General features: G+C 35.6%; 6 protein-coding genes and 2 long non-coding RNA genes across 22 annotated transcripts in view; 5 read left to right on the top strand and 3 right to left on the bottom strand.

Moving 5' to 3' along the window:
• Nucleotides 1-11,392, top strand: part of LOC127847446 (uncharacterized) — a 14,835-nt gene extending 3,443 nt beyond the window's left edge. The window contains exons 2-3 of the mRNA XM_052379360.1: nucleotides 5,019-5,070; nucleotides 5,411-11,392. Of these exons, the coding sequence (XP_052235320.1) occupies nucleotides 5,031-5,070; nucleotides 5,411-8,988 (3,618 nt within the window). The 5' untranslated portion in view covers nucleotides 5,019-5,030 and the 3' untranslated portion in view covers nucleotides 8,989-11,392. The remainder of the gene's footprint in view (nucleotides 1-5,018; nucleotides 5,071-5,410) is intronic.
• An 8,634-nt stretch (nucleotides 11,393-20,026) lies between these two features.
• On the bottom strand, nucleotides 20,027-24,127 carry LOC127847465 (eukaryotic translation initiation factor 1-like). Its single transcript, XM_052379389.1, has 4 exons — nucleotides 23,951-24,127; nucleotides 23,469-23,638; nucleotides 21,861-21,992; nucleotides 20,027-20,649 (listed from the first exon to the last, which is right to left on the bottom strand). Exons 1-4 carry the CDS (start codon nucleotides 23,982-23,984, stop codon nucleotides 20,635-20,637), a joined length of 351 nt encoding a protein of 116 aa, XP_052235349.1. The 5' UTR covers nucleotides 23,985-24,127; the 3' UTR covers nucleotides 20,027-20,634.
• Nucleotides 24,128-29,137: 5,010 nt separating this feature from the next.
• On the top strand, nucleotides 29,138-109,561 carry LOC127847448 (spermatogenesis-associated serine-rich protein 2-like). 12 transcript variants are annotated; one of them, XR_008033973.1, is made up of 17 exons: nucleotides 29,138-29,192; nucleotides 66,705-66,787; nucleotides 75,253-75,361; nucleotides 77,943-77,989; nucleotides 80,226-80,385; nucleotides 86,096-86,310; nucleotides 88,707-88,803; nucleotides 89,882-90,010; nucleotides 92,030-92,162; nucleotides 94,673-94,731; nucleotides 95,767-95,876; nucleotides 96,376-96,478; nucleotides 97,531-97,638; nucleotides 98,692-98,840; nucleotides 99,739-99,847; nucleotides 100,587-103,233; nucleotides 104,179-109,561. XR_008033973.1 is itself a non-coding variant. In XM_052379361.1 (16 exons), exons 1-16 carry the CDS (start codon nucleotides 29,153-29,155, stop codon nucleotides 101,192-101,194), a joined length of 2,259 nt encoding a protein of 752 aa, XP_052235321.1. In that variant the 5' UTR covers nucleotides 29,138-29,152; the 3' UTR covers nucleotides 101,195-109,561. The 12 variants fall into 12 exon arrangements, 7 of the variants coding, with proteins under 7 accessions (XP_052235321.1, XP_052235322.1, XP_052235328.1 ...); XR_008033971.1 differs by having other exon boundaries at nucleotides 104,014-109,561; XR_008033972.1 differs by having other exon boundaries at nucleotides 100,587-103,402.
• Nucleotides 40,619-44,113, bottom strand: LOC127847467 (uncharacterized). The gene is made up of 3 exons (XR_008033975.1): nucleotides 43,117-44,113; nucleotides 41,966-42,066; nucleotides 40,619-41,593 (listed from the first exon to the last, which is right to left on the bottom strand). It is a non-coding gene; the product is annotated as an uncharacterized LOC127847467 (long non-coding RNA).
• Nucleotides 55,471-57,734, bottom strand: LOC127847454 (E3 SUMO-protein ligase ZBED1-like). The gene is made up of 3 exons (XM_052379378.1): nucleotides 56,773-57,734; nucleotides 56,328-56,427; nucleotides 55,471-56,072 (listed from the first exon to the last, which is right to left on the bottom strand). Exons 1-3 carry the CDS (start codon nucleotides 57,102-57,104, stop codon nucleotides 55,587-55,589), a joined length of 918 nt encoding a protein of 305 aa, XP_052235338.1. The 5' UTR covers nucleotides 57,105-57,734; the 3' UTR covers nucleotides 55,471-55,586.
• Nucleotides 109,562-112,851: 3,290 nt separating the features above from the next.
• On the top strand, nucleotides 112,852-123,577 carry LOC127847451 (sialate O-acetylesterase-like). Its single transcript, XM_052379371.1, has 10 exons — nucleotides 112,852-112,999; nucleotides 113,352-113,546; nucleotides 116,428-116,546; nucleotides 117,091-117,226; nucleotides 117,649-117,817; nucleotides 118,258-118,349; nucleotides 120,974-121,104; nucleotides 121,911-122,065; nucleotides 122,733-122,925; nucleotides 123,302-123,577. The coding sequence occupies exons 1-10, from the start codon at nucleotides 112,948-112,950 to the stop codon at nucleotides 123,539-123,541; spliced, it is 1,482 nt and encodes a 493-aa protein (XP_052235331.1). The 5' UTR covers nucleotides 112,852-112,947; the 3' UTR covers nucleotides 123,542-123,577.
• LOC127847472 (uncharacterized) lies at nucleotides 118,356-120,891 on the top strand. Of its 4 annotated transcripts, none has more exons than XR_008033984.1 (4): nucleotides 118,356-119,131; nucleotides 119,960-120,465; nucleotides 120,558-120,603; nucleotides 120,742-120,891. It is a non-coding gene; the product is annotated as an uncharacterized LOC127847472 (long non-coding RNA). The 4 variants fall into 4 exon arrangements; XR_008033985.1 differs by having other exon boundaries at nucleotides 119,960-120,511; nucleotides 120,696-120,891; XR_008033982.1 differs by having other exon boundaries at nucleotides 119,960-120,603.
• An 11,163-nt stretch (nucleotides 123,578-134,740) lies between the features above and the next one.
• Nucleotides 134,741-138,571, top strand: LOC127847463 (uncharacterized). The gene is made up of 5 exons (XM_052379387.1): nucleotides 134,741-134,899; nucleotides 135,584-135,719; nucleotides 135,997-136,167; nucleotides 137,183-137,273; nucleotides 138,293-138,571. Exons 2-5 carry the CDS (start codon nucleotides 135,677-135,679, stop codon nucleotides 138,555-138,557), a joined length of 570 nt encoding a protein of 189 aa, XP_052235347.1. The 5' UTR covers nucleotides 134,741-134,899; nucleotides 135,584-135,676; the 3' UTR covers nucleotides 138,558-138,571.
• The last annotated feature ends 5,608 nt before the right edge of the window (nucleotides 138,572-144,179 follow it).

Below are 144,179 nucleotides of genomic sequence, written 5' to 3'. Positions count from 1 at the left end.
ATATCTGAGAATTATTTATTTAAAAAATGGTCGCGAAGATGTGCCAAGTAGATTTTTATGGTAACCACATACCGAGCTCGTAAATTGTGTTCCACTCCCGAGTTCGTTTATAGTCAAAACAAATAATAAGAACAATATAATCGTGCCAAAAATGCATTTCCTTGCACGCTTATGTTTTATTCAGACATAATTAGCAAAATTATATTTGATATTGTGCGTGATTATCAATAAAAACGATGATTTTGTCAACCATCTCTATACACGCATATATGAAATCCACCTCTTTTTGCCAACCAGTGGGCGGAGTCTAATATTTGCAGGTGCGCGTGACGTCACTCGTCAACTGGTCTATGAGAAATAAGGAAAATGTTGATTTTATACACTTAACATGTCTTTATAATATTGTATAAAACAAGTGAAGCGTTGATTGAAAGCTGAACAGAAACCACTTACTTATCCGTTAAGTTGCTGCAAAATATACGTAAAACTAAGATCTATGACGCAAATGTACCATTTCTCCCAAAAATGTTACCAATTCTCCCTATTTTGGCTTTAGGGAGAAGTGACGTCTCGGACTCCCTAACTTATGAGCCTAGCTAGACACCTGTTATCAAAAAGTTCAACGCTATAATTTATATTTTATAATTCCATGTTGTTATTGCGGCATTTGCAAAAGTGTATAAGCCCTTCCATATTGCAAACATATAACAATAAACTATTTATAAAATCGCATATAAGATTTTTTTGAAAAATTAAGGAGACATGGTTTCTGTTAAGCGTTTGATCAACTCCCACATGTTTAATACACCTCATTACATCATGTCCATTATCCTAAATCAGAACCAACTAACTTTTGGAAGTTTTAGGAGAACATAAGCAAACACACTTAAGTGTTCATTTTGTGCATCTTATTGATGTATTTAACTGAGTTTTATTGATATATTTAAACCTGGACCTGCTATGTATGTAATAACTGCTACAACTCATTACTGCTGAATTAATTACTATAATTTAGGCTGAAATGGGTTGTCAACAGACTGCATTTCAATAACTATAAGACATAAGTAAATATAACCTTTACTTTAAGCTCACCTGAGCACAACATCCTCAATGGTTAGCATTTTTATACGCCCGTCTATGACGGGACGTATTATGGTATACCCCGCGTCCGTCTGTCCGTCCGTCTGTCCGTCCGTCTGTCCGTCCGTCTGTCCGTCCGTCTGTCCGTCCGTCCGTCCGTCCGTCCGTCTGTTAATGTCGTACGCTACATCAAATATCCTTTGACAGATTTTCTTCAAATTTTAACACAATCTTAATATTGATAAACCCTGATCCCCTTTCGTTTTTGACGGAATTCTGAATTGTCGTTCCAGAGTTATGGGACTTTGTTCGTCAAAATTTCGTGATTTCATTGAATGTCCTACTGTAGCTCAAATATCCTTCGATGGATTTTTTTCAAATTTCAACACAATCTTAATATTGATAAACCCTGATCCCCTTTCGTTTTTGACGGAATTCTGAATTGTCGTTCCAGAGTTATGGGACTTTGTTCGTCAAAATTTCGTGATTTCATTGAATGTCCTACTGTAGCTATATAAAAATGTTAAAGTTGTTATAACTTTGGTATGCTTGGACATAGAGTCTTGAAACTTGACATGAAGGTTGGCCAGAACTAGTAAGTAACCACTGGACATTTCAAGGTCATTCATTTGAAGGTCAAGGTCACTGTGACCTTGAATGTAAAAATGTTAAAGTTGTTATAACTTTGGTATGCTTGGACCTAGAGTCTTGAAACTTGACATGAAGGTTGGCCAGAACTAGTAAGTAACCCCTGGACATTTCAAGGTCATTCATTTGAAGGTCAAGGTCACTGTGACCTTGAATGTAAAAATGTTAAAGTTCTTATTTCATGTTATAACTTTGGTATGCTTGTACCTAGAGTCTTCAAACTTGAAATAAAGATTGGCCAGTACTAGAAGATGACCACTGGTCATTTCAATGTCATTCATTTGAAGGTCAAGGTCACTGTGACCTTAAATGTTAAAATGTTAAAATTGTTATAACTTTGGTATGCTTGGACATAGAGTCTTCAAACTTGACATGAAGGTTTGCAAGCACACTTAGATGACCACTGGTCATTTCAAGGTCATTCATTCTAAGGTCAAGGTCACTGTGACCTTAAATGTTATTGTTGTTCATGTATCCTACCGTAGCTCAAATATCCCCCGATGGATTTTTTATACGCCCGTCTATGACGGGACGTATTATGGTATACCCCGCGTCCGTCTGTCCGTCCGTCCGTCCGTCTGTTAATGTCGTACGCTACGTCAAATATCCTTTGACAGATTTTCTTCAAATTTTAACACAATCTTAATATTGATAAACCCTGATCCCCTTTCGTTTTTGACGGAATTCTGAATTGTCGTTCCAGAGTTATGGGACTTTGTTCGTCAAAATTTCGTGATTTCATTGAATGTCCTACTGTAGCTCAAATATCCTTCGATGGATTTTTTTCAAATTTCAACACAATCTTAATATTGATAAACCCTGATCCCCTTTCGTTTTTGACGGAATTCTGAATTGTCGTTCCAGAGTTATGGGACTTTGTTCGTCAAAATTTCGTTATTTCCATGCTCATGTACTTATAAAATAAACCATGTATTCAAATACAAATAAACTGAAGTAAAAAAATGATTCAAAGGGTTATTTATTACCTTACTACTTCATTGGCGAACGACGGGCGTATCATGCGCTCATGGCGCAGCTTTTATTGATAAACTTTTGTCAGTTGTGGGGTGTGCGTTGTGCATCACAAACAATTGCCCTGTTAAACTCTCTAGAGACCACATGTATTGTCTGGGAATCTTCATGAAACTTGATCAGAAGATTTGTCCTGATGATATCTGGTACAAGTTTGAAACATTAATGTTCAATCTTATGAAATTCTGTCAAAATATTTGTTTTAATGATATCTTAGATGCGTTTGAAAATGTTTCTTGTTTGTTGTAAAACATGGCCATCCGGGAGCAGGGCATGGCATTTTCCTTATTTGGTTTTAGTAAAACCTTGTTTACATTCTAGGGTCCACATTTATTTCCAATCTTCATGAAACTTGGTTAGAAACTTTGATTTAATGATATCTTGGACGAATTTGAAAATGGTTATGGTCTGTTGTAAAACATGGCCCTTTGGGGGCGGGGCATTTTTCCTTAACACTATAGAGGCCACATTTTATGTCTGATCTTCATGTATCTTTGTCAAATTCTTAAAAGTAGTTTTCCTCTGCACTTTGTTTTTTGTATACATCTAGTTCTTTATTTCCTGTTTAATATAGGTGTATTAATTGTTTAAATGCTTTTAGCAAATGAAATGCATATTTTTAAGTCATAAACTGTGTCCAATTAAATTAATTTGCTCAGAATCTCTTGGTATAACCTCCTTTTATACAAAAGTATGATGATATACATTTAAATGTATTTATTAACTGCTTTTAAGTTACAAAATATATTTTTGCATATATATTTACCTAGATTTACATTAACCTTTTATTATTTTAATAATTAATACAGAAAATGCTTTCAGAAAAAAATGAGTTCAACTTCTCTTTAATTTCTAAGTGAATCTTGCTCAAAGAATCACACTTGAATGACTTTAATGTGAAGATAAGGGTAAAGAAAAGATTTGTTTTATGCATAATTATGACTCTTTGTTTTTTAGCATAGGTGCGTTTACGCACCTATGCTTATGGTATATACCACATTTCGAAAATCCACATCGATCGGTTGCCCTTTATGAAGCCTTACCTGATCAAAAATCAGACGAAATATCTATTTAATTTAGTATATGGTCATTCTTACAATTTTTTTTGGAAACGTTTTTCTAACGTTTTCTTCCAAGAATATTGCTGACACCGTTTTTAGTGAATTTTTCTAAGACCGTTTTATGTCAAAAAATCTTCTTATAACCTAAAACAAATTTCGTTCGTAAAACAATTCTATCTGCACTATAAATATCAATCTCCTACGCAGTGGCCTCCCTTATACTAGAAGTTACTGACCGGGCGAAGCAAGGGAAGTAACTGCTGTGAGGAGTTTCTATAAAAATCTGCATTCAGAAATCTGTATTCAGAACTCAATCTGTTGTGCACGTCTGCATCTAACGCTTACCACAAGTTTTACGACAAATTCTTGACGCAGACGAATAGGGTAGCGTCTATTTTCATTTGTGAAAACAATAGTTCGATACAGATCTGTTCCGTGCTTAAATTTTGAAAGGCTTGGGTAATTATTTTTCATAAGCATTTCAAACACTAATGTAAATGGAAAGATTATCTATTTAAATAGTCGGTAATTGTTTGAAATTATTAATTTTAGAAATTCGCTGATGGCGATATCGAACTACATTATACCACGTGACGCCATTCTTCCCTGTATCTTGCACCTTTGCTTTTAACGCCATCGGCGCTCTCGTTGTATTATACAATTTTATAGTTCAAAGTTTGTTTGTGTTGAACTCCTATACATTCTTAGCAGATTGTGCTCAGACTTTTACAAATACAGTGTTTTGATGATCTTTATGGAAAGAATTATGACTGCGACCAGTTTTGGCACTTTTTAAATTAAATGTGTTCACTTATGAATATTGATTGGATTTTTCTGCGTTTAAACGCGCTTTTTGGGCATCACTGTCTGTAACACATTTCTCGTTGTTATACCATACAATAGGTTACTATACAACTTTGATGTCCATCAAGCCGTCAGTGCTACCATACAATAGGTTACTATACAACTTTGATGTCCATCAAGCCGTCAGTGCTACCATACAATAGGTTACTATACAACTTTGATGTCCATCAAGCCGTCAGTGCTACCATACAATAGGTTACTATACAACTTTGATGTCCATCAAGCCGTCAGTGCGCTATACAACTTTGATGTCCATCAAGCCGTCAGTGCGTTTGAATGTTTCAGAAGAATCCTCTTAATTGCCATGTAAAACAGTCTCTGTGTGTATTTCAGTAAGAAAACAAGATGTCTCAAGGAGAAAAAAGCCATGCTAAATCAAGGGGTGGTATGTACTCGTATTTATTCTTGAAATTCTGGTAATAATGACAAATACTGACTATGAAATCTCATACATTCTCGGGATACACATTTCACACAATTTTAACACCCTACATATTAGGACTGTCTTAAATTTGTGCAACGTCTTTATAAAACAAAAGTTTAATTCATTCATTTAACGAGGAAACACCAAATTGTGAAGGCAGTATGTATGTTTTGAATTTCTCAAATATAATTTGACTTGATAAGATTAATAAGTTAATTGTCTACATTTATTAACTGTGACAATGGAACAAACTCTGTTGAAAAAGTCACTGGTCTTATAAATGTGTTTTTTTATCTTACAGGGCGTATAAGAAATCAAAGGCAAGACATGAATGTTCCCATGCCTGTAACAACTGATCAATTTGAGGAAGAGTATCTCGGTTATGTTAATAAAAGAGTGACAACAGCAAAAAGAAAGAACAAAGATGTTGCTGATGAATTGGAGTTTGAACGTTCAAAGCAAACAGTAGAGAAAAAAACAAGAACAATTTTAAATGTGGAGGAAAATAAGAAACTGTTTAAGACTGATGGTGCTGAAGTTGATTCTGTGCTTGACAAAGAGATGATTTATATAGACTGTATCAAGGTAGATAATACAATTAATAGAAAAACTCATCACGGCCAAGACACTTCACAAGAATGCAACATAACAGAAAAACAAATTGCAACGCAGACAGGTAGTGTGTCTAATACTTCAAAGCGGACAATAGAAAATAAATCTATGAATTCAGATAGACATGTGGAAGAAATGCAAAGACAACAAAGATTAAGACACATGCCGCTTCTTTTGGACCAGACCGAACACCAGTGTATGTTCTGTCCATCCAAATGCAAGACTCGGCTATTGTTCATTGAGCATCTGAAGCAGGAGATTCATCTACGAAACATGTGTCAAGACTTCATGCCTGGACAGATTCCGCCTGAAGACATCATCAAGAAGCTGACTGACAGAGGCGTGCACAACTGGCATGACGTGGACATCTCGAAGTGTGGCAAATGTGGCCATGTGTTTCTGAATAAAGTCAACCTGTTCCGGCACCTGTGTGAATGTAGGTTGAAATGTGAAACGCCATGGTGCACTCAAACATTTGTGACTCAAGAAGAAATGAACAAACACATTGGTTTTTATCATAAACAGAGTGAACTAAAGTCATCGCGAAAAAAAATGTTTCTGTGTATGATTTGCAAAACAATATTTCAGGACCGTAGAGAACTTGGCTCTCATGTGAAAATTCATAAAAAAGAAGAATTCAAATGTTGTGATCAGCAGTTTGCTGACTTTAAGAACTATGTTCACCATAAGGTTAAAATGCACAGTGAGACTGAAAATTGGTCTATTGTCCTATGCCAGTCAGACGATTGTGGGTCAGTTTTCTTCACAGAAACAGAATATGCCATTCATGTTTCAGAGAATCATCCGCTAAAGGTGTTTACATGCGCGGGCAAACAGCGCAACTGTAGGCAGTATTTCCTGTCTGACGAAGCTTGGGACAGGCATTTTCATCAGCATGCATGTGAATTGTTCTGCACACAATGCGAAGCTAAATTGTTCAACAAACGTTGCTGGAAACGACAGAAAATGCCACATATTAATATGAAGACTGGGCTTGCATGTAAAAATGTGAACACTTTCCTATCAATTTTGAAAAAGAATTCACAAGATGAAGGGGCTATACATCCATGCAGTGTTTCTGGTTCTCAGCAAGATATGCTGACAAACAGAATTCCAGACGTAAATAATATGGATAATTCTGTTGAGAATAATGATATACTGGTAAATGATATTTTGAAAGAACAGGAAAAGAAAAATGTTTTCAAGAAAATTAGAGTTAATATAGAGCTTGGAGAAGACGCATATGTTCTCAGCATACAGGAAGTAGATGATGGACAAACCAAGGCTACACCTTTCTGTTGCAAAATAGTTTTTGAAAATAAACAAACGACCCCTGAAAATACTGATGTACCAGCTTCGAATATATACCCAATCCCTGCCACTGGTCCTGCCAAAACATGTGGCAAAAGACGGACGAAATGCAAGCAAGCATGTACATGTATACCATGCTGTGTTAATGAAACACAAAAGAGAAACAGAGTGTGCGATGCGCCAAAAGGCGATGAGAAAAAAGATTCCGATGAACCTGTGGAAAATACCAGTACATATGCAATATTTCTTGACGAGCAATTACCTCCCGATGAATACTGTCAGTCTCAGAAAGGAGCAAGGCTAGAAAGCATTACAACTCAGAATACTAATACAGTAAGCAGTAAAACTCAGATTACTAATAAAGAAAGCAGTAAAACTCACAAAAGTAATACAGAAAGCATTAAAGCTCAGGATACTTTTACCGAGAGCAGTAAAACTCAGAACTCTAATACAAAAAACAGTAAAACTCAGAATACTAATACAGAAAGCAGAAAAACTGAGATAACATGTACAGAAAGCGGAATTACTCAGAATGCTAGTACAGAAATCAGTGAAACGCGGAATGGTGGAACAGAAGTCATTAATATTCACAATACTAGTACAGAAAGCATTAAAACTCAGAATACGTATACAGAAAGCAGTTCAACTCCCACTACAAGTACAGAAAGCATTAAAGCTTATTATACTATTACAAAAAGAATAACTACTCAGAATGCGAGTGCGGAAAGCTGTAAAATTCAGAATACTCATACAGAAAGCAGTAAAACGCATGATACGAGTACAGAAAGCGGTAAAACTCCGATTTTTGGTGCAGAACTCAACTTTATACGTCCCATGAGTCATGTGTTCGCATCGATTTTTGTCTGTAATGTAGATGGCTGTGGATATATTGCAAAAGTGGGCATGTCTGATACTTTCCCATATGATGTGAAATCCCACTCCAGTAATCATGAATCATTGTTTCGGAGCTCAGTGTGCGTGGCTAATAAGTCCTGTCACAATTACTTTGTTTGTGCTGTATGTGACAGCACTTTCGATTCACTTCATCTTTATGATAGACATGCATGTAAAGAGAAAACAGATGAGACAATGCTCTGCCAGAAAATATCAACGTACAGTAGGTTTTCAAATGAAAACGTTAATGCGTTTGATGCATACAATGAGCAAACGGGTAAATGCTTAATTTGTGACAAAATTGCTGCTGATATTCCGGTACATATAAAAAACTGTCACCCAGTTATATGTGTATACGAATATTGGAAATGCACTGTCTTTGGTCAGATTCAGTACTTGTTGTTCAGACCGGACATGTCAAATCAGTTTACAGTTAAAGAGATCTTGCTGACCATAGGAAAATTTGGTACTTCGCATTGTAAACCTAATTTGTGCTTCATAGTGATCTTCAAAATAAATGTTCTACAGTCATCAAGACAAAACATTCTCTCTTTGGCACTTACTGTTTGCCCTATGTGTTTGAAGTCTTTCTCAAGAGCTGAGCATTTGCCTCACATGTTCACACATTTTGAGCCGAAGGAAGACGTTACATGTTCTGTAACATTTCCAGCACTTATCTCTGAAGGTCACAACGCTGGTATGCCTGCAGACGTTGCAACAATGGGTGCTAACTATATTAAAGGTGTTGATAAGCCCAGTGTATTTCCTGCTGTAGTGTATTTCCGGTCCAATAATCTCAACCCAAATAAAAATGCAGAATTGCCAGGTAACCGTGCAAAAATCGGAGACGATGTCACTTCCATAAACTCTACGCAAGTGTCAGAGAAGAGGTACATGGTTGGCGATGTTGATTACCCATCTAGAACTTTCTTGAAAGAGGAACTTCTGGTGAATGACACGGAGTATGGTAATTTCAGTGTTCAGGTTTATCAGGTAGACGACCAATCAAAAGATGAAGATAAAATGTCACTTATGGGTACAATTGAGGATACAATAACATGATAACAAGATGATTTTTGTACATCCTGAAGTGCTTTAATACTTAAGAAATATTACTTATATGGATCAGCTGAAATTTCTGTGGTAACATTTAATTGTTAGGTATTACGAATTTACAAGTAATTTTAAATTAGAATAAGATTGAAAGACACTGCAAGACTGAAGAATTGTGTTAATGCAAATGTGCCTATTTATTTATCAATCAATGAAGCTATTGTTTTTAGCTCACCTGAGTACAATGTGCTCATGGTGAGCTTTTGTGATCGCCTTTTGTCCGTTGTGCACCGTCAACATTTGCCATGTTAACACTCTAGAGGCCACATTTATTTCCAATCTTCATGAAATTTGGTCAAAAGATTGGTCTCAATGATGTCTTGGATGAGTTCGAAAATGGTTACGTTTGCTTGAAAAACATGGCTGCCAAGGGGCGGGGCATTTTTCCTTATATGGCTATATATTGCTATAGAAAAATCTTGTTAACATTCGAGAAGCCACATTTATACATAGTCAGATCTTCATGAAACTTGGTCAGAAAATACATCCCAATAATATCTTGGACGAGTTTAAAAATGATGCCGGTTGGTTTTAAAATCATGGCCACCAGGGGTGGGGCATTTTTCCTGATATGGCTATATATGGCTTTAGTAAAACCTTGTTAACACTCTATAGAGGCCACATTTATTGTCCAATCTTCATGACATTTGGTCAGAAGATTGGTCCCAATGATATCTTGGATGAGTTTGAAAATGGTCATGTTTGCTTGAAAAACATGGCGGCCAAGGGGCAGGGCATTTTTCCTTATATGGCTATAGTAAAATCTTGTTAACACTCTAGAGGCTACATTTACTGTCCGATCTTCATGAAACTTGGTCAGAAGATTCATGCTGATAATATCTTGGACAAGTTAAAAAATGATGCCGGTTGGTTGAAAAATATGGCTGCCAGAGAGCGGGGCATTTTTCCTTATATGGCTATAGTAAAACCTTGTTAACACTCTAGAGGCCACATTTATTTTCCAATCTTCATGAAACATGGTCAGAAGATTTTTCCCAATAATATCTTGTTATCTCAGGTGAGCGCCTTTGGGCCTTTCAGGCCCTCTTGTTACAGTTTTCACTTAATACAATAACAATCACTCATTGCTTGCTTAAATTTCATGTATATGTTTTTATGTAACCTAATTTATATGTTATGGTTTCACTTTCATGCCTTGTATATTACAAAGGGCTGATATAATAGCGATGCATACATGGCTCATAATTATAATCATGTTTCAAATAAAATTTAATTTGATAATGAAGAAGTCTCATAGTTCAAAGTTCTGAATATGTCACAGTGGAAAAGAGCTATAAAGTATAATTATTTACGTATTGGTTGTGCTTTTGAGTGTTACGTATTGGTTGTCCTTTTGAGTGTTAAGTATTGGTTGTCCTTTTGAGCGTTACGTATATGAAAAACGTAAAATGTTTAACTTTATCACCCTGTAAGTTAGATGTGGGTTCCTGTCATATTGTCAATTTTGTTTGTTTGTGTCTGTGCGTCAGAAAAATTTACAATATGTTGATATGTACAACTGTGGATTTCTCATGACTTTGGATAGCTCCAATTACTTAAAGATTAAGAGGTTTCGCTCTTTTAACCTCCTCATCATCACCATGGCAAAAGTGTCTTACGCTTCTGTTTTCCAACAATATACATGTATCATGCTTGGTTGAACATTACTTGAAAGCCAATCATATCTCTGTCCAGTTCAAGACTGGGTCATACGGGGTCAAAGACTAGGTCAATAGATCTACAAAAGAAAATCAGGAGGCCACATTCATTGCTTATTCTTTGAGAAACTTAGAATATTTGCCAAAATGAAAGTTTGGCTGAGTTTGAAACTGGGTCACATGTCATCAAAATGAGGTCATTAAATCATATAGAAGAAAAAGCTTTTGAACTCTCTGGAGTCACATTTGTCATCTAGAAGTTACTAAAACATTTGTTCTTTTGATATCTTTGCTTTGTTTTAAAATGGTTCTGGCCCAATGAAAAATATAGCTTCATGGGGATGGGGCAGTTTAGGCAATAGACACCTTGTACTCATTGTAATGTCAGAAGCTGTAAGCAACCTCAATCTCAATTCATTTGGACTTAATTAATCGCAGGTTCTTTATTGAACTCTGCTTGTCTTCCTAGGGGAGACAAACTTTCTTGTTAACCATTCAGCTTTTCCGATAGAGTTGTCTGCTCTTCTTGTTCCATGGTTTCCCACATAATCATACAGCATCTTTCTCTCCTTCCTAGAGTTGGATTTTGAAACATTTAATTAATACTTGTGAACTCCATAAGCATTCTTGAATTGTGTATTTTGTGGATGAATTCTCTATTTTGTATCACATGATAAATGCCAACATAAGAATTAGTAATTGGGATTTCCTTTTATTGAACCTGATAACACAATCAAAACTTTATTGCATATGTAGTTTAATATTTTTAAGCACGAAGGTCAGTATAAAGTTAATGATCGTCTGATTTAACCAGCATACCAATAAGGGAGATCGTTGGTCGAAACCTTCCCTGGATAGACCTTCTATCCAAACAAACGAGTGCAAAGAAATATTGTATTCCTCACTTTTTTGAAGTGTGCATACTTAATTGTATTAAGTTTGCTTCTGGACGTTAAGTGATGAAACCCCTTCAATGGGTTTGGAGATATTAATTGAATACACTGTAACTCCAATACAACGCGGATGACAGGGTCCAAGTCATGCGACCGAGTTATAAATAGAGAGCGTTATAAGTTTTGAGCAAATTTATTGCAGGGGGTGGGGGGCTATAAAACAGGTATATTATAGCCTATAATATAGGTCCTGTTAATTGCCATGCTATGTTGTAATTCACCAATACATAATGCATATAAACCAAATGGTATCGATAGCAGTATACTTATATTGGAGTTACAGTGTAAATAGAGTGAAAACTATTTTTGTATACCTAATGATAAAATATGACATTTCTGCAGTGAAATAACAGCAGTGAAAATAAACAAATTGTTGTTTTCACCTGTGAAAAAAACTAATTTTCGGAACTTCTATTTTTAGATTATCATAATTATCATATTTTTGTATGATCACGAGTGAATTAAAATCGGTATTCCACCAAATTCCACAAATTTTCTTTTATTTTACGCTTTTTCACTGTTTATTTACATTGTAAAAGAGTTTAACTGGAGAATTTCGCTGGAATAATGACGTCATTTTGTGTATTGAAATGTATTGAGGCACGCCACGGGAGATATGGTAACTTTTCAGCAAAAGGGAAACACGATCTTGCACTGGCATGAACAATTATTATCTATTTCCCTTCAGATGTGTTGCCTTAAACCGTCATTATTGACTTATGCCTTCTCCACATAATATCTTATACCTAAGCATTACAGCTAAGTTTCATGGAAGCATAAGGTATGGCATATATTGAGCAGACGTGAAAAAGTGGTGTAAAATTTTAAAGCAAGACATTAACCTGTCCCTTTGATATGCATGACTGCCTTATGTACAGACTCTCATTTTCCTTAAAATTGTAGCAGTTTCTTGACAATTCTTCAATAGGACATATTGACATGACAGGAAAATAATTACTCAATTTTATGTTTACCTTGATGTTAAACCTTAACCTTACAACCAGTGACGATAGCCTGGGAGCAATTTACTCCAATCCATGCCTCGGTACTTTAATAGAAAGATAAAACTTCATACCAATGCATACCACTTCCATTATCCAACAAGTTAAGGTGAAAACATCAATAAACAAGAGCTGCGTTTGTGAAACACAATGCCCCCGCACTGCGCTTTGAAGCCGTACGGCAGCTATTTTAGAGAAATCAAGGCCAACAACTTCGCCAAACATCTATGGACCAAAATGAAAGTTTCAAACTACAATTCATATGTAAGTCATGTAGGAAGGAAGACTTAAATACCAAACATCAGCCCAATATCTGAAATGGTTGAATAAACAAGGGCTTTTTGTAAAACATGCATGCCCCCCATATGGGCTGTCAGTTGTAGTGGCAGCCATTGTGTGAATACGTTTTTTGTTACTGTGACCTTGACCTTTGACCTAGTGACCTGAAAGTCAATAGGGGTCATCTACTAGTCATGATCAATGTACCTATGAAGTTTCATGATCCTAGGCCTAATTATTCTTGAGTTATCATCAGGAATCCATTTTACTGTGTCAAGTCACACTGACCTTTGACCTAGTGACCTGAAAATTAATAGGGGTTTTCTACCAGTCGTGATCAATGTACCTATGAAGTTTCATGATCCTAGGCATAAGCATTCTTGAGCTATCATCCAGAAACCATTTTACTATTTCGAGTCTCTGTGACCTTGACCTTTGACCTAGTGACCTGAAAATCAATAGGGGTCATCTGCCAGTCATGATCAATGTACCTATGAAGTTTCATGATCCTCGGCCTAATCGTTCTTGAGTTATTATCCGGAAACCATTTTACTGTTTCGAGTCACTGTGACCTTGACCTTTGACATAGTGACCTGAAAATCAATAAGGGTCATCTGCCAGTCATGATCAATGTACCTATGAAGTTTCATGATCCTAGGCATAAGCATTCTAGAATTATCTGGAAACCATTTTACTGTTTCTAGTCACTGTGACCTTGACCTTTGACCTAGTGACCTGAAAATCAATAGACGTCATCTGCCAGTCCTGATCAATGTACCTATAAAGTTTCATGATCCTAGGCGTAAGCATACTTGACATACCATCCGGAAACCATTTTACTGTTTCGAGTCACTGTGACCTTTGACCTAGTGACCTGAAAATCAATGGGGGTCATCTGCCAGTCATGATCAATGTACCTATGAAGTTTCATAATCCTAGGCGTAAGCATTCTTGAGTTGTCATCCGGAAACCATTTTACTATTTTGATTCACTGTGACCTTGACCTTTGACCTAATTACCTGAAAATCAATTGGGGTCATCTGCCAGTCATGATTAATGTACCTATGAAGTTTCATGATTCTAGGCCTAAGCATTCTTGAGTTATCATCCAGAAACCATTTTACTATTTTGAGTCACTGTGACCTTGACCTTTGATCTAGTTACCTGAAAATCAATAGGGGTCATCTACCTGTCATGATTAATGTACCTATGAAGTTTCATGATCCTAGGCCTAAGCGTTCTTGAGTTATCCGGAAACCATCTGGTGGACGGTCCGACCGGCGTGCAAAACAATATACCCCCCCCCCCCCCCCCTTCGAAGAATAAAAGCTATGGAAAAAGGTTATAATACAGATAATATCTAAGTCCAAGGCCCATTACTTCGCCAAAAATCAATGGACCGGAACAAATATCACACTTATCTGTAGGTCATGCTGGTAGACTCACATACCAAAATATCAACTTAAGATCTGAAAGCGTTGCGTAAAAAACCCTCCGGAAAACGGTTATTTTAGAGAAAATGTCCAAGTCCAAAGCACATAAATTTGCCAAAAATCAACAGTACTTTTAACGTTAAGCAATGGTTGTGAACGTTGTTTTGTGGAAAAAAAGGGTTTGTTGCTTCGGCAGATACATACATATATGCGATATAAGTAGTTTTGTGAGTGTTTATGTTTTTAAAATAGACCTGTTGCAACAAAGCTATGTTTTGGATAAAAGTAATATGAGGACAGTTATTTAATAATGTGCATCAGCAAAATAAAATGTAAGTACTTTTTTCACAAATTGTTGTCCAGCTTTGAGATCATGAGATAAGCATCTCAGCATCTTTTGATGTTATAGGGGATGACTAGTACAACCTGTTTTACAAGAACAGCTTTAGATACCGAAAACAACTGTATTTTATCAATATATTTAGTGTTTATGAAATAGATTCTGCATAATTAAACACAATATGTTAAATTGTTATCATATATCAAAGTCGGTTATAAAGAAGTAAAATGAGTATGAAAACATGTACTAGAAATTCATAATTGGTCTTCTTTTAAGGTACAAAACATCACTTGACCTATCGCATAGTTACAAATGTGTGCAAATATAGAAGTAAACACACACAAGACATTGGAAAAATTATCATATCAAAACAACTATTAGTAATTTAAATGCACAAAAAATCTGTAGCATAAATACATAATTTTTGCAAAAACAGCTTTTCTTTTTAACCAAATAGTTGTTTGTGCTTCTTAATAGATGTGATATATTGTTTTTTACTACCAAATTGTTAACATTTTTGACATAGTGTTTTAAACAACTTGAACAGACTCACCGTGCAATGATATTTCCAATTGAAACAACAATAAACCCTGTTAAAATCACAAACCTTTGATAACCACACACAAACTACTGACTGACTAAAAACTGTAGGCCTTATACCTGTCAAATTGTAATCTTATGAATGGTGTCCATCTGACATCAATCAAAGGTCTTAGGAGTGCCCTGTTAATTGGGGCCAATTTTCAAGGAGTGTTACACAAATGGCTATTTAAAGTCATCAATCAACACTATTGCACTGGAAGACTGCAAGCACAGGTATAAGGGAGAATAGGATAAGGGAATGGAGGGACAAATAACATTCATATGTAACAATTCTTGTTGTTTTATTAGTCCCCTACCAGTTTCACAGGAGGGGACTTAACTACCTGCGATAACTTTAAAAGTTCTTAATATTTTTTAATGAAACTTGGATCATGGATAGATGGCAATATGGACATTATGCACGTCATTTCATTTCGTTCCTACGTCAAAAATTATGGTTGCTATGGCAACAAATAGACTAGAAATACTGCTGAAAATGGTGTTTTTTTCTGGATCCTGCAATAACTTTAAAAGTTCTTAATATTTTTTCATGAAACTTGAAACATGGATAGATGGCAATATGGACATTATGCACGTCATTTCATTTCGTTCCGACGTCAAAAAATTCTGGTTGCTATGGCAACAAATAGACTAGAAATACTGCTGAAAATGGTGGTTTTCTGGATCCTGCAATAACTTTTAAAGTTCTTAATATTTTTTCATAAAACTTTAAACATGGATAGATGGCAATATGGACATTATGCACGTCATTTCATTTTGTTCCTAAATAACAAAAATTGGTTGCTATGGCAACAAATATATATATATATATATAAATTCTGGAATTTCTGACAATGGTGGAGCCGGTAGGGGACTTATATTGCTTGACAAAAGTCTTGTTGGTTTTACCACTATGTTGAATTTCTGCAAAAGATAAAGATAACAATCTGAAGTCATGGCAATAATTTATTTGAGTAATGCAATAGTTATAATTTAATATTTGGGTTGTTGTTAATGTGTCTGAATCCATTATCAGTATCATCATCATAATCATCATTGTGCACCAACATCTTCATTACAATGTGAGTGTTAAAATGGCTTTAATATACCGATAGTCATATTAGGAAATCTGCAACATCCCTGGCGGCCATGTTTTTCAACAAACTGTAACCATTTTCGAACTCAGCTTTGCTATCATTAGAACAAATCTTCGGACCAAGTTCCATTAAGATTGGACTATAAATGTGATTTCTAGAGCGTTCACAAGGATTTACTATATCCATAAAAGGAAAACTGCCCCACCCTGTCAGCCATGTTTTTCAACGGACCGGAACCATTTTCAAATTCAGCCGAGCTATCATTAGAACAAATCTTTGGACCAAGTTCCACGAAGATAGGACTATAAATGTGATTTCTAGAGTGTTAACAAGGTTTTAATATAGCCATATAAGGAAAACTTCCCCGCCCCCTGGTGGCCATGTTTTTCAACGGACCAGAACCATTTTGAAACTCTGCTGAGATATCTTACATTCTGACCAGGTTTCATGAACATTGGACTAAAAATGTGACTCCTAGAGTGTTAACAAGCTTTTTTAACTATGTAAATATAAGGAAAATAACTCCCCCCCCCGGCGGCCATGTTTTTTTACCGATCCGAACCATTATCAAACTCAACCGTTGTATCCAGGAAGCAAATGTTCTGACCAAATTTCATGAAGATTGGACCAAAAATGTGACATCTAGAGTGTTCAGATGTTTTCACTATATACATATATAGAAAACTGCCCCGCCCCCTGGCGGCCATGTTTTTTCACCGATCTAGACCATTTTCAAACTCGTCCAAAATATTCATAAAATCAAAATTTTGACCAAGTTTCATAAGGATACATAAACAATTGCGACTTCTAGAGTGTTCACAAGGTTTCTCTATAGCCATATAAGCAAAACTGCCCCGCCCCCTGGCGACCATGTTTTTCAACGGACCGGAACCATTTTTTAACTCAACCAACATATCATTAAGAAAAACATTTTAACAAAGTTACATATGATTGGGCATCAAATGTGACTTCTACAGTGTTCACAAGTTGTTTTTTTTATGTCCCCCACTATAGTAGTGGGGGACATATTGTTTTTGCCCTGTCTGTTGGTCTGTTGGTTGGTTGGTTTGCGCCAACTTTAACATTTGCAATAACTTTTGCAATTTTGAAGATAGCAACTTGATATTTGGCACGCAAATGTATCTCATGGAGCTGCACATTTTAAGTGGTGAAAGGTCAAGGTCATCCTTCAAGGTCAAAGGTCAAATATATGGGTCAAAATAGCTCATTTAATGTACACTTTTGCAGTATGTATTTCAATATTCAAGATAGCAACTTGATATTTGGCATGCATGTGTATCTCATGGAGCTGCACATTTTGAGTGGTGAAAGGTCAAGGTCAAGGTCATCCGTCAAGGTCAGATGTCAAATATGTGGCCAAAATCGCTCATTTTATGAGTACTTTTGCAATATTGAAGATAGCAACTCGATATTTGGCATGCATGTGTATCTCATAGAGCTGCACATTTTGAGTGGTGAAAGGTCAAGGTCATCCTTCAAGGTCAGAGGTCAAATATATGTGGCCCAAATCGCTAATTTTATGAATACTTTTGCAATATTGAAGATAGCAACTTGATATTTGGCATGCATGTGTATCTCATGGAGCTGCACATTTTTAGTGGTGAAAGGTCAAGGTCATCCTTCAAGGTCAAATATATGGGTCAAAATTGGTCATGTAATATCACTTCTGCAATATTGAAGCTAGCAATTTTATATTTGAAATGCATGTGTATCTCATGGAGCTGCACATTTCGAGTGGTGAAGGGTCAAGGTCATCCTTCAAGGTCAAACGTCATATAGGGGGACATTGTGTTTCACACACACATCTTGTTTTTTACCTACTATTGACCTAGTTTTTGACCCAGCATGACCCAGTTTCGAAATCGTCGAGGTATCATTAGGACAAATGTTCTAAGCAAGTTTCATGAAGATCGGAAAAGAAATGTGGCCTCTAGAGTGTTCACAAGGCCAAATGTTGACGACGCACGACGGACAGAGGACGGACAAAAGGCGATCCCAAAAGCTCACCATGAGCACGTTGTGCTCAGGTGAGCTAAAAACATCCGCCATAACGAATATTATAGAGAAAATTTGTAAGACGAATGCAAATAACTTGGCCACAAATCAATTGACCGGAAAATTTCACACTTCATCTGTAGGGTATGAAGGCAAGACTCGCATACCAAAAATCAGCTCAATATCTGGAAGTGTTGCGTAAGAAACTTTAAGAAATCGGAATGCCGGACAGACAGTGCAACTGCTATAGTATATACTTACCTAGCAGGGGCATAAAGCTAGGCCCTAAAATTGATCATTACAATTCAAAGCTAGCAGTTGATAGGTCAAGCATAGAAGCTTTGTATAAAGCAGTATTGTTGTATGACAAAACACATCACAGAAACAAGGATATCAGTAAAACTGATGGATGCTCACCAATGATGCTTTGTTGATATATGGTTTGTGTGTAAAAATAGTGTGACCTCGAGAAAATCTATTATTAGCCTCAGTGACCTTGAACCCAGTGACCTCAAACCTCATCAAAAAGGTAGAGGTCCATGCAAGGTACCCACATCCCAAATATATAAGAGATCGATCAAATATTGAAGGCGCTATGAGAAACTGTAACCAAAGTGTTACCTTGAGAAAATCTATTATTTGCCTCAGTGACCTCGACCCAAAACCTCATCAAAAGGTAGAGGTCGATGCAAGGTACCTACATGCCAAGTATGTAAGAGATCAGTAAAATATTGAAGGCGCTATGAGAAACTGTAACAAAATTGTGACGGAAAAATCTATTTTTAGCCTTGGTGACCTTGACCCCATTGGCCTCAAACCTCATCAAAAGGTAGAGGTCCATGCAAGGTACCTACATGCCATACATGTAAGAGAACGGTAAAATATGGAAGGCGCTATGAGAAACTGTGACAAAATTGTGACAGAAAAATCTATTATTAGCTTCTGTGACCTAGACCCCAGTGACCTCAAACCTCATCAAAAGGTAGAGGTCCATGAAAGGTACCTACATGCCAAACATGTAAGAGATTGGAAAAATATTGAAGGTGCTATGAGAAACTGTAACAAAATTGTGACGAAAAATCTTTCATTAGCCTCAGTGACCTTGACCCACGTGACCTCAAACATCATCAAAAGGTAGAGGTCCATGCAAGGTACTTACATGCCCAAATAAGGCACTATGAGAAACGGTAACAAAAGTAAGGAACCCCAAACTGGCAACTATATGCTCCCCATACATGTGTATGTATATATGGGGAGCATAAAAAGGAATGGACAGGAATTATGCTCGTTTAATTTTAATGCAAATGTTAATTCTGCTTAAACTGAACAAAAATTCTTATTCAGAAGTAAGGAAGTTTATACTTCCATATTTTAAAGCAAAGTCATACATGCCTTCTGAAAATCATCTTAATGATATGAACATTTTAGCAATTTTTCCTGAAAATACTTCAAAAGATGAAGGTTATATGGAGATTGCAGAAGATACCAGAAATTGTTTAAAACAAACTGATGTATGTATGGACAGACGAAAATTAATACCATAATCCATATCAGCTTTGTGACTGTGTCCAGGATTAAAAATATAAAGATGTACCAAGTATACTAAAATCAAACAATAACGCCTGACATATTGTATTTAATAATTTATTAAACACAGTTTCTACATAATTATGCAAAAACACATAAGTTATAGCAAAATGATAAGCAGAGCAACAATTTAATTGGAAAATTACAGAACTTTAGTGAGAAATCTGTATTACCAAATTAAAATCATTTAAGTGTTTAATTTTAAGTTAACCATTTCAAAATTGTGTACAAAGCAGATATTGAAATATCTCTTAATTGTATTCAATATGAATATTCTGAATGTTTTCAATTAAAATCACAGCCATATTTTAGGCAAGTTCATTTGATAATAAATAATCTGTACATTTATTTAATCTAAAAACAGTTATTGACGGCTCATACACATAATTGTTTTAAACAACTTGAACAACAATAAACAAATGGGATGAAACAGATATGATCCTACTTTCGGATTCCATTATGAAATCTTCCGTCGTAAAACCTTTCTATGTATCTTTAGTCTTTTCATTGTTCTAAACAACTTTGACATAACTGAGTCACTATGTACCAACTATTTAAGAAATAAAAACCAATATAAAATCTTCTGTGGTTTGCTGCCTCATCTTTACAAAGCAGGTGATGGCAATAATGTAGAGGTGATGACCTTTGTTTAGAAACCGTGCACCTGAAATAAAACACAATGCTTTATTTTTGAATACAAGAAACTAAATTGTAAACTTTCATTACCAAACTATAACCAAAGTTTAAAAAAGATTCAGTTGCTTTTTCTTAGCTTGGTAAAAAGGTGCATTAAATCACTGTTAGGCAATATGGTTATTTTCAGTTAGGAGATAAAATGATTGTCTACACATACAAAGTAGCTGCATTTGTGTAAAAACACATATTCTAGAGGTGTAGAGTACCCAAAAAGGAGTACTCTAAGGTGCAGAAACCATTTTTCCAAGAAAAAATCAACCAAAAAACTTGCGCTTATGGCTGATGTTCCCAAATTAGAGGCCCATACAGCCTATGAAGTTTTCCAGAATATTGGCCCACATTGCTGGCCATGCTTACTAGTATTTTGATTAAGCATCCAGGGCCCTCACACTACTTTGGGGGAAGGGGTCCGCAGCCCTTAGGAGGGGGAATTTTCGCGGCGTTTCCCATTTTGGGGGATTTTTTTACTTACTCTCTCATTATTTCATTTGTACATGTTTGCACTATATTCATTGCATATTTCATAATTCAGTATGTTTGAAAGGATTAAATTGAAATAGATTTGAGATATTATAATCATGAGACACATCTTTCTATTAAAAAAAAAAAAAAAAAAAAATTTTTTTTTTTTTTTTTTTAGTGGGAATTTTTCCCCCCAAAAGGGGAAAAAAGTATACATTCCAGGTGGGGGACTGCCGCCGAAATTCGGTGGCAGATTTGATAGATTGAGGGCCCTGGCATCTAGCTGAGCATTATCTACTTATGTACAGAAACAAGACAATACAATGTTGCTTGGGCTAGTAAAAAGCAACCAATTATCTGACATTGTTAACAGTCAACAATTTGGAGGTATGCATAGACTTGCATGTGTATATTGTTCAATGCACTTATTGTATATAAGCATTAAGTCTAACAGTATGAAAAATTGCCCTTGGCTACTAGGCTGCAAGTTACTCGCAGGCTGTTCTGGTTTTATGCTGGTTGCATAGAGCCATTTTCACTTTGTTTCTGAGCGGGAAATGGTCAAGCACCAATATAGATTTTGCTGCTTACCATGATCCATTGAAAATAATTCCTTTATATGGGAAAACTTCTTAATAACCCGTGTTTTTGCAAAAATGAACTTTTTTCGGCCACTGATTCAAACTGTTTAGCACCACTGAAGATTTTAATGCGTACCTTGATCTGTTCTTCTTTGGCGAGGCCGACCTTCTTCAGGAAGTCCTTCATGAGAGTGCGCTGGTCTCCCTGCAGCTGTATCACCTCTCCGTACTCAGCGTGCTCTACTACGGTACCATTGCATGCAAACTCCTGTGGAGACAGACATAATAATGAGACAAAATCACTCTTTTAGATTTTTTTTAGATACTATATCTCTTTGGTAGGCCCTTAGAGCCTTTGTTTTAATTATTAACATAAATGATCTGGGCATTTTCTTCAAATTGATGCATATTGGCCCCCATAAAATGAATTGTACCCCTACGAATTTCATTCCCAGTTTATGTTATCCCAGAATTGTGTATTCACTCGTTTTTGTTTCTACCTCTACTTCTACTTGGTACTTCCTACATTTAATTGCTGACTATTACAGGAAGGCCTATTATAGGCAGATATGGACACTTGTCGAGTCTGTTTCCTGGGAAGAACCAGTGCTTGGTGTCTATATAGGAGATAATGAGAACGCTCCCAGAGTAGGGAGCGAACCCACAACCTCCTGATAGCTAGGCAGACACCTCATCCACTACACTTCTGACCAAGTTTAGTAAAGATCGGATGATAACTATTTGAATTAGAGAGCTGACAGAGTGTGACAGACTGACGGACAGTGCGAAATCTATATACCCACTCAGATCTCCAGATAAGGGCTGTACAGCCGTAAATACGCCTTTTTCTTGATATTTACGTATTTATTTTTATAAACTGGACGTACAATTATGACTTTAATATCCATTTTACGCATATACGAAAAAAATCTGGCCATACCGATACGCCTGCGTCAGCGCGGAATGATTTGTTGCTCTCTAATCTAACGGCGCTTTTCGTTAATTTAAATTACTGAAAAGTTGTAGACTGGGTTCATATATTATTGTCTATTCTGTCGCGTGATTTCCTGTAACTTGTAAATCCGTCAAAAACAATATGTCTGCGCGCAATGGAATGCCGGCTTAACCGAAAACGATTCAAAACAACTCTTTGTTGTCACATAATGATTACATACGGTGTTGTCTTACCATCCTGACATTAAATCTGTAAACCCAGAAAAAGACATTGTCGCCCCGATATTAAAAAACATTAGAAAACACGATGGGAAACGGATAAGACAGTGAAATAAGTGTTCATTTACTTAGCTTACTAGTTGGCTTGTGTTTTCTTGTCAAGAAAAATGAAGAAATAGTATTAGTCATGAGTTTTAATGTGTCGTTGTATTTGCATCATTTTTCAGAATGGAAAACCTAATACAGTAACTGTTTAAGAAGCCACATATATTTATTATAATTGCTGCAAATGTTTCTGTAAAGTCAGTAATACACCCTTCAATATCCAAGAACACAGGTAGTACAGTACTACCTGTATTTTTGGACATGGTAGTACAGGTACTAATTGATTTTAAGCGTTACTCCTTTTCTTTCTGTCAGTGGCAGTACCGTTACTAATTTCACAAATCCTTATCTGGAGCTCTGCCCACTTTTTTTTGAAGGGGGGCATAAAAAACAAGTGTCTTTAACAACTGAAATTTATTAAAATCAGCATTTTTATTTTAATAAAATTAAAGACAGTAGTTCACACCTTTTTACAGACTTTAACAATTTTCTTTAGATCATAATCTGAGGATAGCCCCTGGACTGTAGTCAGTGTTTTACGGCCGTTTCTCTGCTGTATGCGGATGTGGATTAGTTTGTCTTGGCCGCCACTAGCAACATCTTCGACTTGATCATTGAATGGATCTGCCTTCGATCCTACAAAACAATTAAATACTAGTCAGCAGAAATTCACTTGAAATCATAATTGTGTAACCAGATACATCACTCATCAGAGTCCGCTTTTTTACTGAATCCACATAACAAATACAGTACGTTAAATGTTTCTATGGCTTTTTATTCTTGATTTCGGGAAAGGGCCTGGTCTCTCATATTTAATTATAGCAAACAACATTTTGTTAATGAACCTACGTAATAATAATGTTACGCAAATAGAAAACAAAACATTGACGGCCATTTTGTTTTATCGATACCAAATTAATTGATGTAGGAAAATAACGTTTCACATACCAGATAATTGACCGACAAAATCAAGGCTGGTCATACAAACGATTAAACGTATACTCTTCACAAAAACAAGAGGAATTTCCTCTGAAATTAAGAGATGTTTTTGGATAGAGAAAATATGGGTAAACAAGCGTAAACAGGAAGTATTTCGCAACGATCACTGACGCACTTGTGGCAGAAAACTATGCCGCACTGTACTCATTGGGACTGTTGTCGATTGACTCTCGTTTTGTGGATTGTGTATTTGTAGAACGTACGCGGCAGTTTTGTTGTACGCTATTTTGGGTTTTCTGTTACGTCGTTTGCGCAATAAGAGACCGCTTATTTAGGATATTCGAATCAAAACGGTACGAAAATCAATTATCGAAATAACACCAATAAATCTACTATAAATAATCAAGAAAAAAGATCAAACAATATGTGTTCTCTAAACTGCTCAATAAGAACCGACCATCCTCTCTAAGACCACACACACCTTTTGTATAGCGTGATTGTAACGGCAAGCGAGTCTTAATGCGGGAAATTGTCGATACATCATTATAATTGGAGTTCTTTGTGTCGCAACTTAGACTTAGTAGACTTAAAAGGATAGCTTGTGTGCGCTTTAAGGAAAATGTTATTGAATTATCATATGTTTTAAACATGTAACACAAATATACTTAAGTGTACATAATGTATAATTAAAATATCAGAACAACTAAACGCGACACTGTTGTGATTTGATTTCTCACACAACTACTAAAGATATCAACTTTCATTTGGTGATGTTTGATATCATTTATTAACGACACTCTTATAATTCTTGATCAATTTTGGGTGAAGTTGTATCTTGCTAGACATACAAATAGATATACGCGAATACCATTGTGCTTTTGCTTGCATATTGTATTTCACTTAAACCAATTTGATTAGAAAACTAAATGTTTTGTTTTTCATTTGTTACCAATAGAATTTAAAAGCCCATAAACACTTAAAATCAACGATTATTCGTTTAATATTCAGAAAAATAAAGTAAAGGCATAAAAACATCTATGTTCCTTATAGCAATAACCAAAATGTCATCGCTAGATGTGGTCTGGTAACATAGATTTAACCAAAGACCAATAGATCTATAGGTCTTTGATTTAACGCATTACAAAATGCTCGATTTTCTATTTTGGGTCACAATATATATATATATATATATATATATATATATATATTCCATGTAATTTTCCGGCTACGATATACGAACATTTACGAGCGAACACGAGATTGGCTTCGGACAGCTTCGGAAGCACGAAGTTGTTCTCATAAAAACGTCCTTCCTCCGACGCGCTCGAAGCCAGTATCGCGTTCGCTCGTAAATGTTTGGATATCGTAGCGGGAAATTAACATGGAATATATTGTCGCACAAAAAAAACGAGCATTTTGTATCTCGTTAAATGTATGTTACAATACCACATCTAGCGTTGACATTTTGGCCATTGCTATGAGGAAGGTTGTATAGTTGAATTTTATTTTAAATATTTTCGTTGATTTTGAGTACTAGTATTTATGTTACGTAAAAAAAGCTGATGAACAACAAGACATATTCAGACTGTCCCATCTTTGTTAAATGTATATGTATGCGGGTACCGCGCGTGCAACACAGTTATGAAACCCATCTCACATCAGAACTATAAATGGCGCGGCAGAGGCCGACGCGTAAGCCCACGCCTCATGTTTGACCCAGGGGAAACCCCAGGGTTGGTAATGGGGCCATGCATGGTTGAGATTTACCGTATTGTCATAAGAGATGTTCAGTATCAATTGGAAGTAATGGTATGGGAAAGACTTTAATATTAATAAATGTTTTATGCATATAATTGATTTTCATATGTCAAATTAAGTAGAACAAAAGCAATAAATCTGCAGCATATATCCTCAAGACCCCAAAGCGACTAATCAATGGTAAACAGAAAAACATTAATGAAATATCGTTAATTTGTATGCGTGCAAAGCCTTTTATAGAAAATATTCATATAACGTTCTCAATGCAAACCAACGTTCGATCGGTCATTCAAATATATATACCATACACTCTTTTCATATGCTTCACCTGAACGTCAGAACATAATAACACAAGGGACACGTGCGGCGTCAAACATATTGTGAATAAACTACACACATTATCGTAAAACTTCTTAATTAAGAATAATATCGTATCGACGTGAGAAACTTTGATAAACTCAAATTATGATTAATGATAAAATTTATTTCGATGGGCATTCCATTTACCCGATAAAAGGAAAATAAATATGTTGATGAGAGGAGGGCTTGCGTGACACTTAACATTACATTCTGAATGCACATAATAGATGGCAGCGCCAAACAAAGTGTCCGTAATTACCATTGCCCTTGGAGAAAAATGCCTTTTACGGCGTATGTACCGGTTAAAAAAACATTGTCAGAAGGACTTTTGTCAATTACTTTGAACTGTGGCAATTAAAGGATGCGAAAACATTGCATCTTTTTCGACTGTTATACACATGTTATTGTTATATGTTATTAAAATTATAACCTATATATGTACTTTATTTGCTTTTTTTATTGATCTTGCGGCAAAGTCAAATTCAGCAATATGTATTGCATTAGTACGTTTATTTAAATAAATTTTAACTTGTCTACTGCGGGAACAAGCATAGCATGGATTTTATAAAAACGTCATAATGATCACACAAACACATGGTCCGCAAAGGATATAATTAATAAAATATAGATGTTTTACAAGACTTCTCCTTATTTGAGTGGGCAAAAACAAATACACACGCGTGTGCTTCTTTTCTCTGACCTTGTAAAGTTACATGATGTCTTCTCGAATACTCGTCCATTAACTGTGTATACAACAAGAGAGTTTGTATACAACATTATGTACATATTAGAATATCAAATCAATTACCACAGCTGTTGCAGAAGTAAGTGGTACGAAATGCAAGCAAGGCAGACGTGACTTGATCCATGCGCTCGTACGTCACTATTGTTTGTCAAGTGAAAATAATACTATAGAGACTGTCTTTAAGTAAAATAATCCGTGCATGTTTACTGCCCCTAATACATTGGATTATTTCTCTAGCACGAATCTAGACGTTTTGTTGTAATTAACAACAAGAGCACCGCATAACGGGTTCCAACGCTCGGCTGCGGCTGCAGTTTTGAATAAATGAAAGCTTGTCATAATTTTTTAGAGGTCAGAGTGAACTTGACCTTTGACCTAATGACCCAAAAACGGATGTGACGTGTAGAACTGATGAAGGTGCATCTACATATGAAGTTTCAAAGTTGTAGGTGGAAGCGCTTTGATTTTAGAGCCTATGTTAAAGTTTAATATTAGAGGTCACAGTGACCTTGACCTTTGACCTAGTGACCCAAAAAAGGGTGTGGCGTGTAGAAATCTTCAAGGTGCAGCTACATATGAAGTTTCAAAGTTGTAGGTGGAAGAACTTTGATTTTAGAGCCAATATGTTAAGGTTTTAGCACGGCGGTGCTGGCTATGACAATACCTCGGGGTTTCTCCGAAAACAGCCGAGCTAAAAACTGCGCTAACCTTTTTTTTTTCTTTTTTACTTGATTCTATCGGATGTTTACACGAATATTTATACACCATCGTTGTTATTTGGTGTTCACATACAAATAATATTCTCTTCAATTTGTTGCCTGGATTAAATATGATACTATATATTTACATAATGGGTTAATTAACATTTAAGTGTTGTGGTTTCATAATTAAACCCTTAAAAGTATAGACTTGATACATAGAGTAGATACGCCCGTTATTCGCGTAAGAACATGTTAATTAAGCTCGTAGGACCAAAAATTAGAATATTATCGAAACTATTTAATATCCTTCCCAATACTTGATTGCGCATTAAATTGTGTTGATGTTCAAAACACGGTAATTGTTGACAAATTAACGAATGAACAGTTTGTTTATTATTTATTTGAATATTATTTTTTTAGCGGATTAATTTTTCAGAAAAAAGCAACACAGCATTCAGATCTTCATCTCCCAGAAATAAATAAACGGAAATGTAGATTCAATTTGACAACCGACACTTCGTGTAGAGATTTTTCGATTTAAGTTTATTAACCATGGTTTTCTGCATATTTTGATCATGGAATGATTAAGATATTTCTTGAATGAAAGACATCCGTCTTTAGATTGTGTTAGAAATATAACGCTATTGCATACTTGCTTACGCAGTGATACGAAAAAACTACACAATCAATAAAAATGCATTAACTAGAACTTAAATAACAACATATTGGTTAATCGCTGGGCAGTTTTTTTAGCAAACGTAAGCAAGCTGTTACCCATTTTGTATAAAGACGGGAGGGTTGTCTAGAAAGTAATTAATTAAATACTTCCAAAATGCGTAGGCGTCACATACATTCAGAATTGCCAACTATGAATTTTATTTCGTTGTTGCTATTGTTTTTTTTCCAGTTTAACAACCGTTAAATCTTATTCTATCAAGTCTCAAAGCGGGTCTGAACGTAGACTTTTCAGAGCCAGACCAGCTCATGTCGGCTTCAGACCAAATCATATTAAAGTGTCACGAATCTTAGTCAATTTATATATGTTTTAATGAATCGATTTTTTCGATAACGGTATTCATAACGTTATTTTAATGTACTTGATATTTCTGCAGTGAACAATGCTAGCCTAGTTGTTAAACAATGTACATACAAATTTCAGCACCTTTTAACGGAGCCAATAAAATATTGTTCAAACATGTGCAATTAAGAATGAACAAGATATGGTGGTCGTTCTGTAATAATTGAGTGTTCTATTTAACGTATAGTATATATGTTTCACGCCTATGTGTTTTATTTGTCCATGGTGCTTCAGGTTTTATTATTTTTTCCGTATTTTGAAGTCGAGACTTTATTCATTTTGCGAAATTATGGACTATCTTTCACGCGTACATAACTTTTGCGGAGCAACAATATTTTAAACGGTATTTTGCCTTATTCAGTAATTATATTTATTTTCATAAGTATATTATTGCAGATCTTCATCAAACCAATATTTTTGTACCGACCCTTTAAATCCCGATAAAATATACATCCATTTATATAACATTTATCTCGTTTCCATCGGCATGTTTCATTCAAATAGGTAATACCTTCAGCACGAAGTGATAACATAAAGACGTTTAAGAGACAAATCCAGTATCGTGGACAATGACCACAGTTTTCAAAACCGCTATCACGGCGAACGGAGGTAATGTTTTTAATTATTTGCATAATTTTAAGTACATGGAATTGTTATTTACTTTAATTATTGTTTGATTAGAAACTGGAGAATTTTGGTCAACACTCATCTTTTCCTCGGTACCATCAGTGACGCAAACCAGCTTTATCCAGGCGTCTTGTTTCTGGGCAAGTTTCTGCAGCTGTCCTCGCGTCTTGCTAATCTGCACAGCATCTGCAAACAAGTCACGGCGCCAGGTATTTCTAGGCCATTCTCTCTTCTTTTTTCCCTCGGAGAACAAGGTGGGTAATATGTTTGTCGTATTGGTTGCAGGCTTGCGAAGGGTATGACCTGCCTATCGCCAACATCTTTGAATGATGTCTTCTTCAACGGGCTGCTGCTTTGTTATTCTTCTTACGTGTTCGTTTGTGATCTTGTCGGGCCAGCGGATCTTAAGAATCTTCTTCGGGTTGCAATTTTTGGTGCAGCTCTGAATTTTCTTCGTGTAGGTGAAGGTAGTTTTACAGGTCGACGCTAATTAGAGTAGTTTTTGCTTCACTGTAATATTGAAGAGCCTGATCTTGGTGTTGATTCCTGTTGCGTTTGCTCCCCATATGTTTTTTATATTCCATGTACAGATTGTGGTCTTTGAGACGATGGCCTTCAGCCTGACGGCTTCCAGTTGACTCTGGCTTTCACCACCCGTCATCATACGAACTCCAGCTGAAGGTTCATCTTCTCTCAGGTCCGACTTGTCTGTAGTTATGGTGTTGTGCGTTTCTGCAGCTAGCGGGTTTTCACAGGGAAGGGTAGCTAGCTCCAAGCACAACCTTCCTTCATTTTCAGTCGGGCTTGAAAACGTTCTTTGCGAAGTTGGAGCATATTGGTGAATACATATTAAATTCCTATATTCCCAAATAACTGTTGCAGCAAATCATAAGTGAACATATACAAATTTCTCATTTCTTTTATATGTGTGGTTTATTTTTAAATCTTATTTAGGTAAAACTATATATAGTAAAAACACACATACTGCAAGCGAGGTTGTGAATTTGTTTAATGTTGAGTTTAGACACACATTTGATATACGTAAATTATAATACACACTTTTTCAATGTAAAAATTTCTTAATCGAGAAGCTATCTACTTTTTTGATAGATCATATTGATGAATACTTTTGGTTTCTTTCATCGTGTCCCTGAAAAGTAAAATTCTGGTTCTCTGAGTTGTATCCAATAATTGAGTAACTACATTGTATTTTAATAACATACTTTCTCTTTATTTTCTATTTAATGTGAATTGGATGTCGTGATGCTTATTTGTATTTCATAAAAAAGATATTTTAGATTAAAGAATTGTATGAATTATATCCAAACTAAAAAAAATACAGCCTCGGCTATGAATATTGCTAAAAACGTTATTTTTTATCGTTTATTCATACACATCAATTGAAATCGGCAAAACAATAAAGCTTTTGTCACGCTTTTTCATCTGTAATAAAAAAACATCATTCACCGTTACAGCGTTTAAGCGATCCCTCCAAATTCGATAGCCTGCGCGTTAAAGTAGTTGCGCGTTAGCTTTTGGGTACATTCTAAATCGGCCGGGTACATGTTAGTATATTTTCCATACCCGGGTTACATTTGAGTATACTTAAGAGTACCCGGGGTTCATTTAAGTAGTTCCCACGCCGACAATGACCAAGCGCGAGCGTCAGTAGCTTGGAGTTGGATTATTGCAGCTATATTAATATGACCAACCTCTAAATCTTATTTTATTAAATATCAACATCAACAAATATTATTTTTCTTAAATAAACTAGTAAGATATTGAAAACTTTGTTGCACAATATTTTATGGAATCAAAGACCTTTACAATACATTAGTCTATAGGTCTTTGATGGAATTAACGGTGTCTTATAAATTGTCAATACTGTAGGAAGAAATAGCCCACCGTAGTGGGTGTGTTGATCATAGTCGGATGCGTTTAGTATTCATCGAAAACTCTCGAAAGCGAGGACACGACAAACATACATACATCCGACAGGCGACTACTTTTTTCGATGATGGCAAAGAAAAATGGTAAAAGATGTTTTAATGCTTAATCTCGTGGCGAAATATAAACATGTGTTATTAATTGTTTTCTAAAATATTGCTTCTCTCATAACTTTTTCGAAATTGCAAATGCTGACGATTGAAATTCGTGACCCGGTTTCTATTTTGTTGACGAAACTTTAAACCCAGTTCCATTTTTTCTCGTAAGTCTAGCGAGTTCGAAGACTCGGTAAAAGATATTACGTAATGTGACTTATCATATTCCATGTTTGAGTTAAGGATTCTAGTTGCATTGTATTGCTTTGTGTTAAAAGAACTATCCACATTGTCTTTTCTGTGAACAGTGAAGACAATGTCCTACTGTTATGCAACACCTATGTCTGCAGACATGATCTGTAAACTGTTTATAGATTGACCAACTGTTTGCAACACATATAGGCATTGTGGGTGTGTGTTTACGTGTGAAAATTGCACACCTTTGTCTGTTAGTTCTATAGAATGTCCAACTGTTATGCAACACCTATGTTTGACTGTTTTCAGCTTTTTTTGTCACCATTTGTTGAAACAGTGCGGCCCCTTGGATTGATAAAATCGCATTAATGTAACTAAATTAGGGCAGGTGTCTTTTTGCTGGCAAATACATGGACCATAAAATTGAGACTCACAATACATGTGATTTTGACATTAGATTTTCCATCAATTTACTCAAAAAGCTTGATAGGGAGAGACGCTAAGTTATGTGAAAATGAAAGCATTGTTTTTTACTTACTTTAAATGAGAATTTTGTAAAGTTAGTTTCCATTAATTTGAAAATGTAAATATATTTGTACTTTTTCAGAATTGCAATGGGAATCTGCAGTACTAAATATTCAAGGATATTTTCTTAAAATGTATTTGCTGGTTAGAATGACTTATTGTTACAGCTAACATATAACTGGCGCTCGATTGGTCATTGTCGGCTCGGGTACTACTTACATGTACCCCGGGTACTCTTAAGTATACTTACATGTACCCCGGGTACGGTAAATATACTAAAACGGACCCAGGAATTTTAGCGCTAAATATGTTGTGTCGGCTTTTTTAAAACTTAATTATGTTTGCATGTATGCCAATTTTCTGTTAAATCGAAACTCATACTCAAAAAGCATGTTGATGCAGTTTTTTAAAGAAAAGTTTGTTAAGATAAACAATTTCGTTTAACGGTAATCCGTAGCGTGTTTTACGACATTTTGGACGGGAATACAACTCGGGTACAGTCTAATATTGACTGGGTACGTTAAAGTATATACCCGGGGTACATGTAAGTATACTTAAGAGTACCCGGGATACATGTAAGTAGTACCCGAGCCGACAATGACCAATCGAGCATAACTGACTCATATAAATTATAATTATTTGGAAACAAATCGTGTGTGTTTTGTAATCATGTTGAGAAAGAGGTGGAGCACTTTTGATTGAGAAAATTTGTGAGTAAAATTGGGAAACTATTATTGGATTTTTATTTAGCCAACAAATACTTTAATATGTAGAATACAAATGTTCTATGTAGATTGAAAAAGAGTACAAAATTGACCCCTCGAAACCCTGCTGAACAATTTTCTAATCAACTGACAGCTAACTAATAAGAATACTGCAATCAGTGACCAAATGCTCTAAAAGCCAGTTAACACTGCATTAGTCTACTGTAACCCTTTACCACTCAGAAGCAAAGTGAAAATGGCTATATGAAAACAGCATAAAACCCATACATGCCATATGTCCCGGATTGTCCGGGAATGTCCTGGAAATGAAGAACGTGTCACGCAGTCCCGGAAATCTGTCAAATGTCACGGATTATACAAAATCAACACATACATGTACCCTATCTTAGGCTTAACTGCATCTCGAATCTGTGTTCCCACTAATCCGCAGCGTCTCCATGACAATGCCTACCTGAATAGGTGACTACACTACGTGTCAAAATTGATCAATTAACAGGGGTCCTGTTATCATATTGATTGTCTCACGTTCACAATCAAACTGAAAAGGCGGCATTGTTTAATTTGGTTGTTAATTGGTTTTATTATACTACGTTATAATTTCCCTCTGCGTAAGGGCAAAGGAGTTGTTAACACATCTGAAGATTCGTGCTGTTGTGAATTAGTCATACGTGAATAACCCTGTGTCAATATTAATCTATAGTGTCAGTGGCTTTGTTATAACAAGCACACTAATCGGTCCGTATTGTGTACTCCTCCACGATAAAATCGTGGACAGTTAATTCAGAGACTTTTGATGAAAACAGCGATGTTGTCCTCATGGAAATTGTGCATTTCATGCAGGGTTGTCATTATGATTGGAAACAAAGGATTATTTTGGAATAGTAACCGATTCGGCCGGGGGTCAAGGGGGCCCCCTTGTAGGTCCAGGGAAAGGCCCTGGTAGGGGGATCGAAAACAAATTCTAGACATTTTAGGGACAAAATACTGCTATTCTCAGAGCATAAAAAGTTAAAATGAGGTCTAAAAACAATAAAAAAAAATAAGATTTTCACATTTTTAGTATATTGTACAATGTAAAAACATATTATATTGATAGATCTTTGCATGTTCCAATTCTATCCATTACCCGATAATTCAGTATTATTACGATTTCTTTTTTTCAAAACCAAATTACGGCCAATATTGACGATGAATGTCGTCCGCCATTTAACGCACGTGCATATACAAGCTGAATTGAGGGATTGGGGAATTCCCATTGAACAGGCGTGAATGGCGTGACGCGATTTGAGAGCATTGAGAACCGTTTATATTTAGTAATTAGGACAAATCAACGACTCAATCTAAACTGTAACATGTACCTCCTTTCAGAAAAGTTTGCGAAAGTAAAAGTGAATTTCTGAGAATAAAAACGCGTCTTTCTTAAATTTTACCGAGTTCTTTTCATTCCGGTTCGTAATATAACTTGTCGGGTCATTCGTGCATGTAGACCTATATGTATGCATAGTTTGGCAATCACAAAACACGTTATTTACCTACTTATTACATTATGTGTTATGACCATTTGTATAACAAAATGCATTATTTAATTGAAGTATTTTCAAATGCGTATAATTAAATGTGTAATCCGAAATCATTTTCAGATTTCATTATTCACTGAAAATTATGAAAATTCTAGCAACAGAGACACATTTCCCGTGTTTTCATGTACAGATGAAAATAATGCCAAAATTAGACTTCATGTATAACATCACGTCATTCTTCCTTGGGGAAAGTGTGGACTTTAATATTTAGATGCTGAATAACAACTTCATAGCGCAGAGGTCGCTAATATCTTTTATTTTGGTAGAAAATCGAAGAGCATTTTTTAATATGTGGAAACCTTTTCTCTAACTAAAAAATCTAGTTAATTACGCTCTACAGTGCTACATTCGTTGAGATACGGTCAGTTATAATCTGTGAAATGTACAGCTATTTGATACAGTTTCACGTGGGGTCGGCGTGTATTCGGGTGCCTGGGGCTGATTGGTTGACGTGCTTACTAAGAAGAATTTGATTGACAGCTGGAAAAATCAATATTGCTCACTCGCTGGGAAATTCATTGAAAACAGTAGCTCTTAGGCGGTGTTAATGGACTGACTGAATGACCGGGCGTCGCTCTACTATACTACGGCTATTCCTCATCATTTTTTGTCGGTTTGCGTGATCAAAACTTCTGATCGCAATTTTAAAGATTTGGGAAAAACCAACCGATTTTCTGGCGATTTTAACAGATGAATTGGATCGGCAATCGGTTAATAATGACAACCCTGTCATGCATAATTCAGTTGTATCAACACATTTATTTGTACTAGTGATATTAAATTAAAAAACAACACACAAACAATGTGTATCTTTATCGTCTTTAAGACACAAGTACAACCAGAATAATGAGTCAGTGTAACTAAATGCAGCAGCATGTGTGGTTAAAATTGCATGAAGTATTTTTGTTTATGATTTAATTGTATAAATGCACATAACTGTTAGAATATGACAGTTGCATTTTTATTTAAATAACATGAGTAATTTGTGGTAATCTTTGAACAATTGAGCAAAAACATTGTAATACTAAAAAAAACAATTAATTTATTACAACAATAAATCAAATAAGAAGCAAACAACAAATTGAAAGTTGTTTCATTAAGATGCTAAATAAGCCTATGATTTTGAAACGTGGGATGGAAGTATTTATTTATTTTCACTATCTCTTAAAACTTTAAGATTAGTCGCCAGGTAGTTTAATTTTTTTTTTTTCCTAATTGGAAAAGTTCTGTCGGTACTTTATAAAGGAAAGCAAGAGATGTGTTTGTCAGAAACACAATGCCCCCTAATGCTCACTTTTGATTTTTTTTTTACCTTTTTACCTTGAAAAATGACATTGACCTTTCACCACTCAAAATGTGCAGCTCCATGAGATACACATGCATGCCAAATATCAAGTTGCTTTCATCAATATTGCAAAAGTTATGACCAAGGTTAAAGTTTTGGGACACATACAATGACAGACAGACACATGCAATGACAGACAGACAGGCCAAAAACAATATACATCCGATCATTGGATCTGGGGGCATAAAAATTGTTGAATATGATAATGTACATACGGAATATTACGCTAGTCAATTGTTCCAAGAGTTTGTATCACTCGAGTGGCTTGTGTGATGATGTATCACACGAGAGGCGGAGCCTCGAGTGTGATGCGAAATAGCACAAGTCACAAATGTGAAACAAACTCTTGGAACAATTGACTAGCGTAATATTCCTTTTATTATATACAACAACTAACGAAAACAGTTAACAATTGTATTTTTTGCTTTAACAAAACTAACAAAACAATGACTAAAACGGTACGCCATAGTTTATTTAAGAAGCGTATGAATACAGTTAATATAAATTAACGTGTAAACATTCGAACCGGGAAAACACAGGTTTCCGACACGCTTACCTTAATGCCATCGTTAATCCAATGTTTATAACAATTTAGTTGACAACTTTAATCTGATGTTTATAACAAAAACGTTGAAACAATATGCACTTCCACTTCTATCTTCCATGTCTTTATCGAAACTTAGTTTAAACCACACCATTTTATTGTATTCCTAGCGAAATATACATTTATGCATGATAAACACACACTCCAAAATACATTTTGAACTGGTTCCATGTTTTTAACAAAAAGTTTACTGTTAAAAAACACCACGTCCGACACGTCCTTAAATTCCGAGTTTAGATAAAACTATTGTGTTTCGTCACAGAGATGACGTCACACTATGTACTATGTAATATATTTCGTAATATAAAATATTTATATTTTCGGTGCACGAAATGTGACGTCATTAAATGGGTCGAAGTAGTCCGGCTAGTATGGTAATACAGAATTGGAAACAGAGAGTAGCGTAATACGGGATTTTTTATTTCAACGATTGATACAACCTGTATTTTGTTAAAAGCATTAAACAGGTATATAATAAAATTTAATATTACATTACAATAGTCCTTAGTATAGTACAATACAACCTGAACAATCAAGTGTAAACAATTTGCGGCAAAAACGTTATTTTACATTATACTCAAAGTCACAATAGAAACAAACTTGGAGTGCCTATATTCTTAAAGGAGTAAAACACAATCACTTGCATAATTTGAAAATGAGTTAAATGTATGATTTAAGAGGGCAAATAATAGGCTGATGTTTATGTCTGCATTTTTTTACAAATACAGGGTTTCAGAAAGTACTGGATTAAGAATTTTTTTTATAATACAAGTTATATATTAATTTCTCATTCAAATTAATATGTAGTGGAATGTAATGGTTATGAACCTTGTCATTCTTTTAATATCAAATTAATATTGTAATTTAAATTATTGTAGACTAATTATGTATTTTTTTGTTAAGCAATATGCAAATATCTTATTTAATTGATGAACAATTAAACCTGCCAACAGATAGCAAAATAGCATGGGAGTTCACATCTGCTTACTGTGTCAAGTCAAACACTTGCTTTAGCCAGATATGCCTTTACTTCCTGAATTACAGTCTCCATTTTTAAAAAATACACACCTTTTACATGTTTCCCCCTGGGTGCAAAAAGGTAATATGTGACATTAAAATTAGAATGCACATGGTACGTTTTTGCACCAATGAAGCAATATATTAGGTGCATGAATACTCTTACATGGGGCACTTAACTGTATTGATTAAGATTGCATCCAAGAAATAGGCATGATCGAGACTTAGAAATGTATTAAGCAATAAGATATACTATCATTTCTTCATAAGGGAATCCAAAGACAACATTACACAAATGTTGTTCTATTTGCATCCGAAGTATCTCTTTAGTTTAAAAGTTGAAGTATTATGATGTTGATTACAATAGCTGTTTGATTATCATTATTTTAAACATTTTAAAATAATCACTATCAGTAATAGTTAACCACTTGGGCTTTTCTGTTGATTTGTATTGAGTGACTTGCGATTTATAATAAGCTTATGTAGAGTTTGCTCCAATTATTGCATGAACCAATAATTCACTTCAGTTCACGGGTAATTATAATCAGTTTTTGGAAAATGGAATGTTAACTGTGTATACATGTGTAAGCCTTTGCAGTTTTATTATTGTACATATTGATTTCAGTCTCCATAAAGCGGCACAATGTTATGACAGTGATTTTTAGGGCTTCATTTTCACATAAATGCGGTCAATGACGTACTCAAAGGTATATAGTTTGCCCCTAAAATGACTTTAAAATTAACCCCTCAATGCAAGTTTTATTATGAAAAAACAACAACAACATGACTAAATTATAGAGACATTTTTTATTGTGTTCCCAGCTATTTTCATCAAACTAATTAAAGTGTTATAAAATTTAACATTGGTCCAAAGTATTTGATTAATATTTTATAAGATATATAAGTATAAAAACATGTAATCATGCTTATTAACAAAAATACAAAACCTAGATCTGTTCAGTAGTTTATGCAAAGACCTATAGATAACACAGATTGGAAACTCTTGTCTTCGTGATAGCGATATGTGATAATATCTAACGGCGGACGCGGGTCATGTGACATCGATTTTGGAGATGCCGGTGTACCTGTAGATTCTTCCCTGTTCCAGCTACTGTCGTCCATTTTGTTTTAAAGCAATCAATTACCGGTATGGGCAAAGTCGGTCGCCGCAAACAGCAATATTAATATTTTTTTGTGTAAATAAAAATAAGTTTTTATTTTCTTTGTTGATAATGCTTCAGGTTTTGGTAGTTAGTATTCTTATGTATTATTAATTTATCGGAATTTGAAAGAGAACAATGGATTTGTTCATTTTCGATAATTTTTGAAAAATTGAAAGGCCCAAACGATTTTTTTCAAAAACTTCTTCATTTCTCATCACAGATTGATTAAGTAAGATGGTTATGCTAGGTGAGATGTTAATCTAGGTATGATTTATAAAAAGTAGACGAAAATAAGGCATTTTAAAGGATTCTGCCTTTGTACAATTTTATACTGTTATTTCATTCAATCATTTTCACACCTGTCGCCAAAGTGGTTTGTTTCTTTTTTTTAAACTTTTCTATTTCTCATCCCAAATCGTTGAAGTATGCTTTTTATGCTAGGAGAGATGTAAATCTAAGTATAAATTACAAAAACGTAGAAGAAAATGTTCAATTTAAAGGATTTGGCCTTATACAAATGTTGGTACAATTTTAAGCTCTTTTCCTCTGTTGTACACGATTGTTGTCAAACGTGTTTTTGTTCTTTTTGATAAACTTTTTCATTTTTCATCCCAAATAGATAAAGTCAGATTTGTATGCTTGGTGATATGTTTATCTAGGTTTGAATTAAACAAACTGGAGGAAAATGTTCATTTTAAAGGATTTTTGCCTTGTACAAAGTTGGTACAATGTTTAGCTCTTATACCCTATTGTACACACCTGTCGTCAAACGTGCTTTGGTTCATTGTGAAAACCTTTGTCATTTTTCATACAAACATAACATCTCCTTCAGTTCGCTAATTGATCCGACAATTAACACGCGCGTGAAATGTTGTTTTTTTTCTTTTCGCGAAATCCTAGTCCATGACACTTAAAGCTTTTATTAATTACCAATAGAAAAAAAACTTGGTTACAAACAAAACTTTAATAACCTATAACTCATGAATAAGATCTAAATAAAAAATAGAGAATTAAAAAATTGGAAAATCCACAGAATCAATATTGAAATAAGACTAACTGAAACCGTTTTTGGATCGAACGATCATAGCATTTATTATACTGTAATGTTGTTTTTATCAGAGACCTAGATTTATGTGCCACAATATATCTATCCGTTTTGAAATAATATTATTTTATAAGGTTTTAAATGTTTGAATGAAAAATGTATACAAGAAAATTTTATCAGCAAAAGTTTAAATAAATTATTCTACGGCATTCTCGCCGCGATTTGGAAATTCTTATAGCGCTATTAATTCACGATTGCGGCATTATAAATTCTTATTTTAGGTTGATAAAATCGAGATTTTGTAAAAGCATAATTACTCATGTTTCTATGAAACTTTATTTTATAAAAATCGGATCATTATTGACCAAGTTACAGCCGCCTTTTTTTGAGCGCCGTAACATTTTCGCATAACTTTGCTCGATAATCGTAGCCGTTGCTACTGGACACGTCGCTATCTTATCGCAATCGTGATACATCGGCTATCTTCGGACTCCTCCGATTGATTTATGGAATAAATCGTCTGCTGATCCAAAGTGTTCTTATCAGTTTTTCGACCACGTGACCCCGCCGCGAGATAGCCCGATAAGGCGCAAAGTTTCCAATCTGTGTATTTTATAGGTCTTTGGTTTATGTGAATAAATTTGAATAAGTAGAAGAAACAGAAAAACAATGTAGGAAAGTATTGTGGAATACTTGCTTTTAAGTAGTGTAGATTTGTATTCACTTCATGTAGTAATAAAAAAATACTTTTGAAAGCCCGTCTGTAGATCTGCCGTGGAATCATATGGAATTCTATGGAAATCGTAAGATGGAATTCCGTGGAGTATTGGCACTAACTTTCCATCCGATTCCATGCAATCAATGGAAAAGTGAAAAAAAACAGAAGGGGGACTTGATATGGGATGGAATTCCATAAAATGCCGTGGAATTCCATAGAATTCCGTGGCATTCCATATAATGCCGTGGAATTCCATAGAATGCCGTGGAATTCCATAGAATGCCGTGGAATTCCATAGAATGCCGTGGAATTTCATGGAACGCCGTGGAATTCCATGCACAGCTGTGGAATTCCATGGAATGCCGTGGAATTCCATAGAATGCCGTGGAATTCCATGAAAAGCTATGGAATTTAATATAAAGCTGGAATAAAATAGAAATAAAAACAGATTATAGATCAAAGGCATTTTATTGATTTTGAAAAACAAATGTGAATGTAACTAAAGGTTTCATCATAGAAGTTAAGCAAGAACAAGATCTGGCATCAATCATTTACCACACACATGCAGTCACAGTACATATTCAAAAATGAGTGGTTTTACATTTTCATAAAGTACCAACTCTCTTAACCACAGGCATGCATGCACACATTCAAAAACACATCCATAAACATGCACGCATATACAGGTGAGAACAGAAAAACTTATAAAAGGCACAATATAAAACATAGAAGTAGAATTTTACATTTATCTTATGACAAATATACTTCCTTTTTCACATATGTTCATAAACACACACAATTACATGCACACACACATCACACACAATTGTTCTAGAGTTTTTTCTCATAAATTTTAACGTTCAACAACTGTTCCTTATTAATTCTAGAACACTTTCAGTAAGATAACAGAAGTTCAGTTCTAGTTGATGTGTTCCAGTAAAATTCTAGAAAAGTTCCGAAGGTTAACTTCAAATATTTACGTCTGAAACCAACTTTCTAGAAAACAAATTCCCATGCAGACAGCCAGTATTCAAGTACTGAGCATAGTTAATAATAATACATAACAAATTAACAACTGTTGTAAATTTGTTATTTATTATACTATGCTCAGTACTGTTGAACACGGACTTAATTCAATTATCCAAGTTTCAAATTCCTAAATTAAAAAAAACAACAAATAAATTAAGACAAAAAACAAACACAAAATACAATTCACAAAATAAATAACTGGTCTTTTTTTTACAAGAAGTAACCAAAATAAAACATGTCACCAGCCACAGACTGCCAGGCTTAACACAGAGGCTAAAAATGTTTGTCCAAGTCTTCCACTGCCATTTTCCTTTTCTTCTGAGAATATTGAACACCAGTCACTGCCTCCGGGTCCTTTTTGGTATGAGGTACATTGTATACTGCTCACATGTGCTCTACAGAATAAAAAATCATAAAAATGTCTAAAGCAAAGAGTTATTTACATTCAAACTATAACAAGAGATTGCAAAGCAATATGGTCCCCTACCTGTTAAACTTCACTATTTTAAGTTTGTTAAATATATTTGTTGCCATAGCAACCAGAATTCTTGCATTATAAACAACATGAAATGACGTGCAAAATGTCCTTATTGTCATCTGTTCATGTTTCAAGTTTCATGAAAAAATACTTAGAACTTTTAAAGTTATCCCAGGATCCAGAAAAGTGAAAATGACTTAGACTAATATATTGAATTCCAAAAAGACAAAATACTTTCAGGTGGTTAACATTAAATAACTTATCTAGCCCACGGCATGACAATATTTACCATGAATTTGTAGCCCTGTAAGTCCTCTAGGTAAATGCGCTTAAAGAGCCGCTTTGCTGTTGGATTATTTCCCTGCCAAACTCTGCAGTATCTTCCATCAACTGGTCAATGGTAATTAAAGCACATAATGAAAATGTATAGGGAACGTAATTCATGAATTGTTTTAAATATTAAGTTGTTAAATGGTCTTTAGAAAGAGAACTAAAAACGAAGTGAATACATCGCAAAGCACTAAGCATAACTTAATTTGTTGGTATGATTAGTACAAATTTATTATTGCTATAATTAGAATGATGTGTAATTCTATTGGTATGAAAATGCTTACTCAGATACCTAAAAACCAATTCCATTGGTTTAATTTTTTATTTACAAGCAAAAACGTTGAATTGATATCCCCCGCCAATATGCTTCTGGACACATAAGTATTATATTTGACACTCAAACAAGCATTTTTTAAAGATACAAAGGGCCATAACCCCGTTTTTAACAGATGGTGTACAATGCCATTTTGCGTGCATTATCCTCTTATCCATATATATACTCGAACCAGGTTTCAATGGAATCCGCCAAAGCACTTCCAGGATATGGCCTTGGACACACAAAAAAGCATTTTTTCAAGGTACAAAGGGCCATAACTCTGTTATTAACTAATGGTGTACAATACCATTAGGCATGCATCATCCTCTTATCCATATACATACTCACACCAAGTTTCAGTGAAATCTGCCAAAGCACTTCCAAGATATGGCTACGGACGGATGGAAAGACGGACAGACGGAAGGATGGAAGGACGGACAGACAACGCCAAAACAATATCCCTCCGCCTATGGCGGGGGATAATAATAAACATTAACACCATTAATGAGCATTGAGTGCTCAACATGCACAGTACAAAACTTCCTTAGCCTCAGTTCTATAACCTTGCATGATAAAATTCCGATACTACATTCAACGTTATTAATTTCTCCACATAGGTCTTATTACTTCCTTTTTCAACCTGCAAACTCCACTAAGTGAAAATTTGGGTGACAGCTGCTTTTAAACTAATATTTGCCATACTAAAACCTCAAATATCACATAAAAAGGTCTACAATAATGTCATAAGAAGATTAAATTTAAAGGAATATTTAGAAATAATAAAAATCACAAACCTTCAGTTGTTGTTCTATTCCTAGACAGCCTGCTCAAACACTGTATGCATCACTCTTTAACAATATTTCATGTCAATTTCCAAATGATATAAATACATAAGTATTTGAAGAAAGTGTTTTTAATGGAAAAACTAATGAACTCTTCTGTTTGTTAAATTTCTTTAACTTTATTTTAACAAGTTAAACCAGTACATTGTCCACCATGTTTAATGTTTCAATCTAACAGGTAAACTTTCTGTATTTGAATTCAGCCAATTAGAAAAGGCTGTTATATCTTATAACCAATAGATTTGCAGCAAACATACCCAACATCTGACTCACAGCACACGCGCTGGTCTTATCAGATAGATTGTTATTTGACAACCTGGACTGGCTGAGTTTGATATTGAGAAAAAACAGTGTATATACCACTTGGACAGGGTTAAGGAATTTAAACTTGTAGAAATTGCTTTCAAAGTAACAACTACTCCTACTTTTGCAGAACTACTACTTTAATTACTACAACATCAACAACACCACCACCAACAACAACAGCAACAATAACAGCAGCAACAACAACAGCAGCAGCAACAGCAACAAAAACAGCAGCAGCAACAACTGCTTCTACTGCAACAACTGCTACTACTGCTACTTCTATTGCTACTACTATTGCTACAGAAACTGTTAATGCTACTACTTCTACTACTACTAGCTACCACCACAACCTCTACTGATATAAAAAACACTACTGCTACTACATCAATTACTACAACAACAACACCTACTACAACAACATTAACTACTACTACTTATACAGCTACTACAACTACTACTACTACTGCTGCTGCTGCTGTCGCTACTATGAAGTCTATTAGGCTATTTGTAAGTGTAAGGTGTTCTATATGTGTTCTTATTCCCCATTAGAACTTTTGTAGAACTTACTGGTTCTTAAAGCATTCTAGATGTGTTCTAGAACTACATTTTAAAACATTTTTAGAAATTTCTTGACCATTTTTTGTCCTTGAAATGTTCTAAAAAGGTTCTTGAAATTATTGGAACAGTTTCAGTCCTAAGCCATTTTCCAAAAATGTTCTGGATTTATTCTAAAAAAACTGTTTTGGAACAATTCCAGAACATATGTTTTAGAACACAAATATGGAACAGTTCCAGAACTGTTCCAATTTCTAGAACAAATTTATAATTATCTTTATTGCATTTTCTTTTAAATACAAAATACATAATGCAAATATATTCATACATGTATTAAACTACAAATACATTTCAGACAACCAGCAAAAATTTATAAGTTATTTTCCATTGATTTCCATCCAAGAAAATGTATAAGTTATTTTCCATAACGATTTCCGTTGAAAAAAATGGCTAAGTCCAACTTTCCATGGTGTTTTCCATACATTCCGTGGAAATGCATGGAATTTTAGTCGAGATTCCGTGGAATTCCATAACAGCTTAAGATGGAAAATTGGCAAGTGGATGGAATTCCATCAAATTCCATGGATTTCCATCGATTTCCGTAGAATTCCATAACATTTTCTATGGAATTCCATAGAAAAGTGCTAATGACTATGGAAGATCTACAGACGGGAGGCCAGGGCTGGTATTCATAAAGCTCCTAAGGCAAAGTGAAAGGCCAGGGCTGGTATTCATAAAGCTCCTAAGGCAAAGTGAAAGGCCAGGGCTGGTATTCATAAAGCTGAAAGGCCAGGGCTGGTATTCATAAAGCTGAAAGGCCAGGGCTGGTATTCATAAAGCTGAAAGGCCAGGGCTGGTATTCATAAAGCTGAAAGGCCAGAGCTGGTATTCATAAAGCTGAAAGGCCAGGGCTGGTATTCATAAAGCTCCTAAGGCAAAGTGACAGGCCAGGGCTGGTATTCATAAAGTTGAAAGGCCAAGGCTGGTATTCATAAAGCTGAAAGGCCAGAGCTGGTATTCATAAAGCTGAAAGGCCAGGGCTGGTATTCAAAAAGCTGAAAGACCAGAGCTGGTATTCATAAAGCTCCTAAGGCAAATCTTGACATGAGCTGGATTTAATTTTCTATTGAAATTCTAATGATTTCAGTTATGTAATGCCAAAATACTGTTCTTCTATGCAAAATTTACGTAAATAAACCAATTAAATGGAAAAAGACACCAAAATGAAAGAGCAAATGACTTAAGTAATTTTTAATTATTTAAGGAATGATCTTAAGTTAACCCTAAGGAGCTTTATGAAAAGGAATTTTTAATGATTTAAGGAATGTTCTTAAGTTGACCCTTAGGAGCTTTATGAATACCACCTCTAAACAGTACATATGCCTAATTATGCCTAATATATGGCAGTGTATTTTTTCATTCAAATTTGGGCCCGGTAGGGGGGACCAATTCCCAAAGGAAAAAAGTATATATTTTTCCAGAATGGGAACTTAAAATTCCCAATTGAAGCTTTCCAAAAAAAAAATATTTTTTTTAATAAGTCTAAACATGTCAATTTTCTCCAAATCCAGCTGTATAAGTTTAACCTTAGTAAAATAACATATTGAAAACTCTTCTATTATCAATTTTAAAGTGTTTGTAAGCATAAAATAAACAACATTAATTTACTAATTTTAGGCAAAAGTAAGCGATTTTTCCCAATCCAAAGGGACCCATTTCCAAAATGGTGAGAAAAAAAACACACTGTATGGTGTAGCTTTTGCACATACTCCATTGTTATGTGAATATATTAAGTAACTTTTTGTTATCAATGTTTACCAACTTTCCTTCATTGTGGATTTTCATACAGATTACAGAGTATCTGTATTCCTGTCTTTCACCACAGAATGGGTTCCTATTAAAGTATTATTGAAAATATTATTGAAAATCGTTTAATCATTATATCTGACAATATTTGATGTTCATATTTGAAGTTTGCTTATATTTCTGTTGATAATTGCAAGTATGCTTATGACATGTTGTATTTAGAGATGATAGTAGCTAAGGTTGAGGTTAAACAATTTCTAATTACTTGACCTTTGCAGTGCTCCAGCTAGGCCTAAATGGAAGGGCGCTCTGCCCTTCCAAAGCCCTACCTTGCCCCTCCAAGGCCCCACCCTGCCCTTTTATGTAAAAATGTATTAATTATAATTTATGAATCTCTTATTACACTGTAATTATTTGGTCCTCACTGTAGACATTTTATTTGCACGGTTTAATAATACTGGAAATAATATATTCTAACAATTATTATAACGTAAAAATTAATATGCAACAGTGAGCATTCCAGATACAACCGTGCTCTCGAAAGTGCCGTTTTGATAAAATACTGCGCATCCAAAGTGCCCTTTTTACAAAATAGCCCCTCCCTGCCCTTTTTATATCCTAGCTAGAGTGTGCACTGCTTTGGTAGTTTATCTGAAACTGTGATTCTTGACAAGTCAGCAAAACATTGTGTATATCAGCATATTAAGTATGGAGAAATATTTATTGTCTTTAAAGACAAAAATTGAACGTTAGAAGTTCTGATCATAACTATTTTCTTAGGCACCCCCAATACAGGATACCTACAAGTAAAAATATTTCAGCTGTTAGATTCACAGTTTTAGTAGGATTCCACACTTTTTTATCCAAAATCATTCCACAAGTGGTACTGCTAATGTTTTCTCTATCTGCAAAATGTAGACTACAAGTTTGGACAGCTAATTACAGTGATTCAGTTCTTTGTCAATTTACAATTTACATTATTTGAATCATGAACATTAATAGTTTGGTCATGCATGTCCAAATTTCCAGTTATTATGCACTTTAAATGTAGATTTTAATATATCTGAGCTAGATGTAACAAACATTTTTAGAAAAATGTTCATATTTATTCACACCAAGTCAAATTTGATCAGTCAATACAGTGATGAATGTAATCTATTCTTGCACCTTCCTAGTTCATTTTAATGCTCCACTGGTTTTGTATAAAATGACAGAATGATGTTGGGTGTGGTTCACGTATAAAGAGTTAAATCATTTACAAACACAATTGTAAATGATATTTCAGCAAACAACACTATAAATCTGAATTGGTCTGTTAAATATTTATTCTGATGCAGTATAATTTAGAATAAGTGTTGAATAAAAAAGAAAGCACTTTCTAAAGATCTTTTGGTTCAAAAGAAAGTTGTGAAACCTGTACAGTTGTGAGTGAAGAGACTTGATACATGTAATTGAATTGAATAGTTAATTGGGTGGTATTCATAATGTTGAACTAATTACTACATGTAATGGCCATGACACAAAGCACATTGAGATACAGTATCGTAAACACATATGTTGCAAAACAATACAAAACACTGGCATATTTATTATTGACATTCTAAATATATACGCTCTTGAAGGATCAGAATTGAATTGAGCCTCGTTCTGGGAATGCATGTACTTCAAGTGAAGTCTCAGATTATCCTGTGCAGTCGGCATAGGCCAATCATGGATAAGATTATCCTGTGCAGTCAGCATAGGCCAATCAGGGATGACCTTTTCTGCTTTAATGGAGTTTGTTTTTTTGTTTAAAAAATTTTTGTAGCGAAAATCCATTTTAGGTGGAAAGTGTTATCCCTTAAATTATCCCGTGTGGACTGCACATGCATTAAGGTCTGCAGTGTTTTTTTTTCACCATTTTGGGAATCGGCCGGGTCCCTTAAATTGGATTGGGAAAAATTGCGGCATTTTGACCAAAATTGGAAAATCAGTGTTTTTGTTTTTTGCTAACTAATGCTTCAAAAATGAGAATTGAAGTGTTTAAAAAAATAATTTTAATAAAGTGTAACTTGTAGAGCTGCATGGGAGATTAAAAGAATGTTGCTCTAAAATTATTTTTTTTCTTTAAACCTCCAATTGGGAATTTTTAGGTTCCTTTTGGGAAAAATAACAATCCCTTTCAAGCAGCGAGTTCATAGTGGCTTGGCTGGCTACCAAAAAGTGTACAATGTAGCGGACCACTTGATAACTCAAGCTTAGGTCATGGTCAACACTATCAGGCCTTCAAATTGGAACTTTTAAATATAAAAATAACATTGCTTGGTATCATCATCCTAAATTGTGCACGTGGAACATCTTTTAGTAAGAAAATATGATGAAATTTTAATGACATTCAAATTTGTGAACTGATTTTAATTTTAATTTAAACAAAAGTTGTTTTCTAATTTGTGTACCTCATAAGATTTGCAATTTAAGTGTTCGAAAATGATCTTATATTAATTATGTATGTTTTTAGTTGTTTCATATTATGGAACTTTGACTAAGCATAAATATATTAAATTATGCTGACCAGTTTTACTCAGCTCATTAAAGCTTAAAACAAAAATTGTATTGTTTTATTATATTTTTTAACGTGAAATTGAGCACCACATTAGTCATGTTTTCAATCAATAGCAATAGATACATATCACTTACAAATTATTATTAACACTAGATTTTATTTATTTTCCAATTATTGCAAAAGAAGGTGTTCAGACATTATCACATCATGATCATTATCACTGTCCAGACCTTATAAAAATGGACTACTTTAGCATACTATTAGACTTTTTGTTGTAAGTTTGACTAAATCAACATCTATTCTTTTTAGCTCACCTGAGCACAATGTGCTCATGGTGAGTTTTTAACCAGGTTTTCAGAAGGAAAAAACTGGTTATTAGATTGGCGAATGCGGGCGGGCTGGCTGGCTGGCTGGCTGGCGGGCTGGCTGGCGGGCTGGCGGAATAAGCTTGTCCGGGCCATAACTATGTCGTTCATTATCAGATTTTAAAATCATTTGGCACATTTGTTCACCCTCATTGGACGGTGTGTCGCGCGAAATAATTACGTCGATATCTCCAAGGTCAAGGTCACACTTTGAGTTCAAAGGTCAAAAATGGCCATAAATGAGCTTGTCCGAGCCATAACTGTGTCGTTCATCGTCCGATTTTAAAATCATTTGGCACATTTGTTCACCATCATTGGACGGTGTGTCGCGCGAAATAATTACGTCGATATCTCCAAGGTCAAGGTCACACTTTGAGTTCAAAGGTCAAAAATGGCCATAAATGAGCTTGTCCTGGCCATAACTATGTCATTCATTGTGAGATTTTAAAATCATTTGGCAAATTTGTTCACCATCATGGGACGGTGTGTCCCACGAAAGAATCACGTCAATATCTCCAATGTCAAGGTCGCCACGACTAAAAATAGATTTAAAAAAAAAAAAAAAATTACAAAGGGGGTTAATTTTTTTTGGTCATTTCAAAAGTTCAGTTTGAGTTTTCTCCCTTTATCAGATTTTTTTTTCACAATGAAAACCTGGTTTTTTGACAATTTTGTCCCTTGTTGTGATTGATTTTGTCTGTCGTGCGTTGTCCGTCGTCCGTTGTGCGGCGTCAACATTTTTCTTGTTAACACTATAGACAGGGTTCGCCAAAACTTGAAAAATCTGTCAGTCATTCGGACTGACAGACTTGAAATTTTTTGTCAGTCCGAATCAGTTTCTGTCAGTCCCACTGTCCGACTAAACTATAACAGCAAAACACAACAAAAGAGAGTACCTTTTTGATGTTTATTGGTTTTGATCACATTAAAATACAATAAAAACATGTCCAAAGTCGATATAACTAAACAATTATTATATTAATAATAAACCACGTATAAACCAAAGGTATTCTTTTTAGACTTCTTTTTGTCAAACTGTTTTATAGCCTGCACAGCTCTACAAATCCGTGTTCTTGAAAAGTTAGGGTGACATCCAATCAAGTTTGACTTAATTGCACACACCCATTCACACTACTTTGGATGACTTCAATTTCTGTTTATTAGCCGATTTCACAAGTTCTTAAACAACACCTATTGTTAAAATATTTTCTCTTAGCTGAGATGGTTGATTTCCAGGTTCAATTAAATGAATGTCTTTCACACCTATTTCTTGATAGAAAGGCCCATGATAATTACCACCATTTATTCTTGTTGTCTGAAATAACACAAAACATATTGCTACAAACTATCAACAACAAATCAAAACATAAATATCCCTATGTCCGAATTTTAAAATATCCGAAATATAGTACATCGGGTGAAAAATCTAATTTTGATTTCAGAAATTGTTGGTGTGTAAATTAAAATATATCCTTCCCAGAACAATATAATAATGAAATTATTTAACAGAAATGCTCACAAATGCCTGTTGAACAAGTTTTCATGCGTTTTTTGTTGTGGAGGAATTGAATGGAACAAATAAAATGGCGGACGCACTCGGTTGCTTTTTTTAACAAAGACCGTTGATTTTGAACTCGTATGTGATAGTAAATTCTAATCCAACTTTAAACATCAAAATAAAGGTAAGAAAAAAAGGATTTTGACACAAGTTGAACAATAAGCATTTACCTTCTATTAATCCAATAACATATTATACACTTTGAGTGATCTTTTTGAAACCATTTTTCATCCGATTGTGTCGGTCAGTCGGACCGATTATCTTAAATCACTTGTCGGTCCTTAGAAAAATTTGCCGGTCAGGACCGGCGGACCGACGGTTTTGGCGAACCCTGTATAGAGGCCACATTTATTGTCCAATTTTCATGAAACTTGGTCAGAAGATTCATCCCAATAATATCTTGAACGAGTTCAAAAATTATGCCGGTTTGTTGAAAAACATGGCCGCCAGGGTGCGGGGCATTTTTACTCATGGCTAAAGTAAAACCTTGTTAACACTCTAGAGGCCACATTTGTTTTCCGATCTTCATGAAACTTGGTCAGAAGCTTTGTCCCAATGATATCTTGGATGAGTTCTAAAATGGTTTTGGTTGCTTTAAAAACACGGCCACCAGGGGGCGGGGCATTTTTTCTTATATGGCTATATATGGCTTTTGTAAAACCTTGTTTACACTATAGAGGCCACATTTATTGTCCAATCTTCATGAATCTCGGTCAGAAGATTCATCCCAATAATATCTTGGACAAGTTAAAAAAATATGCAGGTTTGTTGAAAAACATGGCCGCCAGGGGGCGGGGCATTTTTCCTTATATGGCTATAGTAAAACCTTGTTAACACTCCAGAGGCCACATTTATTTTCCAATCTTCATGAAACTTGGTCAGAAGCTTTGTCCCAATGATATCTTTGATGAGTTCTAAAATGGTTTTGGTTGCTTTAAAAACATGGCCACCAGGGGGCTGTGCATTTTTCCTTATGTGGCTATATATGGCTATATATGGCTTTAGTAAAACCTTGTTAACAATCTAGAGGCCACATTTATTGTCCAATCTGCATGAAATTTGATCAGAAGATGGTCTCAATGATATCTTGTATGAGTTCGAAAATGGTAACGCTTGCTTGAAATACATGGCTGCCAAGGGGCGGGGCATTTTTCCTTATATGGCTTTAGTAAAATCTTGTTAACACTCTAGTGGCCACATTTACTGTCCGATCTTCATGAAACTTTGTCAGAAGATTCATTCTACTAATATCTTAGAAGAGGTAAAAAATAATGCCGGTTGGTTGAAAAACATGGCTGCCAGGGGCCGGGGCTTTTTTCCTTATTTGGCTATAGTAAAACCTTGTTAACACTCTAGAGGCCACATTTATTTTCCGATCTTCATGAAACTTGGTCAGAAGATTTGTCCCAATAATATCTTGTAATCTCAGCTGAGTGACTTTGGGCCTTTCAGGCCCTCTTGTTTTGAAATGTTGACAACATAGCCTAATGGCTGAAACTAACTGACACCATTTCAACATCAATTTATTTTTTTAATTATCAAACATTTTTTAAACAAAAACTCTTGAACATTCATTATAACTTATCTTATCGGAAACAATGGATAATGAATATTTATAGTTATTAGGTTTTCCATGGTATTGTATAGCAAACAAAAGTCACCAGTTGACCCAATCTATCGGATCATAAAAAGGAGTCACAGGAAAAAACAACTACACATGATTTATAACAAGTTGTATTTAGCCTTTAGAAACAGCTACATGTATATTGATTGATACCATGCTCTTTCATCAATTATGGAATGTACCAAAGCCCATTTTTTACAAGGAAAATTTATGACACATTCAGTGTGGATTTAAATTTTTCACTTTGTTTACTTATTCAGGCTTCCCTTTTTCATTGACCGGTCTTGCTACTTTGCTTATAATTTGAGTCATCCAACTAGTAAAAAATTACATTCTGACTTTGGGCTTATAAATTTATTAACCCATTTATGCCTAGTGGACTCTCCCATCCATCTAAACTAGATCAATTTATTTCCAAAATTAGGGATGTCTAGTATATTTATTTCTATATTAAGAATATTTCTTACAGAAATTTCTTTAAGCAAACAGCGCAGACCCTGATGAGACCCCGCATCATGCGGCGTCTCATCTGGGTCTACGCTGTTTGCCAAGGGCTTATTTCTAGACGTTAGGCATAAATGGGTTAAAAGGTTGTTACATGTACTAGAGGATTTTTTTTTGACAAGGAGTTTTAAAGAAATTCTGGAATCAGAATCGCACATGCTTCAGAATTCCGGCTTTATTATTTGTGGTAAGCGAGGCATTTCAAACATATGTTAACCACATTGTACATGTACAATGACAAATTACAAACATGTGGAGTTAATAGAAAACTTTTCTTCCCAATGAAGTGAAAGCCAAAGCAATCATCAAGTTGAACATTTTCGATTTATTATGACTTATTTCCTGCGGTAAGAAAGTCGATTTCTAATAAAAAAACATGCAATATATATGCACACATACATGTACTGAAGTTTGTCATGTTGAACAATGGCTGTGTGGTGTAATCAGTGTCTGGGAATTATTAAAAGGTCACCGTCAGTGACTCGAAATGTTCTTCGACACATCAGAATTTAATTTGTTACACTTGGCACACTGTCTGTTGTAACCCAAGAAAAAATAACACCATTTTAAATGAAGCCAAAATATGCTTGGACTATCAGGCAGACAGTTTTTTACAGCAATTTTTATTACATCTTGGAGACAGAAGGGAAACTTTAATAGCGTGTGAAAATGTTTGTGGCAGATTTATATACTGGCACCGTATGTGGGTTGTCACAAGTTTGAAATACCAACACTGGTTTTTAAGTTGTAAAAACCTTTTGATGTAGAAATTTTTAGTTAAAAAATTACCAATTTATATATTTTTATGTCCCCCACCACTATAGTGGGGGACATATTGTTTTTGCCCTGTCTGTGGGTTTGTTTGTTTGTTTGCACGAACTTTATATTCGCAATGACTTTTGCAATATTCAAGATAGCAACTTGATATTTGGCATGCATGTGTATCTCATGGAGCTGCACATTTTGAGTGGTGAAAGGTCAAGGTCATCATTCAAGGTCAAAGGTCAAATATATAGCTTCAAAGCTGTGCAAAAGGGGACATAGTGTTTCTGACAAACACATATTGTTCTGTTTTGATATAATATCACATACATGTAGATGCCTGCATGATACCCTGCAGATGTGACATTTGTTCAAATTAAAATCACTTGCTGAAAATGCTATTGAAACCCCTGCCAATACAACTATTGGGGATCTAAATCCAGATAATGTTTAAAAGAGAAGACAAGGTTGATGGAAGTTATATTTTGATAGTATTGCCTTTAAGGCCTTCTCAGCCGGCTGGCAGGCTACTAGTTGATGCCCCCCCCCCCAAAAAAAAAAATAAAATGCAAAAACAAATTGCATCAATCATGCCAAATGGACCAAATGGTCCAACCAAAGTACGAACATAAAAAAGGCACCAAAATCAATAAACTTACAATGATTCAATTATAATCAAATAGATCATTTGGATTTCTGCGATTTGTTTTGTATCCACTGGAGTTTAGGGAGTACTCTTATGTAAAGTTATGTTTGTACCAAGCAGCACAGACTTTTTAATAGACGTGGCGTCTCATCAGGATCCAAACTGTTTGCTATTCTGATAGTATTCTTTGAAAAAAAAAAAGAAAATGCTAATTTAAGAAATTCAGCAGACGACATTTTTGCAGATGACAAATTTCCCAGCATGCAATGGGTTAATAGTATGAAGGCCATGTGCACAAAGGACTTTTGAACACAAATATACTGATACGCATTTCTAGTTTTCTGTTTTAAAGCTGAGGTGAAAGAGTCCTTAATATTTCTGACCATACTGGGTGGAAACCAAAATATTTGAATGTAATGTCATGATGTTATAAACCAAAAAATCCCATAGTGTTTATCTCGATCCTTATAAAGAAGGACATTCAATGGATACATGACACACATATCTGTTTTAAGCTTCTTACTCCATCCAAACTTCAATCTAAATGTTTATGTTATATGATTTTTGCATAGATAGGCAAATTTAAAAGATGACGTTTTTTTCATTCTAAGAACAATATTGCTTTCAGTTACATCTACATGTATGACTCTGTGTTTAATCAGTAACAAGTAGAGCTGTAACGATTCACCCATCATTCGATTTGATTCGATTTCGATACCAAATGGTCCGATTCGATTATTTTCGATTCGATTCAAATTAAACCATTTGCTGTTTATTTTGCAAACTATTTCATGTTTGGTTTGTCCAGGGGCGAGGGCGTGAATAAATGTTTGGTATTTGTTATTAACTATTATGTTGTACATTTAAAGTGTTTAATTTTTTAAATAAAATTTAAAAAAGCAACATTGTTTTATATTATAAGTAACAAATTTATTGAACAAAACTTCCTGTTGATTTATCTTAAATAACATAAAATGCACTATGTATCACATGTGTTTAACAGAAAAATAAAAACAAAAACAATATGTATTGATGAAACAAATGAGATCAAAACATCAAAATGTAGGTGATACAAATTACATCATTGTTAACTACACACTAACTGACAAGAATTTTTATTAGTCTAGGCAAACAACTTTGACTTTGACTAGAATACAAGAAGTTAAACAAACATATGTGTCTTGTTTTGAGAAAATTGGACTTAATGCTTGTGCGTAAAGTGTCGTTCCAGATAAGCCTGTGCAGTCCGCACAGGCTAATCAGGGACGACACTTTCTGCTTTTATGGTATTTTTAGTTTGAAGGAAGTCCCTTCTTACAGAAAATCATGTTTAAGCGGAAAGTGTTGTCCCTGATTAGCCTGTGCAGACTGCACAGGCTAATCTGGGACGGCACGTTACGCACATGCATTATGCTCAGTTTTGTCAGAACAAGACACAAATATAAAAGCATGAAGAGATCAAAACAAAATACTGTGACATGGCAGAGACTTTCTGTATGTCAATTAAAGAGAAACATCTGCAAAGTTATAAAGGTAATAATTCACATTACTTATAACTTCAAAATATCTGCACTTAAACTGCCAGAAGAAAAATTGGCTTTCAAAATCTACTTGAAAATGAACTGAGAAAATGTTGTAGAAAAAAAACAACTCCAAAATTAACAAACACAAATAAATTTATGTTGTAAGCATAAACAAACTATTTGTTAACACTGTCAGTCTCGCAACTTGTTCAATCAATATTGTTTCTCGCTTTAGAATAGGTCATTCGGAATGCTGATGTTTTGCTTAAGGAAAACAAGCATGTCGACTTGATCACCCGACAAGCATGCTCGCTGTGCCGTCACAACATCACCTGCAGTGGAGAATACCCATTCACTTGCAACGCTTGTTGCGGGTATGCCAAGTAGCCTTTTGGCATGTTTGGACAGCAAAGGATACTTGTCCTCCCTTTCCTTCCACCAACGCAGAGGATCACTGACCTCACAACCGTCTTCAGAGTTCAAAGGGAGACAATCTTCTTCCTTGTAGGACACCAGCTCAGCTGTCATCATATCAATTGATGTTTTCGGGGGCTCTGCCCTAGCAACAAATATGTCACCAAACAAGTCAGCTAGTGCACCACCATTTGATGTCCTGGTGACTTCTTTCTGTAGTTTCAAAGGGGGTTCTCCTTCCTCCAGCGTGGGTATAGTAGCCACCGGATTCTCACTGGGAGACGTCTCATCAGGTGCCTCACTCTGTGTAAAAAGAAATTAAAAACTGTTAAAGGTATCCTGTTATTACAATGTACACCACATGTATCCAAACTATATTATGAACTTTTATATGCGAGGTAAACTGATCACTAAACTCACAAAGCTAAAAAGCTAGCTTTTTACAAAGAAATATAATAATTAATTCATTTAGATCTGGAAATACTAATACAGCATTAGCCAGCAACATGCCTGGCATATTGGATCAGTCCCTGCCATGTTCGAAATACTGCTGTACACCTTTTGCCTGGAATCATAGTCAAGGTAGGGTAGGCTCTTAAACCGTGGATCAAGGGCTGAAGTCTGCAGAAGGAACTCCAGGATATTTGCATCAGAGTACCTTAAATGGTAAAGTAAGAGTATGTCAATATATATCAGTACTTGCAACTTATTTGCTTTCCAAACATGCCCAAAGTGTTGTCCCAGATTAGCCTGTGCAGTCTGAACAGGCTAATCTGGGATGACACTTTCTGCCTAAACTTGATCTTTGTATACATGTAACATGTAATTTTTTTTAAAGAGTTCAATTTACTAAAGATTTTTATTTCTTATTAGCAATATTTACTGTTTCCTGTTAGGAATACAATTATTTGATATTATACAAAATTCCAAGTAAATTTAAGTAATGTTTTTACTTTATGATATGTCATTTCTGATTATTAAATCAAATTAAGCACACCTTTACCTTGGTTTGAGGTCAGAGCTGATTGCTTTCTTGATATCTGACACCAATGAGTTATCAGACGGTGAGATCTGGAGATGTCCAAGAAGCATTTCTTTCAGCGGATGTATGAGTGATACAGTCGGATGTTTCTGGCTACACATCATTGTCGTAACTGTCTTCAGGGGTCTCAGGACTTCAACAATGTTTTCAATGTTCTGCACATCACTCTCTGAAAGGGTTGCTACATCACTAACTTTCTTCATCTCTACCAAGGCAGCATATACAGGTGCTTGCTGCTCAAGATAGCAGCTGCACATGTCAAAGCTGGAGTTCCACCTAGTCCGCACATCCATCAGCAGTTTGTGCTGAGGTTTTCCTTATCGCAACTGAATCAGCTTCAAACAGCTTGCGGCTGATGTACTTTTGTGGAAGTACGTAACTACACGTCGCACCCTACCCAACAGTCTATCTACTTGTGAGACTTTCAAGCCCCGTTGTGTTGCTAAGTTAATGGTATGCGCAAAACATCCAATATGCTGACCTAGGCCAGATTCCTTGACAGCCCGAACAATATTACTTGCATTATCAGTCGTAATGGCAGGACCCTTACCATTACACACAAGCTGCCACTGTGTCACAGTCCCTTGTAGTCCGATGGCTAAGTTTTCAGCTGTGTGTGAACTGCCAAATTGTTTCGTTTCAAGGGTATAGTTTTCGACCTGCCAGTCCTTATTGATAAAGTGGGCTGTTACAGCTACATAATTCTCAGTTGCTCGTGAAGTCCAAGAATCTGTTGTGATAGCAATGCTGTCTTCATTTTGCAGTTGCTTAATTACCCGATCTTGGACAGATTTAAATAGTGCTGGCATTACTTTCTCACTAATATGTGGTCGACTAGGGACTTTATACCTTGGTTCCAGTACGTTTAACATGTTCCTGAAGCCACAACTCTCAACAGTGCTGTAGGGACGCATGTCTTGGGCCAAAAAACCAGCAATAGATTTAGTTATCAAATAAGACCTGTCAGTTGTCAGTTTGGATTTAAAATCAGTCAGTTTCATTTGACCCGTTGTCTGAGATTTTTGGGCTATCGTGTTCAAAGAGCTTGTAGTGGTACTGGTAGATGAACTTGAAGATGAAATATCAATGGAGTGTTTCCTTTTAAGATGTTGCCTTAAATTGGTGGTACTTCCTTATTTAGGGTAACTTACGTCTGAGAAACACTTCTTGCACGTTTCCTTATCATTACAACCATCTCGAAAGCCGAAATGCTCCCACACTTTCGATTTCAATTTCGACGGAGCGTCTTTCATTGTTGCTGGAGAATCCATATTTACCGGCTGATGTAATGCGCAACATGTTATTCATTCATTCATTGGATGCCATATTGGCTATTGACCAATCACATTAGACGTATTACAAATGACAAGTCGGATTTGGAAAGTAAGGTTTAAAATGCGGATTACTTGGAATTGCAGTGAATCGAATCGAAATTTGCCGTATTGGTATCGAAAATCGAATCGGCGGCATTGAACCGGTTTTTCGATGCATCGAACCGAATCGTTACAGCTCTAGTAACAAGCAGTGCAGAAATCCAACTTGTCAGAATTCGCGGTGGTTCCTTTTGGAGCACTTAAGGAAATAAGGAGTTTAGGAGAAACCTGTAAGGAGTAAGCGTATTTTCCTTGCTTGTCAATTAATTGTGAGATCAAGAAATCAAAGTTAAGGGTCACAAGGGGATGCAAGATTAAAGGGATCTTTTCACGGTTTGGTAAATTGACAAAATTTTAAAAAGTTGTTTCGGATTTGCAAATTTTCGTTTTAGTTATGATATTTGTGAGGAAACAGTATTACTGAACATTTACCATAGTCCAATATAGCCATTATATGTATCTTTTGACGATTTGAAAACCTAAAAATTATAAAGCGTTGCAACGCGAAACGATTGAATAATTTGGAGAGTTCAGACTCTGTTGTTGTCGTTTAAATTTACGAAACTACAAAGATTGCTTATATAAGGTATAAAATACTTAAACTGTGTATACCCGGCGGAATAGCCGAGAGGGCTAATGCGTTTTTACTTCAGACTTACTCCAGGACTCCGGGGGTCACTGGTTCGAGCCCTAGTCAGAGCTTCAGATAAGGATTTGTGAAATTAGTAAACGGTACTGCCACTGACAGAAAGAAAAGGAGTAACGCTTAAAATCAATTAGTATCTGTACTACCATATCCAAAAATACAGGTAGTACTGTACTACCCATGTTCTTGGATATTGAAGAGTGTATAACTGACTTTACAGAAACATTTGCAGCAATTATAATAAATATATATAGCTTCTTAAACAGTTACTGTATTAGGTTTTCCATTCTGAATTATGATGCTGATACAACTACACATTAAAACTCATGACTAATACTATTTCTTCATTTTTCTTGACAAGATAACACAAGCCAACTAGTAAGCTAAGTAAATGAACACTTATTTCACTGTCTCATCCGTTTCCCATTGTGTTTTCAAATGTTTTACGCCACCGATGCAATCAAATCGTTTAATATCGGGGCGACAATGTCTTTTTCTGGGTTTACAGATTTAATGTCAGGATGGTTAGAAGACACCGCATGTAGTCATTATATGACAACAAAGTGTTGTTTTGAACCGCTTTCGGTTAAGCCCGCATTCAATTGCGCGCAGACATATCGTTTTTGACGGATTTACAAGTTACAGGAAATCACGTGACAAAATAGACAATAATATATGAACCCAGTCTACAACTTTTCGGTAATTTAAATTAACGAAAAGCGCCGTTAGGTTAGAGACCAACGAATCACGCTGCGCTGACGCAGACATATCAGTACGGCCAGATTTTTTTTGTAAATGCTTAAAATGGATATTAATGTCGTAATTGTACGTTCAGTTTATAAAAATTAATGCGCAATTGTTCATGAAAAAGGCGTATTTACAGCTGTACGGCCCTTATCTGGATCTCTGCCTGGTACCGGCTACTTTTTTTTAACTTTTTTAAATTTTATTCTTGATTTTTTACGGGAGCTTTTAAGATCCAATGTTTACATTTATCAATATAAAGCATTTAATGACAAACTTCAAAATATGCCAAAATCTGTGAAAAGGCCCCTTTAAGAAATATGTTAATTTGTTAAAATTTGCAAATTGTATGGAGATGGCAGAAATTAAAGGATCATACTTCATTGCTAAACAAATCTTGGAACACTGTAAAACCCTTTGAGTCCGCACAGGCTAATCAGGGACGACACTTTCCGCTTTCTTCTTTTATGACATTTTTTGTTAAAATGAAGTCTCTTCTTAGCAAAAATCCAATTTAGGTGGAAAGGGTCTTTCTTGATTAGCCTGTGTGGACTGCACAGGTTAATCTGCGACGACTCTTTACGAACATGCATTATTGCTGCAACATGTGCCACTGAAAAAACAACAAGTTTTAATTTGTTTAATCATCTCATTCTAATGTCAAGTCATCAGTCAACCTTTTATCTGTTTGCTGAAAAGAGGTACAATATGTGGCTGATTAGATATGAGGCATTTTGATGACATAGCGCACATATATAATATATTTGAATGGTATTGCACAATTGCATTAAGTGTTAGTTGAAACAAATTGTGTTGATGGGACATTTTTTAGTAACTTTTTAATTCACAGTAAGTGTAACTGTAAAGCTCTCTTTTGAAAGTTTTTTTAAATTAAACATTACAGTAGTTAGTTGAAATTTGTTTACAATCTTGTTTTCTGTGGGAATTTAGGAAAAACAGTCCAGGTGAAAGTTATTTATTATACATTTGTGTCAATTTAGTTCTTCCTTATTAGGGCATACAACTGGTTGTCTGACATTATTGTGTCAATGTCTTTACCCTTTACCACTTAGAAGCAAAGTGAAAATGGCTATGTGCAAACAGCATTAAACCAGAACAGCCTGCGAGTAACTCGCAGTCTGTTCAGGTTTTATGCTGTTTGCTGCTCATCAGTATCTAGGGTTTGGAGATGAAGCCTTAAAAACTTGAATCTAGTAAGAAAGGTCTTCAATTAAATATAACTTTCTAAGGGACTACAAATGCGTGATCTAAGTGGTAAAGGGTTAAAATAAAAAATCACAAATAAACTTTCAAAAATAAAGCCACCTTTACTTGAAGATGTTCTGTCAATTGTTGACTGAGAGTGAGAATGTATATATATATAGCTTGTCATCATATGCATAGGAATCCGTTAATGAATATAATTATGCATGATGTCAAGTATTGGATGTGATTTACAGACCCTGAACAAATTACAGTTTTCATTGATCATGCTGCTGTTTTAAACTTCCTGAATAATTCGGATATAAAGAGCTCAAATTCTATTGAATAATACTGTTACAGTAAGTGTACTACATGTATAATGCTATTTAGCAAATATGTGAATTTAGTAAAATCCTGTTCATGATATAAATTGAAACACCGTTAAAGGCTCAGGATCTCGTATATTTGCCAGGGTTCATATTTCATCTTTAATCATTTTCTATAGTTATTAATTTTAAACATGAGCATAATTAGTTTAAACATTATTTGCTTATAGTAATTGGCCAGTCTTTTCTTCTGTACTTCCTTTGGACCATCCTTAATGATTAACCCTTCATGACCCATTTCTTATAACGTCAACAATGTATGCCACAAAGCTTGATACTTGCATTATTATATGTTATCTGTGAACACTCCCAACACAATCACTTCACCTGACTGCATTTTACCTTGAAATCCACTTACTTTTAATTGGACTCATTCAGAAGGTCCAAACTCTTAGTCCTGTATGCATTGCATTTTGACTAAGTCTCTTTCAGAACGTCCAAACTCTAAGTTCTATATGACTCATTTGGACTAAGTCTGATTCAGAAGGTCCAAACTCTTAGTTCTATATGAAGCATTTGGAAGTAGACTCATTCAGAAGGTCCAGACTCGTAGTTCTATATGAGGCATTTAGACTTAGACTCATTCAGAAGGTCCAAACTCTTAGTTCTATATGAGGCATTTGGAAGTAGACTCATTCAGAAGGTCCAAACTCTTATATGAGGCATTTGGAAGTAGACTCATTCAGAAGGTCAAAACTCTTAGTTCTAGATGAGGCATTTAGACTTAGACTCATTCAGAAGGTCCAAACTCTTAGTTCTATATGAGGCATTTGGAAGTAGACTCATTCAGAAGGTCAAAACTCTTAGTTCTATATGAGGCATTTGGAAGTAGACTCATTCAGAAGGTCCAAACTCTTATATGAGGCATTTGGAAGTAGACTCATTCAGAAGGTCAAAACTCTTAGTTCTAGATGAGGCATTTAGACTTAGACTCATTCAGAAGGTCCAAACTCTTAGTTCTATATGAGGCATTTGGAAGTAGACTCATTCAGAAGGTCAAAACTCTTAGTTCTGTATGCATTTCATTTGGACGTAAATTTAACTTTCTATGGGACTACAAATGCGTCAAAATACGTATCTAAGTGGTAAATAAATGTTCCCTCATCACCTGACCTCATTATTCTTGTTTACTGTAAAACCATTGTTGTTTGAGGGGCACTAATTTTGGTTGAATCTGTGGTTTGAACAAAACAAGCATTTGATAATTTGGTCAGCTTATTTAAAGCGCTGACATTTATGTAGGCCCTTGGTTGAAGTTTAACATTATTATATTAATCAAGTGTTTATACCAGAAAAAAAGAAGTATCAAGAGCTTGTTAATGATATATAATTACTCTTAAACTAGATTACAATTTTATATCATACTAAGTGGAATACAAAAAATTCAGTTTATTTGTGAGTGAGATTCTAATCTTTCTAATCTCACACCCCAATACATAGTTTTGCGGTCATATACAGTGTACTTGACACTTGGCACACTTATTCAGCTGCCTGTGCAATAAGGTTGTATGTTCAATGATATATTTCAGATAACAAGTCATGATTTATGTGTAAACATTTGAGTGGGGATTCCGTGTTGTGCTGATGATAAATTTGACTGATAATAGCCTCTAAATCAATTGATAATTAAAATTTATATTTGGTACTTTTCTTTTATAATTGAAAATGATAACCAGTAATTGGTAAATGGTTTATTGTAATGAACATAAATTGTGTCTATTTTTTTGTTCAAATTCGGGGCAGGTGAACTGCCTGTTTCCTTTGGGAAAAAGTATTTATTTTTCCTAAATGGGACCTAAAAATCCCCAAATGAAATCCCCCCCCCCCCAAAAAAAGAGAGTTTTTTTTTAGATATCAACATTGAGCCGGTAGTTCATCTCCCATCCAGCTCTATATGTTGATCCTTGTAAATAATAATATTGAAAACACCCTTATTCTCATCTTTTAAGCATTTGTTACCAAAACAACAAAAACCCTTCTTTCCCAAACTTAGTCAAAACGCAGCGATTTTCCCAATCCAAAGGGACCAGGCCCTATATAATGACCAAAATGGTGAAAAAATTCACTGACATGCATTTATTGTTGAACCTTTTTAGCTCACCTGAGCACAACCGCTGAAACATTGTAGGATCGTAATAAAATTTCAAAGACGAAATATTGTCAAGGTTCATTGGGTATATATATGAGTAATTGTGGTGTTAAATGTCATGGGAGATTAAACTGTCATTCTAATATATGTATCCCGGAAAAACTAATTTTTGGAGAAACCCACTAATCTGCTGGTACAAATAAAGCTGACCCATTTATAATCCTTTCAAAATCACACACCGTATAAACCGTTACGATTTTAACTAAGCTATCATTGGTTGATATAACTGACTAGCGTTAATTGTACCGGGATGGTGAGTGGGTTTTTCTAAACTCGTGCTTTTCCGGGATCAGTCTATTGGAATGAAGGACAAGCATGGCACGTCGATTTTAGCAACACAAAGCATAACATGCTGCTGCAAGTCTTAAGTCATATAGGTGACATATAGGTCTATATATATTTTAGCCTTAGACACAATTTGTTTAAAAACTGATCAAGATTCAGGTGTAGCAAAAATCAATTGTCTTTCTCACAGAGCAAGAATATTTCAGTGAAGATTTAACATAGTCAGATGTCAAGTTCCAATAGCTTTTTGAAAAAAGTGAGATTTTGAGGAAAGTCAAAGAAGTTCCCAAATGCCTATAAATTGGCTGCAAGAGTAAGCAAGTTTGAGATTTGATTGCCCTATGATTGCCCTAATTCCTAAAGAAAACATTGGGGCACTGAAACAGTGTTTACACTTTACACAGATTGCCAAGACTTTAAAAGCATGGGCGATCTCAGCAAAGGCAGGGTCAGGGCATAGAGACAATGACAGTTCTTATTTATGGGACTTTAATATTCTTTGCCTTTGCTTATCTGGCAGTCACTGATATGGTTATGGGACAGTGTCCCCTTATCATTCATTTAGTCTCAGGTAAATGTGAATGAAAGTAATGTACATGGTATATTACGGTTTATGTGCTCCAAATAGGTAGAGTGACCCAAAACTAATGGTGCAGTCTGGAGCTTATCTGCCAAATGCACTTCCCCCCCTCCCCCCTCCTGCTACCACCGGCTGGTCCCTGTGTCTAAAACTATGATAACTATGTTAGTAGATGTTATGGCGTCCTTGTCTGGGACAGTGTCATTAAAGTTACTATTGTGAATTCTTAAATCATGTATGTTTCATGGATTTAAGCTAACATGATGACCACATTTGGTGACTACTTGTTTATTAACACTTTTGTTATAAGGAGTTTTCTCAAAAAATCATTAGGATCCCCGTAAAACCTTAGCAGACAAGGGGATGTAGGATCCTGCTATTTTTAAATCCTAAGTGTATCTTATATTAATTATTTCCAAAATAGTGTATTTAATTGAGATTAAGTATGATAAAGGACGAAGAAACACTTCGATACAGCATAAATCATCAAGTTCAAGTGTCAAGATTTAATAGGGCCATATATTAGTGTTGTTTAACCTAAACCAATGCTGAAGTCAACATACATATATTTTCATGTGCCTTGTGAGTAATGATTCTGTATCTACATATGAAAACTATTAAGTGATTAAATACAAGCTTTTTGTAAGTGTGAAATTAAAATTTGTTTTTATTTTTCATTAATTGTAAATAGAAATTTAACAACGTATGTTAATTGTATTTATTCTGACTATACAATGTATCTGTTGTTGGACTTGATCCAATGACACAAACATTTCATTTCTAATTGTCACGTTTATTTGCATTTGTGATTTCTTTACCCTCAAGTGTACTACAGTAAAATGTACAAACATGAGTGTAGTCATTGACTTGATGGAGCTTTTCATTATTATGATTCAGATTGTCATTCAAATGAGTGAGAATTTTGAAAATGGAAATAGTTAATACATGTATTGTGCATCTACCTTTAAGATAACATATTTTGGATCTATTGTGCTTTCCCACCAGACCTCTGTCATTGATAGAGCTCTCGCTACAACTAACAAGGCTCGTCTGAGGATTGTCTGGTGACTTTATTGCTGCCAGTCAAAATTGAAACTTCTTAATATGCAGGAAAACTCTTTTTCTCCGAAAAACGTGAGGATAATAAGTTTAAAGTGCTTCTGTAATTAAATAATGATGTATAAGAAGGCTATTCTTAATAAGTCCTTGAAAACATTTCCTGTCTATGTAAGTACCCTTTCAATTAGATCTCTTAACTGAAATTGGCATATGTCAGCAGTCCAAAAATACGATAGTCAAAGACAGTACAGTTACAAAAATGGAATGTTTTGGAAAGTGCTCAAATAAACCAGGTTTACTTTTAACACATGAGCCTTGCTTTTAGAAAACAGGGATTAATGCATGTGCATAAAGTGTGGCCCAAGATTAGCATGTAAAGTCTATCATTTAGTTTACTGTCTAATCAGGGAACAGACTTTCTGCTTTTATTGTATTTTTTGTTTAAAAGGAAGTCCTTCATATTGAAAATCTTGTATTGGCAGAAAGTGTCATCCCTTATAAGCCTGGGTTGACTGCACAGGCTTATCTGGGAAGGCACTTTACCCTAACACATAAAACCCTAAACCCTGTTTTAAAACAGCGAGGCTAAAATATAAAGTAATGTCAGTATTAAGCCTCATACTTTGAGATTTTGGAGTTCAGATTTTTAATTTAACCCTTTACCACTTAGATACATATTTTGATGTGTTTGTTGTCACTTAGAAACTTAAACTTAATTAAAGACCTTTCTTACTACATTCAAATTTTAAAGGCTTCATTTCCAACCATTTGCTACTGATGAGCAGCAAACAGCATAAAACCTGAACAGGCTGCAAGTTACTCGCAGGCTGTTCTGGTTTTATGCTGTTTGCTTATAGCTATTTTCACTTAGCTTCTGAGTGGGAAAGGGTTAAAGAAGAGAAGGTCAAGCATATTCCCTAACAAAAGAGCAGTAATGAAGAAGTTTATATTTTTCTAGTCGTAACTCAAATGTTTGGATATAAGCATTTGAAGCAGGTGGTTAAAGGTTTGATCTCATTGGAAATTGTTTTGATATTGCCTATTGTCCATTCAGCAGGTATTAAAATAGAATTATTCCTTTTGCCTTTCTGAAAATCACAAAGCGTACAGTATTGGAATTGAGTGATGAACGATATTAATAAGACTTCTTTAAACTGGTGGGCTCTTAACAAGACATATGATAATTGGTATGCAGTAATAAGCAAACACTTACAAGTCAGATATACATTCTGACCCATTTTTAGTTCCTCAGGAAATCAAATTAGATTAAAGACTTTCCTTGCTAGATTTAAATTTAAAACATAGATACTGATATTTTAGCAGCAAACAGCAAAAAACTTAAACAGTCTGCGAGTTACTTGCATGTTCTTGTTTTATGCTGGTTGCATTTAGCAATTTTCACTTTGCCTCTGTGCGGGAATTGGTTCATGGCCACATTGATGATATCTGTGACTGTTGTTTTTTACAGACACCCGAGACACAGTGATGTTCAACTCTCGTACCAAGGCTGTAACTGCTAATGTTGCCTCTGAAGAAAACATCAAGGATAAGGTGAGGGTTTTTTTATAGAAAAAAATCACTACCATCATAATTCAGTGTTTTTTTTTCACCATTTTGGGAATGGGGCTAGGTCCCTTTGGATTGGGAAAAAATCGCAGCGTTTTGACTAAAATTGGGAAATAAGTGTTGTTGTTTTTTGCAAACAAATGCTTCAAAAATGAGAATTAAAGTGATTTTAAATATTAACAGGCTTCCTGAAAAGGCCGGACCGCCGGTCTTGTCCGGCAAAATTCTTTACGGTCCGGCGAAGTTTCTAATATTGCCGGTCCTTGTGACAGGCCAAACAAAATATGACTAAATACCGAAAAGTCTAATACTTGACAAAAGAACAATTACACCCAATTGGAATCACTCTGTTCGTGAATTTCGAGCCTTTTTGTCATTAAGAACACTAATGCGTTACTAGTTCATCTTAAGAGTACTCTCCCTTTGTTGGTGTTTTTTGAAAACATCAATTTTCATTGTTCCGACATATAACCATCTATCCAATTACAAAGGTTGTAACTAAAAACTACACATGAAAAAAATGCTTATACAAATGATCGAAATTGTCAAATTTGAAGTTGTCATCATCATATATAAGCAATGTTTTGCTTTATGTATCGTTGGAACGCATGAAATAACACGGTAATGTGCTTATATCAGTGTAATATCGCATAATTTCATTATCATTTTGTTTTTGATAATATAAAACAGATAGTTTAAAAAAAAATTGTTATTGTACGGAGAATTTATAAGAGTATATTTTGTACAAGTTGACTACTTAATTACATATTTCATTGAATGAATCCCATATTTTAAAATTACAGTGTGTTACATTTGCATAAGAACACATAATGATTTGATGTTATATGTTCCAAAATCAATTACTTATAGTTTTCCAATACTTATACACAGGCTGCACATTGCAATACATATGAGTTGAACTTTACTAAATTCTTCAGTTATAAACTCACGCTGTTTGGACAGGTGAATTTTTGTCCGGACAGGCCTACTTTTCCATCAGCCTGTCCGGTTGACAGGCACTGTTTGGGGACTTTTCAGGAAGCCTGTATTAACTTCAATAAAGTGTAACTTGTAGAGCTGCATATTTTTATGCCCCTGGATCTAATGATCGGGGGTATATTGTTTTTGGCCTGTCTGTCTGTTTGTCAGTCAGTCAGTCATTCATTCGTTCATTCATTGAATGTGTGTGTCCCAAAACTTTAACCTTGGTCATAACTTTGCAATATTGAAGATAGCAACTTGATATTTGGCATGCATGTGTATCTCATGGAGCTGCACATTTTGAGTGGTGAAGGGTCAAGGTCATCATTCAAGGTCAAAGGTTAACGGAGCAAAAGGGGGCATTGTGTTTCTGACAAACACATCTCTTGTTTAAATCTTCAATTGGGAACTCATATGTCCCATTTGGGAAAAACATATACTTTTTTACATTGGGAATGGGGCCAAAAAAACAACACTGCAAATCATTATTTTTTAAAATAGGTTATTTAATGGGTTCCGCTAGCTGAAATAGTGGAACTTTGGAATGCAAAGCGAGGGTGTTTGATCCTTGGCATGGCCACATAACTACTGATCATTTAATAAGAGTGTTCCTACGGCCATTGTCGCCCTATGTCTCATTTTAGTAGGGCTGTTTTTACTTCCTGGCATGGGCATGTACTGAGTGAGCATTGAAGTAAAAATGGCCATGGGCAAACAGCGTAATACCAGAACAGCCTGCGAGTAACTCGCCAGCTGTTCAGGTTTTATGCTGTTTGCTGCTCATCAGTATCTAAGGGTTGGAATTGAAGCCTTTAAAAATTGAATTGAGTAAGAAATGCCTTTAATTAAACTTTACTTTCTCAGTGACTACAAACTCGTCAAAATATGTATCTTGAGTGGTAAATGGTTAAGAGGTAAAATGCTGATATCATTAAGTTTTTGAACATCTGATTACTCTAAGCTTGCATTGTCCTTGCTTTCATTTGAAAGTGTTACCTATCCCTAGTATTTAACACTATTTCATCCATTTATTTTAAACTATATTTGAATTTCATATGAAGAAGTATTCAGAAAATGTCATTATAAGCAATACATGTAGTTTGTAACAAAAGTGGCGTTGTATATTTGCTGTGTGTTCCCAACCATGCGATTGTGCACGTTTTTATGCCCCCGGATCGAATGATTGGGGGTATTTTGTTTTTGGCCTGTCTGTCTTTCTGTCTGTCATTGCGTCATTCTGTCCCAAAACTTTAACCTTTCAGTAAAGTTTTGCAATAACTTTTAAAGTATTGAACATAGCAACCTGATATTTGGCATGCATGTTTATCTCATGGAGCTGCACATTTTGAGTGGTGAAAGGTCAAGGTCATCCTTCAATGTCAAAGGTAAAAAAAAAAGAGGCGCATTAGGGGGCATTGTGTTCCTGACAAACACATCTCTTGTTATGAATAAGACAGTATTTTGTTTAACAACGATTTCAATCTTGACATCTAAAATGATAACTTGGTAATCACTCACTGATTTCATGGCCATTTTATATTGTTATGTTTTTAATTCTGTATTTAAAAATGGACATGATTGCTGTCATTGTGTGACCTCTTTAATCTGTTCAAGGCTGTGTTCAAGGGGAGCTCTTGACATTGCTTTAAGAATGTTGACATTGTTACTGGTAATATGTAATTAAAGCTTATTGTTATAATTCCAACTTGGATTTGAAGCAATAGCCTCCAGACATAATTGTCCAGAGAAACTGGAATATTGGAAATGAGATTTTACGCCAAAATTCATATACATGTTGTATGATTATATTGACCAAAAGTAACTTTTGGCATGGTTTCAGTAATGTTAATTATTATTATTATTGTGTACTTAATTATGTTCAAGTGATCCTGACAATTATTTTCTTTAATTGTGAAGGTTATTGGTTTGTTTAAAAATGCAATTAAAATAGAGACTGCAATTACGATTCTTCTCAATTGGTCCTTTCCAATCTAACCACAATTATACTGACATTCAATACAATATTTCTGAAACTTAAGCAAAATACTCTTTTGCTGACCATGACAAATTTGCATTTTTAGCTCATCTATTTTTTTAAGCATCACCTTGGCGTCGGTGTAGGTGTCGGCGTCGGCGTTCGGTTAAGTTTTGCGTTTAGGTACACTTTTCTCATAAAGTATCAATGTTATTGCATTCAAACTTGGTACACTTACTGACTGTCATGAGGGAACTGGGCAGGCAAAGTTAGATAATTCTGGCTTGCATTTTGACAGAATAATGTGCCCTTTTTATACTAAGAAAATTGAAAATCTTGGTAAAGTTTTGTGTTTAGGTCCATTGTATTCCTTAAGTATCAAAGCTATTGCTTTCATACTTGCAACACTTACTAACTATCATAGGGGGACTGTGCAGGCAAAGTTATGTAGCTCTGACTGGCATTTTGACAGAATAATGTGCCCTTTTTATACTTAGAAAATTGAAAATTTGGTTTAGTTTTGTGTTTAGGTCCACTTTTTTCCTAAAGTATCAAAGCCATTGCTTTCATACTTGCAACACTTACTAACTATCGTAAGGGGACTGTGCAGGCAAAGTTATGTAACTCTGGCTGGCATTTTGATTGAAATATGTGCCCTTTTTATACTTAGAAAATTGAAAATTTGGTTAAGTTTTGTGTTTAGGTCCACTTTTTTCCTAAAGTATCAAAGCCATTGCTTTCATACTTGCAACACTTACTAACTATCGTAAGGGGACTGTGCAGGCAAAGTTATATAACTCTGACTGGCATTTTGACAGAATTATGTGCCCTTCATACTTGAAAATTTGGTTAAGTTTTGTGTTTTGGTCCACTTTACCCCTAAAGTATCATAGATATTGCTTTCATACTTGGAACACTCGCAAACTATCATAAGGGGACAGTTAAGGACAAGTTGCATAACTCTGGTTGCCATATTTACGGAATTATGGCCCTTTTTTGACTTAGTAACTTTGAATATATGGTTACATTTTGTGTTTAGATCCACTTTACTTCTAAAGTATCAAGGCTATTGCTTTAAAACTTTAAATACTCTTATGCTATCATGAGGGTACTGTACCTGGCAAGTTGAATTTAACCTTTACCTTTGAATGACCTTGACTCTCAAGGTCAAATTATTAAATTTTGCTAAAATTGCCATAACTTCTTTATTTATGATTAGATTCGATTGATACTTTGACAAAACAACTCTTACCTGACATACCACAATTGACTCTGTCCAAACCATCACCCACGCCCCCCCCCCCCCTGAATCCCCCCCCCTAAATCCCCCCTCAATCCCCCCCCCCCATTATTTAAATAATAAATAAAGATCATCTAATAAATGACCACCACACCCTCACACTATACCCCCCACCCCCAACCCAAAAAAATAATTTTTATGCCCCCCGGTAGGGTGGCATATAGCAGTTGAACTGTCAGTAGGTGTCAGTCAGTCTGTCTGTCTGTCCGTCCGAAAAAAACTTTAACATTGGCCATAACTTTTTCACTTTTTTTTAGATAGCAACTTGATATTTGGCATGCATGTGTATCTCATGGAGCTGCACATTTTGAGTGGTGAAAGGTCAAGGTCATCCTTTAAGGTCAAATGTCAAATTTATGGTGTCTGTCCGTCCGAAAACTTGAACATTGGCCATAACTTTTTCAATATTGAAGATAGCAACTTTATATTTGGCATGCATGTGTATCTCACGGAGCTGAACATTTTGAGTGGTAAAAGGTGAAGGGGAAGGTCATCCTTCAAGGTCAAATGTCAAATATATGGCATCTGTCCGTCCGAAAACTTTAACATTGGCCATAACTTTTTTAATATTGAAGATAGCAACTTGCTATTTGGCATGCATGTGTATCTCACGAAGCTGCACATTTCGAGTGGTGGAAGTTTAAGGTCAAGGTCATCCTTCAAGGTAAAAAAATGAAATTAAATTCAAAGCGGCGTTTTCATGAAGCTGCACATTTTGAGTGGTGGAAGTTCAAGGTCATCCTTCAAAGTCAAGGTCATCCTTCAAGGTCCAAGGTAAAAAATAAAAATTCAAAGTTGCGTTCTCATGAAGCTGCACATTTTGAGTGGTGGAAGTTTAAGGTCAAGGTCATTCTTCAAGGTCAAGGTCATCCTTCAAGGTCAAAGGTCAAAAAATAATTATTTCAAAGCGGCGTTATCATGAAACTGCACATTTTGAGTGGTGGAATTTCAAGGTCAAGGTCATCCTTCAAGGTCAAGGTCATCCTTCAAGGTCAAAGGTCAAAAAAATAATGTTTCAAAGTGGCCTTCTCACAAAGCTGCACATTTTGAGTGGTGGAAGTTCAAGGTCAAGGTCATCCTTTAAGGTCAAAGGTAAAAAAACAACACAATAAAACTTTTCAAAGCGGCGCAATAGGGGGCATTGTGTTTCTGACAAACACATCTCTTGTTTTTTTCAAACATGGTTAAAAAACACAAATATTTATTTTTATTTTTTTTATTTTTGAAATACTGTCCAACCATCCCACCCAAGAATTCCCCCCCCCCCCAAAAAAAAATATATAATTTTGTGTTTGCATTTTTTTTGCATTTTTGGAAGATAATGTAATAAATGACCACACCCCCACACTATACACCCCTCTCCACTCCACTCATCCCACCTTTGTGATTGAAATTGAGATAGGTCCCTACACCTTTAAAAAGAAAAATAGATTAGCGGTCTGCACCCGCTAGGCGGTGCTCTTGTTTTAAATAATGGAATAGAATCAATAGAATGAGAATGCTGAAACATTTGGCAAGAAACAATTCTTTTATACTTTTTACTATTGTTTTTTCCTTGTCTGTTTGTTGCTTTGTTTGTTGGTTTGTTTGCGTCAAACTTTAACATGGGCAATAATTTTTGCAATATTGAAGATACCAACTTGATATTCGTGGCATGCATAATAATGTGTATCTCACGGAGCTGCACATTTTGAGTGGTGAAAGGTCAAGGTCATCCTTCAAGGTCAAAGGTTAAAATATATGGGGGTGGGAGACATAGTGTTTCACAAACACATCTTGTTATATCAGAAACCATTAGTTCTTAAACTGGTTACATTTTTTCATGACACAGTAATATATTTCACGATCTTAAAGCTTTTAAGTGTATATTCTGTTCCAGTTTTCCTTTAAAAAGCATTTTTTGATGGAAACAAATCATAGTCTGCACAAGCAGCAGCTAAAATGCATTAGGATAATTTGCAAAGTGCATGTAGAGGGGATATAGGCTTCACTGCCTGCCCGACAGCTTTATGTTCCAGTGAAATCTGTTCCCATGTGTATGAGATTCTGGAACTCTTCATTTTTCAGATTTTTTTAGTTGACTTGAGTAATCTTGATAAATTCTGCATTTGAAAACTGGTATTTACCCTTAGACATGCTTGTTGTGGCATTCTTTTGCTAAGCAGCTTCAAATGTTCTGTATATTTTAGGTTAAGTAATTTAATAATGAAAAACATTGAATACAAACCAGTAAACAGCAGACTTGTGTCAATTGAATTAACAGGGTACTTTAAACTGTAATTCATGTATATTAATTCTAAACATAATCAATAATGATGTTCTTCGACGACATGGCTTTATAAATGCATACATAGTTACATCAATATCAAATTATTCATGCATTATTTGTTGTATGTTTTAATATTTATACCCCCATTACCATTGGTAATGGGGGCTATATTGGAGTCACTTTGTCGGTCTGTCTGTTGGTTAGTCTGGCGGTCGGTCTGTCCCAAAATCTTGTCCGGGCAATAACTATGTTGTTTATTGTGAGATTTTAAAATCATTTGGCACATTTGTTCACCATCATTGGACGGTGTGTTGCGCAAAAGAATTACGTCAATGTCTCAAAGGTCAAGGTCACACTTTGAGTTCAAAGGTCAAAAATGGCCATAAATGAGCTTGTCCGAGCCATTACTTTGTCATTTATTGTGAGATTTTAAAATCATTTGGCACATTTGTTCACCATAATTGGATGGTGTGTCGCACAAAAGAATTACGTCGATATATGCAAGGTCAAGGTCACACTTTGAGTTCAAAGGTAAAAAATGGCCATACATGAGCTTGTCCGGGCAATAACTTTGTCGTTCATTGTGAGATTTTTAAATAATTTGGCACATTTGTTCACCATTATTGGACGGTGTTTAGCGCGAAAAAATTATGTCGATATCTCCAAGATCAAGGTCACACTTTGAGTTCAAAGGTCAAAAAAGGCAAAACATAAGCTTGTCCTGGCCATATCTATATCGTTCATTGTGAGATTTTAATATCATTTTGCACATTTGTTCACCATCACTGGTCAGTATGTTGCGCGAAAGAATTACGTCGATATCTCCAAGGTCAAGGTCACACTTTGAGTTCAAAGGTAAAAAATTGCCATAAATGAGCTTGTTCAGGCCATGACTATGTCGTTCATTTTGAGATTTTCAAATCATGTGGCACATTTGTTCATCATTATTGGACAGTGTGTCGCTCGAAAGAATTAGGTTGATATCTCCAAGGTCAAGGTCACAACGAGTTCAAAGGTAAAAAATGGCCATAAATGAGCTTGTCCGGGCCATAATTTTTTTGTGACATTTTAAAATCATTTGTTCACCATCATTGGACGGTGTGTCACACAAAAGAATTATGTCGATATCTCCAAGGTCAAGGTCACACTTTGAGTTCAAAGGTCAAAAATGGCCATAAATGATAATGGAATAATAATTCTTAAAAAATCGCCATAAATTAGATTCTCTTGTTTTGTGAAGACAGCATGCAAAATAGTCTGTGTCAATGCGGCACGTGGGGGTATAGGTCACGTCTGTGACAAAGCTCTAGTTTATCTTACCATACATAAATTAATATATTGTACATATTTATGATTGAATGAGCCTGACGTTCTGTGGAAACCTGGCTTAATACATATGCTTAAAGTGCTGTGCCATAATCGGGAACAACACTTTCTGCCATAAATGTTTTTTTGCTAAGAAGAGACCACCTTTACATGAAAGTGGTAAGTGTGGTCACTGATAAGCCTGCGTGGATTGCTTAGGCTTAACTGGGACGACACTTTAGGCATATGCATTAACCCTTTACCACTAAGATGCATGTATATATTGGGACACATATGTAATCCCTTAGAAAGTTACATTTAATTAAACCTTTCTTACCAGATTCATGTTTTAAAGTCTTCATTTCCAACCTTTAGATAAAAATGAGCAGCAATTAGCATAAAACCTGAACAGACTGTGAGTTACTTGCAGGCTTTTTTGGTTTTATGCTGTTTGCACATAGCCATTTTCACTTTGCTTTTAAGTAGGAAAGCGTTAAAGTGGCAAGTGTGACCACTGATAAGCCTTTGTGGACTGCTTAGGCTTAACTGAGACAACACTTTAGGCACATGCATTTAGTCCAGTTTTGTCAGAATGAGGCTCAATCATTCTTCAATTACAGGTGTCGGCCGTACGTGAGGTGGTGAGTGGCCAGAGTAACAACCAGATTGTGCTCGTGCTGCAGTATTATGAGTACAGTGTGGAGAAAACCATTCAGGCGTTTATAGAAGGTTGGTATTAACCCTTTCAGTGCGGGAACCGAATTTTAAAGGCCTTTGCAAACAGTTTGGATCCAGATGAGACGCCACAGAACGTGGCGTCTCATCAGGATCCAAACTGTTTGCTATTTTGATAGTATTCTTTGAAAAAAATAGAAGAAAATGCTAATTTTAGAATTTCAGCAGACATTTTAGCAGACGACAAATTTCCCAGCATGCAAAGGGTTAAAGCAGCAATTGTTTTGCTCCTCTATAAGTAGTAGCAAAAGGACAAATTTCCAATTGCAGGGAAGAAAAGTTGCATCAATTTTGTTCTAAAAGCACATTATCTGCCAGTGAACAAATTAAATGAGCAATGTAATTGAACATTTCAGCCAAAAGGCATGAAAAAGAATATTTGTATGGGTTTGTGCAATAAATCCCACCCAATTAAAAATTTAAAAAGACCCATAATTCTCAATCTGAATATTTTAGTATGCAAATTTCCTACCAGTAATTTAAGGGGTTTTCGTGCTTATTTTGACCGATTGGCATGGTTACTGGCACATTTCCCAATTGGAAAAAAAAATTGTTGTGAACATCTTTAACCCCTTAACCCCTCAGGTGCCCTTTACCCCTCAGGTGCCCATTTTGATGCGTTTGTTGTCACTTAAAACATCAAATTAAAGACCTTTTTTAATAGATTCAAGTGTCTTCATTTCTATCCTTCAGATACTGTTCGAATGTAGCCTTTTTATCCCTCGTCAAAGGCAAAGGGATAAAGAGTTTACGTTGTCCGTTTCGACCGTTTGTCAGTCTGTCAGGCTGTCTGTCTCACTAACGTTTCTGGGCTATATCTCAGAAACTATATAAGATATCAACATGAAACTTTATGGGTGTAAAGATATCAATGAGAAGTAAAGATATCAATGAGAAGTACAGATATCAATGAGAAGTGTCCTTCACAATAACCATGACTCTACACTTTCTTAAATAAGAGTTATTGTCCTTTGTTTGTTGTGTGATGTAACTTTTCAGGGATACATCTCAGATCCCATTCAAGATTTCAATATGAACTCCATAGGTGTAATGCTTTCAATGAGGATAAGTGCCATGCTTTTAAACCATAACCCTACACTTTCTTAAATAAGAGTAATTGCCCTTTGTTAGCTCATCTATTTTTTGAAAAAAAAAATGAGCTATTGTAATCACCTTGGCGTCGGCGTCAGCGTCCGGTTAAGTTTTGCATTTAGGTCCACTTTTCTCAGAAAGTATCAATGCTATTGCAGGCAAAGTTAGATAACTCTGGCGTGCATTTTGACAGAATTATGTGCCCTTTTTATACTTAGAAAATTGAAAATTTTGGTTAAGTTTTGTGTTTAGGTCCATTTTATTCCTTAAGTATCAAAGCTATTGCTTTCATACTTGCAACACTTACTAACTATCATAAGGGGACTGTGCAGGCAAAGTTATGTAACTCTGACTGGCATTTTGACAGAATTATGTGCCCTTTTTATACTTAGAAAATTGAAAATTTGGTTAAGTTTTGTGTTTTGGTCCACTTTATTCCTACAGTATCAAAGCTATTGCTTTCATACTTGCAACACTTATTAACTATCATAAAGGGACTGTGCAGGCAAAGTGATGTAACTCTGACTGGCATTTGGACGTAATTATGGGCCCTTTATTCTTAGAAAATTGAAAATATGGTTAAGTTTTGTGTTTTGGTCCACTGTACCCCTAAAGTATCATAGATATTGCTTTCATACTTGGAACACTCGCAAACTATCATAAGGGGACAGTAAAAGGACAAGTTGCATAACTCTGGTTGTCATTTTTACAGAATTATGGCCAATTTTTGACTTAGTAACTTTGAATATATGGTTAAATTTTGTGTTTCCATCCACTTTACTTCTAAAGTATCAAGGCTATTGCTTTCAAACTTCAAATACTTTCATGCTATCATGAGGTTACTGTACCTGGCAAGTTGAATTTTACCTTGACCTTTGAATGACCTTGACTCTCAAGGTGAAATTATTAAATTTTGCTAAAATTGCCATAACTTCTTTATTTATGATTAGATAGATTAGATAGACTCCACCCAAACCATCCCCCACGCCCTACCCCCCCCCCCTCCCGGCCAATCCCCTCCCCCCCCCCCCAATTTATTTTTATTTTTATTAAGATCATCTCACAAATGACCACCACACCCTCAGACTATGCCACCCCCCACCCCCAATTATTATTTTTTTGAAACTGTTTAAAAACACAAATATTTATTTTTATTATTTTATTTTTGAATTACAGTCCATCCATCGCACCCAAGAATCCCCTCCCCCCCCCCCACCCCCCCCCCCCCCCCCCCCCCCACCCCCGAATTTTTTAATTTTTTATGCATTTTTTTCCCCGCATTTTTGGAAGATAATGTAATAAATGACCACACCCCCACACTATACACCCCTCTTCACTCCACCCCTCCCTCCTGAAATTGAAATTGAGAGTCCCTTCACCTTTAAAAAGAAAATAGATGAGGGGTCTGCACCCGCAAGGCGGTGCTCTTGTTTTTGTATGATGTAACTTTTGTTTGATGCCTGCTGTTTTTCGTGTGTTTCAGATGGGGCTAAGCAGGCATTGACAGAGTGGCAGCATTCAGGGACCAAGGTAGGCTATAAACACAAATTGTAAGTGTGCTCCCATGCACAGGGTGGGGGGTGGTGGTGTAGAAATACTGATAGCCCGTTCTTTCTTCTTGTTCACTAGAAAACGTCTCTTCAATGATAGTTCACTTTTAGTATTAAATAAACAGTAGTCTGCAGAGCTCCAGATAAGGATTTGTGAAATTAGTAATGGTACTGCCACAGACAGAAAGAAAAGGAGTAACGCTGAAAATCAATTCGTACCTGTACTACCATATCCAAAAATAAAGTTAGTATTGTACTATCCGTGTTCTTGGATAAATTGAAGGGTTTATAACTGACTTTACAGAAACATTTGCAGCAATAATAATAAATATATACAGCTCTTAAACAGTTACTTTATTAGGTTTTCCATTCTGAATTATGATGCAAATATATTTACACATTAAAACTTAGACTAAATACTATTTTTTCATTTACTTGACAAGAAAACACAAGCCAACTAGTAAGCTAAGTAAATGAACACTAATGTCACAGTCTCATATTCGGTTTTCCAATCTTCCACTTTTTTATGCCCCCCTTCGAAGAAGAGGGGGTATATTGCTTTGCTCATGTCGGTCGGTAGGTCGGTCGGTCGGTCGGCAGGTCGGTCGGCAGGTCGGTCCGTCCGTCCGTCCGTCCGTCCGTCCACCAGGTGGTTGTCAGACGATAACTAAAGAACGCTTGGGCCTAGGATCATGAAACTTCATAGGTACATTGATCATGACTTGCAGATGACCCCTATTGATTTTGAGGTCACTAGGTCAAAGGTCAAGGTCATGGTGACCCGAAATAGTAAAATGGTTTCCGGATGATAACTCAAGTACGCATACGCCTAGGATCATGAAACTTCATGTGTAGAATGATCATGATTCGCAGATGACCCCTATTGATTTTGAGGTCACTAGGTCAAAGGTCAAGGTCACGGTGACCCGAAATAGTAAAATGGTTTTCGGATGATAACTCAAGAACGCATACGCCTAGGATCATGAAACTTCATGGGTAGATTGATCATGACTCGCAGATGACCCCTATTGATTTTGAGGTCACTAGGTCAAAGGTCAAGGTCACGGTGACCCGAAATAGTAAAATGATTTTCGGATGATAATTCAAGAACGCATATGCCTAGAATCATGAAACTTCATAGGTAGATTGATCATGACTCGCAGATGACCCCTATTGATTTTCAGGTCAAAGGTCAAGGTCATGGTGACCCGAAATAGTAAAATGATTTTCGGATGATAACTCAAGAACGCATATGCCTAGGATCATGAAACTTCATAGGTAGATTGATCATGACTCGCAGATGACCCCTATTTATTTTGAGGTCACAATGTCAAAGGTCAAGGTCACGGTGACCCGAAATAGTAAAATGATTTTCGGATGATAACTCAAGAATGCTTTTGCCTAGGATCATGACACTTCATAGGTACATTGATCGTGACTTGCAGATGACCCCTATTGATTTTCAGGTCACTAGGTCAAAGGTCAAGGTCACAGTGACAAAAGTCGTATTCACACAATGGCTGCCAGTACAACGGACAGCCCATATGGGGGGCATGCATGTTTTACAAACAGCCCTTGTTTAGGATCCGTTTCCAATCGCGTTTTCTAACGTTTTTAGCCACCGATGCAATCAAATCGTTTCATATCGGGGCGACAATGTCTTTTTCTGGGTTGATTGAATGTCAGGAAGACGACGGTGTTTAGCCATTATATGACAATAAAGTGTTTTTTTACAGCCTTCCATTGCGCGCAGACATATTGTTTTTTATGGGCTTACGAGTAAACGGAAATCACGCGACAGAATAGGCAATAATACGGGAACCCAGTCTACAATTTTTCGGTAATTTAAATTAACGAAAAGCGGCTCTTATCTGGAGCTATGAGTCTGGAGCTGTGATGAATGGGGATTTAACCATCACAGAATAAGCTTTTAGTCAATTACTTTGCCAATGGGAATATTTAAATATCACTTGACACTTTTGTCTCATTTTGCCACAATTGTGATAGTTTCCAAGAGCCCTGTGAGCTGAACAATAATGAAATAAAATTCAATTGAAATAGACATAGAAATAGACTGTTATTCAATGTGCTCTAATTTGGTTTAGGACTTTATGGCATTATACATCGGGTGGTACTTTAACAACACATTATTTTGTCAACAAATTTAATGAATCCACCTTTTTCATGTAGTATGTCAACTTCAACCTACATTTCAGCCTGTGAAAAAGAAAAAGAACAAGAAGAAGGGAGGTCAGGCAAGACCGGGTACTGGGGAGGGATCCGACCTCCGGACCAATGGGCCCTCTCTGTTGAATGGGGCCTCTCTGCTGAATGGGGACGCTGATAGCGTCATAGTCAATGGAGATCTTCATAATGGTACGACTTGTGGGCCCAGTAGTTGTATAAGCTCTCAAGTCAGCGATTTTTTTTTCACCCAATTGACATGACGCCTTATCAGTGATCGCTCCGCCCACTTAATCACGTGGCTCAGCGGGAAGAAAACCTAGACAAGCTAACACCAAAATGGCTTCTTTGCCTATAGACTGCATATAGATTTACGCGATATTCCGGATGATTTTATGGACTTGTTTAACACCATATTACACTTGTAAAGGGGTTGATGCCATGTAGTTATTCTGCAAATGCAAAAAATATACGATTAAAGAGAACATCAGCTATTTATAACGGGTAAATCGGTACATTAAACATGCTCTCAAACGCTTGCGCTCTTACCGAAATCGAACCCGTTATTACGTGTAATGGTGGTATTTGCAATAAATTAACACTTCACCGGTATTTACCCGTGTTATTAACAAAATTATTACCGAAACATTCCCCCCTACCCGTGTATTTGACACGAAATAGCGCTTTATAACTGGGAATTCGGTGAAGTTTTACGCGGTTTCTGACGCTGGGTGGGTACCTCAATCCCACATGTTATTGCGTATAAAAGTGATATTAATCATATTAAATATTGCTTATGGGACATTTATCAATCACTATAATTTAAAGCGCAAAAACAACACAGTAAGTTTGGACATTGTCTGATATAAAATTAGCGTTGTACGAAATGGAATACAGTCAGGCTATTATAAATTAATAAGGCTACCAATATCAGACGCTCGCGCAGGCACCGACTTCCCCGAAGTTACCGCATGTATTGGTAAACTAATATCAGTAATAATAACTCTTTTACAATAGCATTTATCGATACGTCTTTATTAAAATAATAACAAAATGGTTTTCACTTGTTTCTGACACACACAGAAACGCGATTTTTAACGGAGATTTCGTAAAGTTACACGAATTGGGTACCAAAATTCTCAATTATTTTACATGCACAGGTGACATAATACATACTTAATAATGCTTAGTTAATGTTTATATGACATTTCAAGTTTGTGAAATAAATTAATGTTCTATAAAAGGGATTTCGGTAATTCTTGAAGCTTCCACTCGCTCTTGTCAAGACCGCATTACCGCATTGGAAATGGTATAAATTTAATTCATCTAACTTATCTTTCTGGATACCAAATGTCAGAGTTGCATTAACCCTTTTACACCGTGTTTGCCATATTTCATTTCCGTTTTTTTAATCCGAACAAAATAAACGAAACTCGTTTAAAAAATGAGATCTAGGCATTCAAGTTCCTAGTGTGGATAAAAAGCGTTTATTGGTGACACCACATGAGTGCAAATGTGTAGATACCGTTTATAAGATAATATATCACATGTCACCTTCAAATAACATGTATGATGTCAATTAAGTGCATTACTATCAGAGTTATAAAACACAGCATGAATTAGGCTTCATGCTGGGTTTTATTTCTCTTTAAATAATGCAGATGAACCTCGCTTCTGACCTGGTAACTGATAAAACTATTTTAAAAAAGTGAAATATTATGTGATAATCAGATCGATAACATAAACTATTTAAATCTGCTAGTATATTCGATAAAAAAATATTATAATTGTCTTTGACAGTGTTGACGTTCAGTTGTTCGTGGTGACGACCGCATGTATTTATACATCTCTTACACTTCTCAAGATCTCTTTTCGGCTTTGGAAACGATATAAATTCAATGTCACCAACTAATCTTTCAGGATATCGATTGTCCGAGTTACATAATCCCCATTGACACCGTTTAACCATTTTTAATTGTTTTTTTTTAAGTGGAAAACAAAAGAAACTTGGAAAAAAAGTGAACCTAAACATGTAGCTTGTCTAGAAAATGGCGGACAGGTCGTTGCTAACGAGTGCGCCCGATTAATCGATCGCTGATTGGTGGATCAATTCTAGTGGGCAGAGCGATCATAGATAAGGCGTCATGTCAATTGCTAATAGTACCAGCCCAATTGGGAAAAATTATGCAGGAAAACACGTGAAATTGGGGAAAATTCGCGTTTTGAAGTTTTCATATTGGAAAATTCGTGTATTTGATTTTTTTCTCCCAAATTGATAAATAGGTGTTGTCAAGTTGTCAATATTATGTTTACTTAAGTTCAAGCCATAGAACTGCATAGGGAAACTAACTAAATATTATTTATAAAAAAAAAATATATATATATATATATATATATATATATTCAGGGTTCGACATTAACTTTTTTTTACAGCAAGACCATCGGACAAGCTCGTCTTAAAATGTACTAGCCCATATATGATGTCTACTAGACCATAAATGACAAAGCAAATAAACATAATTGTTTCATTTAACTGTTTAATCAGGATTTATCAGTAAATAATCAGTGAACACCAGAAAGTTATTTTGATGCATAGAGTAAAACAATAAAATACAACTATTTTTTGCTTTTCTTTGTCAAATTCAAGCCATGGGAACTGACTCGATTTTCCATATGATAAAATTGATGTTTTTGTTTTTCTTCATATTTACCTTTTCTGTCAGTTTGACCGCTGGATTCTTTTTTATGCCCCCCTTCGAAGAAGAGGGGGTATATTGCTTTGCTCATGTCGGTCGGTCGGTCTGTCGGTCGGTCCGTCCACCAGGTGGTTGTCAGACGATAACTCAAGAACGCTTAGGCCTAGGATCATGAAACTTCATAGGTACATTGATCATGACTCACAGATGACCCCTATTGATTTTGAGGTCACTAGGTCAAAGGTCAAGGTCACTGTGACCCGAAATAGTAAAATGGTTTCCGGATGATAACTCAAGAACGCTTATGCCTAGGATCATGAAACTTCATAGGTAGATTGATCATGACTAGCAGATGAAGCCTATTGATTTTCAGGTCACTAGGTCAAAGGTCACGGTGACCCGAAATAGTAAAATGGTTTCCGGATGATAACTCAAGAACGCTTATGCCTAGGATCATGAAACTTGATAGGTACATTGATCATGACTGGCAGATGACCCCTATTGATTTTCAGGTCACTAGTTATTAACTGATTTGTCGGATGAAAATCCTAACTTGGACAAAGCCATTATTTAAATTACATTATCTTGTCTGCTACGCAAAAATGTTTACATGGACAATACTGATTTTTCGAAAGAAGTCGTAAAAACATGCTGTAAAGTTTTACGACACTGCAGAAAATCATTAATATTTATGACAACTTGACCAATGGAAACAAGCAATTCCTGCGGGAAGCTCTCATTTGTGTCTAAAAATAGCGATGAATCATGTGAAAGCTCCGCGTTTATTTATATATGATAGTTTTGTTCAGATGTAAATAACGGATACGAGAGTATTTTTACACATTAAAGAAAAAGGTTTTCACAGCAGTTAGTTATAGTTCTATGAATCAGTGTAGATTTTTTTTATGTATGACCAGTCGGACAAGCTAACCCGCAGTATTACCAGCCCGACCACCGTTCTTACTAGACAATGTCTGTTGGACGTGCCTTAGTGTCGAATTCTGATATTGGGAAAGTGCCGTTTTCCGGTACTTTATTAAGAAGGAAATAAATCGCTGCAAGTTCATTATTGCTGAATGATGACTATGCTTGATTTTCTATTGTACATGGATTTGATCATCCATGAAAGATTTATCACCATCCAAAACGAGTGCACAGTATGTACTAGATCCACAGCTTTTTGCCGTTATAGCGACGTTTATGTCAGAAGAAAAAGAGAAATTTTTCTCCAGAATTTTACCATGATCAATTTAACTAACTTTAAATTTTGAACAACTGTGTCCAGCTTGGAGCTTATTGTTGCATTAGGATTGGCAATAATAATTTAACTTTGTTCAAGTTCAGTCTCTGAATATAATCTTGGTCTTGATGGGGCCTTTTTATGTCCCCCACCACTATAGTGGGGGACATATTGTTTTTTCCCTGACTGTTGGTTTGTTTATTTGTGTGTTTGCGTCAAACTTTAACATTTGCCATTACTTTTGCAATATTGAAGATAGCAACTTGATATTTGGCATGCATGTGTATCTCATGGACCTGCACATTTTGAGTGGTGGAAGGTCAAAGTCAATGTCACCCTTCAAGGTCAAAGGTCAAATATATAGCTTCACAGCGGCGCAGAAGAGGACATAGTGTTTCTGACAAACACATATCTTGTTTCTGAAAGGAAATGCAGCTTTTTATGCTCCCGGTAGGGTGGCATATAGCAGTTGAACTGTCTGTCAGTCAGTATGTCAGGCTGTCCGTCCGTCCGAAAAAAAACTTGAACATTGACCATAACTTTTTAAATATTGAAGATAGCAGCTTGATATTTGGCATGCATGTGTATCTCATGGAGCAGCACATTTTGAGTGGTAAAATTTCAAGGTGAACATCAAGGTCTAAGGTCAAAAATATAAATCAAAGGGAAGTAATAAGCTTTAAAGGGAGATAATTATTCAATATTGAACATAGCAACTTGATATTTGGCGAGCATGTGTATCTCATGGAGCTGCACATTGAGTGGTGAATCTACAGTCATGGTAGTGGCTTTTAATTATTTGCTACTGAAAATAGAGAGTGGCTTTTAATTATTTGCTACTAAAAATAGAGATTTGTTAGAGACAATTATTTTCAAGGGAAGTAATTTATATAATTATAAATCTCATATTATATAATTCCTTACCAAGAATTTAACTTCTTTTCATTGTACAGATTTATTATTTGGATTATTTATAACTCAAATGAATGATTTGTCAAAGTTTTTTTTAAACCCCTCCCCCCCCCCCCCGGTTGGATTGGACAAAATCCATGGGAAGTAAAATAAGTTTTATAGGGAGATTATTTCTATACCTGCCAAATGATAAATAGAAATTGTATCTCAAAGCGGCACAGTAGGGGGCATTGTGTTTCTGACGAACACATCTCTTTTTTGCATATGTTTCAATTTATTGTGAGCTCCCCAAAACGTGAGACATAATTTTTTGAAAAATTAAGACAAGTATCAATTTGGTAAAATCACACAGTGTAACATATGTCATAAACCAGCATAAAACTTGTGCAGCACACAAGCTATTCGCATACTGTTCTGGTTTTATGCTGGTTTCATGTAGCCATTTCACTTTGCTTCTGAGTGGGAAAAGGTTAAGGAGAATGTTGTCTGCACGATTTTTGATGTGTTTGTAGTTCCTAAGAAAATCAAATTAAATTTAAGACCTTGTTACTAGATTCAAGTTTAAAAGTCTTCAACTCCTACCCTATAATACTGTTGAGCAGCAAACAGCATAAACAGAGAACAGCTTCAACTCCTACCCTATAATACTGTTGAGCAGCAAACAGCCTACCCTATAATACTGTTGAGCAGCAAACAGCCTACCCTATAATACTGTTGAGCAGCAAACAGCCTACCCTATAATACTGTTGAGCAGCAAACAGCCTACCCTATAATACTGTTGAGCAGCAAACAGCCTACCCTATAATACTGTTGAGGAGCAAACAGCCTACCCTATAATACTGTTGAGCAGCAAACAGCCTACCCTATAATACTGTTGAGCAGCAAACAGCATAAACAGACCCTATAATACTGTTGAGCAGCAAACAGCATAAACAGAGAACAGCTTGCGAGTTACTCGCAGGCTTTTCTGCTTTTATGCTGGTTGCATATAGTCATTTTTAGTTTGCTCCTGCTCCTGATTGGGAAAGGGTTATGGAGAATGTAAATGTTCCAGGCATGCATACCCCTACTGTGATACCTCAAGGACCAAAAGCGCACACATATCAGGCCTCCTTACCCACTGCTGACTCTGGGGGTAAGGCTTCCCCCACCCCCCAGACCTTCAAGCCTAGACCAGACCAGAAGGGAGACTTCATACCGAATGGTTCTATACCTGGGTCTAACACTGCTGAACTGCTTTCCAAGGTCAAGCAGGGTGTTGTGAATAAGGTATGTTGTGTTTGTTACTTAATTAATCACACACATATGCATTTTGACCAGTTTGTAGTCTCTAATGAAATCAAATTAAAGTAAAGATTGTTTTTGCAAGATTGACGTCTTAACAGCTTCTTTTTAAACCTTAAGATACGGATGAGCAGCATACAGCATAAAATCCGAACATACTGCAAGTTACTCAGAGGCTGTTCTGGTTTTATACTGGCTGCCTATGGTTATTTTCACTTCGCTTCAGATCAGGACATGATTTAAATCATGCTTTATGTCTGTATTCATGAAAACTGTTCATACAGAATGTAGTATTTCAGAGAGCATCTTTTAATTCATATATAAATTTGTTTAGATCGTTGTTATCAGATTGCTATTTTGTGAAGTGAAGTTTAAGCCTATATATTTAGGCTATAATGCATCACAAGGCATATTGAGACACTCTTGATTTTTTATGCACCCTTTTGAAGAAAAGGGGGTATATAGTTTTCGCACTGTCCGTCTGTCAGTCTGTCTGTCTGTCTGTCACACTTTTCGGGTCCGCTCTCTATTTCAAATACTTTTCATCCAATCTTAATCTTTACCAAACTTGGTCAGAAGTTGTATCTAGACAATATCTAGGTCAAGTGCTAATATGGGTCATGCCGGGTCAAAAACTAGGTCAAGGGGGTCACTTAGTGCATTTCAAGGATTTAGCATATTAAAATGCTCATAACTTCTATCAAAGCATTTATAGGGGGCATGTGTCATCCTATGCTGACAGCTCTTGTTTTTTTTAGCTCACCTGATTGCTCAGGTGAGCTTTTGTGACCAGTCTTTGTCCGTTGTCTGTCCGTCCGTTAACATTTGTTCGTAAACACTCTAGAGGCCACATTTATTGTTCGATCTTTATGACACCTGGTCAGAAGCTTCGTCCCAGTGAAATCTCGGTCAAATTGGAAACTGGGTCGTGCCGTGTCAAAAACTAGGTCACTAGGTCAAAAAAAAGAAAAAACTTGTACACTGTAGAAGTCACATTTCATGCCAAATCTTCATGTAACTTTGTAAAAATGTTTGTCTTAATGATATGTTGGTTGAGTTCAAAGGTGGTTCCGGTCCATTGAAAAACATGGCCGCCAGTGGGCGGGGCAGTTTTCCTTAAATGGCTAAAGAGAAACCTTGTAAACACTCTAGAAGTCACAATTTTGGCCCAATCATCATGAAAGTTAATCAAAACATTGGTTTTATTGATATGTCGGACGAGTTTGAAAATGGTCCAGATCGGTGAAAAAACACGGCCGCCATTGGGCGGGGCATTTTTCACTATATGTATATAGTGATAACATGTGAACACTCAAGAAGTCACATTTTTTGCCAAATTTTCATGAAATTTGGTCAGAACATTTGTTTCCTTATACGAGAGTTGAGTTGGAAAATGGTTCCGGTCAGTTGAATAACATGGCTGCCGGGGGGGGGGGGGGGCAGTTTTCTTATATTTATATAGTAAAAAAAAAGCTTGTGAACAATCTAGAAGTCACATTTTATGCCCAATCATCATGAAACTTGGTGAAAAGATTGGTTTTATATATATCGCAGATGAGTTTGCAAATGGACTCGATGGGTCAATAAACATGGCTGCCAGGGGGGTGGGGCAGTTTTCCTTATGTGACTATATAGAGAGAAACCTTGTGATCGAACACTGTAGAAGTCACATATTTTGCCTAATCATCGTGAAACTTAGTCAATACATTGGTTTTATTGATTTCTTGGACAAGTTGGAAAATGGCTCAGATCGGTGAAACACTTTTTAGCTCACCTGATTGCTCAGGTGAGGTTTTAGGATTGGTCTTTGTCCGCTGTCCGTTCATCCACATTGGTTTGTAAACACTCTAGCATTCACATTTCTCAAGCATTCTTTATCAAAATTGCTGAAAGATCTCAGTCAAGTTTGATGATGAGCAAAATCACATAATTAATGCCATAATTATTGCCCTTAGATTGTCCAAATTTTCATTATATTACACAAAATCCTTGTAAGCAAAGTTTGATGTTTGGTAAGGGGGGTCAACTCAAAATATAGGTCACCATTTCAAATCTTACAAAAACAATCCCTACGCCAGAGTTTTGGTTCAATAATGATGAAACTTGACCAGGATGTTTGTCTGGTCAATATCTAGGTCAAGTTTGACATTAGGTAAAGATTGAATGAACCGACTCCTCTCAGGTGAGCGAACTAGGGTCATCTTGGCCCTCTTGTTATTGTGTAGAGTAATTCTTTGTTTCTTTAGAGACCAGAGAGTATCAAACTAAGTACCTTTAGATCACTAGGTGGACACCATATGTTTTATCTGTACACCCTCTTGTTTTCAACCTTACTCAAATGATGAGCACGTACCTCACCTACAGGGTATTTCACATTTCAGACTGAGGTAAACCTGCCTGGTCAAATAGAAGTCTCATCTGCTGCAGAGAAATCTGAAGCTTTGCCACAACGTCAACCCAAGCAACGAACACACTCAGGTAGAACAAAATGCAAGACATCTCTCCTTGAATTGATGTTGATGTGCAAATGTACATTTTAACATCTCACCTCCTTTTTATGCCCCTAATTGAAGGATAGGGGGTATATTGCTTGTGGCTTGTCTGTCATTGTATGAGTCTGTCTGTCATTCTGTCCCAAAACTTTAACCAAGTCATAACTTTTCAATATTAAAGATAGCACCTTGATATTTGGCATGCATGTGTATCTCATGGAGCACATTTTGAGTGGTGAAAGGTCAATGTCAAGGTCATCCTTCAAAAGCTTAGGTCTAATATATGGCTTCAAAGCGGTGCAGTAGGGGAAATTGTGTTTCTGACAAACACATCTCTTATTCAAAGTTTTTGTATATTTGTCTAATAGCGCAGGTGAATGACTTCATGTGAAGATGAGTGTTAAGAAAGGAAGTTTGACTGTGACCAGTTTTGCAGAATAATGGCCCTGAAATTCATTTATTGAATGCTGTTTTCTGATTGTAACTTGTAAATTCTAAAACAAATCATGAACTAGTTGAGGATACAGTTACTTTCTCCACTAAACAATGTAATGTTCATGAATTACGTTGATGTTTCTCTGTGTGTGAAGTAACACAGGTTTTCTAGGTTTTACGATTAATTGTCAAAGATGACTGAATATTTGTTTTACATTATACAGTAGTCGGGCACTACTATGATGCATAAACAGTCAACACTAGTAGCGGATACGGCTTTTTATGTTTGATTGTAGGAAACAGTATGCATTGGTAGCAGCAAATTTTATGTATGTTAGCCGAGCTCTGAGGAAACTAGGCTTAATGCATGTACGTTAAGTGTTGTCCCAGATTAGCCTGTTCCTATATGCAAAGGCTAATCAGTGACAACACTTTTATTCTAAACTGGATTTCGGTTTACAAGAGACTATCTTAAAACCAAAAATTACATAAAAGCGGAAAGTTTCGTCCCTGATTAGCCTTTGCAGACTTCACAGGCTAATCTGTGACAACACTTGAAGAACATGCATTAAGCCCTGTTTTCCAAGAACGGAGCTTAATATACATAATAAATACGGCAATACTTGCAGGTTCCCATTCACACGGTCGTCCCCCTGGTCACCATAACAACCATGACAATCACCTCCACGACAACAGAGAACGCACAGAGAGCACCTCATCTATAGATGGATCTCATGGTGGAAAGAAGCATACTTACAGTAAGACCCCATTCTGTGATACATAGCTGTGTGATTCTGATTTTTTGACCATTTGCATTAAACTGAACAAATTCTCTTTCATAGACACAGCAGTAAAATTTATTATTTAAACTCCAAAACACTTTATTTCTGACCTTTAACATCTCTAATTTTAAACATAGGAAAGTCAAAACTTTTATTAAAAATTTTAGGACTGGGTTTGTGAAAAAATGATACTTTTTGCCATTGAGAATATAATGAAATAAAAGCTATAAAACCAGCCTCCAAAACCGGCTTGTGTTAGTTGGTCAACTGATGGGTGTGATATGTCTGAAATACTTTTAAAAACAACAACAACAACAAAACTAAACAAAAAAAGGCAAAAGACCGAAATCTTCTGTAATATTTTTTTAAATAAAAGGTCGGTCTGTGAATTATTTTATGGTAAAACTCAGCACAATATTGTCGTTATACATGTTCTTCATAAATGCAATGAATTGGCTGGCCAAATTTTTGCATTAACTTGTTTATATCAAAGGTTGATTTTAATTGATGGTTGTATGTAGTTTGGGCATTGAAACAGTCAGGGGACCGTTCAAATAAACATCGTAGTACACATTTACGATACGATACACTTTTCAAAGATGCATGACTGCTTAAGGCCATATCATATGATTATACATTTTCATTACTTTATTAATTTTTATTGGCATCTCTAACGACGTATACTTTTGATGAGCATGGCGAGTTAGTTCGTCTACTTATTTTGATTAATAAATTCTCTCGTAAGTTAAAATTGTCGTACGATCGTTTATGAAACGGCCCCCTGGATTGTACAAATCCCTACTGGAAAGGGGTAATATATTCACTCGTTGGAATTAACTTATTCAGTTAGCCCAAAATTTAACATTAATTCTGTTGAAAGAAAATCCATATAAAATTGATTATAAGAGAAAGGCCAGTTGAACTGTATCTGTACATGACCCATATTCATCCACCCATTCTAAGACTTAAGAATAAAATACCCACGTATAACCAAGAAAAAAAAGTTTACAGTATGAATGTATTCATTTGAAAATTGTGGTTATGAGACATATAAATTGTTGTAAATGAAGAATTGTGTATTTAGTTAAAATCCATGTCATATTGACTGGAAGAATCAACAGTTTTTTTAAAGGGATCTTTTCACGCTTTGGTAAATTGACAAAATTGAAAAAAGTTGTTTCAGATTCGCAAATTTTCGTTTTAGTTATGATATTTGTGAGGAAACAGTAATACTGAACATTTACCATGCTCTAATATAGCCATTATATGCATCTTTTGACGATTTTAAAACCTAAAAATTATAAAGCGTTGCAACGCGAAACGATTGAATAATTTGGAGAGTTCTGTTTTTGTCGTTAAATTTTGTGAAACTACGAAGATTGCTTATATAAGGTATAAAATACTTCACGTATATGTACTCGGCGGAATAGCTCAGTAGGCTAAAGCGTTTTTACTTCAGGACTCTGGCAGGACTCCAGGGATCACTGGTTCGAAACCTGGTCCGGGCAATATTCTTTTCCTTTTTTTAATTTTATTCTTGATTTTTTACTGGAGCTTTTACGATCCATTGTTTACATTTATCGATATAAAGCATTTAATGAATAAGTTAAAAAATGCCAAAATCTGTGAAAAGACCCCTTTAAAGACACCTTTATTTCTAGAATAAGTGTAATAATTGAATTGGATTGGGCCTGGGGCTTAAGATCTGAGGCTAAACCCTTGATATTTCAGACTTCAGTCTCAAAATTTGTCAATATGGGCTGTTGGCTTAAGGGCTGAGGCTAAAGCATTGATAGTTCAGACTTACATGTAAGTCTCAAAAAGCCTTGATATTTCAGACTTAAGTCTCAAAATTGTCAATATGGGCCTATGGCATAAGGGCTGAGGCTTAACCCTTGACCCTTGATATTTTAGACTTTACTCTCAAGATTTGTCAATATGGGCCTATGGCATAAGGGCTGAGGCTTAACGGTTGACATTTACTTGTTTTTCCAGTGAACTTGGAGAAGTCAGGCAAGGATCTCCATCGTCAGGTTGTGTCCCTGGAGAGGCTGCGACTGGTGTTCGAGGAGGAGGTGGACCGCTCCGTGAAGAAGGTCAAGGCAGTCATTGATGAGATCAGACACTGGTACGCGTAGCATAGGCTTTAAGGCCATGTATTTACCTGTCCTATTCTTGAGTCTTGATACTAAAAATAAACAAAGTGGAGGTGGACTGCTCTGTAAAGGTCAAGGCAGTCATTGATGAGATCAGACACTGGTACGCGTAACATAGGCTTTAAGGTCATGTATTTACCTGTCCTATTCTTGAGTCTTGATACTAAAAATAAACAAAGTGGAGGTGGACTGCTCTGTAAAGAAGGTCAAAGCACTCATCAATTAGATTAGACACTGGTAAGTTAACAACACACTGGTTTTCGGAGAAACTGGTATGAGGAACCCCTGTTATTGGGCAATTTATTTACCTACCCTATTCATGAGTGGAAATACTCAAAATAAACAAAGTGGAACTACATTGTCTGACAAGAAGGTGAAGTCAGTCATTGCTGAGAGCAGACACTAAAAGGTTTAATCACAGGCTTAAGTGCCATGTAAGTACCTTGTAGATTTCTCTGTCATCAAAGTCAAGTCTCTCAAGATGAGATCAGACACAAGTATGTGAATCACACAGGTTTTAGGGCAATGTACTTACCTGTCCTATTCTAAGTCTTGATGCTCGCTCTGTCAAGAAAGTCAAGTCAGTCGTGGATAAGATGAGACTCTGGTACCAGACACAGAGCCATGTAAATGTCTAGCTATTCCATAGTCTAAATATCGCTCTGTCAAGAAAATGACGGCATGCATGGTTGTGATCAGACACGGTTACATGACACACCGGCTTTAGGCTTATGTATTTATCCTATTCTATAGATCGCTCCAGTCAAGAAAGTCAAGTCAGTTACTTATGAGATGAACATGGGTATGTGACACACAGGGCCATGTAAATACCTTACCTTTTCTGTTCCTCAAATTTGCATATTTAATGTGAGAGTCTGTTGTCAGCTATTGGGATAGGGTCGTTAATCTTGTTGCAGCTGTGATAGTAAAGTTGTGTGTGACCTGGTTGAAATAGAAGCTGTCCTATGGATGAGATTACATATCGTTTTGATTGCTCTGTTATAACATATTGAATTAATAATGTAACTGATTAAATGGTTTATTTAACTAAATGTAATTTTATTTCAAAATGAAACTCACTCTGGTCAAATGGGTTTTATGCATGTGCGGAAAGTGTCATCCCAGATTAGGATATGCAGTTTGCATTGGCTAATCAGGGACTACACATTCCGCCTAGAGTTGATTTTTGCTCAAAAGCGATAAAAAAAATACAGAAGAAGAGGATAGTGTCGTCCCTGAATAGAGGATAGTGTCGTCCCTGAATAGAGGATAGTGTCGTCCCTGAATAGAGGATAGTGTCGTCCCTGAATAGAGGATAGTGTCGTCCCTGAATAGAGGATAGTGTCGTCCCTGAATAGAGGATAGTGTCGTCCCTGAATAGAGGATAGTGTCGTCCCTGAATAGAGGATAGTGTCGTCCCTGAATAGAGGATAGTGTCGTCCCTGAATAGAGGATAGTGTCGTCCCTGAATAGAGGATAGTGTCGTCCCTGAATAGAGGATAGTGTCGTCCCTGAATAGAGGATAGTGTAGTCCCTGAATAGAGGATAGTGTAGTCCCTGAATAACCTGTACATGCTACACAGGCTTATCTGGCAGGACACTTTACAAACATGCAATAAGCCTGCAGGGGTCGTATTCCAGAAGCATCTTAAGTTAAATTTTATTCTTATCCTTGAATTGGGAAATTTTCTTAAGCGTTTCATTTCCTATTGCAATAGTTAGGCATCAAGAATTACATCAAAATAACATCATTATGTCAATGTTATTTTAGGAATACCAAAAGAATTCCTTATTTAGTAAAGAAATACAAAACATTCTAATTTTGAACTTAAGTGAAATTCTTTAAAGGGACTGGCAACCACGACGACGAAAAAAAGAAAAGTTGTAAAATACCGTATTTGTGTACACTTATTAGTTAATATTGATTAAAATACCACGAATGGTATATTACATTACTTGAAAAAAAGTTTATATTTTCAGTATATTTGGTAATATAAATTTTGCGATGTGAAATCGAAAGTACATCGCGAAAAATAGATGACATAACGATATAGACACTATAAACAACGCAAGTAGATTGATCATTTTATATATAAAATATATACAATGCACTAAGCATGTACTATATGGATTCCTGGGTATACCACGTGACGATGATGATCAATCTACTGGCGTTATTTATTGTTAACTGGTAGTTACCTGGTAGACATACCCAGTAAAATGTATTACCGAATATACTGAAAATATGAAAAATTAACAACTTTTTTTCAAGTAATGTTATATACCAGATGTGATATTTAAATCAATATAAACTAATAATTGTTAAAACATACGGTATTTTACAACTTTTCTTTTCTTCGTCGTGGTGGTTGACAGTCCCTTTAAGAAATGACTTAAGATGCTTCTGGAATACCACTCCTGGTTTTCCCACAGCAAGGCTGAAATGAAATACCAAATGATGAAGTGTGGGTATTGATTTCAGTTTGGATGCCAAGGAGTCCTCATTGGTTGTAGAGTTGAATGCAGTCAGAGCAGCAGGCCGTAAGTGGTGGACTTCTGACTTTCACATATTCACCTGTTTTATATTTCATGGCATGGCTGAATAACTATTTTACTTTTATAGAAGTAGTTAAAAAATATGTAAATAAAATTTGATGAAATCCAGGTAGCTTGGAATAAACATATGCATGTGAGGGCTCTTGTCCATCTAAGAAAATAGCCGGGTTTTTTTCCACAAATATGAGAAGTTTGCGACTCAATTAATCACAATTTTCAAGAATGTGCAACTCATTTGTTTTACAGTTTTGAAAAGTTTGTGATTTTTTTTCACAAAGTTAGGTGCCAAGGGCGGCGTCACAAACAGAAAAAAAAAGCCATTCATGTATTACAGAAATGGTCATCCCTTTCTTATCAACTCAATATGAGACCATTAGATATTAAGACAACAGATATCATAGCCGAGAAAGACTACCTTTGTTGCCTGCCTTATTATTAATATGATACTAGGTTAAAGGAGTTTATTCAGGACTTGCTCGCTATTTGGCAAAATAAAAATTTGCAAAAAAAGTCATAGGATCAAAAAAAGAATGTATGCATTGTATTCAATAGTAATGTATTCATGAAAATCAAAAAAGAAAATTTGACACATTGCCTGAATCCTTTTGAAGGCCTCTACTAAAACTATGTAAAATTGTGTCTCTATTTGAAGTCATTTCTCGAAATTTTGAAGAAAATAGGCATTTCCTGAAGTCCTCAAGTGAAACATTCAGTTCACCAAAATCCTGAATTGTTAAGGAATTATCTTGAAATCCCTAGTTTCATTGATGTTTTGTTACATTGAAAGAACAATTAACTCCCCTTTCAATCAATTATCAACATATTTATATGCATAAGCCTGAAGGCTAATCAGAAACGACACTTCCTTCCTAAACTGGATTTTTGTTCAGAAGAGATTTCCTTTAATAGAAAACTTCCATAAAAGCGGAAAGTGTTGTCATTGATCTGTGACGACACTCACGGCTTATGCATTTAGCCCAGTTTTTCTAGTACGGGGCTCAATAAGCAACATATTTGCAGATGCTACATTCATCACACGCCAAGGCCAGGCCACCCAGTTGAAGACCATGATTGACCGCGCAGAGCGGCTCACAGAGCCCCAGTTGACTGAACTCAGGGCCGATATCAAGGTCTGTAAGCCCAGATAACAATATTTACACAGGAAACTATCCCAATGGCAATGTCAAATATTACGTAACAGTCTAGTTTAGTTTAGTTTAAACCTATTTATTTTAGCTTGATTGCATGGAAAATCCTAAGGCTTATTTGAGTCCATTTCCTGGGACTAGAACCAGTACTTAGTGTTAATGCAGAAGATCTAAAGAACGCTCCCACAGTGGGGATCGAACGGATGACCTCCCAATTGCTAGGTGGACACCATATCCAGTACGCCAGGGCGAGTTTACGGAATGTCTACCCCCTCTTTTGGGTCTTCCACAAATGATTATAAGTTTGGGGAGATTAAACATATGCTGACATTATAGGATGTGTCATTTTGTTTAGAAAGCTATATCTTCACTTTACATTACATGAAATATGGTGAAATAGTTTAAATGAGTAGAGCAAGTTTCAGATGAAAAAAAAACTTGTAATGATAAATTAACATGTCACTTTTGTTTTCCATTTCAGCACTTTGTGAGTGAGCGAAAGCTGGACGAAGACATTGCCCGTGTCACAAGGTTCGTGTACGATGATGACTCGATGAAAAAGCGGATCCAGCAGTTTGCAGAAGGTATATATCATTCCTTGTATAATCCCATACATGGGTTATGCTCCCTAGTGATGTAATGGCATAATATTAAAAAAACAGACTTAACCCTTTATCACTTAGATATAAGATACGCATTTTTACGCATTTGTAGTCCCTTTAAAAGTTAAATTTGATTTAAGACCTTTCTAACTACATTTAAAGTTTAAAGGCTTTATTTCCACCCTTAGATACTGATTAGCAGCAAACAGCCTAAAACCTGAACAGACTACGAGTTACTCAGGCTGTTCTGGATTTATGCTGTTTGCACATAGCCATTGTCACTATAATTCTGAGTTGGAAAGGATTAAAGAAGGTACCAAATTTTTATGCCCCCCGGATCGAATGATCGGGGGCATATTGTTTTTGGCCTGTCTGTCTGTCATTCTGTCCCAAAACTTTAACCTTGGTTAAAGATTGCGATAACTTTTGCAATATTGAAAATAGCAACTTGATATTTGGCATGCATGTGTATCTCATGAAGCTGCACATTTTGAGTGGTGAAAGGTCAAGGTCATCCTTCAAGATTAAAAGTCAAAAAATACAATCCAAGGGAAGTAATAAGCTTTAAAAGGGAGATAATTTCTATACCTGCCAAAGGATATATTGAAATTTTATTTCAAAGCGGTGCAATAGGGGGCATTGTGTTTCTGACAAACACATCTCTTGTTTAATCTGGAGGCTGAATAAATACAAGATATTGTATATCATTACTGGGTATAGTGATTGTAATCTAACCACAGGAGTAGGTGTTTATTTATCGCTTGTTCTATACATTTTACTTCTCCATAAGCAGTATTTTGGGGGCAAAAAATCTAGTATTTTTCCATATTTTGGTATGTAAAAATGTTTTTCTTCAAATTTATGTGCAAACGTAACGTAGACTGTCAACAAGACTGCATTGACGGTCAGTTACCATGCACCAGCATTATATAATTTTTGTCAAACCAGTTTTAGTAGTCAAACATTTCCAGAAGTAAATTATTTTAAAAATCTTAATAATATTCACAATTTAACTCGAACATTTCTCTCTGCAGTTGTTCCTGTGAAGAGTTCCTACCAGTGGCATGGCAGCTCAGTAGTGGATGCGGTACTCACCAGCACAGGCACCGTGGAAAGCAGTATACAGGCCACGGGGAGTAGCAGTAAGTATGGTGGGGAGTAGAACAGCAATTGTTTTCCTTCTTGATAAAGCACCGGTAAATGGCACTTTCCCAATGAGGAAAAGACTACAAATTTCCTAATTGCTTTCAAAAAAATCCCAGATGAAGGTTTCTCAAATGCAAAACAAACAAAATATATAATTTTTTTAATAAAGTGCAACATTTAGTTAGTTTTCCTATGCAGATCTATGGCTTTAACCTATATAAATGTAATTTTGACAATTTGACAAAATTTAGTTATCAATTTTAAAGTATTTTGGAGCAAAAACTAAAATACACCAATTTTCCAATATGAAGACTTCAGGACACGAATTATCCCAATTTCAGGTTTTTCCCGCAGAAAAAAAAATCGCTGTAGAAGTGTGTTGCACTCTCATATAGAGACACATAAGGGATAGCCCACAAACAGTTTAGATTCCTTAGTCCGACTTGCAGGTTTTACAAAGTCATCTCTTTTCTGTTCATCAATAATTTACAAATAAAGTTTTGTTGCACTTATTTATTCATTTTTCATTTAACAAAAACATGCTGATGCACCAACATTTCAGTCCTATTTCTGGTTCCATTTCAGTCAGCTGATATGTATTGCCTTGTAAAGTAATAAAGAATTATTGCATTTCCATTGTTTATCAGCCAGTAAATAATGAGGAAGTCTGAGGCATACAAATGAAAAAATGAGGGCTTCCAACTGTGCAGATTTATAACCTGCCTGAGTTACCATAGAAAAACATGCATAGTGTAAAGTTTTTTTAAACCAAAGTTTCAATTTAGACAGTTGATGGGTGTTATGTATTGATATAATGCAATCCTGGCTGGTTGCGAAAACTCATTACGCAATTGTAAATAATAATAAATCATGCCATTTTTTATTCCAATATATGACACCCTAGTATCTCGCAAGCTGAAAAGGCTTTTGTAAAAACAACTAAACGTGGGTAGTGTTAGATATGAAAGGGGTAGCAACAGTTTGGACAAAAATGAAAATGTTTGAATAAAATATGCACAAAAACTGAATTGATCTTTACTATGCTGCAGGTACCCATACAGTCCCACCATCTGGTCCCTCTAAGCCCAGTGCAGCCCCTACAGACACCATTAAGCCCTCTGTCCCCCATGTGGACCCTGCAGAGGCCCATGAGATTGCAGAGTTACAGAGGAGGCTCAAACACTCCCTCACCCTAGAGGTCAGTATCATGGGAGTTAGAAGGTTTTTAATACTGTTTGTTGCATATTTGTGTGTTGTGTCTGGGTGTTGTCTGGGTGTGTTTTTTTGCTGTGTCACACTGGTTTACAATTTGTCACTTGTCATAAAAAATTGACCACCCACTGAAATAATGTCACTTGTCATAAATTAAGAAAAACATGCTTAAATAATATCTCTTGGCATAAATAAAGCTCCACACGCTTAAAAAAGGTCCTTGTCTAAAAATAAAGGACAACATGCTAAATATGGTCATTTGTGATAAATAAAATGCAAAATGCTCAAATAACGTCAATTGTCATAGATAAAAGACCACGCACTTAAAAAAGTTCACTTGTCATATAAAAAGAATGTAACGCTTAAATAAGGGCACTTGTCATAAATAATGGGTTCATTGTAAGAAAAGGTCACTTTCCATTAATAGAGGGTTACATATTGAAATATGGTCACATGTCATAGTTGAAGTGTCACATGGTTAAATAAAGTCACTTTTCATAAATAAAGGAACATATTGTTAAATAAGGTTTGTCTTCACTGGCTGGCATTCCACTTTGTGTATATTTGTGAAGTAGACTGGTGTGTCAGTTTACAATTTCCATGTTTATCACGTTGGCATGTAATTTGGGTGCATCAGTTGTTAAGGTTGTTATGAGTTTTTGTTGTGATGACATTATATCTTTAGAATGGGGAGGAGCTGTGAGTTCAAAACTTGTTTGTTTTTGTGTTAACTTTCCATTACCTTACACAAAATAGTTTTAATCAATTCATTGGGAAAATATTATTTTGTTAAATTCACGCCTAAAAATCAATGTTCCATCAGTGCGTGTATTTTTGCTGTTTAGTTAGTCAAAATTTTCATTGGCATTTCTGCTGTTTTGAAGGGCATTCCAGTACAGACGTACCCAGAACGGATCAGCTCTGCCCCTGCGGCCCCCACAGTTGCAGCAGAGACTGACACTCCTAAAAATGTGGCTACCTCTTCTGCGAGGGGTATGTGTATGAGCGGTGCTCTCAGAACATGGGGCTTGATACATGTGTGTAAAGTGACATCACAGGCTACATTCTCGGTCTGCACAGGCTAATCAGGGATAATACTTTATGCTTTTACAGTATTTTTTGTTTAAAGAAAGTCTCTTTTTATTGAAAATCTAGTTTAGCAAAAAGTGTTTTATCCCACTTTTACAGCGAATTGGGTTGATTAAAGCCCCATTGATTAAATATCATCTATAATCAACAGCAGGAAATGACGTCAATATTTCGACGAAATGACGTCATAAATCCAGCGAAATTATCCAGTCAAAATAATTTTGTTTAAACAAAAAGGTTTACAAAATAAAAAGTGGGATAAATAGAATAATAGATCAGTGTTGATTATAGATAAGGTTTATCATGCTCGGCACGAAAACGAAAAAGCACTTTCCAAGGCTCGTGCTTTTTGTTTTCTAAGCCTCGCATGATAAACCTGATCTATAATCAACACTAACCTATTATTCTCTGTCTAAGATGAGCTGAATGCACAGGTTAATCTGTGACAACACTTCACACACATGCATTAAGCCCTGTTTTCTCAGACTGAGGCTCAATGGCTCTGTTGCTTTACAGTTTGTTTTTAAGCTTTTCTGCAGAAGGATGAATCATTAATTTAATCCTTAACCACTTAGATACGTATTTTCGCGCGTTTGTAGTCCCTTAGAAAGTTACATTTAATTTATCACTATTTTGCTTGCAGGTGGACCACGTGGCAATCGTGAACGCAGAAGAAACGACCGTCCCCGAGGAGACCAGCCTGTGGCTGAGAAACCACAGGAGGATGGACGCAGTGGGTTCACGCAGACCAGTAGTGGGGATAGAGTCATCTTTATAGGAAGGAAAACCGGTCCCCAGGGTGGGGGTCGAGGGTCGAACCGGGGAGGGCCCGGACGAGGTCGAGGTGGTTACCGCGGTGATAGAAATAGGGGAGGTAATGACACAACAAACCCACCATCAGGGAATGTAATTGACAATTCAAACAGTACTTCAGACAGTACTACGGTTCTGAACAATGCTGGTAGCAAACCCGAGGACAAACCCAGAAGTCCTGGTGGTAACCGCGGTAACAGACGAGGAGGGTCAGCATCAGGTCGTGGGTCCAGCCCTCAGAAATCTAGTGCTCAGAGGGGAGATGCTGAGAGCCCCAGAAAAGGGGCCCAGGGGTCTTCTGGGAGTCCCAGAAGGGGACGGGGTCGTGGAGGTCCAGTAAACAGGTCACCTGGCGCCCTTGGCAATCAACCACCTGGAAACAATAGTAACAAGTCAGAGTCACGTGGAGCAGAATCCACTGAGAATAAAGAAGGTTAACTGCGGGTCAATATAAGGAATCTAGTCAACGAATGTATTTAAGGAGTATATTTAGTAATCTTACAAATGTTTATTTTTGTTAAAAAAGTGCAAATTTATTTTTGAGGGATATATCTGAATTATTTTTCAAAATAACCATTCATTATGTGATTATTGCAATATATTGTTATACAGATGATTACATTTATATTTTTGACATGATTAATTTAGTATGAAATACATGTAGTATGCCATTTCATTTTGTGATGGTTAGGTATAAATTGGACATCCATGCATTTGTGATGTAAATATATTGTATCTTATTGATGTTTTTGATTCACTTGATATATTGTTGCTGTATCACTCTGACTGTGCCCTTTAACCCTTTGCATGCTGGGAAATTTGTCGTCTGCTAAAATGTTGTCTGCTGAATTTCTAAAATTAGCATTTTCTTCGATTTTTTTTCCAAGAATACTATCAGAATAGCAAACAGTTTTGATCCTGATGAGACACCACGTTCTGTGACGTCTCATCAGGATCCAAACTGTTTGCAAAGATCTTCAAAATTCGATTCCAGCACTGAAAGGGTTAAATGCATACTGCTTGTCATGGGTTGCTTGTTTTTTTTCCGACAACGTTAATGGTTTTCCAATATTCAAATGGTCTAGAGTTTATGTACAAGTTGCCACCGCACATGCTGGACCAAGCTATACATCGACTGAATTTGTGGCGTACGTTGTCATTTTTAGCTCGGCTGTTTTCGGAGAATACCCGAGGTATTGTCATAGCCAGCTCGTCATGTCCGTCGTCGTCCGCTGAAACCTTAACATTTTGTTAAGGTTTTGAACATTGCTTCTAAAATAAAAGTGCTTCCACCTACAACATTGAAACTTCATATGTAGCTGCACCTTGATGAGTTCTCAGACCACACCTATTTTTGGGTCACTAGGTCACAATTCACTCTGACCTGTAACAAAAATAAAAATATGACAAGCTTTCGCAGCCGAGAGTGGCACCCGTTATGCGGTGCTCTTGTTATGTCATTGAACGTTGCTAACAGTAGAATCTTGAGAAGAATCAAACTTAATTTTTGGTTTAACAATTAATGAAGTCAAGCAGAATGGAAACATGCATTACAGCACCATTAAGCGTTTAAGAGTTTTATCCTTCTAATGATATTTTTCTTAATTCACATTTGAACACTATAAGAAACCACTCTTTTGTTTATTGTCTTTACACATTAGTTTTTTTTCATTGATTTTGTATGATGTTGTCATTGCGGATCTCTGGTTTGACACAGAGAATAAATGTGTTTGTGCACTGCGTTTTGACCAACTTCATAATTCTTGAAGTAATTGTACTTAGCACCTTAAACTTGATCTTTTTTAGCTTTTTTCATTCAAACATATTATCTATAAACATATTATTTTATTGTTAACATTAATTTCTGGATGTAATTTCAATGCAAAAGTGCTTTCTTCAAAGATCTATTTGGCTTTTCATGTTCATGTATATTGGGCCAGTAATACTGTGTTGTGATGAATTGAAAGCAGAAATCTTATGAAAGAAAGTATCAAAGCACTGATACATTGTTGTATTTTCAAGAGTTTATTTGTTGAAGTCTGCTTTGACCTAGCCGTATAAGAATAAATGAACATACTGTTTGTAATTATAGTTTTGGCCTAAACAAGTGATACATATATAGTTTATAGTAGGTTGTACATGGCATGTAAGGTTGTTTTGCAGTTTGGGAATGATACATGTTTGACAGAGTCATGTGTGCCTTTCAATAGCAGATATCTCACAACTTCATTTTCAAATCAGTCACTTTTTTAGCTCACCTGTCACGAAGTGACATGGTGAGCTTATGTGACCGTGTGATGTCGGGTGTCCGTATGTGCATACGTGCGAGCGTGTGTGCGTGCGTCCGTCAAGAATTTGTTTGTGTAGACAGTAGAGGTCACAGTTTTCAGCCAATCTTTATGAAATTTGGTCAGCATGTTTATCTTCATGAAATCTGGGTTGGGATTGTATTTGGGTCATCTGGGGTCAAAAACTAGGTCACTAGGTCAAAAACTAGGTCACATAATAGGTCAAATAATAGAAAAACATTGTGTAGACAATAGAGGTCGCAGTTTTCATCCAATCTTTATGAAATTTGGTCAGAATGTTTATCTTGATAAAATCTGGGTTGGGATTGTATTTGGGTCATCTGGGGTCAAAAACTAGGTCACTAGGTCAAAAACTAGGTCAAATAATAGAAAAACCTTGTGTAGACAGTAGAGGTCACAGTTTTCATCCAATCTTTATGAAATTTGGTCAGAATGTTTATCTTGATCAAATCTGGGTTTGGATTGTATTTGGGTCATCTGGGGTCAAAAACTAGGTCACTAGGTCAAATAATAGAAAAACCTTGTGTAGACAGTAGAGGTCACAGTTTTCATCCAATCTTAATGAAATTTGGTCAGAATGTTTATCTTGATAAAATCTGGGTTGGGATTGTATTTGGGTCATCTTGGGTCAAAAACTAGGTCACTAGGTCAAACTCTAGGTCAAATAAAAGAAAAACCTTGTGTAGACAATAGAGGTTGCAGTTTTCATCCAGTCTTTATGAAATTTGGTCAGAATGTTTATCTTCATGAAACCTGGGTTGGGATTGTATTTGGGTCATCTGAGGTCAAAAACTAGGTCACTGGGTCAAATAATAGAAAAACCTTCAACAATTTGTTTGTGTAGACAGTAGAGGTTTTCATCCAATCTTTATGAAATTTAGTCAGAATGTTTATCTTGATGAAATCTGGGTTGGGATTGTATTTGGGTCATCTGCGGTCGAAAACTAGGTCACTTGGTCAAAAACTGGGTCACTAGGTCAAGTAATAGAAACACCTTGTATAGACAATAGAGTTCACAGTTTTCATCCAATCTTTATTAAATTTGGTCAGAATGTTTATCTTGATGAAATCTGGGTTGGGATTGTATTAGGGTCATCTGGGGTAAAAAACTAGGTCAATAGGTCAAATAATAGAAAAACCTTGTTTAGACAATAGAGGTCACAGTTTTCATCCAATCTTTATAAAATTTGATCAGAATGTTTATCTTGATGAAATCTGGGTTGGGATTGTATTTGGGTCACCTGGGGTCAAAAACTAGGTCACTAGGTCAAATAATAGAAAAACCTTGTGTAAACAATAGAGGTGACAGTTTTCATCTAATCTTTATAAAATTTGGTCAGAATGTTTATCTTGATGAAATCTGGGTTGGGATTGTATTTGGTTAGTCAGGTGAGCGATTCAGGGCCATCATGGCCCTCTTGTTTATCAATCACTGTTGGCAGTTAACCCTTAGCATGCTGGGAAATTTGTCATCTGCTAAAATGTTGTCTGCTGAATGTCTAAAATTAGCATTTTCTTCGATTTTTTTTCAAAGAATATTATCAGAATAGCAAACAGTTTGGATCCTTAAGAGACGCCACGTTCTGTGGAGTCTCATCTGGATCCAAACGGTATGCAAAGGCCTATAAAATTTGGTTCCAGCGCTTAAAGGGTTAAGACAAATAGTGCACAAGTTTTGTTTTCAACAGTCTCCGAATAACAATAATTATAAATGTCATTCTTAAATATGTAGCTCCTTGACTTCCAGTTTTCATGATCGCAACATGGAGTATATTATCTTTAAACAAATTACTGGGGTAAACTTAATTTTACTAAGGCCATTTTAATAAAAATAAGGCCATAATTGATAAAACAGTAAAACACAACACAAAAGGTCATACAACTTATTTTTTTAATATTATGAAGGTTATTTAACCCATTCCCACTCAGAGGCAAGGTGAAAATGGCAATGTGCAAACAGCATAAAACCAGAACAGCCTGCAAGTAACTCGCAGTCTGTTCAGGTTATATGCTGTGTGCTGCTCATCAGTATCTAAGGGTTGGAAATGAAGCCTTTACAACTTGAAATTAGTAAGAAAAGTCTTTAATAATTAAATATAAGGGACTACAAATGCGTGAAAATACATACCAAAGTGGTAAAGGGTGAATTGTTTATTTGTATGATAATTGTGGTCAAGACAGAAGCAGTCTTATTTTAAGTGGTAGTAATACATGTATATTCAAAGGTGTGTAGCTCTTGAACTCTTGTACATGTCTCAGAAATAGTTTATTAGTAATTGTTGAGGGTCATGTTTGAAATTAGACATAACTGTATAAAAGTGATAAATTAGTATAAAATGTATTAGTGATTGTTGAGGGTCATGTTTAAATTACTTTATAAAGTAAAGAAAATAGTGTGTTTATTATAATGTAACCCCTTTCAATTCGAGGGCCAGTCATTGTTTTACTTATAAGAGAGCTGTACGTTTAAAAATCTTTACTTCCAAAATCTTTTATTCCTGGCGCTTGGCATCAAATCGTTGCCCTCATTTTGACTAGCTTGATCGGCAACAAGCCATGTCAGAATGCGTCCTTTTTGGGTCTGCAACCTTTGACCTCAGGTGTAACCATGAAAGGTCTCTAAATTTGGTCTCAATTTTGTGAAGTTGTAATGTATGACATTTGTGTTTGCATAGAAAAGCATGGTTCAAGTGCACAAACTTAATTGCCTATAGTTAAAGTGTTGGTTTATACTAAATGAAAAAAGGTGCATCTATTCAATATGTATTTCCACAGAAATTGATTGCATTTATGCTATTATTATTATTTTATATCATGACTACATATTGCATCTTACACCTGTGATTCACTCATGGCATGCCTTAGGTCAATAAACAGGTATGCACTCTCTGTATTCACTCTATGCATTATTGGTTTTACTTGTGATATTTGTAAAATAAGGAGTCCATTTGACTGCTGAAAAAGTCCCAATTTAACACTATGAATGTTAATCTGCTGGAGTTTTATCATATTTATTTGAAATGATGCATACAAGCCTGGTCATCAAGCTGGTATTTACATGTTAATGTTCTACCATGTATCAAACTGTGCTTGTTCGTTAACAACCACCATTCTTTTATCAGCATTAACAAAATAACACAATGAATGTAGCTAACTTTTATTTACTAATTTTTGTTTGTTATTTTTCTGTTGATTTAAAAAAAAAATATCTTATACTCAGCACTTTTAACCTAGTGTTGAAAAAAAGGTCAACATGTCACGAGGCTAACCAATGAAAAACTAGTAAACTGTTTGTTGTAAGGTAGATTTTTATGTCCACCACCACTATAGTTGGGGACATATTGGCTTTGCCGGGTCTGTTGGTTTGTTTGTTTGTTTGTGTGTTTGCGTCAAACTTTAACATTTGCCATTACTTTTGCAATATTGAAGATAGCAACTTGATATTTGGCATGCATGTGTATCTCATGGAGCTGCACATTTTGAGTGGTGAAAGGTCAATGTCAAGGTCATCCTTCAAGGTAAAAGGTCAAATATATGGCTTCAAAGCGACGCAGTAGGGGACATAGTGTTTCTGACAAACACATTTCTTGTTTAATATAAATATTGTGTTTGCCATTTACACATGTTCTATATAGACTGACATTGGTTGTTGTTATCTCATCAACGAAATTGCCTGTGATTTGACGTACAAGTAGTGCTGTACGCGACATGAATATAATATTTAAAACAAGTATTCTATTTGTGTGTATTTCTTTACACCTCCAACTTTCATGGGCTGTTTTGAATGAATATTTGTTAAACTGTTTGCGAATTTCTGAATGTACATTGTTTTAAACTATGCACTGTGCTCTTTATTACTTGTGTATTTTTCATGTTTAATATTGTCTTATACAAACATGCTGTACTTGTATGTATGTATTATGTTTTTCTAAATGTGCTTTATGATTTGTCATGCCTCATGGGCCCCTTAACCCATTTATGCTTAGCGGATAGAAAAAAGGCCTTGGCAAACAGCGTAGACCCTGATGAGATGCTGCATGATGCGGCGTCTCATCAGGATCTGCGCTGTTTGCTTAAAGGAATTTCTGTAAGAAATATTCTAAATATAGAAATAAATATACTAGACATCCCTAATTTTGGAAATACATTGATCCAATTTAGAAGGATGGGAGAGTCCGCTAGGCATAAATGGGTTAATGCAAAATGTCAATTGAAAAATTGTATAATGCCTAGTCTTAACTGTTCAGGAAAAATCTTTTTTTAAAGAAATATCTCTCAATTTATTCTGTTGATATTCCTCGCTTTAAATTTTGTGTCTTGCACTATTACACTGGTTGTTAAACTAAAGTTGATCTAAACGGAAACGTTTTGTTGGTGTGTATCAGGTATAAATGTGACTTAAAGATCTCTTTTGAATGTAACTGTTTTGTTTGTTTGGTACAAAGATTGTCCTTGCTATTTTTAAGGTCCTTACATAATCCACCCTGTACACTGCTGATTTTTAATCAATTGACAGTATTACATTAAGAAATTGTTATTTGTTTGGATTTGTTTATTTGGCGATAAACAATATAATGATTTTTTGCCATTTTTTGCTCTTTTTTCTTTTTATCAATAAACCAGAGTCATTATTTATAACTTCTAGCTAACTATTTGTACTTTCGTGTGACATACAGCAGCCATTGTGGTATTTAAATCAACTTAACAAAGCAACAATGTAGATGGGTTGTTTTGTTTTGTATTAAGGAGGTGGATGGAGGGGGGTCATCAACAATTTTTTATTTCTTATTGTTTATGAATTTATTGTGTGGAATTATGTTATATTGACAACTGAATGCTTATGTTTTAATGATTGTTAATATTTAGAGTATGTAATTAGTGTTGTAGATTTTGATTATTTAATGCATTATGCATGGGTATTTACGAAATAGTTTTTAGTCTCAAACATATTAAAATTATAGTTATGTTAAGCTCTTTTTCTGTGCCAAACAAAACTTGTTTTCCATAACCTGTATATTATAAAATATATGAAAAAATATTTTGTTATATTTGTTTCAGTGCTGGGCCTGTACTCACCCAACAATTCTTAGACTTAAGACTTAACATAAAGAATATTCTTTAAATTTATAAATTCAACAATTGCTTAAATTTGTATTCAAACTTGGCGCAGACCACCTCTATTGACAACATTCTTCACGTAGAACGTTTTCTGTAATAACATATGCACAAGTGGAGGCCTGTATTACGATATATTCAAACACGGAACGCATTTTTCTTGGTTCCAAATCTGTTCTTTATTTTTAAGTCTAAGAATGAGTTGGTAAATACGGGCTCTGGTTAATGTGTTTATAGCCTACAACTGTTACTAGTTTATTATATTTTGTATGTTGACATCGTATATTTTTCTTTCTGATTATATTTGCAATTACAGTTTTTGTTGCAACTTCAGCTGTAAGTTTTTTTTCTTGATGTATATGAATCAAGATCCTTGGGCAACCATATATAGTAAAAATCTAAAAAGTATTTCATTAAATATAATTGATTAAGTGCAAACTTTATATGTATTTGTTTCCTACATTCATGTATTAGTATTTGCTATCAACTGCCATGATAATGCTTATGTCTTGATGCTTTAACAAGTTTCTTTCTGGACAGTTTTTGTAGAGTTTTGGATTTTTTTCCTTAAATAAAAACAAAGACACAAATTTTGTGAATACTTTAATAGTACTCTTTGGAACATGGCCCCATATGGTGAAATTCATGTATAATATTCAATAATGTGTAATAACATATGTTGTAAAAATGGTAAATACATGTATTAAAGATATAAGTACTTACATATTTGAAGCATATAAGTGTAAATATATTGATTCATGCATTTTTGTAAACAAAGCCACTACAGACTTTGGTGAATTTTCAGATATTAAGAAATTATTGAACTTTCTAAACTTCTGACACTATTTAGTTTTCCATAAGATGCTTTGTGTATAGGGGTCCTGGATAGTGTGTGCATGTGTATTGCTGACTGTGCGAAAGACTATTGGTGGGTGTTTCATCGTGTTGCCACATGAAATCATGATTTTAATCGCGTTCTGAGAAAACTGGGCATAATGCATGTGCGTAAAGTGTCGTCCCAGATTAGCCTGTGCAGTCCGCACAGGATAATCAGGGACGGCACTTTCCACTTATATGACATTTTTCGTTTAAATGAAGTCTCTTCTTTTCAAAAATCCAATTTAGGTGGAAAGTGTTGTCCCTGATTAGCCTGTGCGGACTGCACTTTACACACATGCATTATGCCCTGTTTTCACTGAAGAAGACTCATTTTTGTGTATAGCCTCATTCGGGTAACGGTCCATGCTCATGGTTTATTTTGATCCCCACCCTACATACAAGTCCTCAACTGGCCACAATGAATCTATCATCTTTTTGAAATTGACTCTGTGATTAAGGAAGATGCTTCTAGTATTAAACTAATAAAGGCTGTATGAATCAATGCGTGTTATGTTGTTGTTTTTTATGCCCCCCTTCGAAGAAGAGTGGGTATATTGTTTTGCACATGTCGGTTGGTCGGTCCGTCGGTCGGTCCGTCCACCAGATGGTTTCCGTATGATAACTCAAGAACGCTTAGGCCTAGGATCATGAAACTTAATGAGTACATTGATCATGACTGGCAGATGACCCCTATTGATTTTTAGGTCACTAGGTCAAAGGTCAAGGTCACAGTGACTCGAAATAGTAAAATGGTTTGAACAGTACCAGTTATTACCTTACATAATCATGACCTTCAGAAGTGGCCAGTGGTTCCAAATTACGATGTGTAAGTGTAATAAAGGAGATCTTTGATTCAATTATAGTGATTCTTTTTATATATTGATAAATTTGCGTGAACACAATCTTTATGCCCCTAAAAGGATGCATACATGTATTCATCGTTTGTCTGGTCTTCTATACATCAGGTCTGTCCCTGTTCTTGTGCAGAGTGTAACTGGGTTAGGGTAGGTTAATGAGTGCAAGGACCATACTTAAATGTCCTTCAGACGAGCACAACTAATTAGTATTTGAATAACTTATAAGTAATTAAGATATTTGGACATGGATAGAGGACAATGAGTGTAGAGTGCATGAACCACAACTCTTTTGTCTGTATTTTTAGGAGTTGTGACCCTTTGCTTATTTTATTGTAAAGTAAGTTTCTTGTGTTTAGCATTATTCTTCATGTACTGAAAGTAATCCAATGAATCTTTATCAAATGATAGATGTATCTAATTGAAATTCCATGAACAATATCATAACCGTCTATTCTCTACCTTCAGCGTTATTGCTCTTGGTTTGTCGTTCATGTGAGGAGCATACATTCATAAGCGTTGAAAAGATTTAAACACTTCAATAAGGAGCATTCCTCTGTAAATATTAAAAGGAATCCAGGGGTGGCGAAATAAGTAAATTTTTACTTGCCAATGGACAACTAAACAAAATATATCTTTTCCGTAGTGTTAATTCTCTCGTTCTTTACCTACTAAACATGTTTAAAGAAATGCATTTATGATTTAAACTATTGTTAAAAAAATTCTTTAAATATGAAATTTAGTATTCATGGTATTTAAAATAGTTGCAATAATCCAACTTGGGCCTATTGACGCTCCGTATCTACTCATAAAAGCTCAGAGCATTCAAGAAGAACTAGTACTTAAATAAAGCAATATAACCAGGACATGGAGAGAACGTACAAGAACCACAACTCTCTTGTCAGTATTTTTGAAGTTATCGCCTTTTGATTATTGTTTGTATAGTCTGTATCTGGTATGGATTATACATCCGCAAGTATTTAATATATTCAAATGCAATTTCATATTATGATCTATGGTTTAAAGAAAAAATGCTGAGTACAACAACCGCACATCTCTCATCAGTTTAACATAGCTGTTGCTCTCGATTTATTTCGATTTTCCAAGCATCAATTTAAAATTATCGATTGGTTTAAAATAAAATATTGTATGATATAACGGAAAAAATGCAACGTTTTGCACATACAGATCCCCTACCTTTTTCTCAAAAATATTTCCTAACTGAAAAACCGACCGTTTTTTCCCCTTTCTTTTTTGGGTGTTTTCTAACTCTTTTGCGCGCACTCTGGATCAGCAGACGATGTATTGCTTTAATCCGCATTTACGGAGGATTCCGGACATATTCGATGAATCACGATTGTTTTACGCGGTTTAGTTGGCCTAAAATTTCCTAAAATCTGACATCTGATGGCATTTCTTAGGCATGGTTTCCTTTTATGTTATAATCATTGCAAATACATTTTTTAAAAATCTGGAGGGGATGTCACGCTCTGGGATGCTTGACGACCCTGTAATTAGGTCAAATCGTCAATGAGTGCATTTTGCTTTACAAATTGAGGTAACATTGCCAAAATTGTGAAATATCAGATACTATAACTGTTTTTACTCTGAACTAACTTATATTTGATTCTTGAAGGGTTTTCTAATTTTTTTAAACTGATTTTGGCTTTTCTTAAGTAGGTCAAAGGTCATCAAGTGCACTTTTATAACCCGTATGTAACGTAAATTGCAGTGTATGTTGAAACCAACCCAAGATCTATGTATTATATATTTGTAAGATATCTTTCTATGAGAGATGAATACTTTGATGATGAAAAGAGTATTTCTCTGTTGTAGCTTAATTGATTGTTCCTATATTTGTAAATAACGTTACCTAAATAAAAGAATACAATGTTCATTTTTAGACTTTTAATATTTATTGCGTTTTATAAAGAACAACTTTTAATAATAAGAACCAAAATTATTTCTGCATTATCCTATCAATACAATTACGAGACTTTAAACAATCAAAGTATAATTACAAGTAAACATGTGTGATCTACGTTACAGTCTAAATGTATCTATTGCTTTGTATGTTTATAATGCTAAATACTATTTTAAATAAAAGAGTTCAGCTCAAAGAGTAAACTCTAATGAAGTTCTTAATACTGTACGTTCTATAATGTCATATTAATTAAATAGTATAGCATTGACCGCCCTACACTTTATTATACTTGCATGGCCAATGAAGTGTGTTTTGGAACATAAGCCGGAACCTTGAAAACATACACAAAAATATCAACACAGTTAAAATTTTAGAACATTAGTTCTTCATACCTTTGCAACCAGAAGAATGACATTTTTAGTAACTAATTATGCGATTTAAAATCGTAATAGCCCAATCTACGTTTTGAAGTTAGATTTACTGTAACACGCATGCATACTTTTATTCACTATATATAAATGGCCATCTAATTTATGTTGTTCTTCGACGGCAACGATTAAATTTTAATGCATCTTAGTAGTACAGTAGAAGTAAACTTTAGTTAATATTATTAAATATTTTTAGCTTATGTACAGAACAAGCTTGTCCTTACACCCGGAGCAAGTTTGGTAAAGGTCAAAGATACTTTCACTCAAAATAAATAAAACAAGCATGGTGGAATTAACACAACCGTTTTAGAATTGGTGAGAAGTAATGTGGTTTTCTTTTAAATAAACTATAAACATACACTATTATTTCATCTGCTCTTTTCACCACAATTCCCTTAGAAATTCACGAAAACGTTCTGACCGAACTATAAACGCCTTAAGAATGCCTCTCTTTTTGCAAATTATACATGTAGACTTCTTTCTCGTTCATTGATCTAGGGCATCTAGCGTCTCTATAGGCCTATATGGAATTGGTCTTATCTGTATAAGGTTTATTGAGTTTTCCACATGTTGAATTGTGCTTACTCGTACACGTTTACCAAGGTTTTCCTATCTTATCAAACAAATAAAAGTCTTATACTATTACTGAACTTTTCATTCCTTATGAAAACCGAATAGTAATATGATCAAAATAAATATTTTGATCGTCACGCTCATACTTGGTGGCAAATGTGGTTCGTATATTAACATTTATAAACTTGTTATTAAAATATAATTGTATATTATGTTCAATAGGCTTGTCTAGTTTCAGCAGGTGTTGTTTGGGAATTAAATGTTTGATGCCCCATGATGTATCCCGAATGTTCATTGGCTGTAATCTTTGCGCTTGATCGGTTTTATTTTCGAGGCGATATGCTCATATTGTGGAATATATATTTTTCTGCTCTAAGGAAACAGTTGGCTTCATCGTGACATTTTAACAATTAAGCTATATCACAGCAATTTATGATTTCGACATTATTAACTGTAAATTAAATTGACGTTAAAAATCATTTACTGTACAGTGATGCCGGCTTTTTGTTTTAGATGGGTCCACTCTACGCTTTGCCAACTATTATGAGAGCCACATGGTACTTCAGATGGCTCCAAAACGGGCCAACATCTGGGGACTGGGGACAATACATCACAGAGTAGATGTATTTATTGACGGCAAAAACGTCAGTTCCACCACCGTCGACCAACACTCCCAATGGCGACTGTTGCTTCCAGCAATGCCCAAAGGTTCAGACTTAATTGTTTGTGTTTGATTGGTTGGTTGCATGCAGATGTATTACGGTAGAAAGTAAACCAACTAACACCTTTCTTGAGATATGAGGTTTACTAGTCCCACGTACACGTACGTATAAGATATTGGAAGAGAATAGCCAAAGATAGGATTTAAGGAAAAGTTAAATTGAAATTAAATCAGTAAAAGTGTCGTTTAGTACTCTTTTAATTGTGGCCCCGTATTTACAAAGATCTTTATTGCACAATCATAATGACAACGATTTTCGGAATCCATGATTCCCTTGTGTATCAGTATTGAAAAATGGAGTAAACAACACATAGTGACAAAATCCAATGGGCAATATCGATTATGTTGTATCATGTATTTATTCTAACCTTACCTTGATATCCTGCGAGATTGAATGTATTACGTTTATGGAAAGTGCACAATATTTGTGCTGGAACAAAGGCGTATGATAACCTTATAATTTTAAATTCTTTGTTTGGCATCACAAATTGATATAAAATCATGTTTCGTTAGTATATCAGGGTAGGTAAGAATGTTGTGAAATAACCACACTGTTTATGTAAGCAGAGTTGTCGCTCAGAAACATCTCCTAAATCGTCCCGAATTTTTTACAAGTCGTCATGACACACGCATGACAAAAAAAGAGCTATAAAATCTATTAAACACACTTACTGTGCATTGAAACCCAGAGTGCCAACTAAAAATAATTGATAATTGTATAACATATATCTTGTGACATATGTAACGCCGGAATACAACTTCATCTGATACAAGTCATTTTTATACAAAGTAAAAATTGACACAATCGACCATTTGACAAAAATTCACAATGGAAACACGCACAACCAGTCTGAAATATTAAAAAAATTATCATGAAGTAATTCATTGATGTATCGCCTTTGATCTCATCGGTTAGTACGTATTATGTTCGAAGATCGAACGAATACAAGAAAAACGTGTTCTATTAGCATTAATAAATTAATGTTTGCTTTGTTTTATACAATATATCTTTACATTAAATGTATTCCTAGCTGTAATGCTTTTTTGTTAATGTAATTAAAAATGTTTTTGTGTTCCAGTAAAGATAACTAAATGAGATCGACCGTGTTTTAGATGCTCTTAAACCATTTATGCATAGCGTCTAGAAAAAAGGCCTTGGCAAACAGCGTAGACGCAGATGAGACGCCACATGATGTGGCGTCTCATCAGGGTCTGCGCTGTTTGCTTAAAGGAATTTCTGTAAGAAACATTCTAAATATACAAATAAATATACAAGACTTCCCTAATTTTGGAAATGAATTGATCCAATTTATAAGGTTGAGAGGGTCCACTAGGCATAAATGGGTTTACATTTTTTTCCAAAATGGTAACACTCAGTTACGTTTTAGGAAAAACAAACCGAACATATACATCACACATACATTTATTAATAATTTTCACCACTTGCCCTTGTTTCCGACTTATGTTGACAGGCGTGCAAGTTAATTCCATTTTATATTGACCAAAGATTACTAGCCAGTAATAAATGAGACCCATAAAACATAAGTTTGATTTGACTGAAATTGATTCAACCTTAACCCCCCGCCCCGCTCAATAAAAGGTGTTTTTGTCCGTCTATGTTGTGCACGCACCAGATATATATGTATCAAAATTTAATAAATAAATGATGCTGACTTTGATCAAGATTATTATATCAATGATGGTAACTTTGATGACGATAATGATGTCGAATTATGACGCCGACGATGAAGATGGTGAAGATGATGATGGTCTGTCGAAATGAGGATGTACTAAGCAATGCCATAGTGTATGTGTGTGTGTGTGTGTGTGTGTGTGTGTGTGTGTGTGTGTGTGTGTGTGTGTGTGTGTGTGTGTGTGTGTGTGTGTGTGTGTGTGTGTGTGTGTGTGTGTGTGTGTGTGTGTGTGTGTGTGTGTGTGTGTGTGTGTGTGTGTGTGTGTGTGTGGTGTGTGTGTGTGTGTGTGTGTGTGTGTGTGTGTGTGTGTGTGTGTGTGTGTGTGTGTGTGTGTGTGTGTGTGTGTGTGTGTGTGTGTGTGTGTGTGTGTGTGTGTGTGTGTGTGTGTGTGTGTGTGTGTGTGTGTGTGTGTGTGTGTGTGTGTGTGTGTGTGTGTGTGTGTGTGTGTGTGTGTGTGTGTGCTTGTTTGATATATGTTTGAACCACGTCAAAGCACAGTGGAGTAGACTTAAGAGCGAACGTAGTTTGTTTTTACACCAACATGATGTATTACAATGACCTCTGTTTACACCATAGTGAACAGTTGCAGTTCTTTCAGCGCTTTGATTAATTATTATTATTTTTGTTTTAAATGCCTAAATGAAAAAAATGCAATTCTTTAGTATGCTTGAACATATTAGCTTTTGATTAAAAACTTGATCTTAAAATTAATTTAAGACAGGTTATGATTTCGAGAAATTAAAGAATTTTGTTAGGTGTTTCAAAAACCAGCTTTGTTAATACGGGATGTGCAGCATACGGGTAATATCATTTGAAAACATTTAAAATAGTCAGCATGGCATTCCATAGGTTACCTTAAAACAATGAGGTTAACCTAGACACAACTTAGTAATGCAAGGGAGTATGGAATATACTGTGTTCAAAACTCTGTAAGATGATAGGATGTTTTGTAGTTCAACAGACGTGAACAGATTGTTTTGTTCTGTAATAAAAGGAATATTTTAATGGCACTATTGTATGTTTGGAACTGCTATCAGTCTTTAGGTTGTAGCATCTACACGAACATTGTATATGACTTAAAAAAAAATTACAAGTTCGCGAAACATCATACTAACATATTAATCTTTATGTAGCTAACAATACGCGCCGTTTCTTATATTCGAATATATTTTAGGCGGACCGCATGATATAATGGTAACATCAGGTACCGAACACGCCACGATTCATGACGTCTTGTTCGGAGACGTGTGGATTTGTTCCGGACAGAGTAACATGGGTTTCACTGTAGAAAGGGTAACATTTTCCACGTTACAGACAGTATATACACACATGAAAATCAGAGTCTGTTATGTATGTTTTCATAAAAAGTATACATGTTATTGAAGCGGGAAAAAGAGCTGCCAATAGAATGGCGCATATTGTTTTATTTTACGGATTGAAAACATTCAACCATGGTTTAATTTATCTTAGTTATTAAGAAGGAACGGACAAATGTGGGGTTCGAACAGCCATGTCATAAGTCATCTTTGTCCGTTAGTGTATACGCTAGGGTACAATAAGAGCAGACAAGGACACTTCAATTTAAATTTCGACGCCAATTAAGTGTTGAAAGATATTTATCTATTTTTGGGATGTTGGATTTCCGACTTTCTTTTATTTTCATTTTGTTCAGTCATTGTGTTTACACTTATAAAACCATACAATATTTTGCCATTTCATACGTTTTCATATGTCTATGCTATGTTTCTTATCTGTATATTTCGCGTGCATATCCATAGTTTATTGTGTAAACGGAACCGGCATCCGCCCCTCCAAAACGTCTTATCACGCTTTTAAGCTGATGAACATGTCAACAACCATATCAGATGCCCAAGCTACCAGTGGTCTGAGAATTTTCAAAGTGAAGACAGTTGCATCTAATCAAACACAAAGGGAGCCCCAAATTGCTGGACATTGGCAACATCCGGAAAATGGTAGGTAATACAATAATATGTTATTAAGTAAATAAAAACAAGATGAAAAGGTTTGTTGTCAGTGTTATAAGATCTTTGGTATCATATCCGAAAAGGGAGGTAATTAATATTTTCATGGACGCGCAGTTATCTCCCCTGCCATACATGGTATTAGCGTTATTACACCGGAAAGAAACACGTGCTTTTGTATTATATGCTTTGTAAATGGTTTAAAGAACGTTCTACACTATTCATCATTACCCACAATATCTCTTTAAATATATAGAATAAATATCGTGTTAATGCACACTTCGTAAAACAAATCTGTGTGTTCACTATTTTTCAATAAAACTATGATAAGAGATACATATATTTCACTTCAAACTTGTAACGTTGCCCTCGTGTTTTCGTTTAAAATAATTGCCCGAGCATTCGTTTTACAGATAATGGCACGAAGACATTTTCTGCCGTGTGTCTGTTATACGCCCTCAAACTTGCTCCGCATTTAAACCGACCAATCGGATTAGTGGAATCGGCTTGGGGCGGGACTCCCATTGAGGCGTGGTCCTCACCCAATGCAATAGACGCTTGCAAGCACCACGGGGCAACCAGGTGATGTTCGACAGAATTTGGCAAGTTCTTGGCACTTGGTAACTTGCCAAAGTATACTTTTTTTGTGCTGCCATAAGATTTCGGCCAGGAATTGCTGCTTTATTCAAAATGCGTCCTAATTTTCTAGTAACTTGATTATGCAGGGTTGCTAACACTCATTCCCTATCGTCAAGCCCAAGAGAAATTCATACACTTCGAAAAACACTCACTCGCAATAAAGTTTCTATCCTGCTGGTGAAGCTTAAATTTCACATAGTTGATACATGAATGTTGGTAGTTTTATTGTGAACGAGAGAGCAACTGTGACAGTTTTTATTTTAAAATTAATACTTGAAACTTAACTACCAAACAAACTAAGGGTCGTCGAAAAAGGGTCAATCGGCTAAGTGAAAACAAACTTCTCTTTGTACAACTTGTATTGTTGTGGGTTATGGAATTAGAGCCACGCCGCCGCATGCCAACAGCGTCCTGTGGAACTCAATGATTGCTCCGATAACTCCAATGACAGTGACAGGCTTCATTTGGTACCAAGGTTGGTTTGACAGCTATTTTTCATCTGTGTGTAATTCATTTGTTCATGTACAGTTAGTCGCAGAGTCTTCACGACTACATTGTGAGCAGACATGCCCCTGTGACCTTTCGGGGGAAGATGTTTAATTTTGAGCCGAAGTAGGTTAAATTTACACCCGGTTTCGTCAAAGAAATGTGAAAGATATAGCCCAGTGACCAACGAAAACCTTAAGGTGCACTGGTAGAACAAAATGACGTCTATTTTTATATAAACATTTAATATATTCATTACCGTTATGTAGCAAGGCGTGCCTTGTCATCAGTAGAGCCCAATAATTTGTGAGCGGATGAGAAATATAAGTGCGGGATGTTAAGCGAAACATCGATTGCAGACAATGCACATAGTTTTTTTTGGTAGCATACATATTATACATTCAGAATCATTGACCATAAATACTATAGGATAATGGAGAAAAAAATATGGTTTTTGACCTCGATAGATGAATGGAAATATCAAAATGTGAGATATTTTAAGACAAATGTATAGGTTTTGTGACGTAACTGAGTGTTGTTAAGAAGGGACAGATTGCAGATACTTTTGAATGACTATTTGTTTTCTAATATTGTTTGTGACACATCCATTACTGGCATTTTTGTACTTTCGCATGCATATATTATAATAATCATACATGTTGCAGCCATGGCTGATGTATATGTTTCTGTCAAGCATTGAATTCGCCATGAAGCAATTGAAAAATGTTTTTGACTACGTTTAAGTTTTTTCGAAGACAAAAATGTATCTAGGTTCATCCATGCATACTAATCTCCGTTCCCTATAGTATGTATCTAGGTCCATCCATGCATACTAATCTCCGTTCCCTATACTATGTATCTAGGTCCATCCATGCATATTAATCTCCGTTCCATACACTATGTATCTAGGTCCATCCATGCATATTACTCTCCGTTCCCTATACTATGTATCTAGGTTCATCCATGCATATTACTCTCCGTTCCATATACTATGTATCTAGGTTCATCCATGCATACTAATCTCCGTTCCATATACTATGTATCTATGCCCATCCATGCATATTAATCTTCGTTCCTTATACTATGTATCTAGGTCCATCCATGCATATTAATCTCCGTTCCCTATAAAATGTATCTAGGTCCATCCATGCATATTAATCTCCGTTCCCTATACTATGTATCTAGGTCCATCCATGCATACTAATCTCCGTTCCATATACTATGTATCTAGGTCCATCCATGCATATTACTCTCCGTTCCTTATACTATGTATCTAGGTCCATCCATGCAAATTACTCTCCGTTCCCTATACTATGCATCCAGATCCATCCATGCATATTAATTTCCGTTCCCTATACTATGTATCTAGGTCCATCCATGCATACTAATCTCCGTTCCATATACTATGTATCTAGGTCCATCCATGCATATTACTCTCAGTTCCCTATACTATGTATCTAGATCCATCCATGCATATTTATCTCCGTTCCCTATACTATGTATCTAGGTCCATCCATGCATACTAATCTCCGTTCCATATACTATGTATCTAGGTCCATCCACGCATATTAATCTCCGTTCCATATACTATGTATCTAGGTCCATCCATGCATACTAATCTCCGTTCCATATACTATGTATCTAGGTCCATCCATGCATATTACTCTCCGTTCCATATACTATGTATCTAGGCCCATCCATGCATATTAATCTTCGTTCCCTATACTATGTATCTAGGTCCATCCATGCATATTAATCTCCGTTCCATATACTATGTATCTAGGTCCATCCATGCATATTACTCTCCGTTCCCTATACTATGTATCTAGGCCCATCCATGCATATTAATCTTCGTTCTCTATACTATGTATCTAGGTCCATCCATGCATATTACTCTCCGTTCCATATACTATGTATCTAGGTCCATCCATGCATATTAATCTCCGTTCCATATACTATGTATCTAGGTCCATCCATGCATATTAATCTCCGTTCCATATACTATGTATCTAGGTCCATCCATGCATATTACTCTCCGTTCCCTATACTATGTATCTAGGTCCATCCATGCATATTAATCTCCGTTACCTATACTATGTATCTAGGTCCATCCATGCATATTACTCACCGTTCCCTATACTATGTATCTAGGTCCATCCATGCATATTACTCACCGTTCCCTATACTATGTATTTAGGTCCATCCATGCATACTACTCTCCGTTCCCTAAACTATGTATCTAGGTCCATCCATGCATATTACTCTCCGTTCCATATACTATGTATCTAGGTACATCCATGCATATTAATCTCCGTTCCATATACTATGTATCTAGGTCCATCCATGCATATTAATCTCCGTTCCATATACTATGTATCTAGGTCCATCCATGCATATTAATCTCCGTTCCCTATACTATGTTTCTAGGTCCATCCATGCATATTAATCTCCGTTACCTATACTATGTATCTAGGTTCATCCATGCATATTACTCACCGTTCCCTATACTATGTATCTAGGTCCATCCATGCATATTACTCACCGTTTCCTATACTATGTTTCTAGGTCCATCCATTCATATTACTCTCCGTTCCATATACTTTTCCGGTGCAGGGGAAACCAACGCGTACCGTGCTGCGGCTTATCAGTGTCAGTTTGCCGCCATGATCAACGATTGGAGAGCTAAATTCCGGGCGTCGTCGCACCAAAATGCTACTGCAAAACTTCCATTTGGCTTTGTTCAGGTAAATATAATTGGTCATAAGGGGAACGTGTAAGCAGAGTGTTGTATATTTTGGGCTAAGCATTTCAACGTCTAAACCTGACATATTGAAGAAAACGAATTAACCAATGCATTTAGAATGGTAAACATGCATATTAAAAATCAACAGAAACTTGCTGCGAACTGGATTCGAACACTGATCGATAAAGTAACGTGATACTCGGTCAATCAGAAACGCAATATCAAGACTTGTGTTAATGTAGGTAAATGATCCATGTGCAGTCAGTACATTTTGCGAAAACAAAACAAACATTCTAAATTATTTCAAAGTTTCGAATTACGTACGCTATGTAAATGTATTTGCAACACAGCTCATACAAAACGTGTGTATTTATATACACGTCCATTTTGTTGATTCGTTCAGTAATAGACGCGATTTTTTCACGAACTAATTATGTGTTTAACATGGAAGAATGAACAGTCTGGGAACATGTCCCTTTAAATGTAGCAAAAGTACGTTATTTATAGAATAAAAAATAAATGGGTATACCATTTTTTATTTCTATATGATGCCTTTCCATAAACGAAGAATTATCTTCTAATAAAAGCAAGATATTATATAAAATAGGTAAACACCAGTACAATCGGATTAATGGTACTTTGATGAAAATAGCATTATTTATGAATTAATTTGCATGTAAAAAAGTGTATTCATTATTGAAACGTTTTCTGATATCGGATACAAACATCTGAATATCGGGGTTTGATAATAACCACATACACACTAACGATTACAGTTTAAATTTATGTTGTATTACGTTTTTCCAGCTGGCAGCAAATGAAAACAAAACCATGCATTCTGGATGGCCGGATTTGCGGTGGTCACAAACGGGTGGTTACGGCTACGTCCCGAACCCTTCTCTACCGGATGTGTTTATGTCAGTGGCAATGGATTTGCCAGATTTCAATTCGCCCTACGGCTCGTAAGTTAATTTCGCTGCAATCTCCTAGAAGTGGTCACTTCCCCAGCGGTAAGACTAATGACAATTTAAATCCTTCTTTATTTAGGATTGTCCCTTCATAACGTGGTCTAATTTCTGAAAAGCAATGCATGTTTTAGATAATATGTTATTATAAACATAGTTTACTGTGAAACATTGGGAAAATAACTTATCAACAATATTTATTATACAACAAAAGTTGATTCGACTATCGTGACGCCGTCACGTGGGCTGTAAAGGCAGCAGTGGTTTCATAAGCTATGGCCGGGAACGATCGAATCGCTTGGGTGGTTAGTTTTTATTCTTGTTAATACTTGTCTAATCCAGATTTTCAACTCAATTGACAACTAAGGCAGCACATATAAACGTTATCGTTTAACCTATTTATGCCTAGCGTCTAGAAAAAGGCCTTTGCAAACAGCGTAGATCCAGATCAGACGCCGCATGATGCGGCGTCTCATCAGGGTCTGCGCTGTTTGCTGAAAGGAGTTTATGTAAGAAATATTCTTAATATAGAAATAAATATACTAGACATCCCTAATTTTGGAAATAAATTGATCCAATGTAGAAGGATGGGTGAGTCCACTAGGCATATATGGGTTAATTGCCTTGCGATTCGGAGGTAAGAATTTTACTAAATGCTTTGAAGAATCCATCCCCGTGACAAGTACGACGTGGCGGACCGCCTCGCTCTGGCAGGAAGGGCTGTGGCCTACGGGGAACAGGGTCTGGATTTTCAGGGGCCCTTCCCCACCCGTATTACCACAGGAGGATCCGGCGTGACTATCGAGTACGATAACGGCAACAAACCCATCGCGGTCCGGGTCAACCACGGCTTTGAGGTACAAATAAAACAACACCGAAACTCAAGAAATATGTTCGTTATAACTATGCCATGAACAAAATGACTTTGCTAGTCTGAAGGGATAAAATGTAATGTTAAGATATTAGTGTATGCGTTAGCTTCCAATTAAATATGAACGTCGCAAAATGTAGAATGTGCTGGAAACAACTACATTATGTTATTGGCCATGCATTATACTAATACAAAACATATGGTGCAACATGGGGTTAGCAACGGTAAGCATCTTGATTAATTAAATATTGTTAAGCCTTTAAACAGCCGTGTTTGTTCTGGTGTATCTCATGTGACAGTGAGATTATTTTATCAGCCTTGTTCGAAACAATTAGTTGTTTAAATAGTTTCTTTTATCTTAGATTTGTTGCGGACACGTGGGGGACCACAACTGTACAACGAACCACTTCGTAGCGGCGCCCATAGTCTCCCATCACGACACAACAGTCACCATTAGTGCGTCTGGATGCCATGGAAACACCGTTGTCACCTCAGTCAGATACGCGTGGGAAATGAGTCCGTGTAATTTCAAAATGTGCGCCGTTTACGGCCGGGATAGCGACCTCCCAGCGCCGAGCTTCTTGAGAAACAGACCCTTTTAGTTGCAATACAAGACGAATTACACATATGTATAAATATTATATTGTTGTTTTTATGTGCCGTCGTCTGATTGTTTGTTGAGCTGTTAAAAAATCATAAAACATGTTATACATGTTTGCTTATGTACACTTAGCCTGTTTGAATGAGAGACTGACAAGTAAATATTCCAGAGATTGGTAACGATTTCACAAACGATGATATTGTCAAGTTGGATGTTCATGACCAGGTATAATCAAAGCGCTGAAGGCACTGAAGTTGTTCGCTATTGCATAATTTGAGACGCAACTCATTTTTCATCGTCGCAAGGTTTGAAATGAACACACGCCATTCAAATGTATAAAGAGTGTGTCATAACGCACGGGTCGAGATTTGTGAGCACTTTTTATCATCGTATTTATTTCATTTCTATGAAAGCATACTGTTCAGTGTAAGGAATTCCGGACTACTCTCTGTATGTTCAAACGACAAAAATTGTGACCCAGTTACAATTACGCGTTAAAATCCATCTCGCAGAATTTCCGAAATAGTATAGTGTCACGATAAGAGGAAAATCGTTTAATTATCCAACCACAAATGTTTGCCGTACTCGGTCAGCACGTCTGGAAATCGTTCCTGAACGCATGGATATGCTGCCCTTATTTACAAGTTTGCTATTTTGAATTCAATTTTGTATCGAAAAGCATTGTGCTAAAATGTGCAATTTACAATTCGCAATGAGATTTTTAATTATCTTCGTCATGCGAAAATGGATCTTATTTCATATGCGCCCATCATGTATATAGCCCACTCAGCCTGCGAATCTCTCAGTCCGGTCAGGATATTCATAAGGAGACTAAAACACATGGAGTGATTTTATAGCGAACAGCATCGCCTGTAACCAGACTACGCAAATGCACACGTTGAGTTTAAGATACGCTTGTCGAAATGCGTAAGACCCATTTTCGCATGACGCGGCTATGAAAGTGTGATAAAATATGTCGAAAGAAAACTGCGTTTAAATCAAATATTAACATACGATATATTTCGATAGTGAAGAAACATACTCATAATAAGGCATGTGAGGACACGTATGATGTGCACTCCCGTAGTATAATTTTTATCTACTTACACTAATGTGTGGTTTGACTATTATAACACACATTTCATGTGGTGAATATGCGACTTACAATTGAAAAAACCCACAATAGTTAAACTTTTGGTTTCAATTTATTTATCTAGAAACGTAAATTGCAAACTTTATTAAAGAGTCAGCATTTACGCAGACTACCTTTTTAAAAGATAGTTCTTGTTATGCTTAGTTGTTTTTAATATTCGGTTTTAGCCATTATAAAGGCATTTTTGTTGTTGTCTATCGTATCCATGAAGTTATTGTTGAACTCATGTTCAACGTTTTATAAATTCAGAATATAATCAAGCTTAATCTTATACTATTGCGTTGTTTTCCCGAATCTATTAATTAATAGCCTCAGATTATGAATGACCTGTACTACGTCATAAAGACGCAGCAGATAGTTGACTATTTAAATCATTCATAAACAATCTCTTCCGCGACAGGTATAATACAAACATTGTTTATCGATTCTTTTCTATGTTAGCTCCGTTCAAAGATATTCCATTTAACACGATTGTCACATAATGTTTCCATTTATGACTGAATATAGTTGAAGAACTCAAACCTCTTGAATAAATTATACAACTCTTTCTCGCGCGGAGCCGGCAGATGCGGCAGATGTGTCGTGTAGTAGGTTTACCGTAGATAACAGCGAACTGACTTGAAAATTTATGCAATGACATGCATAAATGTCTTGCGTGTGATGTTAGATTAGTTGAATAAGACAAATGATTAGGGATATAATTTAATAGTAATTACACGACCGTACTCAAATTTAAACAATCATATTTTCCCATAAATTTCCACTAAAACGTTTAGAACAATTATTCATAAAGCGTACCTACCTTAAGCAGGACGAAGTATGCATTAATTTATCAATGGCGTCTCATAATGAGAGATTTTTCGCGGTCCTGTTATGGCATCGCGTCCTTTCAAGGCCGGATCGAGTGGGGTCCGATCTATTATCACAACCCGCAATCGTGATACATCGGCTATCTCCGGAATCCTCTGCTGATTCAGAGTGATATAACCCTCATGGTCCACCCACATAACAAACCCTCATGAACCATCCAAATACCCTACTCTCGTGCTCCACCCATATACCCCACTCTCACGAACCATCCACATAACTCATGCATTTGCATGGTCTATCTATATGCGTACCCACCCTCATGCTTAGCCTTGGATACTATTATTGGATATACATGTATTCTATAATAATTATCCCATCCTAAGTCAGTAACCGACTAATAGCTTATAGTAAATTATTAGTACGTGTAATCTGTTACCCTTCAAATTTTGGTTTCGGTGGCGTAGTGGATACAGTGTCCGCCTAGCGACTGGATGGTCACAGGTGCGATTTCCACTGTGGGAGCATTCTTTACATCTACCCCATAGGCAACAAGTACTAGTTCTAGTCCCAGGAGACAGACATATTTTAAAAAAGCCGAAGGCTTTGTACGCAATTGAGCTAAAATAAATTGGTTTACCAGTAAAATAATTATGCATCTTCAACCTTGAAACATTAATAATAAAAAGAAAAACCTTATGTCAGGGGCAGCAAGTGGGTGGATGTGGGATCACTTTTTTCATTATTTCCGAGGTTGGAGCGTTGGGTGTGCAGGTCAAACGGGTTCAGCCAGGAAGACCCGGGTGCTCTTGAAGGGGGCAGTAGTCGGCGCACTGGCAACTTAACTAGACAACATAGGCTCTTGTAACAGACTCACAAAGGCAGTTCAACTTCCTCCTCCTTTTCCACTCGAGACAATAACAAACAACACACACATATTCATCATAACATGGCAATACAGAAATCATATACTTGGGGTGCAAAGTACCATACACATGTATACATAATCTAAGGTCTTGGAATCTAACACCTTACCTGACCATCTTCAAGGTGGGTAGTTGGGTAGGTAGGTAGGTAGGTAGGTTTTGGGATTTGGGTGGGTAGGTAGGCAGGTAAGTAAGTAGGTAGGTAAGTAGGTAGGTAGGTAGGTAGGTAGGTAGGCAGGCAGGCAGGCAGGCAGGCTGGCAGGCAGGTAGGCAGGCAGGCAGGCAGGCAGGCAGGCAGGCAGGCAGGCAGGCAGGCAGGCAGGCAGGCAGGCAGACAGGCAGGCAGGCAGGCAGGCAGGCAGGCAGGCAGGAAGGCAGGCAGGCAGACAGGTAGGCAGGTAGGCAGGTAGGCAGGTAGGTAGGTAGGTAGGTAGGTAGGAAGGTAGGTAGGTAGGAAGGTACGTAGGTACGTAGGTACGTAGGTACGTAAGTAGGTAGGTACGTAGGTACGTAGGTACAAAGGTAGGTCGGTCGGTAGGTAGGTAGGTACGTAGGTATGTAGGTACGTAGGTAGGTAGGAAGGGAGGGAGGGAGGGAGGGAGGGAGGCAGGCAGGCAGGCAGGCAGGCAGGCAGGCAGGCAGGCAGGCAGGCAGGCAGGCAGGCAGGCAGGCAGGCAGGCATGCATGCAGGCAGGCAGGCAGGCAGGCAGGCAGGCAGGCAGGCAGGCAGGCAGGCAGGCAGGCAGGCAGGATGGCAGGCAGGCAGGCAGGATGGCAGGCAGGCAGGCAGGCAGGCAGGCAGGCAGGCAGGCAGGCAGGCAGGCAGGCAGGCAGGCAGGCAGGCAGGCAGGCAGGCAGGCAGGCAGGCAGGCAGGCAGGCAGGCAGGCGGGCGGGCGGGCAGGCGGGCGGGCGGGCTGGCGGGTGGGCGGGCGGGCGGGCGGGCGGGCAGGCAGGCAGGCAGGTAGGTATTGGTCGGTAGGTAGGTAGGTAGGTAGGTATGTACGTAGGTAGGTAGTTATAGGTAAGTAGGTAGGTCGGCAGGCAGGCAGGCAGGGATGGAGGGAGGCAGGGAGGGAGGGAGGCAGGCAGGCAGACAGGCAGGCAGGCAGGGAGAGAGGGAGGGTGGTAGGGAGGGAGGGAGGTATGATGATGCATTTGTTATTTGTCAGTAAAATAATTATTGTTTTAAATATTCAGCACAAAGTTACACGAGAAGTAACTGACACTGGTAGACTCGTGATATTAATATATATATATATATATATATATATATATATATATATATATATATATATATATATATATATATATATATATATATATATATTGTGATTGTTTTTATATGTTCACCACAATTTGCAATTTACAAATGACTTATGTTCATTACGGCATATTGTCAATTTAATTAACGAATGATTCAAGAAATATATATTTTAAGAGTGACGCAGTCACGAATGAACGAATGGTTTTGCTGTTAACATAAGTACATTAAACCTGATAATCAACCGTTACGATAGGTAAATACATTTTCTTTAAAATTAAATATGTTCCATCGTTTATTTACATTTTAAATATCGGCAAGCAGGCAGGCAGGCAAGCAGGCAAGCAGGTCGGTATGTAGGTGGGTGGGTGGTCGGGTGGTTGGTTGGATGGGTGGATTTGAGTGGGTGGGTGGGTGGTTAGGTAGGTGGGTGGATTGTTGGCGGGTGGGTGGGAAGCCGGGCGGGCGGGCGGGCGGCCGGCAGGCAGGCAGGTAGGTAGGTAGGTAGGCAGGTAGGTAGAAAGAAAGATAGATAAGTCAATTGCCAGCTTTATTATGCTTAGGAAAATGCTAAGGAACACTTATACTGCAAAAACTTATCAACGTTTACCCTTCTTAAGCCCAAACTCATGCAAATGGTACCATGAAAGCAAGAAATAATTGTTCTATTCAAATTGCAATTCTTTCCTACTCTCTATCCACCATATTGGGAACTGTTGTAATGTTACCGACAAAAAATGTCGCTATCGGTTATGTCGCAGTACACCAATATTTTGCTAATCAGGATAGTTCATGTAATAAAGTCGATAACGACGTGAACAGTCGTCGAATATTCACATTATTCGAAATTTCAAAATGAAAACGTCAGCAAGAATAGAGTGTTGAAATATCGTCGTGCTTTTTAGGTTGCATGCAAAGGAAAACGTCCATCGGCTGCCATTCACTTAAATATAATGTGTTTTTGAAGTTTATTCATCGCTTTCCTTAATTGGTAACCAATGACGTCTGTTTAGTGATGCGTACGCAATCTGTGCGCAAAGCTGCGATTGTGTTAATGGATATGTACGCCCAGAGCTGCCATAGCAACAATTATCATATGCTCTTGGAGTACGTTTATATTGACTTGCTTATCCAGTCATCCGATCTCCAATAAATCTTTAGAAAATCATAATTGGTAATTATGTTGTGTATTGTTATACATGAGAGAGTAATGAATGCAATGCCAGAACATATATTCGAACCCAAACATAAAAAAAATGTTGCTTGCAAAAGGTTAATTAGGCGAACGGAGATTGTTTGTCCCAAGCACTTTGGCTATAACTAGGATCTTTCCGTCTCCTAACCAACATAACCACAAGGTAATTTACGTGTTTGAAGTTTATAAAATATTTTAAACTAGACTAAATCAGTAAAAAGATCTCTTTTTTGTTTTTTGAAGTAATCAATGACACGTTACACACGCTGTATTATTTCACTGATTTCGATTGAATACCATTCATTTACAAGCATCTAATTTAAATATGTCTATAATCAGGACTGTTATTTTGCTTGTATTACTATAACGCTTAAATCGTTTTCCAACTCGATGACACTTTTTGAAAATTGCAGTGTCATTTTAAAAATGTGAACAAAAACCTGCATTTTAGTTCATTTGATTATATAGCAATTAATTGGGTAAACGTTTTTTTGTAAAGATATCCCAGATTATTGCGGTTTCAGTTGTTTTCCGTCCCGGTAATGAGGGGTTGACTGTTTGACTGACACATGCTACGAGTTTTAGGTAGTTTCCCGATCGTTAAACATTGTTGCGTGCGCGATTAATGAAATATGATTGCGTCGGTATAAATAGGGTTTTCCTCGATTTTGCCGAGAGCGACACTTTGCGAAACTTTGCGTTTTTATATTTTTATTTTTCTCAGGCACGATTTGAATCGAACATTAAAAAAACTTTATATGTTGAAAAACATATGAGTCATGACCTAATTGATCCACGTTCCTCCAGGCTAGTGCGTTAATAAAAACACATGTTTAGAGTTCATAACAACCACCCACATTTAAACAGAAACATACAAATATTATACACTGGCACAACATAGGGATATGAGTGTTTTATTTAAGTGTGATTTTGTAAAAAAACAAAACAATGTGTCAATAACGATTTATTTGTGAATTATACTACATGCATAAGTGCCAAAAAACGAGCAATTATTACTATTGATAATACATACATTTAGTGTTCGTAAGGCAAGTTATGGTTAATCATGCACATAGCTGTATCATTGTGTTTATTGAGTCAAAAACAAAGAAGCGATCTTCGAAAGACCTATCGTTATATTAATGTCAGTTGATCGCTCCATCTGTACAGTTTGGAGAGTAATGCTGAAGTTGAATACTGAATAACCATATTAGAATTTTTACCCTACCCATCTTAAATTAGCCATGCGCATATATTGAACTCATGTGTTATTAACTGTATTTATAAGCCGATATAAATGTTTTCATTTTATCAATATGTATGTGAACATTAGTTAATTTAAATATGTAAACATAATATTGTTTCACGATTTAAACTGCCCCCGTCGGAACAACTGATGTTGTACGGGGAGATACATACACGATACATTAAGATGTTTTGACATGTATATCGTACTCACACATAGTCCACAACGTGATTACATAACACAATACAGTTTCGTATCTGAAACGTGCAATACCTTGCTAACGTATTCGCATTCATTAAAAAAAACTTATATACAGTCCACTCTCGTTATCTCGAAGTCGGCGGGAACAAGAAAAAATATCCAGATAACGAGAGTTCGAGATATCCGATTAGGCGTTTTCAAAGAAACATGAGACGAAAATTTACCTTTTTTAACAACTAAATGTGTATTTAATTGCAGTTAATTGATGTTTAAGTGACAGTTTAGGTGACATGCCTTACTTAAGTTTTAATGGCGAACGGCATTACACACGTGTGATTATTGATGCAGTTAACGGAGCAATTTCCTACCGCACAGTATCGGGAGCAGCCGGGCGAAGCGGGATGGTGAAGTATCAAAGAAAAAAATTCTCACCTTTTGCTGACACTGGAACATTTATTCGCACTTCGAGATAAAGCACAGTAAATACATGTAAAATCGGGACTCGGGACAAAATTTTATATTGAGATATCGAATTATTCGACATAACGAAAATCGACATATGCGATGTTTATTTATATAGATAAAGAAGGAAAAAAGTTGGGACATTGAGCTTACTTCGACATATCGAGAATATCGAGATATCCGATATCGAGATAACGAGAGTGGACTGTACATTTGACCATATAAACATTCAGTTGTGGTGTTTTACCTTGTCTGGTCAATGGACTTAACATACCAATTCTACCAAATTGTATTTAGAAGCAGTTTGGCCAGTTGATTTTGCCATATTCATTTCACAAATTAATGTATATTTACAAAAAAAATGATAATGAAATAGTTCGGCAAGTTATTTTTTTAAAGTAACATTAACTTGAACATCGTAGCATAAATGTGTTATTGTAAATATGTGGGAAGCAACAGCTGATACAACGCTTGACACACTCATCACATGATTTAAAACGAATACTAGTTCGATCCTAATCTCCCATGAATATGTATTATACGAAGAATATGGTTGGTTCACGTGCTTCATAACTGCTTTTAATTTATTTTCATTTAAGCAGTTCTTCTTAACATTTTCTTAAGAAATCTAGTTAGTATAGTATTCGGAATTGCCGTTGTCATTCGTTTCTCTTTCATTATCCTTGAACTTGATATATTATACTTTCGAGTATTTCCATGTAAACCTTTCTTCAACTAGTCGGATAAATTCAAGTACACAATTACACTAGCATAATATTCTATATATACTTCTTATACTTCTACACACTTTGATAAATGCCTTATGTGGGATTAAATGTGAATGTGGGAAATTACACAGATATTTTATAAATAATGGTTATTATATTCAGATAAATTTGGTATACATTATGTATGTGTTATATGTCTTGCTAGTTTTGAACCTGGACATTACATCAAATATTCGTATAACACTATTTTTTACGCTAGCAAAGTACCACATCTGTTACGTGCTTAATACGACAGAAATATGAGTTTATGTTCTTAGTTTCTTAAAGTTCACCTGAGCTTTTGTAAAATATACAAGCTGTATGAAACATATTCGAATAATATTATTGTACACATTTAATACAGCAATTGGCCTCTATCACAACACTCACAGCGATAATTTTGACTGTTATATGCAATATATCTAAGAATATTAAGGGACATGGTAGGTGAGGACATCCGAACCCCATTAAGTGTACTTTACGTGCTTAAGGATATTTGCACTCTGTCTGATAACTGTCTAAAAAAGTCATAGTTCATAGTTTCGGTGTGTCACTCTCTCGTTTAGATGTTTGAATGAATTGTTGCGTATTCATGTTTTCTTTAACATTTTATATTATAAAACGTATGCTAGTTTACAAGCATATGTTTTTAGAAACAATTATAAAATAACGAGACTCATTGAACCAATAGATAAATAGCCAGCAGAGAAACAGTCGAGACATAAGAACATCAAACATGTTAATACATGTGTAACTATGTATAAATATAAATTAGCGAAATACAAAAAATGGCTCGTGGAATATTACATGATATACTCTCCATAATAATCCCTTTGTAATTAATTTGCTTTATAATTTTATGACATTTAGTTGACTGCTTTATATATGGCAAAATGTTTTTTCCGGCCTCGCTTATTCGTAATCGTTGTTGTTAAACCTGGACGACTTGACACAGCTGACACATGCTTAAATACAGTGTTTAAACATTTATCACAATTTTTGCTGCAAGCAAAACTTTTCTATTATTCATGCGTCATTGACCGTGTTACTACTCAGTTTGGACTGAGCGAACGTCTTCGTTCAATGCGTTATCATCTGTATTACAGTAATGAAAGGAAAATAATGTTGCTTAACAAATGTATGTGTTTTTGTTTGCTGGCTACCGCAACAGTGAACGGTAATACATATTTTCATAAGTATGGAGCAGAATAAAGTGTGAACAATGTAGCGTAGTTTTAGAAAATGATGAATTTGTTGATTCATTAGGATCTCTTTGTCGATAAAAAAATATTATTGTTTTGAATATCTACACGTGACATAACCGACACTGGTAGACTCATGATGTTAATTGATATATTTTGTGATTGTTATTATATGTTCACTACAATTGATGTGCAATTTACAAATGGCTTATGCTTGTGTCGGCATATTGTCAATTTAATTGACGAATGATTTACGAAATCTATATTTTAACAGTGACGAGGTCACGAATGAGCGTTTGTATTTGCTGGTATAATGAGTACATTAAAACTGATAATCAGCCGTAGGTAAATATATTTTCTTTTAAATCAAATATGTTCCATCGTTTATTTACATTTTGATAACAGTTAAACTGGAGCATTTTACTGGATGAATGGAATCATTACTTCAAAAACGACGGCATTTCTCAGAAAAAGAGTGAACATTGTTTCTGAGGTTAAATGCTATATTTCACTGTTTTAAAAAGTGATAACAGTGTTAGTTTTGTTTATTCTACATGGCATTTTCATTTGAAGTATAATTACAATAAAGATGTAGCACACTTACTTGGAATGTAATGAAACGAGCTTTGGCTAATCATGAATGCTAGAATAAACTAAATCATATTCGAGAACTCGGGGCAATGTTCAGAAATGCCATTTAAAAACAAGTAATATTTATAGAACAGAGTATTATCCGCAAGGTGTATACCATATTAACCGTGAGGGATATTGCAATGAAGTTCTTATTACGTAATTCTCGACATACCCATCGTTTAATCAAAATCAATAAGTTAATCAACGAACTCGTGGCTGTTTTGCTTCAAGTGTAAATTAATATTGCTATTCTTTACTGAATCTAATATGCGTAAGTTCTCGCACAAGTGTATCATTCAGTATTCTATACTCCGATACGAACACATGCCAATTTGGAAATGAAACTTCAAATTGTAAGACGGGTTCTTGGTTATTTGCTGGATCTTACTTATTGTGCTCATAGCGTTTAACATTCGCCGTATTCGGTTACCAACGAGACTTATTGAAGAAAATCAACTTGACTAAAAATTGTTTCTGCATTGCGACTAGTAGAAAAGAACATCAGTAATTTATTGCTGTTTTCTTTCGATGTTGATATATGAGTAGTCACATTAGCAAAGGTAGTTCAAGTGTAACAATGTCTACTGAGTGTGTGTTACGCAGACACAATTGTCAATAATACAGATATAGTATTCTTAGTAAAATACATACATATTTACTCCTATTCGGAACGGACTTTCTGCAACAGAAGTGAATTTTTGCCGCGCAAAAATAAGCATTTTTACTCTTGTGCAGGTATTGTTTATCAGGGGTGTTATGAGGATAGTACCAAACGTGTACTCCCGACGCGTCTGCCGGACTCACCAACAAACACACCAGCGGATTGTGCACGTCGTTGCAGTAGCTACAGATATGCTGGCGTGGAGGTTAGGTTTGATATTTTTTGTATTTGTTGTAGAATTCGGCCAGTCTACTCGTCGAAGGTATTTAATTCGACCGTTTTATTAAAGTAGTCTAAGCGCTATCATTACGTTTACGCTTCACATGTACACGTTCAAGAATTGCCAAACCTTATACCGTATATAGCTATAGGATCTTGCATGAGTGGTCGTTTTGTATTGAATTTATTAAACGAGTCATCTAAATAAAGATAAAAACGAGGCTTGCCGAGTTTTTATCTTTATTTAGATGACGAGTTTAATAAATTCAATACAAAATGACCACGTATTTAAGATTCTATTTATAACATGACCAACACATTTTCTCTGTATTTTATGCTCTTTTCACCTTTTTATTCACATTGTAAAAGAGTTTAACTGAAAAAATTCGCTGGAATAATGACGTCATTTCGTCACAAAAATGACGTCATTTCAAAGTTATATAACAAGTGTAATAACACCCATGTAATAAACAAAATTGAGCATTACGTTATTTCTCTCCTGGAGCGTAGGTCATGTTATAATGCGACATACTTTTTAATCGGAGTTATTTTAAACATCCGGTAATACTTTAGAACGCTTTTGATAGTACCTACTTAACCCTGACAGAAGCCAGTTTGAAAACAGGTAAATTACTTTAATAATAACGTTTTATAACTTTCATGAACAACGTTGTTAACATATGTGTCTTGTTCTGAGAAAACTGGTCATAATGCATGTGCGTAAAGTGTCATCCCAGTCCGCACAGGCTAATCAGGGACGACACTTTCTAATTTTATGGTATTTTTAGTTTGAAGGAATTCCCGTTTTACCAAAAATCAAGTTTAAGCGGAAAGTGTCGTCCCTGATTAGCCTGTGCGGACTGCACAGGCTAATCTGGGATGACACTTTACGCACATGCATTATGACCAGTTTTCTCAGAACAAGACACGTATAATGAGTTGTCAGATCAGATGTACTCATTTGTTAATGATTGCGAGCACGATTTGATTAATTCATCAGCATTTCGTGTTTTAAATAGTTCGATATTATTATGAATGACATGACCTTGTAGATAATTATTAGTATAATGCAATCATATTTCGCATGGGGAAATAAATAAGTGTACACATATATAATAACAAAATAGTAAAATTAAACACATACTAGTTATATAATAAAGATAAGAATATTCGTGAAACGTTCCATGAATGGATTGTGTACGCACAGTTTGAAAAAAGCCGGTAAATACACTGATCACTAAATACACATTATCGCTTTGCAAGTCTTCCAATAGCGTTCATATCTATCTTTACTATTGTGTTGATTTAGTACAAGACACAATGCTTCTGTGGTAATACGCTTGAAGGATCGCAAAAGCCGGAATCGGAATGTAATCATACTTGTCTTGGAGATCCAAGCAAGATGTGTGGAGGTGAATGGAGGATTGGCGTCTATACCAATTGGGGTAACCCGATAATAATTATACTCACATTACATTAATTATGTTGTTTATATTGATATTTATTATTAATGCTAAATTTACAACTATAGGCAAATAATTTTTAGTTTGAGTTCGTGTGTTATTTCAACTACTACATGTGGATATACAAAATCCTAGGCTGGTCTTAACGAGAATCTCTTTCGGAATAAATTTTGAACAATTTAACAAATAGCCAACTCAAATCATCGGATTGTTCTGTTTATTATCATATGATTAATGCATCCCTTACGTTTTGTCACAGCATGCGGACCACCGCCAACGATTGCAAACGGAATTACAGCGTTACGAAAGGGAATCAATATAACATACGGTTCATTCGCTGATGTTTACTGTGACCCGGGATTCGTCGGCAAAAACGAAATTACTTGCCTTTCTACCAAATCATGGGAAAAAGCGACATGTGAACATGAAGGTGAGATTCTTAACATCTTATACAATATGTCTATATGTCTTTTATCGCATAACATATATACTAATACATGGAATATATACTATGCAAACTCTGTATATATTACATTACACAACATTGAAGTCTGACTATTACTTTTATACTGTTGATAAAATCAATATTTGGGAATAAAGCTTTTAAAGTTGTACCTAATTGTGGGTTGCTTATTGCGTGTATTTGACTATTTCCATTTTTTAAAAATAAATAAAAAAATATATCTTATATTTTGCTTAAAAGCATACATGTATACTGATGTCCCCAAGATCATTTTTATAACAACCGTCTGCTAGTACGATGTTTTAAATAAACACAACACTATGAACGTTCAATTTATTTCGTGGCATATAAGGCTGAAATTTCAAATATTTTTTTTGCTTATTGTTATATTTAAAAAATATATTATCAACTGTCAGCATATTTGTTCAAGTATATCGAAATTGCGTTTACCCTTTAACTTAAATGTAAATGTTCGAATGAAAAACGTCGTTGGCTATAATATAATTGTAATAAATATTCCACCATACTCCGAATGCTGCTTTTCTATGGAATTAAGGAAGCGAAAAATTTCTGGAAGTCAAACAAGTGCAAAAAGCATTTTACACAAGTAAACAACCTAACATGAAGGCAAACATCATCACTCAAAACAGCAACACCACCAAAAAATAAACAATAAACAGCATCTTCGTCACCATTTCCAATAAATCGGACGCTTTAATCCAAGAGGCTTCTAACGTGGTATATAAATAAACTTATATTGTATATAAATAAACTTATATTTTGTGGGGTAATTGGTTTTCGCGTCAATCATGTCATACATAAACTTGTGGTTTGTTTGTCATTTTCTAATGTAATTGAACATACCGAATTAAACACAATTATCGATATACGGCGTAGTGTGTGTCTAGTAAACCACTTAATTAAATGCATACAGTTCATACGACCAAGACTCAACTTACGTTCGTATTGAACTTAATTTAAGGATCCATGACTACGTTTATAGCAGCAGGAGTCTCAGTCGCAGTCGCAGTAGCGGTTGCAGCTTTTGTGGTCGTGTTTGTCCTTAGAAGGAAGTAAGTGTGTATTAACTTCCTTGCGATTGTTACGGTTTTACATACTTGAAAAGATTATAGCTGTTTTTTGAAAAGTTATTAAAATATATTTTAGGCTAATACAACTTTTTTGACGCGGAATCATTAAATATAAATACGTTTACGGACAAGATTATCAATGGTATACCAAATTGTAAAATATTGGCATTAAAATTTATTGTTTAAGCATTTTAATGGTTGTTTTACCTTGTTTTACCTTGTTATTTGTGAATAAGCGAACTCCTGATTAGATTAAAACAGCTCTAAATTAACTTATTACAACTCGAATTACCCAAAATATTGTACACTAAAAACTTGCAACTGTTATCGGAGGTAAAGTTGATATCGTAAGTCCCGATGTGCACTGTTATTGTCGTAAAGTTGATATTGTAAGTCCCGATATGCACTGTTATTGTCAGGCTGGCTGTTCTCTAAGTATGCGTTCGATGACTGATACAGTTATATATATATATATATATATATATATATATATATATATATATATATATATATATATATATATATATATATATATATATTTTAATACATAGTGCCAGCTAAGTATAGTCTGAAAACTAGCGAGACGACGTAACTGGCACTATGTATTAGTATATATATATATATTAAATAATTAAGATTGTATGCCTTTTTATAAATGTCTTTTGAAAATTTGACCATCATATGCAGCGTACAAATGCACACATGCATGATACCTTTATTTAAAGAAGTTCCACCAATTTCTTTACATTGAACTGAAGTGTCCGATTTTTCCTAAATTTACAAAATATACAATACAGCACATGATAATACTAACCGAAAATACTTCGTACACTGCCATTTCAAATATGTTGCATTAATTTAATATTTAAATTTATTATTTAAACAATTATAAATCAGTTTATTTTTTTAGAAAATTAATACGCTGTCTATTCGATTCATTGTTATAAAAAATAATAATAAAGATTTAATTATTGCTTATATAATAACGTTGTTTTTTTCAGACAATTATTACCTTGTTCGAAGACCAAACCGACTTCTAATATTGGCAAGCATACGTTTGAAATTATGCCAGAGCAAAGCTATGAGGACCTGGTTGACAGAAATGAAAACACTACAAACTATTGTGTGCTGGACATAGAAAGTGGGGCTGCTGATGCCACTCTTCGATATTACAATATAGAAGGGTGTCAGAATAATGAAAGCCCCAAAACAAATGACAACTGCAATTACGAATACTATAATAGCATGGTTGCCCATGAAAATTAAAAAAGATAACATGATTTAAACGTATTCTAAATCAATCAAAAACACGGAAAACAAACATGTGTCTTTTACAAAGAATCCATGAAAAATATAGTTATTTAAACAGACTTATGTATACCATTCAAAGTATGTATGATCTATGCATAAGATAAACGTCGTAGTAAATTTCTAAGCATTTGCAGAAGCGGCCTGAATTCAAAGACTGTCAGCAATATAATCATAAGAATTGTTTAGCAATCAGTGGTCTCTACGGTAACGAACTTTGCACAGATTACCGTGTAAGCTTTGAGCTCTCGCATCGGGTTTGTATTAAATATATGCAGTATTTGAAGTCAACGGTAAGCGCCGACTTTAAATAAGCAATACTGGATGCATATTCAACCGAGAATGTTATGTAGATTATCAAGTCCGTACCTCGCTTAACAAGCGTTTATGCATTGGTTTGTTAGCTATCTAAACACTTAGTAACCACATAATGCAAACAAGTTGATAAATTATTGCAACAAGGATGACATTATTCTAAGCCTATTGACTTTGAGAAAGATGTATAATCTTTACTACATATGTAAGGCATTATCTCGCATTTTTAGAGCATTTTAAACAAAACATGGCTTGTTTTCTTAGCACTTTTTTTCGAACTATTAAGAAACAGGGTTGGCATATTGACCGGTCAATTGAGTATTGACCGGACCGGCGGTCAATACCCGGTTAAAACCTGTCAATACTGGTCTTTACTGGTCATTACTGGTCAATACTGGTCGATTGAAATTTGTAGCATTTAAAAATGACAAAGGAAGAATTTAAGCTATTCTATATAGGTATAATACACGTTTTCGAGGGCATGATCATCTGCGGGCGCTCGAAAAATCCGTTCGGATTTTGAGAGTGCCCGCAGATGATCATGTCCGAGAAAATGTGTATTTTTGCTATTATTGCATAAACAAATCCCACATATCAAAATAAATTAAAATAACATTGAAAAAAATGTGTTTTGTTCATTCGACATCGACAAAATAATTCGATTATTTCAATAAAGTTCACTTTTGTGTTTTATATATGCCTCACTTGGTCATCATCCGAAATGACGAGGCTTTACCTTCGGATAGGCAGTTTTCGATTTAAAATGTGTTTTAACAGTGGATTAATGCAAAGTTGAAATGCAGCCGCGCAAAGTAAGAAATGAGAAATTATTTTGGAATCTACAGCAGGAACGTTGAAGGTACATAAACACATTTACAGCATAGTCTTTTGAAAGTGTTGAGTAAATAACCTTAACTTCATTGACGTTTCCAAAAAAATAAAGCTCTTGTCAAGAGAGTGCAGATGGTATAATTTGAAAAATGGATTACAAAAGTCATTATCCCTGCATGCATGAGGAAACTGGTGCTTATTCAGTTCCCCATTTATGCTTGGAAAAGTCGTCGAAGGCTGGAGAAGGGAAGTAACTGCGCGTGGACCAGATTATTGATATGAAAAACACATAACAGGGCTTGAACGGCATGTGAATCGCCTTGTTAATACACGATTTCTCCCGTTCAAGCCCTCCTTTTGCCAAGTTTTTGCACCCCACCAGAGGGCATTATAGATATAGTTTAAGCAATAATATAAAATCAATCATTATTCAGTTATTGATAAACTTTTTTTGAGTTATTTATTGTAAAAAAAATAAAGCTGTAAATAATTACTTTTTTATTATTTATGGAAAACGGCCTCAAATACAAATTTTTAAAGAACTAAGGCAATATCTTTATCTTAGTGTATCACATCTGTTACTAAAGTATTACTATTGTAGTTACCATGATGCATCGTATTTCACTGATCTATTGATAGATCTATTTGATTAGCAGATGGACAAACAGAACTCTTGTGGTTTCTAGGGTCATAAATCTGGCCCCTAAGCCTTAAGTGGTAATATAATGCATGCAGTGCTATGTCTCTGATAGTGACAATGAAGCAAATCTGCCCGTAGGCTATTTCATTTCACTCACACAAAAGGAGATAACTTGCTATTATTTTAATGGTTACTTCTAACTTGTCTCTTTTCTGTATTGAGAGAGTTTTCATATTTTAAAGTTCAATTGGTCTTCAAATGAATAAGCAATCAAAGTTCTTGATTTTGCCAACAAAGAATGTTTGCCAATTGTGGGTCTACTCTAGACTCTACTTTTCAATGATTTCTTTCTTCTAATAATTATTTCTTATTATGTTTTTTATTTTTATATCAATGGAAAATAAAATATTTTTTCACTATTTTGTTTAAAAAGTACTTAAAGAAATCCAGGCAATAATACATGACAAGTAAGGGTTGTGTCAAATTGAAAAAGGTGCCATTTAAGGCCCTATTATCAGTTTTGGGTGCCCTAACCTGTATATGTGAGAAGACTGTGAGAAGACCGTGGAGACAGTGGGGCATGAGGAACAACTAATACACAGTAATTGACAGGTTCTAGTTGAATCAAGCACAGAATTCTGAGCATTCATTTTAAATTCATAAGTATTGAAAAAAAAAATCAATCGACCAGAAAAATCCAATTGACCAACTTTGACTAATTTGCAAATTTTTTGAGAGATTGGCCTACAATTTGCATGAACAGGTATAAAATAGTGGGTATTAATAGCTTAAGACTTTAACATGTCTGTTGAATTTATATAATCAATATTGTTTAATTAAGCATGGAATATTAATCAAAATTGGGGGTAAAGTTCAATCGACCAGTATTGACCAGTAATGACCACTTTGGGAGTATTGACCGGGGCGGTTTTAACCGGTAAAAACCGCCGGTTAAAACCGGGGGCGGTCGATTGGTGCCAACCCTGTTAAGAAGTTGGATAAACTTGAATATTTTTGGGCGAAATCTATAATACTTTGATATTAATGTATTCCTAACATCGGCATAGTAAGGACATTTAAGAATAAAGTGATATTCATCCTCGATATCATTTAAGTTGCATAAAACACATTTACGTTGATCTCTTACAATGGTCTTGTGTCTACCCGTTTCAATACATAATCTGTGAGACGACACAGGTATTTTAGCAATTATTTTTTTAACATGATTTCGGCAATATAAAGATAAGCCGATCTTACTTATACTGGTTTTAATTATCACAAATTCAAAACAGCATTTATGCATTACATAGATGTTGCGATACTTCTACCACGCGGCAATAATAATAAAAGAGAAAAGAGGAATCGGTTTTACATTTTACATTAGTTACATTCACCGTCAGTCATCGATTTTTCAAATTTGTCTGGTCAAGAACTTTACCTCATCAACGGTTCCTCCTGAATGAATCATGAGCAAAGATTTCTAGATTTCGAGCATTCTTGTCATGAACATACTTATATCTCTAGACGGAGATTTGCGACAAGTCTGCTGACGCCGCGAAATTTCATAATAGTGTAAGCATACAAAATAAATGTAATATATAATACATGTGTTTTTAATATGGTCTTTTACTAGTTTAGGAATTTATCTTGTCGGTGTGTGCATGAGAATCGCTACGGCAAGAACAACAAACGAAGGCATGGTCGTTTTTGCAAACCGATCATTCTAAATTCATTAACTTTAACTTAACGTTATTCCTTGACATAATCGTACAAACAGGTATATGCATATATTGTTTCTTTGTTGTTATAATTTTATTCGTTAGTGTTAGAATTTATAAACTTTGTATTAAACCGCATACATTTAACCGTATTATTTTTGTAAACATATCGAGGAAGACTTGCGAAATGTGTATCCCACATTTCAATGCAAAACTGAAAAACAAGCAAAATACGGACCAAGTCTGTATTGAATTAAATTGCTTTCATTAATGAAATCTTATGATTCCAGAAGTGAATTTGAAGCAAGATGTGTCTTCGATCGTTATGTATATTTGCTTACTTTTGTCCCATGTATTCCCTACGATACAATCTTAATTGACTTCGAATGTATAGCTACAACTAAACCAGGCCTGTAAAACTATATCGGGCCATCATCGGGCCGATGTATTGTATATATCGGATAGATATCGTAAACAACATCTAACCGATATCGTTTTGCCTATCGGTTTCAAGTCGGTCTGATATCTTGTCGGTTATCCATCGGCCCTTTATCGGACAGTTATTATTTTAGTCGTCTATCCGTCATTGGTACGACATTTTTTGGACATCGGTCCGATATCGCATCAGTACTAAAAGGGTTATCTAACCGATATCATTCTGAATATTGGGTTAACATCAGTCCATTATCGGCTTGGTATTGTTTACTACTGCTATATATATATATATATATAACAAAATATTAGTGAAAGATATACATAATTTATTTTAACAAATGAACAATATATTCAACTCCTATTCCTGAACTACAGCCAGGCATGCTTATAATACTGATCATTCAGCAACAAAAAATAAGGTTTTGTATATGGCAGGTATATAAAACAAGGACTTATATAAGATTGTTTACAACTAAAGAGCATGCTTTTTAAAAAACCCTTTCACAAACATATCAGATTTAAGGTTGAAAATCATCTTTAAAGAGTTACAGAAAATATTAAACAAGAGCTGTCAGCTGGACAGAACTCGCATATTTTTGAAAAATTGCACTAAAAATACAAATTCAAAGTATATAACAAAAGTAACGAAATTCAGCATCCTTAAGGTAGAAATTGTAAGTAACAACTCTTTACAATTTCGGTCAAACTTTGTTGCAGATATATGTGTTCTTGCCTTAAGATAGGAGCTTTAATGAGAAACAAGTACAGATAATAAAAGATTCGAAGCAATTTTTGGAAGGTTTGAAAGTAACTTTTGTGGGACCTTAAGTTGTAACTTTTGTGGGATCTTAAGTTGAAAACGGTTATATTAATATCGTCACTAATAAAACACTATATATGTATCCCTTTAAAGGGATGAGTTTTAAAGGTACCAAAATTTGCAAGTTTCACAGCAATATTTGAAACTGATCAGAAAACAAGGTGTTGTACAAGAAAACTTCATCGATATTCCATGCTAGAACTAAAACAGGAACATAATTAAAACAAATTGTTGATAGATACTGATTGGTATGGATAATCAGAAACTATTTTCCAGAACTCAGCAAAATTCTTGACACAGTTATATACTGTTGCCAAAAAAAGGGTAAGGGTGTTAAACAACTTTATATCTAAAGCAATACCTTTAATGACAACTAAAACTAAGTTAAGTGGTATAAAAACCTTAAACAAGCTTTCTTTTATTTATTGAATATGAAAACTTAACAAGAGCTGTCAGAGGACAGCGCGCTCGACTATTCGAGTGCTTGACAGTATAACGTAAGCCATCATGGGAAAATTGTTCATATTCAATAATTTATTAGACCATCTTTCAAAAAAAAAATAAATGAAAAAAAAAATATTTTTTTTTTTTTGGGGGGGGGGGGGTTAGAGGGGTATAATGTGGGGTGTGGTCATTTATTAGACGATTTTTCAAAAACAAAAAAAGGAAAACAAAATCTTTTTTGGGGGTAGGGGGGGAGTAGGGGGGGGGTGAGAGGGGGGTATAATGTGGGGTGGGGTAATTTATTAGATGTTAAACAAATATTGGGGGGGAGGTTGAGGGGTAGGGGGGTGAGAGGGGGGTATAATGTGGGTTGTGGT

This window comes from Dreissena polymorpha, chromosome 10 (assembly GCF_020536995.1).
Source record: "Dreissena polymorpha isolate Duluth1 chromosome 10, UMN_Dpol_1.0, whole genome shotgun sequence".
NCBI lineage: Eukaryota > Metazoa > Mollusca > Bivalvia > Myida > Dreissenidae > Dreissena > Dreissena polymorpha.
Note: the sequence above shows the minus strand (reverse complement) of the source record. Positions and strands in the feature narration are given on the sequence as shown.

Excerpts from the sequence above, each read along its gene's own strand:
- LOC127847465 (XM_052379389.1), bottom strand. The coding sequence starts at position 23,984 with ATGACCAGCCTTGATTTTGTCGGTCAATTATCTG. Across the intron at positions 23,639-23,950 it reads TTTTGTCGGTCAATTATCTG|GATCGAAGGCAGATCCATTC; the intron begins GTATGTGAAACG and ends ATTGTTTTGTAG. Across the intron at positions 21,993-23,468 it reads TTGTTAAAGTCTGTAAAAAG|GAGTTTGCATGCAATGGTAC; the intron begins GTGTGAACTACT and ends CTGTCTCCACAG.
- LOC127847448 (XM_052379361.1), top strand. The coding sequence starts at position 29,153 with ATGACCACAGTTTTCAAAACCGCTATCACGGCGAACGGAG. Across the intron at positions 88,804-89,881 it reads CAAGCAACGAACACACTCAG|GTTCCCATTCACACGGTCGT; the intron begins GTAGAACAAAAT and ends CAATACTTGCAG. Across the intron at positions 99,848-100,586 it reads GGCTACCTCTTCTGCGAGGG|GTGGACCACGTGGCAATCGT; the intron begins GTATGTGTATGA and ends TTTTGCTTGCAG.
- LOC127847454 (XM_052379378.1), bottom strand. The coding sequence starts at position 57,104 with ATGGATGTGCGGACTAGGTGGAACTCCAGCTTTGACATGTGCAGCTGC. Across the intron at positions 56,428-56,772 it reads AGCTCTGACCTCAAACCAAG|GTACTCTGATGCAAATATCC; the intron begins GTAAAGGTGTGC and ends TTACCATTTAAG. Across the intron at positions 56,073-56,327 it reads ACTATGATTCCAGGCAAAAG|AGTGAGGCACCTGATGAGAC; the intron begins GTGTACAGCAGT and ends CTTTTTACACAG.
- LOC127847451 (XM_052379371.1), top strand. The coding sequence starts at position 112,948 with ATGATCAAAATAAATATTTTGATCGTCACGCTCATACTTGGTGGCAAA. Across the intron at positions 117,818-118,257 it reads AAGCACCACGGGGCAACCAG|AGCCACGCCGCCGCATGCCA; the intron begins GTGATGTTCGAC and ends TTATGGAATTAG. Across the intron at positions 122,926-123,301 it reads GGGTCAACCACGGCTTTGAG|ATTTGTTGCGGACACGTGGG; the intron begins GTACAAATAAAA and ends CTTTTATCTTAG.
- LOC127847463 (XM_052379387.1), top strand. The coding sequence starts at position 135,677 with ATGTGTGGAGGTGAATGGAGGATTGGCGTCTATACCAATTGGG. Across the intron at positions 135,720-135,996 it reads TGGCGTCTATACCAATTGGG|CATGCGGACCACCGCCAACG; the intron begins GTAACCCGATAA and ends GTTTTGTCACAG. Across the intron at positions 136,168-137,182 it reads AGCGACATGTGAACATGAAG|GATCCATGACTACGTTTATA; the intron begins GTGAGATTCTTA and ends ACTTAATTTAAG.